General features: G+C 37.2%; 5 protein-coding genes and 1 long non-coding RNA gene across 7 annotated transcripts; 4 read left to right on the top strand and 2 right to left on the bottom strand.

The window, feature by feature from the left end:
- Positions 1-2,848: 2,848 nt before the first annotated feature.
- Positions 2,849-19,137, bottom strand: LOC128230380 (monomeric sarcosine oxidase-like). The gene is made up of 9 exons (XM_052942593.1): positions 18,929-19,137; positions 16,721-16,790; positions 16,227-16,283; positions 14,965-15,096; positions 9,643-9,856; positions 8,251-8,417; positions 5,721-5,907; positions 5,279-5,412; positions 2,849-4,202 (listed from the first exon to the last, which is right to left on the bottom strand). Exons 1-9 carry the CDS (start codon positions 19,035-19,037, stop codon positions 4,013-4,015), a joined length of 1,260 nt encoding a protein of 419 aa, XP_052798553.1. The 5' UTR covers positions 19,038-19,137; the 3' UTR covers positions 2,849-4,012.
- An 8,814-nt stretch (positions 19,138-27,951) lies between these two features.
- On the bottom strand, positions 27,952-63,230 carry LOC128232478 (uncharacterized). Its single transcript, XM_052946049.1, has 13 exons — positions 63,207-63,230; positions 58,476-58,590; positions 57,831-58,001; positions 57,301-57,445; positions 52,443-52,594; positions 51,223-51,363; positions 37,308-37,750; positions 36,677-36,776; positions 35,596-35,676; positions 35,084-35,145; positions 30,790-30,870; positions 29,804-29,974; positions 27,952-28,214 (listed from the first exon to the last, which is right to left on the bottom strand). The coding sequence occupies exons 2-13, from the start codon at positions 58,582-58,584 to the stop codon at positions 28,134-28,136; spliced, it is 1,737 nt and encodes a 578-aa protein (XP_052802009.1). The 5' UTR covers positions 58,585-58,590; positions 63,207-63,230; the 3' UTR covers positions 27,952-28,133.
- On the top strand, positions 38,720-48,939 carry LOC128232479 (BTB/POZ domain-containing protein 6-B-like). Of its 2 annotated transcripts, none has more exons than XM_052946050.1 (3): positions 38,720-38,853; positions 43,563-43,788; positions 44,862-48,939. In XM_052946050.1, the coding sequence occupies exons 1-3, from the start codon at positions 38,757-38,759 to the stop codon at positions 46,138-46,140; spliced, it is 1,602 nt and encodes a 533-aa protein (XP_052802010.1). In that variant the 5' UTR covers positions 38,720-38,756; the 3' UTR covers positions 46,141-48,939. The 2 variants fall into 2 exon arrangements, with proteins under 2 accessions (XP_052802010.1, XP_052802013.1); XM_052946053.1 differs by lacking the exon at positions 38,720-38,853 and adding an exon at positions 40,726-41,154.
- A 6,398-nt stretch (positions 63,231-69,628) lies between the features above and the next one.
- Positions 69,629-81,109, top strand: LOC128232782 (uncharacterized). Its single transcript, XM_052946511.1, has 6 exons — positions 69,629-69,717; positions 69,922-69,970; positions 70,399-70,522; positions 78,181-78,286; positions 78,886-79,001; positions 80,073-81,109. The coding sequence occupies exons 1-6, from the start codon at positions 69,698-69,700 to the stop codon at positions 80,291-80,293; spliced, it is 636 nt and encodes a 211-aa protein (XP_052802471.1). The 5' UTR covers positions 69,629-69,697; the 3' UTR covers positions 80,294-81,109.
- A 7,936-nt stretch (positions 81,110-89,045) lies between these two features.
- On the top strand, positions 89,046-91,734 carry LOC128230595 (uncharacterized). The gene is made up of 4 exons (XM_052943009.1): positions 89,046-89,100; positions 89,457-89,577; positions 89,893-90,006; positions 91,629-91,734. The coding sequence occupies exons 1-4, from the start codon at positions 89,081-89,083 to the stop codon at positions 91,704-91,706; spliced, it is 333 nt and encodes a 110-aa protein (XP_052798969.1). The 5' UTR covers positions 89,046-89,080; the 3' UTR covers positions 91,707-91,734.
- Positions 91,735-100,833: 9,099 nt separating this feature from the next.
- Positions 100,834-103,958, top strand: LOC128232322 (uncharacterized). The gene is made up of 3 exons (XR_008260519.1): positions 100,834-101,420; positions 102,053-102,222; positions 102,535-103,958. It is a non-coding gene; the product is annotated as an uncharacterized LOC128232322 (long non-coding RNA).
- The last annotated feature ends 10,337 nt before the right edge of the window (positions 103,959-114,295 follow it).

Here is a 114,295-nt window from a genome sequence, read left to right on the forward strand (position 1 = left end):
AACGATAGTTGATCACTGTAAATCTTTTAGGACCCACCAGCCATTTAATAGTGCGTGTTTTCAGCTATTAAATACATGTTTACAATCTCGTATCAGGAATTAAGATTTTCAATAAGTGCATTATTTAGTCAGTAGTTATAGATTTATCACTAAAAACGTTTATAATACATGTGTATGTATTGATTTTAAATACGAGTATCACTTCAAAATCAGAGGCCAATATTTTTTCCAAGATGGGATTAGAACACATGTCTTCTTGCTCGTGTCAGATGTACTAACATGAAACTTAATAACTGTTTTTAGATGACTAACATCATTGCAAAATAATAAGTGCCTAAAAAGTAAAGCAAAAAGTTAAATGTGTTTATTCTGCAATATCTTCAAGAATCTTGGCCAAGTTTCCAAGAACAAGCGTGCGTGGAACCGAAAAGACATCAATTATGTTTCCACGTGCCAAATGTGCCAATTCAAATATTTCAGTTACCAATCAAGCACTTGAAACATGGTACACAACGGACCTCTGCGTCCTAAATGAGAGGCACTAACATTTTGACCCTTATATAAACTTAAAAAGTGTTTTGCCCACTGATATAACCTTATACGTATGACATAGTCGCTCTGGTATAGTGCATGTGAAGTCACATGATCAGGGTAAGGAATCACGTGACTTCAAAGGGGTTCCCACATAGATCACCACGGGTCACAACCGATGTAAACAAATTAGTAAGTGGCGTTAATTTCTTAATATTTTTTCTGACAGAAAAGCTTTAAAAATAGTTCCTGGGCTATGCTATTCTCTGCTTCTTCACGTGTGAAATATTTTAGATTTGCTTGCATTTTAATGATTCACACCTTTGCCAAAATTCCATTTTTAGAACAATTCAACGCTGAAATTTTGGCCAAGGATTGCATCATTCAAATACAAGCAAATCAAAAATATTTCACACGTTTAGGAGCATTAAATTAATATTCTTTTACAGGCTAAGACAGTTTCATAGTTTTTTTTTGTCTAGCAAGTTATTTAGTAGTTAACGTTACTTGCTTGTTTGTTTACATCGGTTGTGACCCGTGGTGACCAATGTGACAACCCCTTTAAGTCACGTGATTCCCCACCCTGATAATATCGGCTTCCTAGCTTAGGCGTAATATGTTTGTTTCCGGTTTCATGCCTAAAGAAAATAGGGTAGATGGGTCGGTTGTTTGTTGTAGTTGTTGTGATTTCATAAGGCATTTTTTTCTTGAGATTCTGGCTGTTACCGAAAACTATAAATTACTTTTATAAGAACAACTATGCAATCAGTATAAACACCACTGAAATAGTTATTGCTGCACTTCACAAATTGAACGTTTTGACAACTTTTCTTTTCTTTTTTTTGTCTTCGAACGAGGCATTTTACGCGAAAAAGCATGGAAACTAGTGGTTTACGACTGCTGACAAAAAATCAGATCGCAGGTGTCATATTTATGCTAAAACAATGATGCTTTTTTTTGCATTTTTCTTAAACCGTTAGGCAACGATTTTAGCCATAAAACATTAATTTTCAAATGGTGATATGAAAATCTGCGATCTGATCTTTTGTTAGATGTCTTTTATCACTGGTTTGCAGATATATGCGCAAAAATTGGCTCATTCCAAGACAAAAAATAAAATAGTTATCAAAACGGTAAATCTGTGAGAGTGCCAAACAACTTTATTTTTTCATACATTTAAATGTAAAACATGAAACAAATGTTAAAACATATTTCTGAAGGCAATAAAAGGGTTTAGGTTCGATGCAAAAAGTAGGGTAGGTCGAGAAATATGAAACAAATATCATTTTTACGCCTAAGTACATGTATAAAAACACTGTTTAGCGGAACAGTCGAACCCCGTTGGCTCGAAATCGCTTGGCTCGAATTACTTGTTACTTGTTGCCTCAAATTGGATCCAAAGGACCGATTTCTTTATATTGAAGGTAAACATTCCCGCTTTGCTCGAATTTTACGACTATTTATACAAATGTAAAGATCAATCTAGAATGCAAAACTTATCAAGGTAACTTGCCAAAATGTTTAGGATTTTATTATTGTAGATAACGACTATCTTAACATCCACTTCGCTTTCAAACAGGTAGATAAAGATAAACTCTTTATAGCAATACCATTGATGTGGGAGACGAATTTCACTGTTTTTTGTATTTTCCGTCTTTTATAACAAAAACATATATAAGTGCATTCAAATCAATACTTTTCTCTTGTTTTATTGAATATCTTTCTTATATAAAATATATAATCATGAAATCATAAACATTGTTGATTTGGTAGTCAGGGCATTCAATACTGTTTTTAATTGGATCTAAGAACGGTATAGCTCGATTGCTCGATATAAATAGCGGACCTATACAGTTAATGCAGTCAATGATGTATGACCATATGATTGACTTAAGTTGAACATACATTACCTCCCCTGGATCATTTTGACAGAAAACATATTATCCGCGAAAAAAATGAGCACACAACTTATAAAATCTTCTTTCGAAAATTTACTGAACTTAATGCACCAAAAACATGTTTTAAAGGATGCATGTTTTTCTCTTGAAAAATAGTATTTCTCAAAACTCAATAAAAAGTGATCTTTTGAAACATCTTAAGTTCTGGCCTTCCCCTACCAACTTTTGAAATATGGAATGTCCTCAACTTCAACGTCAAACTTGATCTCAACGAAATTAATAGACAAACAATTGGACAAAACCTAAGTCCATTATGTCAGACTACTGTTATTCCGGATTTTCGAAATAGGTCACTTGGACGAGTTGTCTCCCGTGGCGGTATGTATTTATATAGTTTTCATATTACAAGGTACAAGACACAAGATACAAGAATCTTTATTTTAAGTCGGGTATGTGTTAACAAGAAACATAAGCTTAATGAGCTATTTTCCGACATAAATAACAAACATACATAACATAACAAAGAGCATGTGATCTGGAAATAAAAGCAGATAGTTTAAAATAGGTACACATATTGGATTTACAAAAGCCTTTCCTCTAAGATGGAGTAGAGCATTGTAAACAGTGATAACATCAACAAGTTATGGAAACCAGCTACAACAAGTTATTACACATTATTACACAGCAAGAACTATTTGTTACTTTAACTATAGGTAGATTTGCCTTAAAGATGCACTCTTCCTCCCAAATAAGATTTACCACAATCGATGCAATTGTTTTAATATACCAAAAAGGATAAATTAATGTCGAAAACAATGGTACTTATGAAGGATACCGTGTTTAATTTAATTTGTTAATGAGGTACAGATATTACGATATTTCTACCTCATGAAACGATAGTATATCAGAGTAAATCTTTTAGCATTCACCAATCATCTAATATTTTTGCGTTTTCAGCTAGTAAATACACCGTTACAATCTTGTTTGTTATACATGTGTATGTAATGATTTTGAATAAGGGTGTTACTTTAAATGGTGTGTGTTAAGAGAATTTTTATTTTAGTCTCGTCAATACCTACATAAAACATTTCCAATATAAAACGGTTATAAAAAGTATTGCCACTCAAATTGAATTATAAGAGACTACTATCAAATATACAGAATCTGATTAAAATCTTATATGTAGTAAGTGTTGAAACAAAAATCGTGAATTTGAAAAAGGGTATTATTTAGGAAAAGGTCTGTTTCTTTTAACGGTAATCATTTCATGTTCTGCAGTTGTAACAATAAACATTACATTTAAACTCTGGTTACAAAAGTGGTGTCTGTTTTCAGCTATCTGGCCCTATCATCAAAAACAAATCATGTCAAATCTCAATCTCGGTATCATCTCATTTTACCTTATAAAGTGTGGATATACCACGTGGTTTGTGACGTCACAATTGGATATTGCAAGAAGCACAATACAACTTAAAAAAAATATGTTTGTTAAAAATGTGAATGCATTTGTGATATTGAGGCGAGGTTGGTCAGAACCAATATAACTGTTACTGGAGTTCTTGAGCTGGCAATGATCATGATTTCTACAATTTCGCCTTATCTAGGTCGTCCGACTTCTTGCTCTGAGGGAGCTTGCTGGCGCCCATGAAAAACACGGGCTGGAAGTCTGGGTCGGTGAGAGCCTCGCGTTCCATTGTGAAAGGCCGGATATCGTAATCTGTCCGTCCGTCCAACGCTAGCTCGCTCAGTATCTTACCTAACAGGCCTGCAAATCTGGGCCATGGGAAAATATCTTTGTTCATATGAAGCATAATGCTTCATTGGAAAACAATATTACAAGCGCTTGAGTAAAACGCTCAAATGTTTAACTAGATGTCATAACTTAATAAGCATTTTTTTTATTTAAATGACCGTTTTGGCACTTTCTTCTTGAAATTAGTAAAACAGATCGTTTTACAAACAACTGATTATCAAAAAGACGTGTAATTTAATCAAAGCTGACCTCTTACAAATTAACCGTTTTGAGAACTGTTTTTATTTTTCGTCTTGGATTAGCCAATTTTTGCGTTTATGTCTGTAAACCAGTCATATACGAATGCTGACAAAAGATCTGATGGCAGTGATAAATATTTACGTTCGAAAATTGATGTTTTATGATTCAATTCGTTACTTACGCTTTAAAGGGAGTGTTTCACAGATGAAAAAAAATGTCGAAAAATGACATTAACTTGGGATCGATGTGTTCAATGCATTGAAACTTAATTATTGAAGTACCACATAGTTTAAATTTTATTTAAGTTACGCAGTTATTTCGTATTTTCCATTAAAAAAAGTTACTGGGTATGTCTACCGGGTAGAATTAATTCCTTATGCGTGATTGGCTAGTCGGCGTTATCACGTGATATTACCGAGGTAGGTTTATAGCTTAATTATGTCACCGTAATTGTGTAAGCCTTGATAGCTCAGTAGGGACGACCCCGGTCTTCAATTTTGGCGACACGGGTTCGAACCCGGGCTCCAACACATTTTTTTTTTAACATTTTGGTACTTTTTTTACAATTTTGACATCAAAGCGTAACACATTCTATTAGATGATTGTCCTGAGATTCGTTAGAAAAAAACTTTTTTTGGTGCCAATCTGTGAGACAGTCCCTTTAAGAGAAATGAGTTTTTCGGCAATATCCCAAACAACTGAGATACGTTCGATTGTTAGTTATCGTATATGATTGAATTGAAGGCATTGATGCCAAAATCAGCTGATTATGGGACATTTATTTTTAAAAGAACAGTCAACACCGTCAAACTGTCAGAGTGCAGCTTTAAATAATAGAATATACAAACTATCTTACTTGTAGGCATGACCAGCGCCGTTACATATTATGACGTCATCAAATCCAGTTTTCTTACAGGTATCGATGACAAAGTTCCGGTCCGGAGGCATGGTGTACAGGCAGGTCTTACTGTACAAAATTGGACCAACAGACTGAAATAAATATATGATTTCTATTAATTGCACCACATCCAATCAATTGAGTGTCCATTTATGAATTTTAAGTCAATATTAGAGTACAAAGTAATAAAATACGCTGAAAATTCACCATTTCAGACTAGAAATGGTTAACAATGTTTTGGGCGGAGTACACCCCCCCCCCCCTCCCCCTCAACATTTTAAACTATTTAAATCTCTAAACTTGATTCCTGGACCTGTCCCTTTGAATGGAACTTTTAAGGCCAAAGCAATGTGTTATTTGAAGAAAACACACACAAAGTTTTATACAAAGTTAAACACACCGTGGGTAATATCTCATTAAGCAAGTCTAAACAGGCTTGTTCCCTTTTTGGATCGGGGATGAAGGAGCGGGTTGCCGGGGTAACCACTGGGCCTCCAGCGTCCACGCCGATCTTGGCGCCTGTGTTCCCATGGATCGGCATTCCGTAGAAATCGTGGGTCTTGGAGTGGTAGATCCATATAGGAAACCTGCAAGGAAGAGCCAAATATATATTATAAACTATATTCCTTGCCAATGAGTATACACATCGGCCCTTAACAAGTATTGGTTAACGTTACAAGCCCGAAAAGAACACAAATCCCGAACACCTGTTCAAACACGCGTTTTTACGGTTATCGATAATTGAGTACCGGTCTTAAACGTTTAAAGGGACTGTACACCAGATTGGCACCAAAAAAGTTCTTTTCTGTAACGAATCTCAGGACAATTATCTTATAGAATGTGTTATGCTTTGATATCATAATTGTAAAAAAAGTATTAAAATGTAAAAAAAAATGTGCCGGAGTCCGGGTTCGCACCCGTGTCGCCAAATTTGCAGTCCAGCGTCGTATCCACTGTGCTACGACGGCTTACACACTTCGGTGACATAATTGAGCTATACACCTACCTCGGTAATATCACGTGAAAATATCGACTAGCCAATCACGCATAAGGAATGAATTCTACCTGGTAGACATACCCAGTAATATTTTTTAATGGAAAAAATACGAAATAACTGCTACACTTACATGAATTGTAAACTATATGGTACTTAAGTTAGTAAGTTTCAATGCATTGTACACATCGATGCCAAGTTTATGTCAGTTTTCGACAATTTTCTTTTTTTTTTCGCTATTTTATCATACGGAGTACCGCCCCTTTAAGAAACGGTAAACGGATATAACGTCATACCTGCTTAAAACAAGCTAAAATAATTGTCAGTAAGAACAGTGTATGTAAAATATTAATGACTAAATAAAACATGTATCCCCAACCATCAGAATGACAGCCATTAACTCATTTTGCAGTTAACGTCTGCGAAACTTATTCCATACAAGTAAGGTTGACATATTTATACATAATCGGCTTCTTCAGGTCATCTCTCGCACTATGATAGATGCCTTATGACTCAATGTTCGTCCTCGCCTGGAATGAAACCGTTATTTCAGTATGGAATGTATCCGCTATTTCAGTATTCCTAGCATTACGGAAAACAACAGACCTGTACGCTTTGTGTTGTTTTTTTTTCGTTTAAATTTTGTGCGCGTGAATTTGAAGCGAGTTTTCAAGCGCAGTGCCTTTCTCTTGATGAAGGGAAATAACCCTGCGTCTGACCAGTAACCGGTCTAAATGAAAAGGCAGTGAGTAAGTTTGTAGAGTATCGTTATAGCTGTCTAGCTATCATTTCTTAAATCAAACATTTTATGTTTCAATTATTTAACTATATTCACGGCCATCAAAAAGGTTCCTTTACAACATGGCTCATAAAAATTTGAAACAAATGGGTTATTAATAAATATTCACTTTTCTAACAATCTGAATATTTATTCATAGACCCTTATCCATTGAAAAATGTAAACATGTTCGGGCCGCGTCTAATAAAAGGTTCGCAAGACTCGCACGCTCAACTGTTATTTTTCTTAACTATTTACATAATATGACATTACTATTAGTAAGCCACGTTTTCGATAACATTACATTTTATGTAAAAGCGATCTTATCGAATTCGAATGGTCTTAATGCGAAGCTCTAATATATAAATAATTCTATTAATATAAAAAACATCAAACGAAAAATGAGAATGAAATAGAGATAAAGGGAGATAATAATGGAAATCTTAATCGAACCAATGGCCATGGCGCCAATGTCCAAATGTTTCACAATCATATTTAAAAAAAATATATATATATTTAATGCCCTTTATACATAATGCAGTTTAAAGCGAGTCGAAACTTATTTAAAAAAATACATATTTTTTCAGTGGTTATGCTGACGGACTGCCACACTTCTAACTTCACGCTGCCGGGCTGCCAAACACCCAGACTGCTTATTTACGATGACAGACTGCCAGACAGCCAACTTTACGGACATTTATACATTTCTAGTTCTGATTTATGTGTCAGGGTATTTCTTATGATTTTGGTTTTCCCCAAGAGTACCATTGAGGCCCTATACCGCTCACCTATCCACAAACTGTGTCCGCTGAGGCTTATTAGTAATGAAAGCGTGTTTGTTTAATACTGTAAATGATGATATATATCTATCTTAACATTCGCCTCGTCCTTTGTGTATATGAAACTTGACGTTTATATTGAGAAACACGCAATGGCTTATGACTTCAGTGTTTGTTTCACTATTGCCCTCCGATTAGATAATCGCGACGTCATTTAACCTTAATTAGAAATCATGACTACAGTTGTCACTTCAGCAACTGTTTCAACACTTGTAAATTGCTTATGTTTTAAATTACATTCTGGACAAGTGCCAACTTCCTAAATAATCGGACACCCGCCTTATAACAACTACACAACAGTCCGTGCAACAGTCCGTACTTGTCTTTGACGTAATCCTTCATATTGGGCGTGGCCAGGTACGTAACTTGCTCCTGGGTGACATATACTGGAATGTGGACACCGATTGAGCCCACCACGTGGTTGATCCACGCGCCTGACGTCACAACCACCTTGCGGCATGTAAAGTCGCCCTTCGGTGTTGTTACCTGACAAAGCGACAGTAAACAGACAAATGTACACTTATTATGCACCAGTAAATTGTAACCACGGCCCCCAGGTCCGGGGGTATACCCGGGAAAGCGGTGGATATGGGCCGTGTTTTTACCTTTCAGGTGGCCGAACTGTGCGGTGGTTTTGTTTTCACGCCGAAAACAGCGGGGAAATGGCCGTACCTAGGATGTCCCAGGAGTGCGGGGGCATTTGGCGGAGATTTTACCAGCAATGTGTCTCCGCAGGCAGGAAATTTTACCCGGAATTGGCTGGACCCAGAGTCAAAGTTTCCGCTTTTCCCGGGACCTTGGGGTTTGTGGTTACAATTGACTGGTGCATTATTTTATTTATATCTATATGGTATGTGTTGAAATACGTTAACAACAATCTACAGAGATACTCGTGTATTTTAATAAAGCCCAATGACATTGCGAACTAATGTACTGTATGCCTGACTCTACTACTACTACTACTTCTACTACTACTACTACTACTACTACTACTACTACTACTACTACTACTACTACTACTACTACTGCTACTGCTACTGCTTCTGCTAATGCTACTAGTGCTACTAGTGCTACTGCTACTGTTGCTGCTGCTACTGCTACTACTGCTACTGCTACTACTGTTGCTACTACTGCTACTGCTACTGCTGCTGCTGCTGCTACTACTACTACTACTACTACTACTACTACTACTGCTGCTGCTGCTACTGCTACTGCTACTGCGGCTGCTTCTGCTGCTACTGCTACTGCTGCTGCTGCTACTGCTACTACACTACTGCTACTGTGTTGCTGCTGCTGCTGCCACTGCTACAGCCACTACTGCTGCTGCTACTACCACTACTACTGCTGCTGCTGCTGCTACTCATACCTCTACTGTTGCTGTTTCTGCCTGTTGCTGTTTCTGCCTGCTGCTGTTTCTGCTACTACTGCTGCTGCTACTGTACTGCGACTGCGACTTCTACTGTTACTACTATTACTACTACCATTTCTATTCTCGGTACCGCTCTAAACAACATAGGATGCGTTAGTCGGTTCGGCCCTAAACTTAAATTTCCGTGCTAATTTTGTTGACACTTGCCATGACTATCGGTATGCATCTTCCTCTGTCGTGATCTTACAGCGGTCAAAGGGTTAGTGTATCATCCTTTACTAGATTACCGGGGTAGCAAGGGTAATAGTTCACTTTTATCATCAAATGAAGTCTTTTAAATACCTTTATCAAACCGTCCTTATTTCGTGTCAACCGAAGTACGGGACAGTTCTCGATGACGGACGCCCCTCGGCCGCGGGCCAACTGAACGTGAACGGCGTTTCCGGTGGCGGCATCCACGAGCCCGCCATCCTTTTGGTAGACTGCCACATACTTCTCGTCAGTCTGGAATTGCGGGTACCGGTCGTGCAGCTGCGTACCCGACAGCCACTGGTACCTTCCGGGATAGGAAACAATTAATGATACATGTGCTCATTTAGATATGAAAATTTTCGGTCCTCACATAATAATATTATATTATGTCTGAGGTTTGCTTTAAAATTGCAGGATAAATGGCTGTCTCAGCTGTTTACCCATTAAAGATAGCGCATATGCCCCCCCCCCCCACCCCACATGTTTAAAGTGTGTATAAGTGGCACGTGAAAGTCAAATAATTAGTATAGATACATATATCGGCACCACTAGCAGATTCAGGGTGTGGGGCGCACACGGCGCCCCCCCCCCCCCCTTAAAATCGTCCAAGTTTACTTTTTATTTCAATATAGGAGAAGAAAAGTTATAAAATAAACCCAAAACGCACCATCTCGGACTAGAATTTGTTAAACCCCATGCCAACACTTTAATCCAAATTAATTTCGTTTCTGAGGGAGGGGCACAAGTCAAAATGGTACGCCCCTAAGTATCGCCCTTTTAACGTCGAATCCTGGATCCGCCCATCGTAAGCGATGTGATTCATCAGTAAGTAAGATTCAATGCGTTGTACACAACAGTATCAATTTTGTAAGCTTTGACATTGTTTCTTGCAAATATTTCATCTGGTGTCAAGCCCCTTTAACGCAAAATATGTAGAAACATCAGTGATAAGCTTTTCCCCGTCGACTACGTGTTTAATATACTAGCTTATTTTCAGCTCACACACTTATCTAACAAAGTATAAAATCACAACATGACAATTAGCACGGCAGATAAAAGCCAACTTTTATCTTTACCGTGTAATTGCGTATATACAAAATGTTTATGCATGTTTGTGTAGGTTAGACCTTATTGTTAACGAATCCGAGTGATGCCAAGTTGGCATCTTTAGGCAACTCGCTAAAATCAAGATGGCCGCCAAGATGGCTGCCGAAAAAGGGGAAAAAAACAAGCACAATTACCATATTTCTATATTAAGATATATGTTATAAAAACAAATGATTACATCGCAGCAATAACAATCTCATGTGTGCATGTACTGGTTTAAGACGGCTTTGGCTCAAATTGTCACTGTCTGTTAAAAATATGTTACCAAAGTAGTACTACGATTGTATTATTAGAAAGGAGAATCATATAAAGTGTCGTATTATTTAGGTTTGCGATTGACAAGTTAACTACGTGCTAGCAAAACTATAATTATAATAAATTGGAAAGTTTAAACAGATGACCATGCCATGTACGTAATGTACGTTACAATGTCTTCTCAACTCATTTACATTTTCTTATTTTAGTATTGATAATAATCGTGTTTAAAAATAAAACTGTATCCGACCGACAAATTTACTGCATAATTTCATGATTATAAATTAGCAACCCATGTAATGCACGGTTAAATGTAACATACGTTACCACGACCACTTAATTTTAGTTTGTTTTTTTGACGACTGATAAGCAATCGTTCTGAAAATATAAAACCATCACATGGCAAAAAATCAAAACTGAACAGAATAATGTTATTACATTTGCAACTTTTAGCAGAGGTCCATGTAAAACATGAAAATATATAATGAAACTTACGTTACCACGTCTCCTTGATTCTTTTTTTTACGATAAATAAGCATTGTGGTAAAAATATTAAACAATATCAAAGTTATAAAAACAGAAATTATATTGTACTTAATATACTCAATACTAATTACACCACAAAAAGAGACTAAACTTATATATGAAACCTCTCTTCATAAAATATTTGTATAATTTGACAGGTTTTGATTTCAGTGTTCCATCGGTCTAGTTTAATAACATATAAGCAAGCTTATACAGTGATTTCCTAATTGATCTGTACGGTACAGCACATATCTTCTCCACGACAAGCATAGAACACAGTGCACGGCAGTCGAGAGCCATTACAACGCCATCGCATACTAAAGCACGGTATTTGGCTTTCACATGAACACCTTATCAGTTTCAAAATAGCATGTGGTCCTAATCGTACATCAACATGGACAATAACGGCTGACAACGATTTGTGATCTTCATTCCGAATCCAACCATGATCCGAATGATCAAGTTCTGATGGATCTTGGTTGACGGCGTATTTCCATATACATGCTTGGAAATGCGCTCGTTTTACATTCTTATTGAATGATTCAGTTGTTGGGTGAGTGACTGAAGCTTTTGTGCTGATGCTGAAGACTTTCTAACCTCTTTTAGAGGCAGCAATTCTCATGTCTGACATTGCATTTATTCCGTCGAGTCCGTAACAAGCAGCAACAAAGGACGTCGATTCTCTGACGATGGCGTCTAGGGTCGATGTTTTATTTCCAATAGACTCGAGTGTGTATTTATGAGATTTTAGAACCTTAATAGCTGTACCCTTTCCGAATTAATGACAACACGCCACCGTGTCACAACCGGATAATGCATGAGCTGCTGATAATCCAGTATTATATCTTTGCTAGCACCAACAGTCGCGTTGATGTCAATATCTGCACGGCCTTGTATTGGTGATTCCATTAATACTTTCAAAGACACTTGGTGTACAAGAGAATGATAATGGGCAAGCAAAAACACATCAGTGTCGTCAGATATATTATGCATATAACACTTTCGATCTGATTGGCAAACAGAACCATTTGTTGAACTAGGATATTATCCGCCTCTTCATGTGATGTGCGCATGTCTTCACGTCTTAACGTTACAATCTCTATAACATCGAGTGGTACATAATTTTCCCCAGTTATAACGAATTTGTGTTTTGAGCCCGTTTCTTTGAATGTTACATTTGTCGACAAATCATCACACATGAGATAAATCATCGGTTTCTTGTTTTCTGGTACAGTGAGGATGGCCTTCCGGTCCCTTTGGTGGTGAGCGAATTATATATAGAATTGCAGAGCCGTCAATTATAACTCTCTCTATCTGCTTTGATGATTATTTTTGCAGACGTTTCTACCTGTAGAATTTTCTTCATTTGTGACTCTGATTTGACAATTCTGAGATCACCTGATGCAGTTAATAATGAGGTTAGAATTGGCGACAATTCACACGATAACACATATTTCAAGTTATTTTCCCGTGTACTCGCTTGCAGACCAACAACTCTGGTATAGATCAACTCTGTTTCAAATTATCTCAACTCACCTATCTTAAGTGACTTCTTTGATGCGGCTTGTGTTGTAACTGATCGCGGTATGGCTTCGTGGAATGATTCTGGCCATCCGTTTTCAAAGTCTTTTATTTGCTTTGTAACAATTGCGATGACATCGCGTACATTTACAACAAGTGGAGCAATCTTTCAGGTAACAACATTTACCAACTCTTGTAGATGATCGATGGTCCGCAGTGTATGAATGCATTCATTGATCTTGGTCTGGATAGAAGTGCGGTCTTTACTATCGGTTTATATCCTGCTTTTCATCTCTTCCTTATGTTTGCCTGTGTCCTGTGGCCGTTCTTCATCACAAAGTAATTCGATGTCATGTTCCAATTGACTACATATGTGCAGACTGAGTGCCAATATCTTTAGAGTTTCAGGCTTGAGTGTGATTCCTATCATTCCACCGGCGCCATGCCCATACCTCATAAAAGTGGTTTCAGTGAACATGTTACTCCATATCGCGTTCCATGTTCCGTTTATATGTGACGTTAAGTTTAATATTTTTTTCATAGACTAGTTAAGCAATTTTAACGATCTCATATAATAGAGACCATAACGGGTGTAATTAACGTGTCCCACCGCAAAAAATATGGAAACATACAATTTATCGCAACATGGTGTAGCACCAATACCTTCTCTTTCAGCATGGATAAACACCATCATGATCAGTACACCTTTTACCATACAGTTGACCCATAATTTCGCTGTTTTGCTTTCTCGTGTCACTGCTAAGAATTTTGCCATTTTATGTCAAAAGTTTGAAAGGGTAGTGGTAATGGTCTATTAATTATCAACTCGTTAGTATTTCCCATGAAATAGCATGTCAATCATATGTGATCATGTCCTAACGTTTTAATGTACAAAGTGTCTATTGGTGGCCATCTTAGGCGCAATCTTAAATTCAAAGAGTTACCCAACGAGGCCAGAGTGGCGTCATTCAGATACTTTTCTGATACAATCATGGGATTAAGAAAATACGAAATCATTTTTAAGGACGCGAAATGCATGGTTCATTCCGGGTACAAACTACGCCAAGTTGGACGCCATCTTGAATTCCAAGAGTTGCTCACCTATGCCAGAGTGGCATTATTCAGATTATGTCATGGCACAGTCATGCCATTGGGAAAATGCAAAAACATTGTATATAGACGCCAATGCACAGTTCACCCCGGGTTAAAAGTGTCCGTTGGCGGCCATCTTGGACGCCATCTTGAATTCCAAGAGTTGCTCACCGATGCCCGAGTGGCATCATTTAGATTATGTTATGATAGACGTCAATGCCATGTTCTCTCCGGGTACATATTGTCCGTTGGTGGTCATCTTGGACGCCACCTTGAATTCCAAGAATTGCCCACCGATGCCAAGGTTGCCTCATTTAGATTCTGTTATGGTTCAGTCACGTCATTAAGAAAATGAAAAAAAAAACAAAAACAGTTTGTATATACGCCTATGCGCGGTTCACTTAGGGTTCTGCTGGACTAAATAAGATAATTTTAACTTCGGGCTATGATCTTTATTATCAGCTAGCAAAGTAAACAAAATCATCAAACTACGATTAATTCAACTTAGGACTTTGACATTTATAATCTAGTAAAGCAATAAAAAAATCATGACAATACGATGGTTTCAACTCAGGACTTTGATCTTTAAGACACGCTTAAACTTTGTATGGTGTACAAGGCGTGTAAAATATGAAAATGCACAAACACACAAATACGCTCAGGGCCGGCATTCAATATTGATCTTATCCTTTTCCTTAGACATGCCCCAGTGATTCCATTCAGCCTAGTGGTCAGCTAAATCTACAGACCAATCAAAACACTTAGTTTGTAATCTTAAATTTAAGCTCAATCTAAGTTGCATATTAAATACACCTCCTGGTTCAAAATTATTAAAACGTACATCCATCGAAAAATGTCCAAGACGAACATGTTTGAACCCAAATGCTAAAAAAACAGAATTGTTACACATACGGTATTTTGTTGGCGGCCATGGCATCCGCGTACTGTCGGGCGATCTGGTCCGACTCGCCTTTCTTAGCCAGCAGCAGCCCGCCCGTCCGCCACACCACCTGGATCCCAGACTCCTCCTCGATGACGTCCCACCTGAAACAGCGGAAGTTAGAGCCATACACCATATTTAGGAAGAGCTCCAATTAGACTTTATCTATTGACGTCCGATTTTCAATTTTTTTAAAGTTAAATTTAATAATGATGTAAAGAATAGTTGTTGATTTGAACGTTATATCCCATTTTCTGTTCAAGAGTTTTATTTATCGAGTGGCTATATAATCCCCCCACCCCCATTCGATATACAGTCGATCCCCGTTGGCTCGAACTCCCAGGGCCGGAGGAAATACCTCGAGCCTCGGACAATCCGAGCGAAGTGGGAATGCTTACCTTCAGTATAAAGAAATCGGTCCTTAACATCCAGTTCGAGCCAACGAGGATTTCGAGAAAAGCGGGTTCGAGCAAATGGGGTTGATAATACATGTATTCAAAAGCTTTATGTAACATTTATAATTTTATTACTTTTTATTTCAGTTTTGTGAGATGTCTTTCAGAGAAGTTGTTTGTTTATGTTTTAGATTAAAGAGATATTCATTGCTTAATGTCGTGTGATTTTCGTTATTGTACAAAACATGGAGATTTTATTCATTCGATAACAATCTCAAATGGACACAGAAAGAATAACTTCAAAATGTCAGACGTTATAGTTTCACTGCTCTGGTCGACCAATTCATAGAAGGACCCGAAATAAAACAATTAATTCATATATTTTTTTAATACATCAATACCGTTTTGTTGTCCGGTTAACGCAGCGGTTAGCGCGTTCGCTTCTCACTTAGACGACCCGGGTTCGATTCCCGGCTTGGGCGCATGTAAGTTTGGTATGTGGTCACCAAGCCAGACAAGTGGGTTTTCTCCGGGATCTCCGGTTTCCTCCATAGCCTAAGACCACACTCTCGCGTAAAATCGTGCCAACGAGAGTGAATAAAATATATTGTTATAACTTGTTTTACAAGCGTTGTGAAATAAATATGTTTAAACTAAGACCGTTCAATTGCGGTGTAAACATCAGCAGACATCGGAGTCAGATGTGTTGGGTTTTGTGCTATTATTTGTATTTCGGATATGTCGACTGTTCGTTTTCGCAAACTTTTTTCCTAGTTTTGACGACTTCGACGTAACGGGTTTCGACTGCATTATGTACTAGTGAGAAAGTTTCAACTTACGCCTTATATGTTTCCGGAGTCAGCTTCGTGTAGATGTCATCATGATAAGCCATCCGACTGGAAATTTAAAAGATGCTAGTTCTTGAGAGGGAAGATAACTAAATAGATAGATACATAGTAGAAACAGGTTTTTTGATTCTTTCAGTCGTAGTTTTGTGTTGCGTTTATTTGAAATGTTAATAAAATTTACTTTCAAGAAACATCTTAAAAAATATGATGCATGAAACATGTATACAGATCAGGGCTGCTCCATTGTTTTGCGTTAGAGGGGTCGTACAGTCGACGTTGGCCCCCTCCCCGATACAGTTTAAACTTTGCACGGTATATTAAGGGGTCCTTCCGCTGATCATGATCTGATATTGTTATCAAAATGTTAAGTTTGACTATTTTAGATGGGACAGGCGGGGGTAGGGATGCGCCCCCCCCCCCCCCCCCGCCGAAAATCCGCTAGCACGTTTACGCCTTATTGAATTCTAAGCTGTACATATTCTTACATGATTCTGGAATGATCCTGCGATCCGCCATTACTGTGTCCTAGCTCATATTGTTCTATCCCAAGAACATCTGTAATTAGAATCAACGAGAATAAGTGCGATAAGGGAACGCGATATAGTTAGAAAGTGTGATCAGGGAACATAATACAATAAGGAAGTGCGATAAGGGAACGCGATATAGTTAGAAAGTGTGATCAGGGAACATAATACAATAAGGAAGTGCGATAAGGGAACGCGATATAGTTAGAAAGTGTGATCAGGGAACATAATACAATAAGGAAGTGCGATAAGGGAACGCGATATAGTTAGAAAGTGTGATCAGGGAACATAATACAATAAGGAAGTGCGATTAGGGAACGCGATATAGTTAGAAAGTGTGATCAGGGAATATGATACAATAAGGAAGTGCGATTAGGGAACGCGATGGATTAAAGAAGTGCGATCAGGGAACGCGATACAATAAGAAAGTGCGATTAGGGAACGCGAAACAATAAGAAAGTGCGATCAGGGAGCGCGATAAATAAGAAAGTGAGATTAGGGAGCACGATATAATAAGAAAGTGCCATTTGGGGACGCGATATAATAAGCAAGTGTGATTAGGGAGCGCGATAAATAAGGGTTGCGATTAGGGAGCGCGTTAGAATAAGAAAGTGCGATTTGGGGACGCGATAGAATAAGATTTTGCGACGTCTGTTTAAAGGTTTCCGTAATGCCCCAAACCATTTTCGACCTTGCTATTGTCCCCAACAGCGGCTCTATCTGGTGAGTGATATTTAAATTGATCAATTATTGTCTCATAAGGTAGAAATACCTTGTATTCTGCACCTTTAATTCAAATTAAACTCGATGTCCTTCATAAGAACTATTGTTTTCGACATTTATTCATCGTTTTTGGTAGTATAATATTAAAACATTTGTATTCATTGTGGTAAATCTTATTCGAGAGAAAGAGTGCATCTTTAACCGTTGTATGAATTATGTATCTGTTACGGTTTGAATATTTTTGTTAGATTGTATGCACCATCACATACATAATTAATAGTAAGATGTCGATGCATATTCGCGTTGTGTAATTATAACATTAATATTTATAAAAGTGTATACAATACAGATTTCTCCATAGTCATACTTGCCCTGATCATATGGGCATAGATTCTCTTCTTAGCAGGGGCTTATTCAGTAGTTCGCGTTAGAGGGGGCGCACTTTGGAAGTGCAACAGAGAACGTACGCGAACCGTAAAAGCATGGTTTTACTGGGTTAGTTGGGACTTGAAGTCGTCCCTAAGGAAAGGTTGAGACATTTTAGTCTGAAATATTCCATTTAAGTGCATTATTTTCATATTGTTTCTCGGATATTGATATAAAAAGTTTAACAATTTTAGAGGGGGCGCGCTCCGGGTGCGCCCCGTCCTAATCCGCTAGTGCAGGGACGGGACCAGGATTCGACGTTAGAGGGGGCGTAACTGGGGGGGGGGGGTAATTATTTGACTTACGCCCCTCCCTCAGAACCGACACCTCTTTGGTTTAAAGTGTTGGCAGAGGGTTCGGGGTAGAACAATTTTCTAGTCCGAAATGGTGCATTTCTGGCGAATGTTATTACCTTTTTTTTCTATATAAAAATACAAAGTAAACTTGGACGATTTAAGGGCGGGGGGTGGGGGGGGGGGGGTGCGCTTGTTCCCTCATCGCACTTTCTTATTTAATCGCGTTCCCTAATCACACTTTCGTATTCTAGCCCGTTCCCTTATCGCCCCGGGTGCGCCCCCCTCCCCCTGGATCCGCAAGTAAACACGGGCTTGCAAATCATGCATACATAGACAATTCCAATTAATGCGTTTTAAAATATTTAAAGACGTCTTACAAAGCCCACCGGCCTCGCGAACGAGCGAGTATAATGCACTAGTCAATTGTAATCACGCCCCCCAGGTACGGTGAATAGCGGGGATTTTGACATTCGGTTCAGCCAATCCCCGCCCTACTTGGACAAAATGTTGTTAAAATGCCCCCTTACCCCAGGGACATTCACGGTAAGGCCCATTCACCGCTATTCTTGGCGCAAAAAACACACCAAAACATTCACTCGTTTCTGCGGGGCCATCTGGAAGGTAAAAACACGGCCCATTTCCCCCGCTATCCCCCTCAGACCTGGGGACCGTGGTTACAATTGACTGCCGCATAACTCATACATAAATAAGCATTTTAACTTACCCGCTCCAGCTTTCCGTGAGAGCCAGTAGAGGGCGGCGCTGCCGATGCCGCCCAGTCCCACCACTATGTAGTCAAACTTCCGGCGCTGTCCGGTCATGTCTGCCTGCATCCTGGATCAACTTCTGCGATCCTTATTTCAGATGCTTTTAAAATTGTATGGTTTTGTTTACGTTATAACATCTATGTAAATAATATATCCGGCTCTATGTTCAAACGACCATCCTTACAATTTTATCATGCATGAGATAAGGTTAGTACATAATCAGTTTTTGAACTTATTTAACTAGAACGTTTGAACTTAGAGCCGAATATATGTCACTTATGTGAGTTAAAACTGGTGGGTTAAATATGAAACCCTTCCCTTCAAAATTCGGACTCAAAAAGGGAATTTCATCATCATCATCATCATCATCATCATCATCATCATCAGCAGCAGCAGCAGCAGCAGCACTATCATCATTCTCATCATCATCATCATCATCATCATCATCATTATCATCATCATCATCATCATCATCATCATCATCATCATCATCATCATCATCGGATAATATTACTGGAGCAACATATAAATCATTTAGAACACACGCGTACTTCGCATAGTCTGGTCAAAATGGTTAAATTGCAACAGAACATAGACGTATTTTCTTTTTATTATACATACTACAATTTGTACTTTGAACAGTTCGTGATAAAGGTTTCAAGCAGTTGTTTCATCGCCTTGCAAAAACCCACAATATTATTTAATGCCATCTTAATCTAAATATTAAATCCAGAGGCGGTGCCATAACTTGGCGTAAGAGGGGGCGCCATTTGGGGGCGCATCTTCGACACTACTCAAGTTTAAATACGGGATGGGAGGTTTGTGCTATTTTTGTTATCTTTAGTGTAAACTGGTGCATGTTGGTAAATTGTATTTACCCCCCCCCCCCCCCGATATCAACGTTAAAAGCTCCCCCTAAATGCGCGAGTGAAACCAATCACGCTGTTATATTTGCCATCATTTATTGAACAAATCACAAATCTCTGTAATATCAGACATTCCATTTGTAAGAATAGGTTAAAGTGCATGCAATATAGTTACAAGAAAGACCATTGATGCAAAGACCATCAAAGGGCGCCGTTTAATAGTTTATGCACTTGTTATATGTTGAAAAACAAGGAATGTCAAGGCTAACAAGCATATTATGGTGCATTGAACCGCATCTATGAAATTCTCAAAATGTTTGTAGTTTTCTGCATGACAACATAGGCAAAAGCATTGAAATTGAAGATTTTCAAGTTGAACATTTCATTAGGGGTGGGGTACATTAATGAACACGACAGAATTAGGGTGCTTGTGCACTGTACTTTTTGTCATTGCCACATACCCACATACCAAGTTTTATTTCAATACCATAAGTAGTTTTAAAGTAATGCTCTGGTCAAGAAAAAGCGGCAAAGGGCAATAATTATGTAATTAGCTTAAAAACAGCTATAGTCATTGTGCACTTCCTCTCGTTGTGCTAAATACCATTGAATGATGTTTAATGAAATTCCAAAAAAGTAGTTTTCTAGTTATGCTCAGACAGGAAAAGATATAAAGGGAATAACTCTTGCAATACGCTGAAATAGAGTTATTGTTCATGTACACTGCAGTTCTAATCATATAGGGGGAGGGGGCAACGTCACCATGCTGGAATGACAACTTGTAGGGAAGAATAAGTTACCTCATTCATCATGAAGAAGTGATATGAAATAACAATTTAACAATTTGTGTAGTACTTATTGTATTAATAAACATTATCATTTCGCCCGAAAGTTGCAAACATAAATAGAACATAATTATTGAACTGTAAAGTTGCAAACATAAATAGAACATAATTATTGAACTGTTATATAAAAAGTGAACATTGTTTACTAGATGAAATGCATTTATAACATAACATGCCTTGTTTTTAGCTGTTTAATAATACTAATGTTAACTTCTTCATTTACATAGTAAAGAAGAGTAGAAAATGGATGTTTTAGTTGATATTAACACAAAAACAGCATGTGTCTTATTGGACAATGGCATTTTTTTCAAATATGATAAAAATAACGCATTCAAACTGAATATGTATCAGACTATGTATGAAGGAAATAATACTGTTTCTATTTTTCACAAAGGTTTTGAAATACAACAATGCACATATAAGCATAAATAGGCCAAATATGCAAAAAAATAATAGTAAACAATGTGTGAAAGTGATACTGAACACTTAAAATAATTTCTTTGTGCATTAAATGAATATATACCAGAAAAGCAATACTAAATCAAGTCCAAAATGTATAATAACATAAAGAACACCCCTTTATGAATATCTTCATAACAAATCAGAGTACATGTAAACAATAATCATTTATATCATTAGTATCAAATGTGTCCAGTTGAAAGTGTGTTTTCATTTGCATTAAATTACATTGTAATATATACCAGAAAAGCAATTATAAAAATCCTTAAATGTATAAGAAACTGAAGACAATAAAGAATAACACCCATTTATGAATATCTCCAAAACAAATCAGAGGTCACCTATATATAAAACAATAATTATTCGTATAATTAGTATCAAATGTGTCTAGTTTTTGTGTGTCTGTTCATTATCTTTAAATGAGCATCTTTAAAGTGAAACTCTAATTTGAAATCAATACATATAATTGTATATATAACACACATCAAATTGAATGAAGAAACAATAACTACTTACTAAATAATGCATTTGCTGAAATATCGTTTACTGATAACAAGCTTGTCACCCTGTTTATAATAGCAGAATGCATGACAAATATTAAATGATCAATTGGTGATTGCTAAAAGATTTACTGTGGTCTACTATAGCATCACAAGGCAGAAATACCATGTTTTAAGTTCATTCTTATTAGCAAATTGAACTCAAGATCCTTCATTAGAAATAATGTTGTTGACATCTATCAACCCATTTTGAAAAATGAAAACAATAATATTAATTATCATAAGTCTTATTTGGGGAGTAAGAGTGCATCTTTAAAAATAGTGTGTGTGTTTTTTCACTTAAATATGTAACAAATCAATTTGACAAATGAGACAAAAGTTAGGAAATAGAAGTAGTAATTGTACATAAAACAAAACATCAACACAAATTGACAAAGCTCAATATAACAGGAAATCTATATTATGAAAACACAAATCCTTAAAGGCCATAATTATTTGAACTGAATTAAGGTATAAGTAATACACACTTTTATAAAGCTTTTATGGACAACATAGTTATTATCATGGTACACTATGGGACTTTTATCCAAATTTTGAAGATTTTTTACTGTTAATTAAAAATATTTTGTCTTTATTTGATTTTTTTTCACATTATCAGAGATTATGAAATAAACACAACAGTTTCTGGTAAAATAAACTTCAGTTAACAGAAAAATTACGTTCAACCGAACATATTATTGATACACATGGAAAAAAAATCATTTTGATTGATCTTGTGAGTCTTCGGAACAGAGCAGTATTTCGATGTTTGAAAATATATAGCAGTTTTATAAATTCATAAAAAATAGTTAATAATAAGACAACCTGCTGAAATCATTTAAATATTTTCTATGATGTCTAATGAACAATTCAAAAGACAATTTATGATAGTTTACCGTTCAGTTTTGAAGAAAATATACATAATGTCATGTAACTATACATTTTTATAACTAATAAAATGCTTAAAAATCAACCTTTTTCTTGTAAAAAGCTCAATTGGACTTATTCATAAAATGTAATCATTCAAATAAATGAATTTTACTTATGATACTAACTCAGAATTCAGATTTAAAAACAATGAATGTACTTTTAAATTAAAATATGTAAAGAAACAAGAACACTAAGTAGGCGGTAATGCCCCTCCAAAAATGTCAGAGTGAAAGTTCTCAACTAATGTCTTTTTAATATTATAACATGTAAACAGTCTCTGTTGGTAATCGATGTCTATTTGTTTTATTTAGTCAATGGTATTCTAACATTTAGAACTTTTCACAATAATTCTTCAGTGGTCAACATTTGAAGTTTGGTTTGTTCCCATGCGTTTGTACTTGTAGTGTCTGCACAGATGAAAATTACTCAATGCTGAGTCAATGCTGATTTAACAGGTCTTTACCCATCTAGAATGTTTAGTGCTGTAAAAGAAAAAAAAGTACTTTCTAACTAATTTGTATAGATAATAATACTGTCATACATATACAAAATAAAATATAAACAGTTTAATATTTCTCAACATTATTTAAAAACAACAACAATAAGCTGATACATACATGTATATAATATAAAGAAAATTACTAAATTTATCAATAAAATTCATCATCACCACCACCATCACCACCACCACAACCACTGGATTAATGAAAACAGTGAGTTTATAAAACAACAAACACCAACTCAAATATGTTTTATATGAAATACTCACATCATCTCTATCAGATGTGGATAGACATGGATGTCAAATCTATCTCAATGATCCAACAAAGTATTTAATGCAGGCTGGAATTCTTCATATAATAGTAATATTCAGTCCTTTTCCTGCCTGAAAGAAATTAGACTTCTGATTATCAACCAACAGAAACTACCACTGTAAAATACAAATGCACATGTATTAATTATACATTCTGCACTAATATCCGTTTTAGCCAAGAGTAAGGGTTGGTAGGCACAAATGTGTAGATGTTGTGCATATGGTTGATAATGATTCACAACAGTATGGCGTTCAACGAGACCTACACCAAGCAAATATATGTCGCTTGTGTCCAAGCTGTTGTGGCTTCCAGCCCGAAACCATGTACATCTTTTAATACAGGTTTATTTTGAAAATATGTAGTTTGTAAACAAATAATGGGTATTTTTAAGTCTAATATTTTTCTAAGATAAAATAATCAAATAAAAGATTACATACTCATATCATATACATAAATGATGTACCTAAGTACATTTAAAAATATGTAACATGTACATAATGCACCAGTCAATTGTAACCACGGCCCTCCAGGTCTGGGGATATGCCGGGGATATGCCGGGGAAATGGGCTGTGTTTTTAACTTTCAGGTGGCCTCGCAGTGCCGGGTGAATACGGTGGTTTTGTCTTTGAGCCAGATATAGCAGGGAATATGCCTTACCTAGGCTCCCTGGGGTACGGGGCATATGGCAAGGATTTGACCATCAGTTCGTCCCCGCAGGACGAGGATTTTACCCGGGGTTGGCTGGACAGAAAGTCAAAGTCCCAGCTATTCCTCGGACCTGGTGGGGCTTTGGTTACAATTGACTGGTGCATTATAAGTAGATGTAAAGTATGTAACATGTATATTTATAGTACATGTAGAAATATTAAAACGCTGTCTTAACGTTTAGCAAATAAAAATGATTTAAGAATTCCAAAGAAATTAAAAAACAAACATTTTTGAACACATAAACTTACACAACTACTCAAGGATACTTACATGAATAGCCCTTTAATACGAATATCCCAATTCCATGCTGATTGTTGACATTAGTTTTTTCGACAGAAAATCTTCTCTTACACGTATAATTCATGTATAATCCATGTTTTACTGTAATGACTCAAATTGTTAGGTGTATCGTAATCAACTGTCAGAGTGCACTTTTAGTGTTTACTTATTTTAAACGTATATTCATGACAAAACCGAGTTTCCAACTATTAATCGACGATGTAGAAATTCCATTATTGACCTATGAATAGCGGGGAAATACCTTCTGGTTCTAAAAATAGCAACATCCGGATATGTGTAGTGTTCTAAAAATAAAACAACTCGGGGGCAATCGTAATACAATTTTACTAATGTCACCTTCAACACATTAAAAAATAAAGTTAGGTGAACATTTAATCCAATATCGATTAAATTAAAGAAAACAGCTTACCTCATTGTTTATTAATGCAGTAACATAACAAAACAACATAAAACATAATTATTCCCATTCACATAATTACCGGTCCACACATTTTACATTTCATTCGGAACTCCTCCGAATATTTACATTTCCGGCACATGATATTACAGTTAACCAATCGGAAAACGTAAACGAAACGGGAACAGTTATTAAACTTATTTGTCGTTCTTCAAATATAATGTTTTGAAGATAAATTGAAGACAATCTATTCAACCACAAATAGCATTTTTAACACCCATGCAATCGCCATCCATTTGCATTTTTTAATCATAATAAAATAACAGTAAAACCCAACTGTCAATCAACTTAAAAACCGCTCCTACCACTAACTAAAATAAATTCCCATTCCATAATAGGCGCGCTCTCCAGAGCGGCGCCAAAAACTGTGTTGTCAGCCATTAATATCGCAGGAAGTTCATTAACTGCGTAAGAATAAAAATAAATGCATGTACTCCACGGGAGCGACTAGAAGCGGCTTATATTTTATCATTTAGGACCGGCCACAATCCAAAAGTGGGTGGGGAAGAGAAAAAACTAAACTTTTAAAAAGTTCATGTTTTATTTAGTTTTGATGAACGATCTTTTGGGGGAGTGAAACATAATATATCTTCTTGGTGACATGATTTGGGGAAGTAAGGAGTTAAACAAATTTTACCAAAAAAGATCTTCGGAAATGTCTGTCGACATTATTACTTTGTTTTTATGTCAAAATGCTCTTGATGATATCTTGTCTAATAAGAAAGTTATTCAGAAAAATAATGAAAAATAGTGGATGAACTTTATTTCCGGGTTACAAAAATGTATATCTTTTTTAAAATAGCTGCAATCAACACAAAGCCCCAAGACCGTTGTTAATTGGGAAGTAAATTTGTTTATAAACATATTCTTTTTGTATTAAGACATTTCCGGGAAAACGTAAATGCTTTTTGATTGGAAATCTGATAATTTTTTTTTCGTAAAAAATGCTCAACTCCTTATTACAGCTTTTCCTGTTGCAACGGATATATAAATCATGCTTGATTAAATATTGAACCTCAAAACTGAATAGAAATCGATTTTTTAAACATTTTAAATTTTGGACCTTTAATCGACTTTTGCATCGCCGCCGGCCCTTAAAAACTGTGTAGTGGGGGTATTTAATTATGAACCATAGAATTAGCAGTACTGCACTATTTTATCTCAATCCTAGGTTCAAAATTGCTTGATGGATTCTTAAAGAATCTGCTGCAAGGTCCCAGTAAATAATGGTGGCATAACCAGTTATAATGTTATTTATTAAGTGGAATTCGCAAAATATAACTAGTTAACGTGTTAGTGTTGTATAGCTTAATATTGTAATAGGTGGCAGTTCTGGGCACTTTCAAGTCTGTTTTGTTGTCTTATGGTAATCATCGTACCAAATAAGTATCGCAAATATTAACTTGATAGCTAGATAATTATCACGAAAATTAAGTGGTCAACACGAAACAATTCGCGAACGTTATCAGGTTTTCTTACGGCAGTTACATACCACCATACGAACACTATCAGGTTATCTAACGGCAGTTATGTGCCACAGTACGAACGCTATCAGGTTATCTAACGGCAGTTACGTACCACCATACGAACGCTATCAGGTTATCTTACGGCAGTTATGTGCCACAATACGAACGCTATCAGGTTATCTTACGGCAGTTACGTACCATCATACGAACGCTATCAGGTTATCTTACGGTAGTAATATGCCACCATACGAACGTTATCAGGTTATCTTACGGCAGTAATATGACACCATACGAACGCTATCAGGTTATCTTACGGCAGTTACGTACCATCATACGAACGTTATCAGGTTATCTTACGGTAGTAATATGCCACCATACGAACGTTATCAGGTTATCTTACGGCAGTAATATGACACCATCCGGACGCTATCTGGTTATCTTACGGTAGTTATGTGCCACCACACGAACGCTATCAGGTTTTCTTACGGCTGTTACGTACCTCCATACGAACGCTATCAGGTTATCTTACGGCAGTAATATGCCACCATACGAACGCTATCAGGTTATCTTACGGCAGTTACGTACCATCATACGAACGCTATCAGGTTATCTTACGGCAGTAATATGCCACCATACGAACGCTATAAGGTCATCTTACCGCATTAATGTGCCCCCATACGAACGCTATCAGGTTATCTTTCGGCAGTAATGTGACACCATACGAACGCTCTTAGGTTATCTTACGGCAGTAATATGACACCATACAAACGCTATCAGGTCATCTTACGGCAGTTATATGACGCCATACGAACGTAATCAGGTTATCTTACGGCAGTAATGTGCCACCAAGGGAACGCTATCAGGTTATCTTACGGCAGTGTCGTACCACCATACGAACGCTATCAGGTTATCTTACGGCAGTAGTATGCCGCCATACGAACGCTATCAAGTTATCTTACGGCAGTTATATGCCACCATACGAACGCTATCAGGTTATCTTACGGCAGTAATATGCTACCATAGGAATGCTATCAGGTTATCTTACGGCAGTTAAGTACCACCATACGAACGCTATCAGGTTATCTTACGGTAGTTATGTGCCACCATATGAACGCTATCAGGTTGTCTTACGGCAGTTACGTACCACCATACGAATGCTATCAGGTTATCTTACGGCAGTTATGTGCCACCATACGAACGCTATCAGGTTATCTTACGGCAGTTACGTACCACCATACGAACGCTATCAGGTTATCTTACGACAGTTACGTACCACCATACGAACGCTATCAGTTTATCTTACGGCAGTAATATGACACCATACGAACGCTATCAGGTTATCTTACGGCAGCAATATGCCACCATACGAACGCTATAAGGTCATCTTACCGCATTAATGTGCCACAATACGAACGCTATCAGGTTATCTTTCGGCAGAAATGTGACACCATACGAACGCTATCAGGTCATCTTACGGCAGTTATATGACACCATACGAACGTAATCAGGTTATCTTACGGCAGTAATATTTTTGAATTAATGAACTATATATCAGTATAACGTAGCCTTCTACGAATGAATAAGTTTTGGTTTTAACATATTTTATTGAGCAAAAATAAACAACATTTCAATATAAATACATAATCAAAATGAAGTATAAGAACGGTAGAAACAAACTATGGTAGACTGAGTTTTACTCCTATGGCTGGGTGCTGAGTTTTACTCCTATGGCTGGGTGCTGAGTTTTACTCCTATGGCTGGGTGCTGAGTTTTACTCCTATGGCTGGGGGCTGAGTTTTACTCCTATCATTGGGTGCTTGGTCTTCATAAAGTTCTCTATGAGTTTGTCCATGCTTTCCTGTAATAAAAAAGAACATCAAATGATACAAGGAACAGTTCAATCAAGTCATGCCAAAACAAAAATGGCTGGTTTCCGACTTCACTGGCCACAATAATAGGGCATGAACGTCAGACTTGAAGTGTTTTATAGTGAAGACGTTTTTTGTTCGTTATAATCTAGTTTTGGTTTTATATTTGTTTCACGAACTGTATATTTATTGTAACAGTTTCAAATAAAAATGAATACCAGTTTTATCGTTGGTTTTTACGAAAAACTGAAACTGTTTTTTTCAAGTATCAAAAACCCCTCCGGAGGTGGTTTCGTTGGTTGTTTTCATCCGAACACTAGCTTACTTTCGACCTTCGGACTCCACACACTTTAACAAGCCCAATTGGTTGTCCGGTTAGCGCAGTGGTTAGCGCACTCGCTTCTCACCAAGGCGACCTAGGTTCGATTCCCGAACTGGGCGCATGTGAGTTTGGTACGTGGTCACCAAGCCGGACAAGTGGGTCTTCTCCGGGTACTCCGGTTTCCCCCACAACACAAGATCACACTCTCGCGCAACATCGTGCCAACGAGAGTGATTAATATAAGTTGCAATAGCTTGTTTCACAATCGTTGTAAAATTAAATAAGTTTAAACTAAGTCCAATTACGTTCATACCCCGATAATGACATTAATCCCGCAATTCATTTCTTAAATGATATTACTCGAGTTCGCGACATTGTAACACAACTGAGGCAAGAGATTATCTTAATACAAATACTTTCAGAAAGTCTTCCATTTACAGTCGAACCCCGTTAGCTCGAACGTCCAGGGACCGGCGAAATTACCTCGAGCCTCGGAAAATTCGAGCCAAGCGGGAATATTTACCTTCAGTAAAAGAAATCGGTGCTTAACATCTAGTTCGAGCCTACGAGGAATTCGATCCAACGGGGTTAGACTGTAATGATATTTTAACAATTCTGACGACAATACATGCTCTTTGTTTAAGATTGCGACACATTTGTTAGATACTGTAAAGTAGAGTCTATGTTGGTAGACCTGGGGAAAAAGTTTCCAGAGGAAGTGGCCCATACCACCCTTCGGTCAGACAAAGCTCTTTGGTCCAGGTCTCCAAAGCGGGTTGTATTGGTGGAGCTAACAGTACCCTGGGAAGAGAGATGTGAGGAGGCATACGAGCTGAAGAAGTGAAAATACCAAGACTTGGTAGACTCATGTAGGGAGAGGGGTTGGAAGACATGGATCTTCCCAGTGGAAGTTGGATGTAGAGGATTTCCATCACAGTCGGTGTGGAAAATGCTTGGAGCTATGGGCATTAAGGGACGAGTCAGATAGACCGCCGTCCACGCTCTTGGGAGAGCTGCAGAGAGGGCGTCCAGTTGGCCTTGGCTACGACGCAGTGAACCGACTTGGAAGCCAACATAGACGAGGAAGTGACTGATCACCACTTTCTGCCCCGCCATCTAGAGGGTGTACAGAGATAAGGGGCGAAACACCCAGTGACAGATGGGCACTCGGCTGAGGACGTCTATGTTAAGCAGTACAGCTGTATCTTCACAACAGAACTTATTTCCAAAAAGAGAATGGCTAAATTGTGAACTGACCTTTTCTACATTACACAGCCGGTACTTCGACTTGGCCTTTCTGCCCTTTCTTTTCTCCGTGTCCATCGTGACCGGAAACTGCAGCACACGTCCGCCAGACCGGATGTGCACGGTGAACGGCTGGCTCGGTCGAACCTTTACATCCTCGGCGACTACCACGAACTGGCCGTCCTGTTGTGGAATTCATCAAATGAGATTCAAAGGTTTAACTAATAAGTCCATTTTTAGCCAGGGTGGACAGCTGGCATTATGCAGGTTACAATGTCTTGGTTACCATGGTAACATGCATGATGCAAGCTGTCCACCCTCGCTAAAATTGAACTTAAGACATTCCCCGACACATATATATATAAAAAAGAGCTCTGGAGATGTTAAGCGTCTTACTGAAACTTATTGAAAAAAATCCTTTTTTTAAGTTGCACTTCAAAAATTTTTTATACCAAAAATTGAAAAAATTGAAGAAAGAGATCAAAATGATTAATGCATAAGAATAGATTTGATGAAAAAAGAGAGTATTTAAAATATTCATTGTTAAAAAATCGAATCTATTCACGAAGTTGAAATATTCCACTAAGAGTCTTTATGAAAACGGCCCATAGGGAAAAAACACACCCAAATACCTCTAGGGACTATTTTATATGCGGTATCATTTGGAAGATATTTGCTTGCTGTAAACTAATATGTAAAAGAAATGACCATAAGTTCATCATTCACAAAATTATTTCAGATTATATTCAGTCGAAACCCGTTGGTTCGAACTCGCTTGGCTCGAATTCCTCGTTGGCTCGAACTGGATTTAAAGAACCAATTTCTTTAATTAATTAATTTATTTTTTATCTTTAAGATAAGCATTCCCGCCTGGCTCGAATTTTCATCATCAACAACCATCATCATCATCATCATCATCATCATCATCATCATCATCATCATCATCATCATCATCATCAATAATGAAATTGATCCAATTATTCCACCCTAGTATTTACCTCCTGTGCTGATTGAATTGCGTCTAAACCTTCTTTACTACGTTCCAGTCCAAAAAACCACGGTTTCTTCTGTAAACTCATCTGCCAAAATAAAAAAAAAAAAAAAAAATAACTTGACGTTTATGTTATTATTGAAAAGTCATTCTAGATTGTGGTTGGCGGTTCCGTTTGAAAGCAAATAAAAGCTCGTTGTCCGTTAAATGTCCACATTCGGTAATGTACACATATGGAAATGTTAACAATAATTAAAAAGTAAAACAATTAGCAATTCACTAGACAACAACCACAACACTGTCAATAAAAAGGGTTTGAATACAATTTGGGATAGCGGTTATGGAACGGTAATTAACAAGTTGATGTAACCGCCTTTGAACGGCCACGCTTTGAATGTAAGGTGGGGTAACCATCGTAGAACAGTCAGACTTTATCTACAAATAGGGCAAACCGCCTTTAAACAAGCAGGCCTTGTCTACGATTTGGGGTAACCACTTCAGGCTTTGAATGCGGGCTAACCGCCTGGAACGGTCAGGCTTCGTTGGGATAAAAGCCTTGGAACGATCAAGTTTTGTAAACAAGTTGGGATAACCGCCTGGAACGGATAGGTTTTGAATACAAGTTTGGGTTACCGTCTTGGAACTGTCAGGTTTTGAATACAAGTTTGGGTAACCGTCTTGGAACTGTCAGGCTTTGTATACAAGTTTGGGTTACCGTCTTGGAACTGTCAGGCTTTGAATACAAGTTTGGGTAACCGTCTTAGAACGGTCAGGCTTTGTATACAAGTTTGGGTTCACCGTCTTGGAACTGTCAGGCTTTGAATACAAGTTTGGGTTACCGTCTTGGAACTGTCAGGCTTTGAATACAAGTTTGGGTAACCGTCTTAGAACGGTCAGGCTTTGTATACAAGTTTGGTTTACCGTCTTGGAACTGTCAGGCTTTGTATACAAGTTTGGGTTACCGTCTTGGAACTGTCAGGCTTTGAATACAAGTTTGGATCACCGTCTTGGAACGGTCAGGCTTTGAATACAAGTTTGGGTAACCGTCTTGGAACTGTCAGGTTTTGAATACAAGTTTGGGTTACCGTCTTGGAACTGTCAGGCTTTGAATACAAGTTTGGGTTCACCGTCTTGGAAGTGTCAGGCTTTGTATACAAGTTTGGGTTACCGTCTTGGAACTGTCGGGTTTTGTATACAAGTTTGGGTTACCGTCTTGGAACTGTCAGGCTTTGAATACAAGTTTGGGTAACCGTCTTAGAACGGTCAGGCTTTGTATACAAGTTTGGGTTACCGTCTTGGAACTGTCAGGCTTTGTATACAAGTTTGGGTTACCGTCTTGGAACTGTCAGGCTTTGTATACAAGTTTGGGTTACCGTCTTGGAACTGTCAGGCTTTGAATACAAGTTTGGGTTACCGTCTTAGAACGGTCAGGCTTTGTATACAAGTTTGGTTTACCGTCTTGGAACTGTCAGGCTTTGTATACAAGTTTGGGTTACCGTCTTGGAACTGTCAGGCTTTGAATACAAGTTTGGGTTACCGTCTTGGAACTGTCAGGCTTTGAATACAAGTTTGGTTTGCCGTCTTGGAACTGTCAGGTTATGAATACAAGTTTGGTTTACCGTCTTGGAACTGTCAGGCTTTGAATACAAGTTTGGTTTACCGTCTTGGAACTGTCAGGCTTTGAATACAAGTTTGGGTTACCGTCTTGGAACTGTCAGGCTTTGAATACAAGTTTGGGTAACCGTCTTGGAACTGTCAGGCTTTGAATACAAGTTTGGGTTACCGTCTTGGAACTGTCAGGTTTTGAATACAAGTTTGGGTTAACGTCTTGGAACTGTCAGGCTTTGAATACAAGTTTGGGTTCACCGTCTTGGAAGTGTCAGGCTTTGTTTACAAGTTTGGGTTACCGTCTTGGAACTGTCGGGTTTTGTATACAAGTTTGGGTTACCGTCTTGGAACTGTCAGGCTTTGTATACAAGTTTGGTTTACCGTCTTGGAACTGTCAGGCTTTGAATACAAGTTTGGGTTACCGTCTTGGAACTGTCAGGCTTTGAATACAAGTTTGGGTTACCGTCTTGGAACTGTCAGGCTTTGAATACAAGTTTGGGTTACCGTCTTGGAACTGTCAGGCTTTGAATACAAGTTTGGGTTACCGTCTTGGAACTGTCAGGCTTTGAATACAAGTTTGGGTAACCGTCTTGGAAGTGTCAGGCTTTGTATACAAGTTTGGTTTACCGTCTTGGAACGATCAGGCTTTGAATTCAAGTTTGGGTTACTGTCTTGGAACTGTCAGGCTTTGAATTCAAGTTTGGGTTACCGTCTTGGAACGATCAGGCTTTGAATTCAAGTTTGGGTTACCGTCTTGGAACTGTCAGGCTTTGAATACAAGTTTGGGTTACCGTCTTGGAACTGTCAGGCTTTGAATACAAGTTTGGGTTACCGTCTTGGAACTGTCGGGTTTTGTATACAAGTTTGGGTTCACCGTCTTGGAACTGTCAGGCTTTGAATACAAGTTTGGGTTACCGTCTTAGAACGGTCAGGCTTTGTATACAAGTTTGGTTTACCGTCTTGGAACGATCAGGCTTTGAATTCAAGTTTGGGTTACTGTCTTGGAACTGTCAGGCTTTGTATACAAGTTTGGGTTACCGTCTTGGAACTGTAAGGCTTTGAATTCAAGTTTGGGTTACCGTCTTGGAACTGTCGGGTTTTGAATACAAGTTTGGGTTACCGTCTTGGAACTGTCAGGCTTTGAATACAAGTTTGGGTTACCGTCCTGGAACTGTCAGGCTTTGAATACAAGTTTGGGTTACCGTCTTGGAACTGTCGGGTTTTGAATACAAGTTTGGGTTACCGTCTTGGAACTGTCAGGCTTTGAATACAAGTTTGGGTTACCGTCTTGGAACTGTCAGGCTTTGAATACAAGTTTGGGTTACCGTCTTGGAACTGTCAGGCTTTGTATACAAGTTTGGTTTACCGTCTTGGAACGATCAGGCTTTGAATTCAAGTTTGGGTTACTGTCTTGGAACTGTCAGGCTTTGTATACAAGTTTGGGTTACCGTCTTGGAACTGTAAGGCTTTGAATTCAAGTTTGGGTTACCGTCTTGGAACTGTCAGGCTTTGAATACAAGTTTGGGTAACCGTCTTGGAACTGTAAGGCTTTGAATTCAAGTTTGGGTTACCGTCTTGGAACTGTCAGGCTTTGAATTCAAGTTTGGGTTACCGTCTTGGAACTGTAAGGCTTTGAATTCAAGTTTGGGTTACCGTCTTGGAACTGTCAGGCTTTGAATACAAGTTTGGGTTACCGTCTTGGAACTGTAAGGCTTTGAATTCAAGTTTGGGTTACCGTCTTGGAACTGTCAGGCTTTGAATACAAGTTTGGGTAACCGTCTTGGAAGTGTCAGGCTTTGTATACAACTTTGGGTTACTGTCTTGGAACTGTCAGGCTTTGTATACAAGTTTGGTTTACCGTCTTGGAACGATCAGGCTTTGTATACAAGTTGGGTTCACCGTCTTGGAACTGGCAGGCTTTAAATACAAGTTGGGGTAGCCGCCTTGGGACGGTCAGGCTTTGTATACAAGTTTGGGTAACCGTCTTGGAACTGTCAGGCTTTGTATACAAGTTTGGGTTCACCGTCTTGGAAATGTCAGGCTTTGTATACAAGTTTGGGTAACCGTCTTAGAACGGTCAGGCTTTGTATGCAAGTTTGGGTAACCGTCTTGGAACTGTAAGGCTTTGTATACAAGTTTGGGTAACCGTCTTGGAACGGTCAGGCTTTGTATACAAGTTGGGGTTACCGTCTTAGAACGGTCAGGCTTTGTATACAAGTTGTGGTTACCGTCTTAGAACGGTCAGGCTTTGTATACAAGTTGGGGTTACCGTCTTGGAACTGTCAGGCTTTGTATAAAAGTTGTGGTTACCGTCTTAGAACGGTCAGGCTTTGTATACAAGTTGGGGTTACCGTCTTGGAACTGTCAGGCTTTGTATTAAAGTTGTGGTTACCGTCTTAGAACGGGCAGGCTTTGTATAAAAGTTGTGGTTACCGTCTTAGAACGGTCGGGCTTTGAATACAAGTTTTACAAAGGGTAAAATAGTCTAGACGTTTACGTTTCCGCCTCTCAACCATGAGGTTGTGGCTTCGGTCCCCCCATTCATTTCCATGGCCTCTCAAAATGAGCATGTCACTGGGATACTATAAGCTATCAACTTTTGTCATAGTCGAACTCAAAAGAATTATTATCAACTAGCTAACTGAATTTGTCGTTAGTCTTAAAATTTCATCCAAAAAAACCAAGACGTTTACCACATGCTGGTATAAATCCCCTTGGTTACCATAGACGCCGCCAAGGTCTTGCTCTTCAGAGGCTGTAAATAAGGCTGTTCAAATTAATGTTTAGTTTCTCAGTCATTGAATACAATGATAATATTTCAAAAAATGGCAGAAGAAACAATACGTCCGCCTCGCCTTTCCTCTTTGATCTTTAGTAACTTAACATTATTTTTCGGGGCACTGTTGACTCCCTTATTTAGTGAGAATATTTTCGAATACTGAACATTAGTTAATCAAATGTTCACAGTTTATTTTGATATATCGCGTCATCCAAATATACAAATTTCCCCTATATTTTCAAACATTCACAGTGGACCATAAATCATAAACCACCACCACCACCACCACCAACAACAACAACAACAACAATAAAAACAACAACAACTTCAAGCTGAATTGTTATCTGTTTGACTCCGTCTGAATGAACTGGACATGTACATTTATCAATTGAAAACAAAAAGCGAAGAAGGTAAATAATAAAATACCCGGGTAAGTTATTGTAGAATAATGTCCGAGACCTCCAGACGTTCCAGCGGGCTCTGAAACGGCCCTCCTTGCAGCCGGCGCTTTGAAATATCAGATAATGCTACTAGTATATTGGCAATATGTATCTCCCATAGGTGACAGTGTCGTAAGTATGTTGAAAACACTTTTTGATATAAATATATAAATAATAATTTAATACATTATAAAGAGAGTATAATTATTTATTTCAGAGTAAGATCGTTATATATTTTATCGAGTGAACATCAAAAGATGTATTTCATGTGTGGCGTAGCCACGAGTAAAGCGTTCCCGAGGTGAAATATATTGCGATCTTACACTGAAGCCAAAATGAAATATTTTTATTATATGCCCTAAAAGGATATAAAAATACACCTAATAGCAGGTTTTCAGAAAAGCGGGCCAAATTCCATGCAAACGTAACGTCATTTCGGAAAGAAAACGTTGTAAACCATTCGTAACTCCTCGGCCATTTTCCAAACAAGCGTTGTTTTTTTATGGAAAATTGCCTAGGATTTCCGAGTGGTTGTAAACATGCTGTAGTCTAAGACCGTTAGAACCTATTTAAAACCTACTATATAAAATCTTAATGACGAAGAACGGCTCTCTCCCTCACGTTGCTTGCTCCATCCTTCTTAAAGACCTAGTTTAAGCCTGTTTAAGCCTTTTCTAAGTGCCCCACCCCCTCCTCCCCAACCGTGTATTTGTAAACAACCTCTGTTAATTGATCTTAATCTTATTGCCTAACTGTTGTATCAGATCTCCGATCTGAGTATCGTGCTGTGCAGTTTTGGATGTTTTATTATAGAAATGGACCCTAATTGGCCCTGAGCCAATTAACGAATACACAGGAAATTGATTATCATGCCAAACATTCCTTAAACTGGGCCTTTAAATTGTACATGATATAGTCTAAGTATTACTTATAGCATATATAACAAAATGAAGAACTAATTATGACGTCATAGTTTCCCATGACTTCATATATAATTATTAATTAACAATAATATTTCTTTCAGCTTGTTGCGGTTCAAATTAAAATGTTTAATTGAAAGTATTTACCATGTCTGTTTTTTGTAACAGCCCCGGAATCTTGTAAGTCTTGTTCGGGCGGTTGTCCAATAAGCTCATAATCATATTGGTCGCTGTTATGTTCTTCCTCCTGTAAATAAGAAACTAAATATTATATTATTATGTTGCGAACCCGGCTTTAAATAGCTTTTCTTTTTCTCCACCAGTTTAAATGAAACAAATGGCAGTCTATGCCGCTTAAAGAGACCCGCCTTCATTTTATTACCGGAGTATGAATAGGTAATTAGTTTCCTAAAACACTTCGGCACTTGGGTGTGTAAAGAAACTTTACTTTCAATCAAAACAAATATTGCCTTCCGACGTAGCATTTTGTATATGACGCAATATATCACGTGGTATACACAGACTGATAAAGGAAAGGCGAAAAAACTCGTGGCCAAATCACTGCATGTCCTATTGTATGTGAAATTTAACGATGTTATGTTAAACTGATATTTACTCTCCATATTTTCTTCATCAAATGGTTTAAATGTATTTTCATGCACTTAAAATTGATTAAATTTTAAATAGAAACAATCATTTCATATATATAGGGTAAACATATCATACAAAATGGACACATAAGTAATTTCGATCACAAAAGAATTAAAAGAAATCTTACGGACAAAGAAGGATCGGACTCCCTCGGTGATTGTTCGGGCTCCTGTTTGGTATAATCTTTCGACGGAAGTGGAGGTGGGGACGTTTCTTCGTTTGACACGGCTATCGGAGGTGGGTCGCTCTCTGGATTGTCGTTAATGTAATAGTGATGCCTTCTTGAGCACCGGTGGCCTTCGCAACCCTTTTTCGTACAATAATACACACGCTCTCTGCAGTCCTGGTGTTTATGCTGGAAAGTAGTGTGGTCTGTGTTCTTTCTTCCTTGCCCATGCCTACAAAGGTGTTGTTGTTTGATGTGTACCCTTCGTTTTGCAGAATTCTGATTGTTTTCCTGCACCGTATCGGACCTTCCCATCTCCGTGTCGGATTTGCCAAGGTCGCTCTCTTCCTTTAAAGGTTCTCGAATGTCAACCTCTTCATAGCGGGGCCGACTGCGTGGTAGGCCTGTCGGGAATAAATTTAATATAATTTTGACAATACTTAGGCCTTGTTTAAGCCTTCTATAAGTGCCCCCCCCCCCCAAATCGGTGTATAGTACACAATTTTAACCTCTGTGTATTGATCGAAATCTACTTGCCGTGATCCCTCTTATCAGGTCTCCAATCTGAGTATCCTGCTGGGCAGTTTTGGAGGTTTCATTATAATATTGGACCCTAAATGGCCCTAAGCCAATAAACCAATATACAGGAAATCGGCCCCTACTGTGACACCAGTGCAATTAGCACAAGATGCACAGCAGGGGATTATCATGCCAAACATTCTTTAAGAGTTTTTAAGTAATTTAGAGATTTTACAGACATAACGGATATAACAACGACATAATAATTTAGACTAGTGACAAATTATCAGATCGTATTTTTTTAATATTTAATTTCGAAAATTGTAATTCGAAAATACTTTTTTGGCTAAAAGCGTACCAACGCTTTAAGAAAAATGAGTTGTTTTTTCCCATAAACTTGGTGACATCAATTTTCGAACGTACATATGAAAAACTGTGATCTGATCCTTTGTCAGCAGTATTATATCACTAATTCTAAGATATTTACGCAAAAATTGGATCATTCTAAGAAAAAGAATAAAAAAAGTTGTGAAAACAGTCCATCTGTGAGAGTGCAGTTTTAAATAAATCGTCGGTGTTTGGTATTCGTACGCGGTACGGTACCTAAATACAACCGCTAACCATGAATGCCGGGCAGATGTACACACAATTATTATATAAAAATCATTAAACATGTATACTGTATGACAATGTTTTGTTAAAGCTTATTTACGTCTTCAAAACCGTAAATCGCATATAATATTTCACATTATTGTATGCAACCTGTTCTTGCATCCCTTCTACGCTTTGATTCGATTCGGCGTTTACCGTAAAATCTACCGGAAACTACCGATCACAGTTTCTTAAAATAAACTCGCTGACGCAAAAGGTAAACAAAGAATCCACGTGTAAATGTTTATCAACAGAGAATCACGTAAAGTTACGACGCAGATTGGAGTATGTTCCTTCAACGATGGAAATTCCACATGTCGGGAGCGGAGAAATAAAGGTAAGTACGCTCTAGTTTTACTGTTTAGTTGATTCAATGTTTCAATATGTCGGCCAGGTCATTCTGTGTATTAATGTTTGTTTACAAATACATCTAGACAGCTGTTCAGTAGTTATTTAAACGCGGAAGCGAGTGGACAGTATTTTGTTGTTTATTTTTTTTATACAGTTTTGATGTATTGCAGAAACTGTGATGATTTAGAGGGATATATTCAATCAATAGTTAGTGTTACTATTATACATATAACAAAGATGAAACCAGTAAGATAATAGCCGACGCAGCGTCCTGACCTACTTTTACCTCAGGTGCACTAGCACTCAATACTGGGGGGCATGCATGATGAGCATGCTTGCAAAGTTTGCAGATTGGTTAAAACAAGTCTGACTGCACTGATCGAATTCAGCACACAAAATGCATGATCAACCTAGCGCAAGGATAACTACCTTGTGGGTAAATCATAGTTCTGGCTTCCATAACTTTACTGTAGATATTTATTTTTTGATGTTTACTAAACATTGAACACGTTCCAAAAGGTAATATATAAGGTGTTGGCTGAAGTTTTTAAGCTAGATAAATCACTGACTGTACTGGCAAATTTCAAAACGTAACCAAAGGCGCATATTTAACAGTTTATGGTTTGCACAGGTGTAAATTTCATATTTGACAGATACAGTTCTCATATAGGCGTGTAGCTAGGGTCAATTTGGGACAACGCAGATCAATGGCTTGGGGGTAGGTTAACCCATTCACCCCCTTCGCTCGTTCGGTTTTTATTTCAAAATCTGGGTTTTTGGAATGACAAAAACTTCGACCTGTCAAAATTTCACGCATTTTTACGCAAGTGCGTAACTGCGTACAGTCAGCTACGCGCCTGGAATATATCACATACAGCATACTAATTAGTAAATCAAACTATTTCGAACTGAATTCTAATTCACGGTATCGCTTTTTGTTTCCCACGGCTATATTTTCAAAATAATTATTTTGCAATCTCCAGTCATTTTTATTGTTTCAAAATATACAACTTGTTTGCAAACATGGGCGTTAATTAGATGCTATCAACATCTGTGGCTATGATTTTTTCCCTTTGTTTCATAAAACACAAAAATGACTTAAAAACCATCGCGATAGAAACCGTTATCTTTAAAATCGACCCATACTATCTAATATTGCATCTTTCAGCTAAACTTGTGTATTTCTTAATGCGATAGTAGTATCGAAGTATTTCACCAAATTTAATCAGATTAACTTTAAGATACTAATATTCTGCTCCAATGGTCCGATACGTAGTTTGAGTATGTGATTTTTTTTAGCAGTTTTGAATGATTTGTTTCTTAATTTTGAATAAAACTCATTCCTGTGAAGGATATAGACAGACCTACATTCTCTGTATGTTTATTTTTTTGTAATGCCATTTTCCCGTATTTTAACGTTGATATTCATTTATTAAAACGTTTATATATTTGATTTGCTTTAAACCTTTAAGTAATGCTTCCTTGCATATATTTCTTATTTTCATTAGAAATTTAAAATATTATTTATGAAATGTATTGATATACCAGCATTAATTTAGTGGTTTACGCACTAATTGTGTTCTGTGTTATTTCAAGGAAAAAATAACCATCCAAACATGTTTTTTTTCGCGATATTTGTGCAACCGGTGGTTGAACAGAGTTGTGTATTTTTGTTTTTAATCCCATGGGTTTCATAAATGCCAAACAGCTATAATTATGGAATATAACTGATCCAGGGTCGGAAAATGCAATTTGCGCAAGATATTTTGACTACTGCAGAGTGCAGACATTCTGCATGGATGTTTTCATCATAAATTCACTGATCGATACCGTCTGCGGCATCATCATCGATATTGTGGTCTAAAACACTAACATGGGATATGTCTGTATAAAATTCAATTGTTCTTCTGTTGTGGTGCACAGAGTCAGCCAATGGATATAACCTTACATGTATACGCACTCATTTTTCGGTGTCAGTGTTACAAAAACGTATATGATCAAATGATGACTAATTTCCTGTTTTTAGACAAACGGACAAGATATTTGACACGCTGTTATGTCAGCTATGTATAAGATTGACATGATCGATTTTGAAATGTTACAATACAAGTAATGGAAAATAAGACGCTGGAATGTAGGGAGCTGCTGATATTGATAGTGTACAGAAAAAGAATATTCTAGTAAGAGTCTATGGAATAGTTATGAGAGCGTTTCCTTCTCCTACTCGGTGGATCAGAAATGAAATGGAATTGCGGCTTCTCATTTCGTTTTGTGTGTAAACTTATAGGTAAATGAAATCAAATTATATTTTTTATCAAACTCGATTAGCAATTCAAGAACTTTAGAAATAGCATTGGCATTGCTTCTGGCAAGCATTGTTTGTAGGCCAAGGCCTCAACATTATTTTCAGGAACTGTTTTTAGCTCTACTGGCCAAAGGCCAGAAGAGCTTATGCGATGGTAATGTGTACGTAGTATGTGCATCCGTGCGTCCGTGCGGTCGTGCGTTCGTGCGTCTGTAAACAATTGCTTATGAACACGATACAGTCTTCAGTTTTGATTGTATCTCGATGAAACTTGTACAGTATCTAGATATCCATTAGAGCTCGGTTCCTTTCGAAAACCAGCAAGATCCGCCCATGAATGCATAGATTATGGGCCATGAAAGTTTTAAAGAAATGCTTTCTATTTTTAGCCAGGTCTGCATGAGCGAATTCTTTTTTTAGCCAAGTTTACATGTACATGTAAATTCAAGTCTCGAGTAAAGTGAGACAATTTGCAAGTCTAGGATTTTGAGAGACAATTTGCTTTTTGCTTCTGCAGTTGATTTTGTGAATTACTCTGCCTTGTTCTTGTTGAAAGCCCAAAGGCCATTTTTTAGCTTTAAGTTCTGTAGTTTGCGCATTCATCTTAACACAATTGGTTGTGAATGTTTAAGTTATGCACCTGGTGTCATTACTGGCCACACCCAGGGTTCACAGGTTTGGTAAACATAAATCTGGAAAGGTTTGAAAATCTTTTTGTGTGTTCGTGCATCCATCTCAGCACAATTGATTGTGAGTGTTTGTTCAAATTGATCAATGTTGTCCTAGGATGCCCTTGACTTTGACCTTTTGACCAACTTTTTTTAACTTTTAAAACTACAAAGGTTAAGAGTTGATATCCCAGTTTGTGTCAAATTTAAAGTCAGAAGAACACTCAAAAGAGCTTCTAAAAAGCCAGTTGTTCTTCTAAGGCAGTGTGCTTTTGACCCCAAAATTGCCCCAAGAACCCATGGCCGAAATGGTTTCAGCCCTCCAGCTGCCAGGTCAGTCACATCCCTGGGATTGATATGACCACAAAAGCCATGCCAGTAGAGCATAGGCCTTTTTGGGCCTCTTGTTATAAATCTTATAAATACCAGCAAACGTGTATCATGTATAAGAATGATCATTTTCAAGGTTAAACATACATTGTAGCTCAAGGCATACTGTCAGGACATTTTAATTTAGCTACGCCCCGGAATTTAGTAATTATAAATTTGAAGTTATTATTTCCGATCTTATTGTTGATGACTTTTAAAGATATATAGGCCGCCAAGCCACCAGGCCGCCACTTTGCCTTAGTTTATCATATCTAAATTTAGGTACTGAGTCATTATGCTTTATTTGAAATAGCACCTGTTACAATTTATGCTGGCATGTCTTGTAAATGAAGGATTTTGCTTTAAAGTTTGTGAAAATATTCATATTTGGTGGAAATATATTTTAAAATGGGTAACGTATCAATAACAAGCTATCGAACTTTTTTGCGTCTCAAATCAATCAGATCGATATTGGGACGATGATTAAATCAGCATACGTGGCAAAGTGACAAATATTTCTACGATGCTTGCTGAACTTAAGTGACCTCTCTTTGTTAGGAAATTATACATTATAGATAAAAGTTTTGAAGTGTTTTTGCGTCTTTAGCAAACAGCCTTCCAATGAATCTGTCTTTGTTAGAAAATTATACATTTTAGTTAAGTTTTATGATGATTTTTCTTCTTTCAAATGAAAATGATGCTTCATTACTGTTAAAAATAGATGATGTGACTAGAATCTAGTTTTAACGAAACACGGAACTTTTAAATGAATGTGTACGTGCATCTTATAATGTATGCAATTGTGGCATAATTATGATAAGTGGCGGAACATCTCGAGGATGACTGCGTTTTATTTTTAGTTTATTGAATATATATATTTCATCGAATGAGCTCCAAAATACGGCATGTGCTTTTTCTTCTACCCAAAATCTGTATTTATAATAGATATGATGGAATTCTTTAAGTTTATTGGCACATTATAAACATACAAGGCCTGGATAAATAAACAAGTGAACAAATAGCCGCCTTGCCGGGAATCGAGCCCGGGTCGCCGGCTGCCAGAACGTATCGGAACGTAAACGTTCCAATGCAGTAGTTTGTTGGCTGGCAGTTCTTCCTCTTGTTTTTCTTCATCATCTTCTTCTTCTTCTTCTTCTTCTTCTTCTTCTTCTTCTTCTTTTTCTTCTTCTTCTTCTTCTTCTTCTTCTTCTTCTTCTTCTTTTAGTTCTTCTTCTTCTTTTAGTTCCTCTTCTACTAGTTGTTGTTGTTGTTGTTGGTGTTGTTGTTGTTTTTCTTCTTCTTTTATCATAAAAAAAATCGTGAAGATAAATGTCCCACCATTTTCCCTTACAGACCTGTTGACCGCAGGCATGGCGAGCGACTGGCGGACCGACAAGAGCTGGCGAGAGCGCTACATGTACATGTTCGATGAAGGTATCGGATGTGACGTCACCTTCATTTTGGGCGAGGGAAGACACGTGGCGGCTCACACGTTCGTTCTCATCAGCCGCAGCGCCGTCTTCGAGGCCATGTTCTGTGGCTCGATGGCCGAGAAGAACACGCAGACGAAGACCATAAAGTAAGATTACAGACAACGCGAAAACTTATTTTTCTTCACAGGACATTGCGACAGTTAAACAGTAAAAAATTACCTGTCGCAACATTTTTTTTACTTGTCGCAATGTTTCAAACAGTATTCATTTACATAAACATAAATCTTGAGTTCAAGCCTCTTATTTAAATAAATTTTATGATTTCCCGCTAAAATATATTTAGATTTTCTTGGTTGGGTGTGTCCTACTGTTATAAATTTAAAAAAGGAGCTATGAAAACATCAAGAAAAAAAAAATATTTCGAAAAAAAACCCATCCTTCTTTGAGCCATTTTTTTTACTTTCATGCCTTCATAAAACTTATATTATTAGTCCTCTGGTTTGTTGAACCCTGGATTGGCTAGATCTAACTCTTGTAATTTATCCTAATTTAATTAAAGAATGGTTATAAAATATGTCTTTGTATAACATATATTTCAGTCTGATAAAATGATTTGAAGTTGTATTGGATTTCAACCTCAAGTACAGGTCTAGCCACAATAATGCGCGTTTAGGGAACGTTTTTTAACTTTTGGATATTTATTGTGTTCCCTATAAGCGAAGAGTCGCCAACACAAAAATTATCAAAGACTCTGAAGCGGCTGTTTATATGGACTAGTACAGGTCAAAATCTGACACTTTTATGCAAAAACGGAAGTTCAACTTATTGACAAAATTAAACAGAGCGGAACGAGTGTCAATACGGTATATTGCATTCGGAGCTCCTTGGCCATTTTTATCGAAAACATCCTCGGATGTATATGGACGGTTTACTGTATCAGAAATCGAGTCTTTATAAGTCAGCTGCAAATAGATCGCGTAGTAATTTAATTTAGCAGTTAATCTTAGTGACTTAACTCTTGGGAATCTTAATTATGTTTGCAATAATGCACTTAACTGGTAATCAATTAAACTTAGGTATACAAATACACGTTAATATACACTACATTTAATTAATAATATAATAACTTCTACTGATGTACCGTAATACACCCTCCAAAATGGTACGAACAATCAAGTGCTAATTGGCATCTATCAAACCATTATTTTAATGCTTTCAGAATTCCCGATGTGGAAGTGGACATCTTCATGAAGTTTATACGGTTCCTTTACATATCCGAAATCGACATTGATGAATTCAACACACTTCCGGTGCTCTATGTCGCCCGGAAGTACTGCGTCGAGGACCTGGTAAAAATCTGCGCGGACTATTTGCACGAGAGGATGACGCCAGACACCGTCTGTGAAATTCTTGAGCAGGCGCACACTTACGATATCGATGATTTGAAAAACATGTGCTTACAATTCGTTTATGAGAACGGTAATTCTGTTCTTATGTCCAGCGCGTTTAGTGAGCTATGTTTTGACTGTGTTCAACAGATTATTAAGTCCAATGATCTGTTTGTGGAAGAGAGTGACGTATACACGGCTCTGACGTCATGGGCCACTAAGGAATGTGCTAGACAAAATCTGGAGTCGACCGGGCTGAATAAACGTGGCGTTCTGGGGAAACTGTTGTACAAAATCAGATTTCCGACCATGGATCGACTGTTTTTCACCGACATCGTATCGACAGACGACATTCTGACTAGTGAGGAGAAGGTTGCGATCTTTCAACACATGTTTGGTTCGTTTGCGAAGCACGAGTTGTCATTCTCCGCCGTGAAACGAGAGGCGAGGCTTATCAGATGTCTTCGATTTCCGAAGAACGAGCAAGGTGGGATTAACTGCGAACCAGGTTTCAAAAATTCGAATTTCGGAATAGATGTTCGCATTTCGGATGACATCATGCTTCACGGCCTAATTTTATTTGGCGCGTGCTCGACTTCCATCCATTCTAGTTCATCAGATTCCGCCTTTCGATCGAACAACCCAGCGAACGCACCAATTACAGACCAGCACGTGAAAATCATTATTTACGCCGTGCCGCACCAGTCAGAAACATACACGTTCGAGTTTGACAGCATCGACATTCCGCAACAGGAAACTTACCAGATCTTCATTAAGGAACCAGTGTGGTTGAAGAAAGGTCGAATGTACGCCATACAGGTTAAACTGGATCTATTTCTCCCCTATCAAACTTACAGCGGAAATGGCGGATTTTCCGAAGTCGAGACCGGATCTATTCGGTTCAGTTTTTTCACACATCCGTCCCTGATCGCCACCACGGCGGAAAAGGGACAGATCGCCGGTCTTCTCTTCTCTAAACTTCCCGACCCCGACAGGATGGAAGTTTCTCTGTCGCCAAGAGGCTCCCCGGTGAAAAGGGAGCTAAGTCAAAAAGAGGAAGGAAAACCGTTCTTTGTCAAGAAAGAGTTGTTTCCCTCTAGTTCATATTGAAAATATAACCCACGAGTGCTTTCATTGTATGTAAAAAGTTTTTTCTCATTCAATGTAGATTTAATTTACAGGATAAATGTCTTTGATAAAATGTTTAATTATATTCCAGAGTTCTATTTATTTATTTAAGTTTTTGAATATGTTAGTTATCGTGTGCTCTCAAATATTTTCCATTAATTTACAATTTCTTTACATAAGTGTCAACAGTATAGCATTTGGTCGCTGCAGCCGTGACGAACATTGTAATCTATTTAACGTACTAATATATGCGCATATCATATTCATGTATATCTATGACGATGCGTCTATAAATCGGTCGCTTTCCTAATGGTTTGAAGGATTTGAGTGCTTATTTACGACTACACATTTATAAAACAGTCGAAGTTCTGATCAGTTGAATGATCGAATGCATATTTGTGACACAGTCGATGTTCAGATAAGATGAATGCATTGAATGTATATTTGTGACACACTCGATGTTAAGAATAGTTGAATGATTGAATGTATATTTGTGACACAGTCGATCTCCAGATCAGTTGAATGATTGAATGAATATTTGTGACACAGTCGATGTTCTGATTAGTCGAATGATTGAATGTATATTTGTTACACAGTCGATGTTCAGATCAGTTGAATGATTGAATGTAGATTTGTGACACAGTCGATGATAGATCAGTCGAATGCCTTGAATGCATATTTGTGACACAGTCGATGTTAGATCAGTCGAATGCCTTGAGTGCATATTTGTGACACAGTTGATGTTAGATCAGTCGAATACCTTGAATGCATATTTGTGACACAGTCGATGTTAGATCAGTGGAATGCCTTGAATGCATATTTGTGACACAGTCGATGTTAGATCAGTCGAATGCCTTGTATGCATATTTGTGACACAGTCGATGTTAGATCAGTCGAATGCCTTGAATGCATATTTGTGACACATTCGATGTTAGATCAGTCGAATGCCTTGAGTGCATATTTGTGACACGGTCCATGTTAGATCAGTCGAATGCCTTAAATGCATTTTTGTGACACAGTCGATGTCCAGATCAGTTGAATGATTGAATGCATATTTGTGACTACACATTTAAAAATAGGTCATCTCTAAGATCTTTTAAATGATTTGTATGCATATTTGTGACAACGCATTTATAAATAGGTCAAATCTCAGATGTTTTGAATGATTTGAATGCATATTTGTGACTACGTATTTATAAATAGGTCAACTCTCAGATCTATTAAATGATTTGATTACATATTTGTGACTACGCATTTATAAATAGGTCAACTCTCAGATCTTTTAAATGATTTGAATGCATATTTGTGACTACGTATTTATAAATAGGTCAACTCTCAGATCTTTTAAATGATTTGATTACATATTTGTGACTACGTATTTATAAATAGGTCGACTCTCAGATCTTTTAAATGATTTGAATGCGTATTTGTGACTACGCATGTATAAATAGGTCAACTCTCAGATCTTTTAAATGATTTGAATGCGTATTTGTGACAACATATTTATAAGTAGGTCAACTCTCAGATCTTTTAAATGACTTGAATGCGTATTTGCGACTTATAAAGAGGTCAACTTTCAGATATTTTAAATGACTTGAATGCGTATTTGTGACAACATATTTATAAGTAGGTCAACTCTCAGATCTTTTAAATGACTTGAATGCGTATTTGTGACTTATAAAGAGGTCAACTCTCAGATCTTTGAAATGATTTGAATGCCTATTTGTGACAACACATTTATAAAGAGGTCAGCTCTCAGATATTTTAAATGACTTGAATGCGTATTTGTGACTTATAAAGAGGTCAGCTCTCAGATCTTTTAAATGATTTGAATGCATATTTGTGAGTACTCATGTATAAATCAGTCGCTTTCAACATCTTTTGAATGATTTTACTTCATGACAACGTTATGTTACAGGTGTATTTCAGACTGCCTTTTTAAGGGAACATGATTTTATTGTTTTTATGATTTTGCGATTTCAGACTACCAGATTTAATGGGGAATAGTATGTGTCCGAAATAGAAGTGAAACCATTAACATTATTACCGACTATTTTGTTTTTATTGCAAACTTTGTTAATTTTCATGTTATTGTTTTATATAGTTATACGCTTGTTTAGTTAGCGACGCAATACCATTTACTTGTGCGAAATTTATGTTTTCATTTGTCAATGCTGCTGTGGACAATTTGTATTTAAATATATATCAAGAGTAAGAATGCGTCAACATGAACTGTTTGGTATTTGTTTGGTTAGATATTTAGAGTTTTAGCTGGGTTCTAAAAGGGACAGGGTGCTGCAGAAAAGGGACAGGATGCTAAGGTTTATGTGGAAGACTACTTTAACACATCATCCAATGATGAAAAAACGTTCTTATATAAAGCCGATTATTTTTCTTTAAAAAGCTTACCTACCAGATTTTTGAATAGGATGTAACCCTAACCAAACCATTATTTGGCCTTATTAAGTTTCAATTGCCAAATATTTAAAATATGTTTGTATGAGTTAAAATCATATTTGATTATCGGAAGTATTTAATTCTATGAATGTAGCAGGATGAACACGCTGGTCTCCATGAGGGCAGTAGGATGCTTCCAAAAAAGCACAAATTGCAGCACCCTTACATAACCCTTTATCTTAAACCCTAGTTGTTCATTTACGTTTTCTATTCATTGGGAAATACTTGTTTGGCGTTGGTTTAGAATAGCTGATATGTCATGATTATACTCGCCCCCATGCAGACGGAAGTCAAGCCTTTATTTGAATAAAAATTGAAAAATAAGAGACTTAATACCGACAAGTGCCATAAAGGAACGACCTCCCAATAATTGTATTTCATTACTCAGTCTGATTCATAGTTTGACAGTTGTTCTTGTATACAAACACACAGTGGCTTGATGACAAAGGCACATTAAAGTCACAATAAATAAATTCAACTAGCCAAAATTATATTGTATACATACTTGAACATGTATATCATCAATATAATACATTGCCATAAACATAAAAAGAGATTTGAAAAAAATCAAAAATACCCTATACTGTCATAAGAAACAGTATAGGGTATTTTTGAATTTTGTAAAATCTCATTTTATGTTTATGGCAATGTATTATTTTGATGATATACATGTTCAAGTATGTATAAAATATGATTTTGGCTAGTAGAAATAATTTATTGTAACCTTAATGAGCCTTTGTCATAAAATGTCATAAAGCCACTGCGTACAAACCCACTTCTGAATTGATAGGATTCATCGTCTCTTTTTGAAGGAAAACTTTAAGGGGGGGGGGGGGGGAGGGTATACTGTTAAAGCTGCACTCTCACAGATATACCATTTTACAACTTTTTTAGCTCTACTGGCCAAAGGCCAGAAGAGCTTATGCGGTGGTAATGTGTACGTAGTATGTGCGTCCGTGCGGTTGTGCGTCCGTGCGTTCATGCGTTCGTGCGTCTGTAAACAATTGCTTGTGAACACGATACAGTCTTCAGTTTTGATTGTATCTTGATGAAACTTGTACTGTATCTAGATATCCATTAGAGCTCGGTTCCTTTCGAAAACCAGCCAGATCCGCCCTTGAATGCCTAGATAATGGGCCATGAATTGTTCAAAGAAATGCTTTCTATTTTTAGCCAGGTCTGCATGAGCGAATTCTATTTTTAGCCAAGTTTACATTTACATGTAAATTCAAGTCTAGAGTTAAGGGAGACAATTTGCAAGTCTAGGATTTTGAGAGACAATTTGCTTTTTGCTTCTGCAGCTGATTTTGTGAATTACTCTGCCTTGTTCTTGTTGAAAGCCCAAAGGCCATTTTTAGCTTTAAGTTCTGTAGTTTGCGCATTCATCTTAACAAAATTGGTTGTGAATGTTTTAAGTTATGCACCTGGTGTCATTACTGGCCACACCCAGGGTTCACAGGTTTGGTAAACATAAATCTGGAAAGGTTTGAAAATCTTTTTGTGTGTTCGTGCATCCATCTCAGCACAATTGATTGTGAGTGTTTGTTCAAATTGATCAATGTTGTCCTAAGATGCCCTTGACTTTGACCAACTTTTTTAACTTTTAAAACTACAGAAATTTTTACTATGAGTACAGTTTTGAAAGCATTTTTTTTGTCAGATGACTTTTACTTGGCACATATTAAAATAGTTCATGCAACTAATCTGCTTACAATACTTTCTGGGCTCAGATGTTAAACGTGCAACGTTTTCAGGTAACCCAAACACAAAACGTAAACTATATGTCTGTTGCCTTTTACCCATACATACATGCTCTGGATTGATATGATCACAAAAGCCATGCCAGTAGAGCATAGGCCCTTTTGGGCCTCTTGTTATTTTTTGTCTTGGAAAGATCAAATGTTTGTGTAAATATCTGCAAACCAATAATAAAAGAGTGCTGTCAAAAAATCAGATCTCAGATTTTCATATTGCGGTTCGAAAATTAATGTTTTATTGCTTAAACCGTTACTAACGGTTTGAGAAAAATGCATATAACATCAATTTTGGAACTTAAATATAACAATCTGCGATTTATGTTTTTGTAAGCAGTTTTATATAACTGGTTTTCATGGATTTTAGCAAAAATTGGCTCGTTCCAAAACAAAAAATAAAAAAGTTGTCAAAACGTACAATCTGTGAGAGTGCAGCTTGAAAGGGGGGGGGGGGGTCTTCATCGCATACAGTTAAGCAAACACTCAGCGTTAGAGTAAAAAGCCATTATCAATGGAGGATCTAGGAAATGACGCCAGAGGGCCAAGATACATCATGTAACTTCACGATGATGTCATTCCGCGAAACATGGTTTTGTGGCGAGTTTTGATAAACCAACCGCGATAGACCATGGCGAGGTTTGATAAACCAACCACGATAGACCATGGTGATTTCTGATAAACCAACCACAATAGACCTTGATATGCATTGCATGCCTTGAAAATGAGTTTTAGAATTAAAATTAATGTTTTCACATCGTTTCAAATAATAATGATTTTTTCGAAAGCTTAACTTTAACGAATGTATGAAAACCATCTTGTGCTTGGATAAAGTGTTAATTCAATATATTCTTACAACACTTTCGGTGTGGCCTCGGCTTAACACGTCTACGGCGGGTGGAGGTATCTGGTCGTAAGAGATCAGCCAGGTTAAGGCTTATCGTGATATTTAACGTCTGGACCCCAGATAACGCCGTCGTGACCTTTATTCCACTACCTGTGTCAAAACAGAAGAAAAATCACCTTCTTTTATAGAATTTACTAAATAATTACAAATAAACAATCACTGCCTAGTTTAAGATATCAGACCCACAAATATTTGCATTTTAAGGCCTGGTCTTATCATTTTATTTTGGTATAATTTGAAATAGCTGTGTTTGCTGTAAAAGTATATGTAAGACAATATCGAAATTTAAAAAAAAAACGACAAGAATTCTGGACCTTTAAAGATTGTAAAATATGCCCCTTGTGTCCGATTGCTTTTGAAATAAAGAGCAAGTATTCAAAAAATAATAACTTTATGTCTTATTTACTTTACTTTGGGTCATTTATTTTTCATATCAATAACTAGTTAGCCCAGTACCTTTCAAATCCTACCAATATATCGAGTCACCAGACATCTCCCTTTAAAGGGACCATATACCAGATTTGCACATAAAAAAGTTTTTTCTGTAACGAATCTCAGGACAATTATTTAATAAAATGCTTAACTCTTTGATATCATAATTGTAAAAGAAAACAAAATGTAAAAAAAAACCGAGGCCTAGACCGGGTTCGAATCAGTGTCGCCAAAATTGCAGTCCAGTGTTGTATACACTGTGCTACGAAGGCTTACGCTAAACCGCTGGAATATTTAAACTATATACCATACTTGGTAATATCACGTGATAACATCGACTAGCCAATCACGCATTATAATGAAGTATACTAGGTATACATTACTAGTTACCTTTTTTAAAAGAAAAAATCGAAAAAACTGCGAAAAATAAATTAATTGTAAACTAGGTGGCACTTCAGTTAGTTAGTTTCAATGCATTGTACACATCGCTACCAAGTTTATGTCAGTTTTCGACAATTTTCTTTTTTTTTCGCTATTTCATCATACGATGTATAGCCCCTTTAAAGTGCAAAAGCAATATATACACATGTATAACAAACAAACAGTTTGGGTAATTAATCTTTTTGCTTTACTTTCCAGAAAAAAAAATGTTATAACACTCCTAGCGACTTTTTCCCAAGAAATGCAACATTTCGAAAATAATATGTTTCTGTGATATGACAGCGCTAGAAATATACCATATCGGTCTGGCTCGCTGTCTGACGTATCGCTTTCAACATCCGAGCCACTGCACGACTTCTCGTCGTCACTTTCCGCCCCCTCATCGGGAGGCTCTCGACCAGAAACGACGATAAACTCACTTCCACCCGCCACGTACGGATCTTCGACACTGCAATTTCAGGGAAACCTTGAATTAGAATATAGGTTTTATGTAGTAGACAAAATATAAACTATATTCATGCTATTATGCTTATTATACAGTCGAACCCCGTTGGCTCGAACTTAAAGGGACTTGCAAAAATACATCGAGCCTCAGAAAAATCGAGCCAAGCGAGAATTCTTTCATTCAGCATAAAGAAATCGGTCCTTAACAACTAGTTCGAGCCAATGAAGAATTCGAGCCAAGCGAATTCGAGCCAACGGGGTTCGACTGTATATTCATCCTACTAGTTGGTCATACCCAACAACCACCTGGTTGGTAGCTGGATATTCGCAAATCATCAACTTGAAAAGGTCGTGTAGCTAAAGATCAACATCTTACTTCTATGTTGTTGGTTTTTCGCAACCCCAACTACCAACACAGTTTGTTGTGTTTGTCGGCCATTTTGGGACCGACAAAACTTTTTTATAAAAAAACTTTCTGTATCTAAAGCAGTTTTATGTGTGTGAAGTTTGCTCAGACAAAGGCAATCGACATTCGATATTATATGCAAGTTTTCAATGTCGAGCTGCAATGTCGAGCTGGACGGAATTCTAGCTCGACATTCGATATTATATAGCAAATCTTCAATGTCGAGCTGCAATGTCGAGCTGGGCGGAATTCTAGCTCGACATTCGATATTATATAAAGCAAGTCTTCAATGTCGAGCTGCAATGTCGAGCTGGACGGAATTCTAGCTCGACATAAGATATTATATAGCAAATCTTCAATGTCGAGCTGCAATGTCGAGCTGGACGGAATTCTAGCTCCACATTCGATATTATATAAAGCAAATATTCAATGTCGAGCTGCAATGTCGAGCTGGACGGAATTCTAGCTCGACATTCGATATTATATAAAGCAAATATTCAATGTCGAGCTGCAATGTCGAGCTGGACGGAAGTCTAGCTCGACATAAGATATTATATAGCAAGTCTTCAATGTCGAGCTGCAATGTCGAGCTGGACGGAATTCTAGCTCGACATTCGATATTATATAAAGCAAATATTCAATGTCAAGCTGCAATGTCGAGCTGGACGGAATTCTAGCTCGACATAAGATATTATAAAGCAAGTCTTCAATGTCGAGCTGCAGTGTCGAGCTGGACGGAATTCTAGCTCGACATAAGATATTATATGCAAGTTTTCAATGTCGAGCTGCAATGTCGAGCTGGACGGAATTCTAGCTCGACATTCGATATTATATACGAAATATTCAATGTCGAGCTGCAATGTCGAGCTGCAATGAATTCTAGCTCCACATTCGATATCATATAGCAAGTTTTCAATGTCGAGCTGCAATGTCGAGCTGGACGGAATTCTAGCTCCACATTCGATATTATATAGCAAGTTTTCAATGTCGAGCTGCAATGTCGAGCTGGACGGAATTCTAGCTCCACATTCGATATCATATAGCAAGTCTTCAATGTCGAGCTGGACGGAATTCTAGCTCGACATTCGATATGAAATAGCAAGTCTTCAATGTCGAGCTGCAATGTCGAGCTGGACGGAATTCTAGCTCGACATTCGATATTATATAAAGCAAATATTCAATGTCGAGCTGCAATGTCGAGCTGGACGGAATTCTAGCTCGACATAAGATATTATATAGCAAGTCTTCAATGTCGAGCTGCAATGTCGAGCTGGACGGAATTCTAGCTCGACATTCGATATTATATCAAGCAAATATTCAATGTCAAGCTGCAATGTCGAGCTGGACGGAATTCTACCTCGACATAAGATATTATAAAGCAAGTCTTCAATGTCGAGCTGCAATGTCGAGCTGGACGGAATTCTAGCTCGACATAAGATATTATAAAGCAAGTCTTCAATGTCGAGCTGCAATGTCGAGCTGGACGGAATTCTAGCTCGACATTCGATATTATATAAAGCAAATATTCAATGTCAAGCTGCAATGTCGAGCTGGACGGAATTCTACCTCGACATAAGATATTATAAAGCAAGTCTTCAATGTCGAGCTGCAGTGTCGAGCTGGACGGAATTCTAGCTCGACATAAGATATTATATGCAAGTTTTCAATGTCGAGCTGCAATGTCGAGCTGGACGGAATTCTAGCTCGACATTCGATATTATATACGAAATATTCAATGTCGAGCTGCAATGTCGAGCTGCTATGAATTCTAGCTCCACATTCGGTATCATATAGCAAGTTTTCAATGTCGAGCTGCAATGTCGAGCTGGACGGAATTCTAGCTCCACATTCGATATTATATACGAACTATTCAATGTCGAGCTGCAATGTCGAGCTGCAATGAATTCTAGCTCCACATTCGATATTATATAGCAAGTTTAAAATGTCGAGCTGCAATGTCGAGCTGGACGGAATTCTAGCTCCACATTCGATATCATATAGCAAATCTTCAATGTCGAGCTGGACGGAATTCTTGCTCGACATTCGATATTATATAGCAAGTCTTCAATGTCGAGCTGCAATGTCGAGCTGGACGGAATTCTAGCTTGACATTCGATATTATATAAAGCAAGTCTTCAATGGCGAGCTGAAATGTCGATCTGGGCGGAATTCTAGCTCCACATTCGATATTATATCAAGCAAGTCTTCAATGTCGAGCTGCAATGTCGAGCTGGACGGAATTCTAGCTCGACATTCGATATTATATAGCAAATCTTCAATGTCGAGCTGCAATGTCGAGCTGGACGGAATTCTAGCTCGACATTCGATATTATAACAAGCAAATATTCAATGTCAAGGTGCAATGTCGAGCTGGACGGAATTCTACCTCGACATAAGATTTTATAAAGCAAGTCTTCAATGTCGAGCTGCAATGTCGAGCTGGACGGAATTCTAGCTCGACATAAGATATTATAAAGCAAGTCTTCAATGTCGAGCTGCAATGTCGAGCTGGATGGAATTCTAGCTCGACATTCGATATTATATAAAGCAAATATTCAATGTCGAGCTGCAATGAATTCTAGCTCGACATTCGATATTATATAGCAAGTTTTAAATGTCGATATTATATCAAGCAAATATTCAATGTCAAGCTGCAATGTCGAGCTGGACGGAATTCTAGCTCGACATAAGATATTATAAAGCAAGTCTTCAATGTCGAGCTGCAATGTCGAGCTGGACGGAATTCTAGCTCGACATAAGATATTATATAAAGCAAATATTCAATGTCAAGCTGCAATGTCGAGCTGGACGGAATTATAGCTCGACATTCGATATTATATAAAGCAAGTCTTCAATGTCGAGCTGCAATGTCGAGCTGGACGGAATTCTAGCTCGACATAAGATATTACATGCAAGTTTTCAATGTCGAGCTGCAATGTCGAGCTGGACGGAATTCTAGCTCCACATTCGATATTATATACGAAATATTCAATGTCGAGCTGCAATGTCGAGCTGCAATGAATTCTAGCTCCACATTCGATATTATATAGCAAGGTTTCAATGTCGAGCTGCAATGTCGAGCTGGACGGAATTCTAGCTCGACATTCGATATTATATACGAACTATTCAATGTCGAGCTGCAATGTCGAGCTGCAATGAATTCTAGCTCCACATTCGATATTATATAGCAAGTTTTCAATGTCGAGCTGCAATGTCGAGCTGGACGGAATTCTAGCTCCACATTCGATATTATATAGCAAGTTTTCAATGTCGAGCTGCAATGTCGAGCTGGACGGAATTCTAGCTCCACATTCGATATTATATAAAGCAAGTCTTCAATGTCGAGCTGCAATGTCGAGCTGGACGGAATTCTTGCTCGACATAAGATATTATATAAAGCAAGTCTTCAATGTCGAGCTGCAATGTCGAGCTGGACGGAATTCTAGCTCGACATAATATATTATATAGCAAGTCTTCAATGTCGAGCTGCAATGTCGAGCTGGACGGAATTCTAGCTCGACATTCGATATTTTATAAAGCAAGTCTTCAATGGCGAGCTGCAATGTCGAGCTGGACGAAATTCTAGCTCGACATTCGATATTATATAGCAAATCTTCAATGTCGAGCTGGATGGAATTCTAGCTCGACAATTGATATTATATAGGAAATCTTCAATGTCGAGCTGCAATGTCGAGCTGGACGGAAGATTTGCTATATAATATCGAATGTCGAGCTGGACGGAATTCTAGCTCGACATTCGATATTATATAGCAAATCTTCCGTCTTGCTATATAATATCTTATGTCGAGCTAGAATTCATTGCAGCTCGACATTCCAGCTCGACATTGAAGATTTGCTATATAATATTGAATGTCGAGCTAGAATTCCGTCCAGCTCGACATTGCAGCTCGACATTGTAGATTTGCTATATAATATCGAATGTCGAGCTAGAATTCCGTCCAGCTCGACATGCAGCTCGACATTGAAGATTTGCTATATAATATCGAATGTCGATTGTTGATTGCCGATGGCTGAGCCAACTTCACACACAAAGCAGTTTTGATCATTTCGATGCGGAAAAAAGAAAATCCAAATCTTAGATAAAATTAAGCATTTTTTTCCAATCAGAAATAAGCTCCGGCTTCATTTAAAAAATGGTGAAGAAAAAACACTGCTTTATAAGTTAACATTTGGGTTACTTCTTTGGCCCGGTCAGTGAAAACGAAAAACGAGGGGTGGGGTGATGGGGGTGTTAAGCAATTCCAATTATCAATACGTGCATAATTTTACATATAACAGCTTACGCTGGCCCTGATTTCGGAACAGGTCGCTCTTGCATTTGTAGTTGTTCACCGCCATACCACGTTTTAGGTGTCAGCGTGTCATGGGTAGGTGTGAAAGTGGGACGCATAGACTGTGAGACGGTCACTCTTTCGCCCTGAACTGTCCCTGTATACACATATTGTATTCAATTTTAAATTGCATTTTAATACGAATTTGATTATAATACTATTAGACCAAAATACAGGTAACAAAAACCCTTTAATCAATCATTCATTATCGGAAGTTATGTAACGCGTTATTTTTTTATTTTTTTATTATTATTATTATTATTATTATTATTATTATTATTATTATTATTATTATTATTTATATTTATATCTATTATTATCTTTTTATCTATTTTTTATTTACTTATTTTTTTCATTTTTTTATTATTATTTTTTTGTTTTATTGATTTTTTTTACATTTTAATGTATCGCACTGAAAGTTTCTGCTAACGCTAATAGCGGGTGTTAATATTGTTTTATCTTTATCTTAAGAAATAGTATACCTGAAACAGCATTTTTATCATGAACACCACTGAGTGAACCATTTCCCTGTTGAACGTTGCTGATGGAAGGCGGTTTAGGCTTGGGTCCCGGAATTGGCTTTTTGCGAACGGAACGTGGCTTGGGGGCGACGGAAGAAGAGTCTGGTTCATCATTGGATGCTCCCGTTGCACCTGCACACAGAAATAGTTTCAGACGGCACTGTTTAAGCTTGGCTCCCATAAACATGAACTCCTCACAAACTTACAATAATGCATAACTTAATTTGCTGCGCAAGCTTTTCTAAATAAACGTTCAAATTCTATCGTTTGAAGCGAGACAAAAATATATATTCTCAATTCTGGAGCGATAATACTATGTTGTTCATACAATGTATATCGCTTGTCCATTGTCGCAGTTAAACTTAATGACTTAACTCTTGGAAACCTTAATTATGTTTGCAATAAGTCTTAATTATGCACTTCACCGTCAATCAATTAAACTAAGATATACAAATACACGTTAACATACACTACATTTAGTTAATACAATAATTCCAAATTTTACGAACTGCTTCTACTGATGTACCGTTTTAGATCCGAGGTTGTTTTCTAAGGAAAATGGCCGAGGAATTCTGAATGCGTCCATCTTTCAGCTTAAGTACTTACCTAAAGCTGCGGCGTATGTTTTCCGTGAGGTTTCATGGCCGCTTCTGTCACCCTGCTCAGTGTCTTGACCTCTCTGGGCGTCGTTGGCTTTGTTTCCTTGGTTGTACATTGCCGGCTGTAATGAGAGACGTTTGTCGGTTATCCGACCAGGAGCAGGGATTACGAAAAGTCTCAAGTTCGAGTGTACGATGTGTACTGTATATATACCTCATTTGCCATGCAGTATGGTATGAGAGATTAAACGCTTTTTGACATTTCAAAACTCAAACTCAGAAAAGCATTTTTTTAAATTACAAAGAATTATCTTTATTGCATTGGTTTTACAAAAATAAATGTATATTATTGTCAAATTCAAATAGCAATGAAAACCAACAAATTTCATCATAAAAAGTAGGAGGAAAGTTACAATGAAATGAAGGTTTGCAGTTTTGCCACTTCAGTCTCAACTCCGACTTGAGACTGTTCGTTATCATTAGACCTTAAGCTGCCAATTGACCCTGCTCCCTACCCCCCTCCAGCGCAAATTGTGAAGGTTATGAATTTCTTAAAGCTTAAGCAAAACGCCACAAAATGAGATATGTTTACGCTCTGAGGGAGAGGAATAAGAGAGTAACGGACTTTTATACTACGTTATCCGTTACCCTAAGTAGTTACTCTTAAGTTTTATCTGTACTATTTCTTCCATGTATAATAATCGTTCATGAGATAAAAGTTGGTAAATCATCGTTCTTAGGTTCGATGAAAGTTTTTTAATAATTCATACCGCGAGAACTCCGAGTTGAGGCTGTTCGTAATCATTATATCTGGGTCCATATCAAGAAACGTCTTTTCGGTCAGGCTCAGAAATAATAATGCTATTATAGGGGCATAGATGGTAAACGATGATGAAAGTATTTCAAATAATCTATTCTACAATCATACTCACTGTTTACATCCATATTCCACTCATTGGCACTATTACGGAAGACGCGTTGGAGCATTTTCAACACATAACAAAATGTTATGGCTCCAGTGATTATCCGGCATGAAATACGAACCCTGGTTAAGCTAACATGGTTACCAGAACGAAATCAAGTGTGTTGAATCTAACTGGTATACACATGTTAGAATGAGATTGAGATTTGACTGAAGTGTTTTCGTGATAGTTACCATGTGATAAATTGCGCCATATATGCTACTTCGGAAGGCAAATTTTGCTTAATATGAAGACTTTAAACAAAGATAACTTCACTATTTCTTAACCATTTTAAATGAAACGCCGCTTACGGAGCCCGGCCTTCGGTCTTTTATCAGAGTTTGATTGAGAGTTTAGTTTCTTAAAACACTTCGACAAACCTTTTAACAAAACGGCCGTCTGACGGAAAACTGTCAAAATATTATTTTGGAAACAAGTTTGTCGAAGTGTTTGATGAAACTAATCACCGTCAAGTTATCAAACTCCGGTAATAAAACGAACTAAAGCGGGCTTTTTAAGCGGCATAGACTGCCCTTTGTTTCATTTAAAATAGTGTTGTAAAAGAAAAGTTATCTTTGTTTCAAGTCTTCATTCAAAGCAAAATGTTGCCTTCCGGCGTAGCATTTATGACGCAGTTTATCACATGGTTCACATACACTGGTAGGGCATGTTTCGTTGTATCGTGTAGCTGACGAACTAATCTGAGGGGAGTCGCGTCTGAGGGCCGACGAGTTTGCCACTCCAAATATATAGGTGTACCTGCATCTAGACAAGATGTGCAACTATATGGCTAGAGTTACAGGTCTAAATATATATATGCACCATTATTTTCCTCACATTAAAATCGGGTGCACCTTGATTTCATAAATTTAGCTGTACCTCTTCAGGGGCGTAGCCAGCGTTACGCATTTACACATGTGCGTAAAATCAATTTGAAAATGAAAAAAATAAATATGGCCAAAAATGGCATCAAAGTCGTGGGCTAAGCTAAACAATGATATCAGAATAATAGGAAGATCAGCTCAAGTAAGCATTGCTTCTCTGTGCTAGAAAGCTTACTGAGCCTAAATCAATCATTTAGTAACTACAAAGTCGGCGGCCTCGAACCTATAAATCACTCCAATTACACATTAGAGTTAACATGGTAGTTCCATTTTCATTTTTTACCCTATGGATGCACCCCCACCGGCTACAGGGATATTCCCCCTCCCACACCCGCCCACTTTCGTGCGTAACATTAAATAAAGCCTGGCTAGGCCTCTGCTCTATATTTAAAAGCTGCATCTATATTTGGCAGTAATATCGGCTTTAAGTGATCGTTGACCCCAATGATTAGCCACATATCATGGAGAGTTGCTAACATTTGGACGTAAGGACATGCAAAGAGATATGGCAAATAAGCTGACCGTCATATAGTCGGAAAGAAAAACAAGCAGACTGGTTGGAACATAGAAGAAGTAGCAGTAGCAGTAGCAATAGAAGCAGTAGTAGCAGTAGCAGTAGAAACAGTAGTAGCAGTAGCAGTAGCAGTAGCAGCAGCAATAGCACTAGCAGTAGCAGTAGCAGTAGCAGCAGCAATAGCACCAGCAGTAGCAGTAGCAGTAGCAGTAGCAGTAGCAGTAGCAGTAGCAGTAGCAGTAGCAGTAGTAGTAGTAGTAGTAGTAGTAGTAGTAGTAGTAAGAGTAGTAGTAGTAGTAGTAGTAGTAGTAGTAGTAGCAGTAGTAGCAGTAGTAGTAGTAGTAGTAGTAGTAGTAGTAGTAGTAGTAGTAGTAGTAGTAGTAGTAAGAGTAGTAGTAGTAGTAGTAAGAGTAGTAGTAGTAGTAGTAGTAGTAGTAGTAGTAGTAGTAGTAGTAAGAGTAGTAGTAGTAGTAGTAGTAGTAGTAGTAGTAGTAGTAGTAGTAGTAGTAGTAGTAGTAGTAGTAGTAGTAGTAGTAGTAGTAGTAGTAGTAGTAGTAGTAGTAGTAGTAGAAGAAGTAGAAGCAGCAGCAGCAGCAGCAGCAGCAATAACAGTAGCAGTAGCAGTTGTAGCAATAACAGTCGCAACGGCCACAGCAAAATAATTATTAGTATTATCAATAGTATTAGTTATCACAACACTGAAATAAATTCAAGTATTTTCATACTAGTGCCGTGTAATTATAATTCTTTTGTTATTAGTGAATTAGTGAAATTGATAAATATGTAATTTTTAACTTACGAAAGTCAATGTATTTCTCAGCAGTTGCCACAGAACTCCGTATTTAAACAAATATTTTAGAATCTGCAATTCATAACAAACTTCCTGGTTTAATTTCCACTTTTGGGTTTTTCGGTTTGGTGAATATTAATATTCATGATTGCGTGAATCTATGAATAACAATTCCACCCCCACATAACCGCAAGACAGATAAAAGGAAGGATATCGTTTTTTAACACAGGGAGATTCACAGCATGATTGAACGAAGTTTTTTGAACAGATCAGCTCATGTTATTTATGGATCATTTGAGATTATTTCTTTTAAATCACATGATTGATCGAAGTTATTTTTGACAGCAGTTTTTGAATAAAAGTTCAAATGTGATTTGATAAATCCTCTGTTTGGAACGATGAGTTTATCGAGTTATTATCTACCTGTTTTTCTATAGAAAAAGACGCTAGTGGAACCAGGGAGGGGGTACCACGGCCGCTATACCACGTTTGAGGTCTAATTTGTTCGGTTCCAAGGTGAGGAGTCGCTCGTTCTAAGTTACAAACCAACCAAGAGAATGCAAATCCTGGACCGCCCTTAATAAATTTATAATTTATATATCTATTTAGGTATGAGGATGCCATGTTGCACCTTATATGCGTCCCCGCTAATGTCAAATTCTGAATCCACCCGTAAACATTTACAATAAATAGAATCATGTAGATAGAAGGGAGTCAAATTACACCCGAAGAGCGCATTTGCTAACGTCATATCCTCGAACCGCCCCTGGTCTTTTACAATGGGTAAAATTATTTAATTGAAAGGCTACCTACTCGCATACCGATGTATCCGCCTTAATTTCAAATCCTCGACCCTGCCCCTAGTAATTTTACAATTGATCTATTAGATACAAAGTTGTCAAATTGCACCCGAAGAGCTTCGACACTGATTGCAAATCTTCGACCCTCTTTATTGTTACAAGTGATATACATATTGAGATGGAATGGTTTCCAAGTAGTCTACGCTTTTGGATTCACCCATGGTAAATTTATAATTTATGTAATGATTTAAGTGCAATAATGCCAAGTTTCATCCCAAGTGCGTCCCCGCTAAAGTAAAATCCTTGATCCGACCATTTCAATTTACAATTTATATAATTATTAAGGTTGCAAAATGTGCCATGTTTACCCCCGAGTGCACCCCGCTAGCGCCAAATCCTTGATCCGCCCGTGTTTAATTTACAATTTATATAATTAATAAGATGCAAAGCTGCCAAAATTACACCCAAAGTACGCCCCCGCTCGCGCGAAATCCTGGATCCGCTCGTGTTAAATTTACAATTAATATACTTATTAAAGCTGCCATGTTTACACCCCAAGTGCCCGCCCGCTAGCGCCAAATTCTGGATCCGCTTGCAACCGAATAAGCATGCACCAGCTAAGGTCAAATCCTGTATCACTCGTGGTAAATTTACAAGTAACATAATCATTAAAGTATAATCTGCCAATTCACGAACATCATTCAAAGACTTTATAAAACAAAATTAATACAACATAAAAAAACTACATAAAAAGCAGTCAATAAATAAATGATTATAGTTTAACTTACCGGAGTCAAAATATTTCCACAGTAGTCAAGTTAATAACGTGTTCAGTCGAATCTTGTTATTTAACATTGACTTTACTTCCTTGTTAGCGAACGTCCCATATTCGTGACGGAGCGTGTTTTTGCAAATACGATTACATGAGTATGAAATGATCATAAATATGATGAATAAGGTGAAATTTAGAAATACAATACTTAGTATGAAATTTAAACAGATACGATTTGGGCGGTGTTAAGTTGGCTGTATATAGGACATTCGATATAAACCTAAACGACACCTGCGACATTCAATGTTTTTACTCCGAGTAACATTAACAGCATTCAGGACATTCGAATCACATACACAGTCGCGACATTCATAGCATTCGAAAGTTTGACATTTACGACATTTAAAAATTTCCGACACTCGCAATATTAACACTATCCGCAACATTTATAACATTCACAATCATTTACAACATTCGCGAATGTTTGCGGCATTTGCAACATACATACTATTCATTTATTCACTATTCATTTATTCTTCACGACATTCGATTTGAGCATATATTGAGCAAAACAATTGAATGACGCGAATGTCGTTTAAACGAATGTCGAAGCCATTTTCACAGAGAAAGAATGGGATTTAGGTGAAGAACAGATTATGATTTTAAAACTCTTAAGCATTTCCTTTAGCATACTAACGACATGTAAAATAAGTGTACACTACATGAACACTACAGGTACACTACAGGTACACTACATGTAGTGTACAGGTACACTACATGAACACTACAGGTACACTACAGGTATACTACAGGTATACTACAGGTACACTACATGTACACTACAGGTACACTACTGGTACACTATAGGTACACTACGGGCACACTACAGGTGAACTACAGGTATACTACAGGTACACTACAGGTACATTAAAGGTGCACTACATATACACTACAGGTACACTACATATACACTACATGTACACAACAGGTACACTACAGGCACACTTCAGGTACACTCCATGTACTCTACATGTATACTACAGGTATACAATTGGTACACTACAGGCAAACTACAGGTACACTACAGGTATACTACAGGTACACTACAGGTACACTACTTGTACACAACAGGTGCACTACATATACACTACATGTACACAACAGATACACTACGGGTACACTACGGGTACACTACAGATACACTACGGGTACACTACAGGTACACTACAGGTACACTACAGGCACACTACAGGTACACTACAGGTACACTACAGGTACACTACAGGTACACTACAGGTAAACTACAGGCACACTACAGGTATACTACAGGTACACTACAGGTACACTACTTGTACACAACAGGTGCACTACATATACACTACATGTACACAACAGATACACTACGGGTACACTACGGGTATACTACAGATACACTACAGGCACACTACAGGTACACTACAGGTACACTACAGGCACACTACAGGTACACTCCATGTATTCTAAATGCATACTACAGGTACACTACAGGCACACTACAGGCAAACTAAAGGCACACTACATGTACACAACAGGTACACTACAGGTACACTGATGGCACACTACAGGCAAACTACAGGTACACAACAGGTACACTAAAGGTACACTAAAGGTACACTACAGACACATTACAGGTACACTACAGGTACACTACTGGCACACTACAGGTACACTACTGGCACTACAGGTACACTACTGGCACACTACAGGTACACTTCAGGTACACTACAGGTACACTACAGGTACACTACAGGTACACTTCAGGTACACTGATGGCACACTACAGGTACACTACAGGTACACTACAGGTACACTAAAGGTACACTAAAGGCAAACTACATGTACACTACTGGCACACTACAGGTACACTACAGGTACACTACAGGTACACTACAGGTACACTACTGGTACACTACAGGTACAATACAGACACACTACAGGTTTTCTACAGGTACACTACAGGTAAATTACAGGAACACTACAGTAACACTACAGGCACAATAAAGGCACACTTCAGGCACACTGTAGGCACACTACAGGTACATTACAGGTACACTGCAGGTACACTACAGGTACACTACAGGTACACTACAGGTACACTACGGGTACACTACAGGTACACTACAGGTACACTACAGGTAAATAAAGGTACACTAAAGGTACACTAAAAGTACAATACAGTAACACAACAGGCACAATACAGGCACACTGCAGGCACACTGTTGGCACACTATAGGTACACTACAGGTACATTGCAGGTACACTACAGGTAAACTAAAGGTACACTTCAGGTACACTACAGGTACATTACTGGTACACTACAGGTACACTACTTGTACACAACAGGTGCACTACATATACACTACATGTACACAACAGATACACTACGGGTACACTACAGGTACACTACTGGTACACTACAGGTACATTACGGGTACACTACGGGTACACTACAGGTACACTACAGGTACACTACTGGTACACTACAGGCAAACTACGGGTACACTACAGGTACACTACAAGTACACTAAAGGAACACGACAGGTACAGTACATATACACTACAGGTACACTACAGGTATACTGCAGCTAAACTAAAGGCACACTACATGTAAACAACAGGTACACTACAGGTACACTACAAGTACACTACAGGTACACTACTAGTACACTTAATATACACTACTGGTACACTACAGGTACACTACAGGCACACTACAGGTACACTACAGGTACACTACAGGTACACTACAGGTAAACTGATGGCACACTACAGGCACACTACAGGTACACTACAGGCACAATACAGGCACACTACAGGTACACTACAGATACACTCCATGTACTCTAAATGTATACTACAGGTACACTACAGGCACACTACAGGCAAACTACTGGCACACTACAGGTACACTACATATACACTACATATACACTAAAGGTACACTACAGGTATACTACAGGCACACTACAGGTACACTACAGGAACACTAGATGTACACTACATGAACACTACAGGTACACTACAGGTAAACGACAGGTACAGTACATATACACTACAGGTACACTACATGTATACTGCAGCTAAACTAAAGGCACAATACATGTACACTACAGGTACACTACTGGTACACTACAGGTACACTACAGGTACACTACAGGTACACTACAAGTACACTGATGGCACACTACTGGCAAACTACAGCTACACTACAGATACACTACAGGTACACTACAGGTACACTACAGACACACTACAGACACACTACAGGTACACTACAGGTACACTACTGGCACACTACAGATACACTACTGGCACACTACAGGTACACTACAGGTACACTGATGGCACACTACAGGCACACTACAGGTACACTACAGGTACACTTCAGGTACACTACAGGTACACTACAGGTACACTAAAGGTACACTAAAGGAACACTACAGGTACACTACTGGCACACTACAGGTACACTACAGGTACACTACAGGCACACTACAGGTTTACTACAGGTACACTACAGGTAAACTACAGGTACACTACAGTAACACTACAGGCACAATAAAGGCACACTTCAGGCACACTGTAGGCACATTACAGGTATACTACAGGTACACTGCAGGTACACTACAGGTACACTACATGTACACTACAGGTCCACAGGTACACTACAGGTACACTACAGGTAAAATAAAGGTACACTAAAGGTACACTTAAGGTACACTACAGTAACACAACAGGCACAATACAGGCACACTGCAGTCACACTGTAGGCACACTACAGGTTCACTACAGGTACACTTCAGGTACACTACAGGTACACTACAGGTAAACTAAAGATACACTTCAGGTACACTACAGGTACACTACTGGTACACTACAGGTACACTACTTGTACACAACAGGTGCACTACATATACACTACATGTACACAACATATACACTACGGGTACACTACAGGTACACTACAGGTACACTACTGGTACACTACAGGTACACTACGGGTACACTACAGGTACACTACAAGTACACAATTGGTACACTATAGGCAAACTACAGGTACACTACAGGTATACTACAGGTACACTACAGGTACACTACTTGTACACAACAGGTGCACTACATATACACTACATGTACACAACAAATACACTACGGGTACACTACAGGTACACTACAGGTACACTACAGGTACACTACGGGTACACTACAGGTACACGACAGGTACACGACAGGTACAGTACCTATACACTACAGGTACACTACAGGTATACTGCAGCTAAACTAAAGGCACACTACATGTACACAACAGGTACCCTACAGGTACACTACAGGTACATTACAAGTACACTACAGGTACACTACTAGTACACTTAATATACACTACAGGTACACTACAGGCACACTACAGGTACACTACAGGCACACTACAGGTACACTACTGGCACACTACAGATACACTACAGGTACACTACAGGTACACTACAGACACTCTACAGGTACACTACAGGTACACTTCATATACACTACAGGTACACTACAGGCACACTACAGGTACACTACAGGTACACTACAGGTACACTACAGGTACACTGCAGGTACACTACAGGTACACTACAGGCACACAACAGGTACACTACAGGTACACTACAGGCACACTACAGGTTTACTACAGGTACACTACAGGTAAACTACAGGTACACTACAGTAACACAACAGGCACAATACAGGCACACTTCAGGCACACTACACGTACACTACTGGTACACTACAGACACACTACAGGTAAAATAAAGGTACACTACAGGTACACTACAGGTACAATACAGGCACAATACAGGCACACTTCAGACACACTGTAGGCACACTACTGGTACACTACAGGTACACTACAGGTACACTGCAGGTACACTGCAGGTAAACTAAAGGTACACTACAGGAACACTACAGGTACACTACTGGTACACTACATGCACAGTTCATGTACACTACAAGTACACTACATGTACACTACAGGCACACCCGAGCTACTACAGGTACACTACAGGTAAACTACAGGTACACTACATGTACACTACAGGTACACTTCAGGTAGAAACATATACACTACAGAAACACTACATGCACACTTCATGTTCACCACTTATACAATACAGGTACACTTCAGGTACACTTCATGTACACTACACTACAGGTACACTTCAGGTAGAGACATGTACACTACAGGTACACTATATGCACACTTCGTGTACACCACTTATACAATACAGGTACACTACAGGTACACTTCATGTACACTACACTACAGGTACACTACATGCACACTTCATGTACACTACACTACAGGTACACTTGATGTACACTACACTACAGGTACACTACACTTCAGGTACACTACACTACAGGCACACTACACTACAGGTACACTACATGCACACTTTATGTACACTACACTATAGGTACACTACACTACAGGTACACTTTACCACAGGTGCACTACATGCTCACTTCATGTACACTACACTACAGGTACACTACATGCACACTTCATGTAAACTACACTACAGGTACACTACATGTACATTACAGGTACACTACACTACAGGTACACTACAGGTAGATTTCATATACACTACACTTAAGGTACACTACATGCACACATCATGTACACTACACTACAGGTACACTACATGCACACTTCATGTACACTACACTACAGGTACACTACATGTACACTACATGTACACTTCATGTACACCACTTATACAATACAGGTATACTTCAGGTACTCTACAGGTTCTCTACATGTACACTACGGTTTTACTACATGTACTATACAGGTAAACTACAAGTACACTACAGGTAAACTTCAGGTAAAAACATGTACACTACAGGTACATTACATCTACACTTTATGTACACCACTTATATAATACAGGAGCACTACAGGTACACTTCATGTACACTACACTACAAGTAAACTACAGGGTAAAAAAAATGTAAACTTCATGTCCATTACAGGTCCTCAACATGTAGAATGCATAAACAATACAGGAACACAACAAGCACAATAGAAATACAATACAGAAACAATATAGGAACACTACAAGCACAATAGAAATACAATACAGAAACAATATAGGAACACAACAAGCACAATAGAAATACAATACAGAAACAATATAGGAACACAACAAGCACAATAGAAATACAATACAGAAACAATATAGGAACACAACAAGCACAATAGAAATACAATACAGAAACAATATAGGGACACTACAGGTTCAACTCTATATGACTTTTAAAGAAAAGATTGTCAAGGCGGAATTCACTTTATGAACGTCTATTTTATATGCTAGTATACTTTTCCGCAATTTACTTCCTAGTCTCATAATGTGTATTTTTTCTGTGAGTGTGGATGCTTTTTAAATTATTTGGGAGTATTCGTGTTTTTCAGTCGGAATTAAGATGGATCAACATAATCCACTGTAAACTTTTCATATTTTTTTGCCCTCATAATAATTCTAAATTCTAAGCTCTATAATCTCAGCTGTTTTGGAAATGTTTAAATTCAAAATCTAGTAACAATATGTTTATGTTTTGCGTAGAAATACACATATATGTCCCTGGGGTAAATACTTTCCTTCCCACCGAGGGTTTATCTTGGCATAAAATATTGATAATCATTTCAGATACCAGAACCAAGAAACTGTTCCAAAAAACATACACACCGCGTTAAAGGTAAGATTGTTAATGGTTATAGAAATACGTTTAAAAAACAAACAAATTATTTTGCAACGAATATTTATTTCGCCTTTTACAGACATGTCACTATTTCTACGAAGGTCAAACTAACGTCTTATGGCAAGCTTGACCTAAACATTAAATTGCAAATATTACTTATTTTACCTGAAATAGGCATACCAGCGTTTCTGTAAACATCAAGTTAACGTCGACTTAAGACCTTGACCTTTGATCTAGAAAATCGGCCGGGTCTTACTCATAACATGTTGTCTTACACTCATATCATTATTCGGTCATTGCAAACTTTCAATACAAACAGCAGCAACAACAACAACAACAACAACTTAAAACACTTTGCGATGATAGCTGACGCTGACACAAAAAAATCTTAGTGGAAATCCTGAAGACTTGCTGAAATGTTTCAGGCCCCGGCAAACACAGAAGACAGAAGTTTAACGAACCCGAAAACAGCCACGCACTATGAGAACACTGCGGCCGGAAGTAAACAACCGTTGTCAAGACGAAGACCAGATCACAAGGAAGATGTTGGTATTACAAATTTATTTATTAAAAAAATAGAACACTGGGCTTGACATTTTGTTCGATTGTCTTTCTTTACATAAAATACCAAACAATAACAATAATCATATTTATCATAATGTTTTATCTCACTTCGAAAAGATTGGAATTAGGTCAGTCAGTCGGTCATATATGTTCAGGAGGTCTGTCGGTCGTCTGTCACAATAATTCGAGAATAGTTTTACTAAGAATTTTGATACTTCTGTGGTAGTTTGTGCTTGGTCAATAGATGTCCAGTTGATTTTTGGATCATAAGGTGAAGGTCAAAGTTTTAAGTGTAAGGAAAATTTTGACCGCACACTATCTTAATCAAAGCACTGAAAGTGCTGAGAGACAGGGGGAATGGTAAAGTAGGTGTCGAGGCTTGATTTTGATGATGAAAAGAATTGAAGAGGTGATTGCGAGATGAGATTAACATCAATTGAAATTACATTCAAACTGAACATGACTTATATGGTGGAACTGTTTATGTTTGTAATGTGCAAAAAGTGCGTGTTTAATGTAAAAACTGTGTGATAGTGTGTTATATCATAACGAAATATGGTGTAAAGCCGATTGGTCTGTGAATTCTGCAAACAATAAGTGATATATACATACAATGTGTTAAGTGATGTTGTATGTAGTAAGATAGCAATAATACAGTATGGAAAAATGTTTTTGAAACATGTTTGACTTACAAATAATATAAACATCATCCACAACTTGCTACTATAATATCCATCGTTGTGCATCTAGCTGCATAGCGCAGATTGGTAATGCATATCACATGCAACTCACAATCACCCTCTCCAAAGCTTTACGTCATCAAATCTCGACAACCATACTATTCCCCAATTCTCTTAGCACATCCAATACTCTGATTTATAGATAACGATCGCGGATATGTAGACAGCAAATAATCGGCACAGAATACATCCTTTACAAAACATGTTGATTCAACGACATTTACAGGCGATTTATCGACTATTTACACCTTAATGCACTGCAATATTGCTTATGAGGTGACTCTTCATATTTAAAGGGGCTAGACACCAGATGGTCTAAATATCGGCAAATACAGTACATTACCAACCACGCGTTTTTTGAAAAAAAACCAAACCGCCTTACCACCGCGGAAGAGATGTGTCATCGCGGCGATATATTCCACGGTACCCAAAGCGGTAGTGCGCGTCATCGCCGCGTTCATCTGCTGCTATCGCTTACGACTTCCGAAAACACGCACGCGTCGTATCGCCGCAATGCGGCTTACCGCGATATGCAGGTATCTTTACAGATAAAGATGGTACAAATAGAATATTGTACATGTAAATTGAACCGCGCTTGCAGAATGGATAACAAACAATTGCGAGGGTAAACAGTTTTATCCCCAAAACTTGATAATTATGTCGGTCGAAAATTGAGTGTTTGTTCAAGTATTTTTGAAAAGTTAATTGACTCAAGATAGTATTTATTCACAAGCACACGGGTTAAACGAGGCCATTCGAAATTTAGATTTTTTCGAACAAGGTAACAATAGCGTATGAACACTTTCACAGCTGAAAAGCATATTTTCAGGGATTACACTACGTTTTGAGTACGAACCAAGATTTGTAGTTTAAGGGTTGAGTTTGTATAAGTTTAATAAAAAACTGGAATTATATGTAAAGGGCGGCAACAAATTCTCTGCCTTCAGAGAATTAACAGCTACCTGAAATACAGTTAATTAACACTTCGCAACACCGCGTATCGCGGTGACTCGACGCGGTGGAACGTGGGGGAAATTATAGGCATGGACACGGTGGGCATTATGCTTCAATTGCGGCGTATAGTGAAAATAAGATTAAAAAGATAACGTCCGTGGTAATGAAATATCGCGGCGAAGTGTGCAAAAACGCGCGGTTGGTAGTGTATTTCCACAAAACAAGCCAACAATTGTCAAGCGAGCTAGTAGGAGGCCGATAATAAATCGCTTAACATGGTTAAAATAATACACGCAACAATCATGTTGCTGTGTCATCTGTGTTTCCTCGTTCAAAATAGCGCATATGGTTTCCCAGTTAAAATGATATCATTTTATGAATACTGATAAATATCCGACGCTGGGATTTTGTGGTAGACAACCTTAGTCTCTTTTGATTGGAAAACTGAGAGATACATTTTTCGTAGGCGATGTGATACATCAGAAAATCAGACCAACCAGATCCACCCACAGTTCAACTCAACACTGACTAAAACATAAATCTGAAGCGCGCTCACGGCTTGATAGTTAAACAGGGGAGCAGGCTATTCAATCCTAGATAGTAGTTGACTAAAAACCATACTGTATACACTGCAGTCAGTCTATACTTACAAAATCAATAAACACAAATACTTGAATGTGCTATATGGCCACTTTCAGTGTGTGGGTAATAAAAAAACATTCAAGAGTTTTTAACTTTTTATTTAAGTTACTGTGTGGCAATAACAATTTGAAAATAAATCATCAATCTTAAAGCATTGCGCATTTTGAGTATGACATCAGACGATACAATTTTGTACTGTATTATGCAGCGACTAATCCCTTTGCAAATTTTGTTTTCGCCTTTCGTCAAGAAGGTTTTATGTAAGCTTGTATGCAGAGCGCTCAGGCCAGAATTTGAGTCAGTGTACAATCTTGAATCCAGATCAGAAGAAGCACGTTGAAGTTGAATTCTTGAGTAGACCGGCAAATATTGATTCTAGGGGTTTTCTCCCCAGCAAGCGCGTTTGGCGTAGATATTTGTGTGTAGACTATGTCTAACTTGGGAGTTGATTCTCATTGGATGGTTGTCCATCTGCGAAAAGTCTAGAACAAACCTGAAATAATAGGTTAAAATAGGACCTACACATGTTTTTTTATTCAGACCTGACTTGGCCTAGAATAGCGTTTGACTGGCTGAAAAAGACCTTGACTCTACTCGTTGGTGAACAATGAACGGCAGTTTTTACAGTTAAAAGCAAAAGGTTTTGACCTTACACAAACCAGGGTTCAACGTTTAAAGATTGTTTATTATAAAACTCTGCGACGACATGGAGCTCGTGCGAAATTAGTTGTTCAATTAAGCCTAATTTAAGATAAGTGAAAAGCAGTGTCCGGCATTTGCTACGTATAACCCTATGGTTTTAGCCAGGATTTAAAAAGGCCAGAGTGCTGCAGAAAAGGGACAGGGTGCTAAGGGTAAAAATGGGTTGAATGAGGCTATAAGGAACTTGAACATTATGAATTTGGCAGAAAATGTTAGAATTTTCTGTTTTATTGAATTAATATAATGGTTCAACTGCCAGATATGAAAAGTGTGGGAGTATTTATAATCTAATTATAAGTTTTAGACAATACAAACAAAATAATTGATAGTCTTAAGCATTTATTTCTAAAAAGGCAAAAGTACCCATGCTGGTCTTTATGAGGAAAGAAGGGTGCCACTGGAATTTTTTGAATTAAGTCAATGATTCGTTTGACAATTTCTCTTGGCAAATTTGCACATTTTACAAAATAACACCTACTATTGCCATAAAAAATAAATGAAAGGAGAAAATGATAATTGCCGGATACTGCTTTTCACCGGATACTGCTCACCAACCAGTTTACATACGTAATACATAAAAAAATTGTACTGAACAATAGAAGCAAAACAAAAAGATTGAATTTTTTGTCCGATTTACACAGCTTCGAATTCAGTTCTGTCTGTTTTTATATTATCCTTCATATGTATATAAGCTTTCTTGTACAGAAAAAATAGAAATATTTAAGATTTCTTACCAAATTCTGAAAAGGGCAACCTCAGTATAATTCTTCCTAGAAATCACCCAACCGCTCCTGTTATTGTTGTTTTATCGATTTTTGGTTTGTTGTCGCCGGTGATCTCCTTGTACTTTGACGAATACATACGCCGTTATCATCTCATATTAGTACTTCGCGTTGTACTTTAACTCTTGCTTATTATTACCTCTTGTTAATGCTACTTAATACAGAAAACTGTCTGAGTTTTTTGTTATTACATCCTGTTACTGTCAAATAGACTGCCAAGGACGTGACTAAAGCTTCCTAAGCTTCCACAGAAATGTCTTCTATCTCTCCTGCAAGGATGGCTAATACGATCAGCCCAAAGTCAATAGCAAAACTATTCAGTTGCTCTTCCGTTCTTCTTTCTTATGCATTTCTAGCCTTTACAAATCTTCTACATTGAAATATGTAGTGGTCCACTGTTTCAGGAACCTGACAAGTGTCACAGTTTCGGTCGTTACTGTCTGTTATCTTTGCCCAATGGTTTTTGAAATGGCTGTGTCTACTCAGAAGCTGGTTAATATTACTAAAAGCATTCCTGTTTCTGTCTCCTATGCAGTTCCTCCGTCTAGGTATTGAAAACATGTCCTGGAGTTATTTTGCCTTTACGGAGTGTGTATACTGACATTCGTGCTTGGAAGTTTCTTTAAGTTGCCTTTTAAAATCTCTGTAGTCCCTTTCTCTTTGAAATCCTGTTTCTCCTCTGTTTTTGGCATCTCTGGCTTCTTCTTTGGCCAATTGGTCGGCTAGTTCGTTTCCAGCAACATTATTGTGGCCCGGTACCCAGTGTATGGTAATTTTGTTTTCTCTTTCTTCTAGAGTAGCAACTGAAGTTTTAATTTTGAGTATTGTTTCTATTTCGGTTTTTGGAAAACGCTGACCTTATTGCTGCTTGACAGTCTGTGAAGATACGGATGTCTTTTCTTTCTATAGTGGTCAGTTCGCTGGCAAAAGTAAGGGCCGTCTCTATTCCAACTATTTCCCCGGCATAGTTATTGCTCAACTTTGAGAAGACTGGTTTCTTGATCTGTATTGGTGCTGAATTGTAGCCATCCACATATATAACTGCACCTACACCGTAGGTCATGGATTGCCTTAAGTCGACCCATCAGTGAACATCAGCACTTCTTCTTTACAATCTTCAAGAATTTTGTTGATGTTTACTTCTTGGTTTTCCTTACTCTGTGTAATTTTCTTCCTTGTTCGTGATAACCCGATGAAGGATTCGCTATTATCAAACTCCTTTTCAATGTCACTGAACTCGATATGGCCCCTAATTTAACCGAACCTTCTCATGAGCATGGAGAAACATGTTAGATTTTCTCCCTTGGTTTCTCTGTGGTTTAACAATCCGTTTAAGTTATCCTATAGTGGATCATCTGATCCCTTCTCTGCTATCCGAACTGCTTCCTCTGCCTGTGTTCTTTTAATGTGTATGTTTAGAGGAAGAGTGTTTGTATGGACTTTAATCGTCTCGGTACTAGTGGAATAGATGCAGCTACTTGTTTTCAACATACCCCCTCTCTGGACCTAATGGCTTTAGTTTCATTTCTGGCACAGTTGCAAGTACCTGAGCACAAATTCCATAACTGGGAGGACCAGTGACCTGTATAACTTCATATAAGTTTATGGCTGCTTCCTTTGTTGCCTTCAGAACATCTATCTAGTGATCTGAGTGCTTTAAAACCAGATGCAACCATTTCTTGCACATGCTTTTCAAAACTAACTTCATTATCTATTGTGATACCCAACAATTTCTTGTCTTTAACAATTTCAATTTCTTGACTAACTTCTCGGTTAGGTTAGATTTATCACCAATCAGTAGGGCCTGTGTTTTCACTGGAGCTATGTTCATGTTTCACTTTTGGCACCAGTTGGTAATACTCTTCATATCTTCATTAGTTATTTGACCGCTTCATTTGCACTCTCGTGGCTGTTCCAAATTGACACATCATCTGCGAACTCTGTGTGTTCTTCATTTACCGCGTCAACGCTGTCACTTGTGTAAAGATTACAGTGTGTTGGGCTTAGCACTGGGATTCCGTTTTTAGATGTTGATACTTCGAATCTGTTTTCATTAATTTAAATGGACTACTTTCTGTCAATTATAAACTTCTTCATGTACAGCCAAAGTCTTTCATCAATCCTTAGATCTGTTGCTTTCTTCAGGAGACCAGCCCTCCAAACCCTTTCAAAACATGATCCGAAGTCCATTGCAACTAGAACTGTAACTTTTTCATTCAGACCATCCTCTGCCCCTTGTATTAACCTGATTACCTTTTGTGTACTGTACTTATTTTTTCTGTAAGCATTTTGATGTTTTGAAAACCCTTTTTTAACTTCAATTTCTAAGTAAGACGGTTTTTATTATCTTTTCTAGTTGTTTCTCAAGTGTTATTGGTCTATATGAGCGGATCTTGTTATCTTCTTTGTTCGGTTTTGGAAGCATTACCTTTGAATCACGCTTAAAGCCTGCAGGTAGAGCTGCATTTTGCCAGCGTTTTTGGAAGAGGTACAGTTCACTTGCTTCTTGATTTCTCCGCCTTTCTTTAAAACAACTTTCTCTTCAGGACTTGGTGCACTTTGTGTACTTATTTCCTTGAAAACTGAGTCAACCTCATGTTATGTCTTTTTGATCAAATCAGATCATGGGCTACATCGACATTTTTTGTGAGGTTGCCAGTAAAGGGTAAAGTAATGTTTAAAGTGACACTCTTATTCAAAATTAATACAAACACATGTATAAAAAACAAAATTTGATAATTTTGATAAACCTTAAACTACTTACTAAATAATGCAGTTTTGGAAAATATTGATTACTAATAACAAGATTATGACCGTGTATTTACGGTGTAGTTACTAGCTGAAAACGCAAAAATACTAAATGATTGGTAAATGCTAAAAGATTTACTCTGATCTACTATTATTTCATATGGTAGAAACATTGTGCTTTCTGCACCTTTTTTCAAATTTAACTCGGTATCCCTCATAAGAACTATTGTTTTGACATTTAATCATCCTTTTTGGTATATTTAAACAATTGTATTAATCATGATAATTATATTTGGGAGTAAGGGTGCATCTTTAAAGGAAAAGGCGAGCCTCGTATTACAGAAAAAAATGATGTCAACTGAATATATGTCGAACAAGTATTAAGATCGGCTCAATATAAAAAAAAACAAGCTGCATGAATGTAAATCATATTGGATCTAAGTGAACTTAGTGTAAGAAAGACAAGTAAAGTTGACAATTTCATATTGTAACAAATATTGTCACCTCCCTTGTTTGGGGGTCCATTCGTCGGAAATTACACTCTATTTGACTAAACTACTAGTATGTATTTTGTAATTTTCTTGCGTAACTAGCATTCAACAATTACATGACGACGGATGATGATCTCAATTTCTTAACTCTTAATAATGCAATTATATAACTAGCGATTTCACATCGCTAGGCCGCCAAATTCACACCGTAAGATCATCCCTTTACGCCGCTAGATCGCCAATTTCAAGCTGTGAGATCACCATTTTCACGCCGCTAGGCCACCTACACCATGCCGCTTAACTGCCAACTTCACGCCGTTAGATCGCTTAGATCAACTCCGCTAGGGCCCTGGACCAACAACTTCGCGCCGTTTGGCTGTATCACCGCCAACTTCACTCGGCTAGGCCGCTAGACCGCTAATTTCACTCCGCTTGGCCGCTAGACCGCCAGACAAACAACTTCACGCCAATAGGCCGCTATGCCGTTAACTTAACGGACACCACTGTTGATATATACATAGTCACCAGTAATATACCAGTATATCTCGTGTTATTATGCTTTTATACTCGTCTTTACTTTCCAGTGGTTGTCGGTACAGGTAATCCTCAGAGTATTTCAACAGGGATGTATTACTATGACGGCACAGGATTTCAACGTATGAGAGATCCGCAAATGCCGTCAGAGATTGGGTAAAGAACATTTTATTAATACTGTGGTATTTCTTTTATTATTGTATACTCTTGTTCTCCAAGATTTTTTGAAGCATGTCTACTCGTTTTATAATGAGCAAAACAATCTGTAATATTAGAATAATATTTAGTTTCAGTGTGTGGTTGTCCACTTGTATGTTTTGCTGCTGTGCTACGCAGGTTTTATGTAGCGGTGGTCATCATAATCATCATCATCGTCGTGGTCGTGGTCATCGTCGTCGTCGTCGTCGCCATCATCATCATCATCATCATCATCATCAAAATCATCATCATCATCATCATCATCATCATCATCATCATCATCATCATCATCATACATCATCATCAGTAGCAGCAGCAGCAACAGCAACATCCTTCCATACGGTAAACACTATCAAAACACGTCGCTTCTATATACGGCATAACACTGCTGTATAACAACGGTTTAATCATTAAGGTATTCAAAGTATAACTGCAATAGCAAAGACAAGATAACCCATTGAATGACAGATTCGCTATAACTTAAATCAGAATCTTGGAAATTCTGGCTACGTTGCATGTCCCTTGCATTGCATTGCAACTTATTCCCGAATTTCCAGCCCGATGGCTATGCACGACGACGGCAGTGACTATCTTTTCGTCGAGGGGGCAATGTCAAGTGACGGCCGCGCATCAGAAAGGCCCGAAAGCGTCAATACGAACGTTGATAGCATATGTACGTATGTCTTGTATTTAAACATTAATATATTAAAACATACAACTGAGTGTTAGCTCACAGGATTTCACATGAAAAGGTTTTGCGACCAGTCGTTGTCCGTCGTTCACAACTCGCTTGTAAACAACCACATTTAACAACCAATCATTCTTAAACGTTTTCGAAACCTGTGTTTGCTAGATATTTTACGCATGTTTGAAATTTGGTCGTATTGACTCTGAATATATGTAAATGTTTAAATAACCTTATTAACACTCTTGACGTAACATGCTATCCCAAAATCTTATGAAACTTGGTCAGAGACTGATTGGTCACCTATTGATGTTTTGTTGATACTCTTGGGGCCTCAATTTCTACCAAGTCATCATTAAACATTATCGAAACGTGTGTACTCTTCAGTTTCATGTATATTCATATTGACTCTGAAAATAGGTCAATGGTTTGATGCTAAAAACATCTCACTAACACTCTAGGCGCTATATGTTATCCCAATTTATTCTTGAAACTTGGTCAGATACTGTTTGAGTCTAGGTCGTTATTAACCTAGCCGTATATAACCTTAATCTAGGTCGTTTACGTCATATCAATTTTAAACATTATCACTAAGCGCAAAGCCCCACATCATTTGTAAAACGCTCCTGATGTCACAGTTTTCACCCATCTTCATAAAACTTGGTAAGAATATCTGTATCTAGGTCAGGTTGAATAATGTGTCATGCTGGGTGAATATAGGTCACAAGGTCAACTGTTTGATCAACCTTGTTATCATTCTAGATGGGTTTTTTCTTCTCGATCGTCTAGCCACATACATAACACTTGTTCCTAGCACCAGAATGTGTGAATTATAGACCAAGTTTGATGAATTGTAAAGCAGGAGTCAAAAGGAGTGCACTAGTTCAAATGTTTATCAAATGCTTCGTATTATTCCAAAGTTGTTTTTGAAGACTGGAACAAATATATTTATGGTTTGCTGAATTTCTAGTTATTTGTATTTATATAAACAAACCTGCCATTGTCGTAATTATTGGTCTTATAAATAATACTGGAATCACTTTTATTTGAATTTTAAAGACCCGGGCCGACGATTTAGGGCAGAACTAAGCCGTCGAGTTATGGCCAACCAAGGACATGACGTTAACGTTTCCACCTCAATGACGGACCTTGAAACGTTAAACGTCTCAATCAACGTCAGTCTAAACATCGCTGAACTTCTCCGATCTTACCAGGGCAGTACGAACGGGAATCGAAATACATCAAACAATACCGAGAACGAAACGTCTACAAATCTTTAAAAGACAACGCTCTCTTTTGAAACGACGCCTGTAATAGACTATAAGTATCTGCCATGGCCGCTCGAGTAAGATAGGTTCATCCCAACCCGAGCGTAGGGTGTTTTACGGAAACGAGGTTTACCGAGTTACCGCAAAACACTCCGTGCGAGGGTTGGATGAACCCATCTTACACGAGCGACCAAGGTAGAAGTTTTTTCTCCTACATCATTTAAACAAAATACAGCTAAAATGTATTTTTAGCTGGACCTCTTTTGTTCGTTATGATATATATCGCGAATAGACATGTGATAATTTGTGGTTGTCATAGATATTCGCGCAGTGACTCAAAATATGTAAATATTCAAATCGTTCTTAATATAGATCTGTGGAGAGTGCAGCCTTATTTACTGAAATCACCATGAAATCCTTTTTAGGTGCCCTTTGAAGTGAGAAATAATTATTTTAAATATTGCCGTAAGACAAGGTTTCCATGGTACTACAGACGACGGTCTCTCAAAAGGGAGGTTATTGTGTAATTACAATAAAAAAGTAGTCCCATACGGGTACTGTTTTATCTTTGCCGGTTGGCAAGATTGAAAGTTACTTCCTTGGCCAAGAGTGTAAGATAGGTTCATCCCAACCCAAGCGTAGGGTGTTTTGCGGAAACGAGGTTTCACGAGCAGCTATGGTAGATGTCTTTACTCCCACCTCAGTTAAACAAAATAAAGTTGTTTTTTTCGCTGCAATACTTTTGTGCGTAGTGAAAATAATTTGCGTATATATATGTGATAATTCGTGGTTGTGATTGATAGACGCGCAGTAATGTAGATTGTGTAAATAGTCAAATCGTTCTAAAAATAGATCTGAGGAGATTGCAGCATTATTTCTTGAATTCAGAGTGAAAACTTTTTTTGGTGCCATTTGAGACGAAAAATAATAAACTTTGAAGACAAGGTTTCCATCATGCTACAGACAACGGTTTTTAACAAGGGAGGTAATTGTGTGATGATAATAAAAAGGAGTTCCATAAGGGATACTTGGTCTATCTTTTGCCCGCGGGCAAGATAAGGATTTTCGAGCATGGCCAATAATTTTGATCTACTCATGTCAGGTTGGAGAAAGGATTTTCAGAAAGGCAAAATGTTTGGATATACTTATTGTGGGTGGGAAAAAAAGCTCTTTCGGAACGACAGCTGTTATAGACAAGCTATAAGTGTTAAAGACAATACAATCTTTTGAAACGATGTAAGCGACACTATTGGGTACAAATTTGGAAGGATAGCGCAAATGGATGCTACTTTTTAAGGTGTGATTTTTAAAACAAAACTTTAATATAGGTCAAATAAATTGGCTATTATCAGAAACATCAACATTGCCATGTAAATGTTATTCATGACAAGTGAATTAGATACCACTCACTTTTTTAAGAAAAAGCACATCACCAATTGGATTGAAATTATTTGCAAACTAACGAAAGTTTACCTTTTAAATTTTGTTTAGGTAATACACCAAGCTGCACAAAGTGGTTGCTTCCCTTGTCCTACATAACACCGTCACCACGTATGTCACGTGGTGATGATCAAAATCACCTGACCGATTTCAAAAATATAAATTTTCGTTTCATTTTAAATAATCGATTATTTTAATCTATGAAAAAACGTTATTAAATGGAACTTGAATAATGAAGTTCATACATTTGTGCGAATATTTTTCATTGAAAAATCAATAATATATAGCCGAAACCCAGCTTGTGCCGTAAACACGGTAGGTTAGATTTTTTTCTGTGTGTCAAGGGAGATTACGGCGTAGGAGATTTGTCATACACAAGGATGAAGGAGTCGGTGCTGGACATACAAATCAGTGTTTGGATTTGGTATAATGATCAATATGTGCCACCATATATGGAAATCATTCTTTGAAAGTGCAAAAAAGCTGTTTTTAACTTGATCTCTTAATTTTGACCTTGACATTGAATGCAAATGGCTGAAACGGCCGCTCTGCAATTTGGCTCGATATGGTTAACAATTTGGCCAAATAATTTTCAATTCATTCCATCGGTTGAGGGGTTATAGAGCGCACATTTAAACCATTTATTTAACTTTGATTTGGTTGTGTGACCTTAATAAAATTGTAAATATAATACACATACAAAATCCCAACAGTCTGTCCCGCCAGGTCAGCACATACTATCAGAAAAAATCTTAACCATCCGCCCCGCCAGTACAGTACATACTAACAGAACAAATCCTAACCATTCGCCCCGCCAGGACAGTACATACTATCATAACAAATCCTGAACATCTGCCCGCCAGAACAGCACATACAATCAGAACAAATTCAAATACAACACACCTGTAGCGAAGAGTATAATAAATGGTAAATATTACCAAAGGTAAATTTCGTGGTAAATTTACCAAAGCCGTAATTGTATAATTCAAGTTGCCATGATGGTAATTATACCGGAAAATTTACCGTAGTAACTTTTACCAAACTCCCATAATGCATCGGTGTGACGTTATTCTCACGCTCATCTTTCAGCTTGAACATTGCTACTGTGCTTTCGTTTTCGATTCACAAAGGCACCCTCATCCACTCCACCGAGATAATGGATATGTATGTGTATTCCATTTATGCACAAAAGAATCGAAGGAAAATTTGTTCGGGCAAAAATGCCGACTTTGCCGCTTGAAGATCGGCAGCTTCTATAGGGAATTTGATGGCCCTATCACGTAAATCAATCTGTCGATTGCGTCGTTGAAGAGATTTCATACGGTCGGCCATCTAGATTCTGATAACACACAATGTAAATAATTTACCCACACCGTGGTGAATTCACTGGTAAAATCCAAAGATATTTTATACAATCGATTACCAACAAATTACCAGAAAATGTCACATGGTAAATAATTCACCCACCTCTTAGAGGAGGGTAACAATTACCGCGGTAAATTGCCTGGTTACCCGAAAAATTACCCATGGTAAAATATCTGTTTATACAGGTGGGCTGCTGATAGCTGTAATTCATTGACAAAATATGCTACAGCATGCACGCAAAACAATGACAAATTCAAGACAATTTAATACACGGTCTGTCGGAGCATTGTTAGAGACATTTCACATCATTTCAAAAGTCAATGTTTTTAAAACAAAAATATTTTCATTATTATGGTTTAAAACACACCTGGTAGCTGTTATTCGTTGACAAAATTGCTACAACATGCATGCAAAACCATGACAAATTGATAAAGAATGTAAACACGGTCTGTCGGAGCACTGTTTGAAAACTGCCATCTAGCATAACATTTCGCTTAAAAAAACATCCCACCGCAGTTTTCATTACACTAATTTGGTGCAGCCGGTACAAAATCAATGTAATCTAACAGTATTATCTAATTTTCGGGAACGAATTACCTGTTTCGTTTTTAATCTTTATACCATGAATTGTTATAGCAATCCACCGTTGCTTATTTAAAAGTAACTTTGAACCCGTCGGAATTTAAGTTAGCTTCCCTTGTTTCCAAAACAATACTACCTGCATTATGTAAGGATTCAATATACTTGGTAGCTGTTATTCATTTAATAGCAAAATATGCATTAACATGCATGCAAAACAATGACAAATTCAAGAAAAATGAAAATGCGGTCTGTCGGAGCATTGTTAGAAAACTGCCGTCTGACATAGCACTTTAGAAAATAATATTCAGCCGCAGCTTTCATGAAAATATCTTGCAACAACCAATCCAAATTCAATGTTTTCAAAACATAGTTATCTACATTTTATTCGGGTACAACATACCTGGTAATTGTTATTCATTATAGGATGTATGAAACATTCCGCCGTAGTTCCGTTAAAAAATATCTTGGAATCGGTCGAAATCCAACGTTTTTAAAACCATACTACATTTTGTACCTGCATTACGTCACTTCCGGATTTGGTTTTGATTTATACCTCCCACCCGACTAGAAAGACAATGTTGCAAACGAACATTGCAATTATTTAAAATGATACTCGTATTTAAAATCAATACATACACATGTAAAACAAACATTAATTTTGAATAGTAAACCTTAAACTTATTACTAAATAATGCATTTATGGGAAATGTTAATTACTGATGACAAGATCGTAACCGTGTATTCAATAGCTGAAAATGCAAAACTAGTAAATGATTAGAGAGTGTTAAAAGTTTTACTGTGATCTACTATCGACTCATAAGGTAGAAATGCCGTGTTATTTGCACCTCTCTTTCAAATTAAACAAGATATCCTTTATAAGAACGATTGTTTTCGACATCTATTCATCCTTTGGGGTATATCAAAACAATTGTATTAATTGTGGTAAATCTTTCTTGGGAGCAATAGTGCATATTTATTGCACTTAAATTAAATTAGCATTCCAATGATGTAAACACGCAGAAGCTTTTAAAGAGCAAGATCTACCAGTAGGATGTTCGTCAGAGGGCTTGAAATTACTGTTTTAATTTATATTTAAAACCTTTCGGACACTGTTTTCATGATAATATAAGAAACAGGTAAACAGTGAGAAAATGGACTATTATGGTAAAACCCAAATCGTTCTTATGTCCCAATTTAGACCTGTATTGAAAACTACCCCATGCACGGTTTTGCGAGGTCGCAGTTAAATAAGAATGTTTGTATAGGTTACCTTTACATATATTTTAACTGGATGGGTAGGCAGGTTTGGACCTTTGGCTGCCAAGGCTCCTCTGTAGAAAATAGACGGAAATATTTTCTAACACCGCAGAGGGTCGAAATTTGTTTTCAGTCGGAACAATTTTACTGGGTCGGTCTACCCGACGAACATAGTAAAATCGACCACAAATAGGATATTGCTATTTTTTAAAAAAACATTAGGTATTTCCCCGCTATTCATAGGTCAACAATGTAATTTAAACATCGTAGCATTTGGAAACTCAGTGATTTTTTTCTCACGAATGTTCGTTTAAAATAAATAAACACTTAAATGACACGCTGCAATTAATTACGCGTAAGAGAAGATTTTCGGTTGAAAATATAACCTGTCAACAAACAACATGGAAATCAATGTAATCTAACAGTATTATCTAATTTTCGGGAACGAATTACCTGTTTCGTTTTTAATCTTTATATCATGAATTGCTATAGCAATCTACCGTTGCTTCTTTAAAAGTAACTTTGAACCCGTCGGAATTTAAGTTAACTTCCCTTGTTTCCAAAACAATACTACCTGCATTATGTAAGGATTCAATATACTTGGTAGCTGTTATTCATTTAATAGCAAAATATGCATTAACATGCATGCAAAACAATAACAAATTCAAGAAAAATGACAATGTGGTCTGTCGGAGCATTGTTAGAAAACTGCCGTCTGACATAGCACTTTAGAAAATAATATTCAGCCGCAGCTTTCATGAAAATTTCTTGCAACAACCAATCCAAATTCAATGTGTTCAAAACATAGTTATCTACATTTTATTCGGGTACAACATACCTGGTAATTGTTATTCATTATAGGATGTATGAAACATTCCGCCGTAGTTCCTTAAAAAATATCTTGGAATCGGTCGAAACCCAACGTTTTTAAAACCATACTACATTTTGTACCTGCATTACGTCACTTCCGGATTTGGTTTTGATTTATACCTCCCACCCGACTAGAAAGACAATGTTGCAAACGAACATTGCAATTATTTAAAATGATACTCGTATTTAAAATCAATACATACACATGTAAAACAAGCATTAATTTTGAATAGTAAACCTTAAACTTATTACTAAATAATGCATTTATGGGAAATGTTAATTACTGATGACAAGATCGTAACCGTGTATTCAATAGCTGAAAATGCAAAACTAGTAAATGATTAGAGAGTGTTAAAAGTTTTACTGTGATCTACTTTCGTCTCATAAGGTAGAAATGCCGTGTTTTTTTGCACCTCTCTTTCAAATTAAACGAGATATCCTTTATAAGAACGATTGTTTTCGACATCTATTCATCCTTTGGGGTATATCAAAACAATTGTATTAATTGTGGTAAATCTTTCTTGGGAGCAATAGTGCATATTTATTGCACTTAAATTAAATTAGCATTCCAATGATGTAAACACGCAGAAGCTTTTAAAGAGCAAGATCTACCAGTAGGATGTTCGTCAGAGGGCTTGAAATTACTGTTTTAATTTATATTTAAAACCTTTCGGACACTGTTTTCATGATAATATAAGAAACAGGTAAACAGTGAGAAAATGGACTATTATGGTAAAACCCAAATCGTTCTTATGTCCCAATTTAGACCTGTATTGAAAACTACCCCATGCACGGTTTTGCGAGGTCGCAGTTAATTAAGAATGTTTGTATAGGTTACCTTTACATATATTTTAACTGGATGGGTAGGCAGGTTTGGACCTTTGGCTGCCAAGGCTCCTCTGTAGAAAATAGACGGAAATATTTTCTAACACCGCAGAGGGTCGAAATTTGTTTTCAGTCGGAACAATTTTACTGGGTTGGTCTACCCGACGAACATAGTAAAATCGACCACAAATAGGATATTGCTATTTTTTTAAAAAAACATTAGGTATTTCCCCGCTATTCATAGGTCAACAATGTAATTTAAACATTGTTATTGCTATTTTTAAAAAAAACATTAGGTATTTCCCCGCTATTCATATGTCAACAATGTAATTTAAACATCGTAGCATTTGGAAACTCGGTGATTTTTTTCTCACGAATGTTCGTTTAAAATAAATAAACACTTAAATGACACGCTGCAATTAATTACGCGTAAGAGAAGATTTTCGGTTGAAAATATAACCTGTCAACAAACAACATGGAACTGGAATATTCAGATATTCGTGTAAAAGGGTTATAAATGTAAGTACCCCTTGAGCAGTTTTGTACATTTATTTGATTCAAAAGCGTTTGTGTTTTAATTTATTTTTAGAATTCTTAAATCATTCTATACGCTAAATGTAAAATCATATTTTACATATACTTATGTACTTGATTTATGTATAAGAGTATGTACAATTTATCTTGATTATTATATCTTAGAAAAATGTTAAACTTAAAATTGTGTTTAAAATCATTTTATGTGTTTTGGTACGCGACTTATTTCTAACATACCATCATACTTGTTCATAAATGACTGAAAATTACAAAGTAAACAACAGGTTATGAAGAATCCAGCCAGCATTAATTACTATGTTGGACCCTTTAGAGCTGATTTGACAGCCAAGTCTGTCCACAAGGCAGCCGCTTCTGATAGAGATGATGGGAGCATTGTATATCAGACATATTTGACTTGGTTTCTGTTTTATAAGCACACTGTATTCAAAAATCCAGTGGCGGTTGTGGTGGTGGTTGTGGTGTTGATGATGATGATGATGATGATGATGATGATGACGATGATGATGATGACGATGATGATGATGATGATGATGATGACGATGATGATGATGATGATGATGATGATGATGATGATGATGAATTTTATCGATAAATTCTATCAGTCGCACGGCTTTGAAACATTAAACTTTATAAATTTATATATATTTCAGCATGTTTTTCAAAATATGTTGGATAAATATTAAATTGTTTAAATTTTATTTTTGTATTAATTAGTAAGAGATGTATAGCTTTTATATAGAGATGCATAACTTTTAACCTTTACGCTTAACATTCTTGATGGGTAGCCCTTGAAGTTTGGGGGTGGATGTAATGAAATACAAATAACTTTTTTTAATTCACGGTAAAAATATGAAAAAAAATGGATAAAAGTCCCATAGTGTTCCATTATTATAGCTATGTTGATGGTAAAATCTTTATAAAAGTGTGTATGACATGGTTTAAGAATTGCATATGCGTACATCAATTTAACCGAAATAAAATGCCTTATTGGATCATCCCCGGCTATATTTTATAATTGAACTATTACCAAAATCTTTAAATGATTCACCTGAAGTAAATTTACGCTACCTGCATGAATTTGAACCCATAATTGATAAAGTAGGATGAGGAAGCCCGGAACAAAACTAATATTTTCAATTACTTTCTATGTCGTTTGAAAGCCTTTTGAGTAAAACCAACTACTGCAATTTGATACTTGTGTCTTGGTGTTGCATTGTGAATCTGTTTATTTCAACAGTGACTTTAAGGGGACTTGCTAATATTTTGGCATCATTAATGCGTTATCCTGGTTATTCATCTAAAATCACTTAAATTATCATTATTTTACTCTTTGATACCGAATAGCAAAACAATACAATTGAAGTAGCGACAACTTGATGTAATGTGGAGCGAACCCGGTACGCTATTTTTTTTTTTTAGAAAACTGGTACCATATCCACTCGCCCAAAAGGACTCATAATAAGCTGACGTATACTTAAACCTTTATTTAAAACATTGGTAGCATCACGTGATAGTGTGAATCAACCAATCACGCTAAAGCCTTTAGCTGAATCGCATTGCTAACACTTTTCAATATCGTAGATTTCAAAGACAATATTTAAGCATATATCAAAATGTTCCAACAGTATCTTAGTTTTAACATTCCTAATGAGTTGCCACACTTTATTTCGGAAAAAAAATCCGTAAAAAGGTTACTTTATAAACCCTGAAATAGTCCCTTTTATGCGCAGACACGGTAATGAAAAATACCCAATGGCAAACCTTATATTACTATATGATTTAAATGAGGCTGATCCGGAAGATATTTGATAGATGTCACGAGGTTGGATCTCTCTCGTTACGAGTGTGCTTGTGTGTGTTTGAATGATTTGGAAATAATCATAATTTACAGTTGGAGTACAGAAGATGGATAAACATATTCCAGTGTATATATATATATATATATATATAATCATTTTTTTTGCTAGGAAATGATTGCATGCATTGTACCTGTACTGTACCTGCCTTGTTCCTTCCTGTATTTATCTGTATTGTACTTGTCGTGTACCTATATTTCTTGTTTCAAAATGAATCAACGCGGTCGTTTCCTATACACGTTTAATGTCATTATATATCAATATTTTTTTGCATTGATTTATTCCAATTTTGGTAAAATATTATTTTAAAATTAAATATTTAAATTCAAAGTCTAGTTACTTTTGGTTTTATAAGCACATGGGGTAGATTCACGAGGGTATTATCGGAATATAAACACGGCATATTTTATTAATACTGATATCAGATGCCAGACGTTGGAACTGTTTTCTCAAGACAATCAGCAGAGCGACATCAACAGCAACAACAAGAGCGACAACAACCATGACCAGGAAACTATTCCAAAAACAATTGAAATCGCGTTAGAGGTAAACATATGAATTATTATAAATGGAATTTATAAACAAACAAATATATATTGGCTCTTTATTGCCTGATAAAGGCATATAACTGCTCTAAGAAGGCCAAGATAACGTCCAATTCTGGCCTTGATCTTAAAAATAAATTACAACTAATATTAATTACGCCTGATAGTAAAATGTTATTGTTTATTTAAAGTCCAAAATGACTTCTAATTGTGACTTTGCCCTAACAACAACAAAAACAACAACAAAAACAACATGAACATGGTCACTACTAAAAAGCGTAACAAGGGCTTGAGTAGTCTTGCTGATATGTTTCAGGCCTCGGAAAACACAGAAGGCAGAATTTCAACGGACCCGAAAAAGGCCACGCGACGTGAGAAACCAGATGCCGGAAGTAAACAACCGTCTAGAAGAACAGATCACAAGGAAGATGTTGGTATTATGTTTACAAAGCCATTTATAGAATTAAAATAACAAAGGGTTTGAACTTTGTATCGACTTCCTTTTTCATAAAATATCAAACAATTATAAATGTTTATCTGACTTTGAAAAAATGGGTATAAGTCGGTCGGTCATTTATGATTTATGATCGGTCGATACACCATGTTTTGTCAGCACAATAATCCGGGAAGTTTTACTAAGTTTTATGAAACTATAGTGGTAGTTTTTTCTTAGTCAGAAGATGTTCCTATTATTTTTTGGGTCATTAGGTTGAAGGTCAAGGTCTCAGTAATTAGTGTTAGGAACATTTTGGCCGTCTTATATCTTGATAACGGTTTAAAAAAGGATCATGAAAATTCAGTGAACATTAGGTCAAAGGTCAAGGTCAAGGTAAGAAATGTAATGAAGGCATTTGTGGAACGCTTTGACTTAGGATAATATAACTTAAGTAGTAGGTTGTCCTTGACGGACGGATGACCTTAGCTGTTTAAGTCTGTATGTAAATGGTTAGGTCAACAATGTTATTAACGCATTGTCCGCACGATAACTTGAGAAAGGTTTGACCTATAATACAACTTAATTGATATTTGGCCTTGACCAGTAGATTTTTCATATTATTGGTTGGTTCAAAATATCAAGGTTCAAGGTCACAGTCACTGTTGTTTGGATAGTTTGTTGTGTGCAATAAAACTCACACATAAACGCTTTTACTTACGCCTCCAAAACTTAGTTAGATGTTGCCCTTGACCAATAGATGGCCCTTTAGTTTTGAGATCAGTAGGTCAAATTCAAAAAATGCCTTCTATATAGTCTTAAAAACCTATCGGCACAGAAACGTTAGAACGGTTTTGCATTTAACTAACTAGGTCATTACAAGAATGGTCACGATTACAGTCAAACTTGTTTTGACAACTTGGACCGCACCGTAACGGCTGAAAACTACTTGACCTTAGACCATGCAACTACTTCACATGTAGATTGTTTTAGGGTCACTTGTTCTAAGGTCAAGGTCACAACAAAATAGTTTGCATTTCTCCTAAAAATGCATGCATTTAATTTGGCAAATGTTTCTGACAAATCAGCGCTCAGAGTTATAATGCTTTACACACGTTGTTGAATAAAAGGAAAAGAAAAGACTCTTATATCTTATGCTCGCTTGAGCATCACATTCACGCCGCAGGGCCGCCAACTTCAACCCATCAGATCATCACATGGACGCCGCTAGGCCGCCAACGTCACGCCGTTAGAGCCCCAACTTCAGGCCGCTATGCCGCCTACTTCATGTCGCTAGACTGCTTACTGTACGCCGTTAGATCACCTAGATGAACTCCGCTAGACCGCTAGACCAACAACTTCACGCCCATATGCCGCTATACTGCCAACTACATTCCGCTAGGCCACTTGACCGCCAACTTCACTCCGCTAGCCCGCTAGACCGCCAACTTCTCTCCGCTAGGTCACTTGACCGCCAAATTCAGTCCACTAAGCCTCTAGGCCGCTATACCTACATGCCGCCATGCTGTTAATTTATCGGACACTACTGTTAATAGATACATAGTGAGCAGTAATATACCAGTGTATCTCGGGTTTATGTACTCGTCTTTACTTTCCAGTGGTTGTCGGTACAGGTAATCCTCAGAGTATTTCAACCGGGATGTATTACTATGACGGCACAGGATTTCAACCTATAAGAGATCCACAAATGCCGTCAGAGATTGGGTATAGAACATTTTATTAATACTGTAATGTTTCTTTTTTATTATTTTATACTCTTGTTTTCCTAGATTTCTTGAAGCATGTTGCTCATGTTTTATGTTGCGCAAAAAGTTCCGTAGTATTTGAAACATCTTTAGTTTCAGAGTGTCGCTGTCCATCATCATCATCAACATCATCATCATCATCATCATCATCATCATCATCATCATCATCATCAACAACAACATATCATCATCATCATCATCATCATCATCATCATCATCATCATCATTATCATCATCATCATCATCATCATCAACAACATATCATCATCATCATCATCATCATTATCATCATCATCATCATCATCATCATTATCATCATCATCATCATCATCATCATCATCATCATCATCATCATCATCATCATCCTTCCAATCGGTTATCACTACCAAAACCCGGCGCTGCAAAATACGGCATTACACTGCTGTTTTACAAATTTTTTATCATTATGGTATAGCAAATACAAGAAGCCTATGAAATAACATTTGAATTATAAATATTATACTATTAGCTATAACTTATATAATTATATTCTTGATAATTCTTGCTACGTTGCATGTCCCAAAAATTGCATTGCATTACAAATAATTCCCGAATTTTTAGCCCGATGGCGATGTCCGACGACGGCAGTGACTTTCTATTGGCCCAGGGGGCAATGTCACGTGACGGCCGCGGATCAGACAGGCCCAAAAGCGCCTATAAAAACGTTGACAGCATATGTACGTATGTCGCATATCTAAACATTAATATATTAAAAATTACGATTGAGTGTTAGCTCACAGGAGTTCACATGAACAAGTTCTGTGACCAATCGTTGTCCGACGTACAAAATTCGCTTGTAAGCACTTGCTAGCAGCCGCATTTAACCAATCATCATTAAACGTTTTCGAAACCTGTGTTTGCTTGATATCTTATGCATGAATGAAATTTGGTCATATTGATTCTGAAAATATGTAAATGGTCAAATAACCTTATTAACACTCTAGACGCAACATGTTATCCCAAAATCTTCATGAAACTTGGTCAGAGACTGATTGATTCTAGGTCATATATGATTTTACGTTATATCTGATTGCTATGGTTTGATGCTGAAAACACCTCACCAACACTTTAAACGCAATATGCTGTCTCAATTTATTCATGAAACTTGGTCAGATACTGTTTGAGTCTAGGTCGTAATTAACCTAGCCGCATCTAACCTTAATCTAGGTCGTTTACGTCATATCCAATTAAAACATTATCACTAAGCACAAAGCCAGCATCATTTGTAAAACGCTCCTGATGTCGCAGTTTTCACCCATCTTCATAAAACTTGTTTAGAATGTTTGTCTTTATCTAAGTCAAGTTGGGAAAATAGGTTACAAGGTCAACTGTTTGATCAACCTTGTTATCACTGTAGAGGCTTTTCTTTCTACCCGATCGTCTAACCACATACATAACACTTGTTCCTAGCACCAGAATGTGTGAAAAATAAACCAAAAAGTGGTGAATCAGGAGATAAAAGGAGTCCGCTAGTTAGTTCTAATATAAATAACAGATTACACTTTCTAGACTACTTTACCAAAGTATCGTTTTCGTTAGTTAAATTTCTCTTTATTTGTATTAATTGAAACATAACTGACATTGTCGTAATTATTGCTCTTATATATAATAATGGAATCATTTTTTTAATTTTAAAGACCCGGGCCGACGATTTAGGGCAGAACTAGGCCGTCGAGTATTGGCAAAGCCAGGACATGACGTTAACGTTTCCACCTCAATGACGGACCCTGAAACGTTAAACGTCTCAATCAACGTCAGTCTTAACATCGCTGAACTTCTCCGATCTCACCAGGGCAGTACGCATGGGGATCGAAATACGTCAAACAATACCGAGAATGAAGCGTCTAAAAATCAGTAATGGGAAGGCTATCTTTCGAAACGACGCCTGCAATAGACTATAAGCCATGGCCGCTCGAGTAAGATAGGTTCATCCTAACCCCAGCGTAGGGTGTTTTGCGGAAACGAGGTTTACCGAGTTCCGTAAAACCCCTGAGGGAGGGTTGGATGAACCTATCTTACACGAGCGACCAAGGTGGAAGCTTTTTCTCCTATATCAGTTAAACTACAGCTAAAATGTATTTATATTTATGCTGGAACTCTTTTGTGCGTACCGAAATATATCGCGAATAGATGTGATAATTTGTGGTTGTCATAGATATGCGCGCAGTTATTCACAATAAGTAAATAATCAAATCGTTCTTTAAATAGTTCTGAGGAGAGTGCAGCCTTATTTATTGAAAGCAGCGTGAAATCCTTTTTTTTTGGTGCCATTTGAAGCGAGAAATAATTTATTGGATTTTAATTATTGCCCTAAGACAAGGTATCCATGGTGCTACAGACGACGGTCTCTAAAAAGGGAGGTTATTGTGTGATGACAATACAAAAATAGTTCCATACGGGTACTTATCTTTGCCCGTTTGCAAGATTGAAAGTTTCTTCCATGGCCGAGAGTGTAAGATAGGTTCATTTCAACCTCAGCATAGGGTATTTCGCAGAAACGGGGTTTACCGAGTTTCCGCAGAACACCCTGATCGAGGGTTTGGATGAACCTATCTTTCACGAGCGGCTATGGTAAATGCTTTTACTCCCACCTCAGTTAAACAAAATACAGCTAAAATGTATTTTTAAAAAAATGTGGTTTTAAAATTGTTTTCGATGGAATACTTTTGTGCATAGTGAAAATAAATTTGCGTATAAATATGTGATAATTCATGGATAGACGCGCAGTTATTTAGATTATGTAAATAGTCAAATCGTTCTTAAAATAGTTCTGAGGAGAGTGAAGAATTATTTCTTGAATGTAGCGAACTTTTTTGGTGCCATTTGAGACGAAAAATTATTAACTTTGATTTTAAATATTGCCACAGGACAAGGTTTTCATGATACTACAGATGACGGTCTTCAACAAAGGAGGTTATTGCGTGATGACAATAAAAAGGAGTTCCATAAGGGTACTTGGTTTATATATGCCCTTTGGTCAAGATAAGGATTTCCAGCATGGCCAAATATTTGGATCTACTTATCTGAGGAGGGAGAATAGGATTTCCAGAAAGGCCAAATGTTTGGATATACTTATTTTGGTTGGGAAAGAAATGCTTAACAATTTGGCCAAATAATTTTCAATTCATTCCATCGGTTGAGAAGTTATGCATTTAAACGGCCAATTTACCTTTGATATGTTTTTGTGACCTTAATAAAATTATTGTAGATATAAAACACATACAAAATCCTAACAGTCCGTCCTGCCAGGTCAGCATATACTATCTGAACGAATCTTAACCATCCGCCCCGCCAGAACAGCATATACAATCAGAACAAATTCGGATACAAAACACATGCAGCCAATTGTATAAAAAATGGTAAATATTTACCTGAGTAAATATTACCAAAGGTAAATGTCGTGTTAGATTTACCAAAGCGGTAATTCCATTGTATAAATTACAAGTTACATTAGTTACAATGATGGTAAATATACCGAATAATTTACCATAGGAACTTGAACCAAATTCTCATAATGCATTGGTGTGACGTTATTATCGCGCTCATCTGTCAGCTTGAACATTGATACTGTGACTTCGTTTTCGATTCATGTAGGCACCCTCATCCACTCCCTGGGTGACTGGATATGTATAAGAGTTCCATCTTTGCAGTCAACGGCCGAGGGGGAAAATCGGGCAAAAAATGCCGACTTTGCCGCTTTAAGATCGGCGGCTTCTGTAGGGAATTTGTGGCTCAAGCATGTTAATCGAAAAGTGCGTTTGTCACGTCAGTCACTGTTCTCGTAACTGTCGCAATGTCCACACCGAACGTATCTCCAATAACCTGTAGAAAGGCACCTGAAGCGTAAAACCTCTTCATAGTCTTCTGTCGAACAGTCAAAGAGTGGTTTCGTTGCGTCGGACTTCTCAGTCTGTCACTCAAAAGGTCAAATAGTCTGTCGATGTTGTCGTTGGAGAATCTGTACCTTCGACGTACTTTTTTGTTGTCAACCCGTCCAAAGTGTCGAGGGCGTCGGTGAAGAGCGTTCATACGGTCAGCCATCTGGATTTCGGTAGCCCACACGGTCAATATTTACCCACCTCTTGTAGGAGGGTAAATATTATCGTGGTAAATTGCCTGGTAAAATCCAAAGATCTGTTTATACAATCAATTACCAACAAGTTACCAGAAAATGTCACACGGTAAATAATTCACCCACCTCTTGGACGAGGGTAACTTTTACCGCGGTAAATTGCCTGGTTACCCGAAAAATTACCCATGGTAAAATATTTGTATATACAGTGGGTTACTGATAGCTGTTATTCATTGACAAAATATGCTACAGCATGCACGCAAAACAATGACAAATTTAAGACAATTTAATACACCGTCTGTCGGAGCATTGTTAGAGAACTGCCGCCTGACAGAACAATTCACATAATATCAAAAGCAATATTTTTAGAACAAAAATAGTTTCATTATTATTGTATACAACACACCTGGTAGCTGTTATTCGTTGATAAAATATGCTACAACATGCATGCAAAACAATAACAAATTGATAAAGAATGTAAACGCGGTCTGCCGAAGCACTGTTTGAAAACTGCCGTCTGACATAACATTCCACTTTATAACATCCGGCCGCAACTTTCATTAGACTAATTTGAGGCAACCTGTACAAAATCAAAGTAATCTAACATTATAATCTGCTTTTTGTTCGGGTAAAAATTAACTGATATATTTTAATCATTATACCATGAATTGTTATAGCAATCCATCGTAGCTTCCATAACAATAATTTGGAAATTGGAACCCGTCGGAAATCAAAGTTTTCAAAACAATACTGACTGCATTATGTACGGATTCAATATACTTGGTAGCTGTCATTCATTGGCAAAATATGTTTTAACATGCATGCAAAACAATGACAATTTCAAGAAAAAATGTAAATGCGGTCCGGCGGAGCATTGTTAGAAAACTGCCGCCTGACATAGCATTTTAGAAAATAGCATTCCGCCGCAGCTTTTCAAGAACTTATTACTAAATAATGCATTTATTGGAAATATTCATTACTGGTGACAAGATCGTAACCGTGCATTCAAAAGCTGAAAACGCATAAACAGTACGTAATTTATGAGTGCTAAAATATTTACTGTGATCTACTATCGTCTCATAAGGTAGAAATACCGTGTTTTCCGCACCTTTCTTTTAAATTAAACTCGCTATCCTTCATAAGAACTATTATTTTCGACATTTATTAATCCTTTTTGGTATATTAAAACAATTGTATTAATTGTGGTAAATCTTACTTGGGAGCAACAGTGCATATTTATTGCACTTCTCTTAAATTAAATTAGCACTCCAATGATGTAAACACGTAGACGATATTTCCAAAGGAAGATCTACCAGTAGGATGTTAGTCAGAGGGCTTGAAATTACTGCTTCAATTTATATTTAAAGCCCTTCGGGCACTGTGTTCATGACTTTGAAAAGGTTTTCTTGTTGATCTTAGAAAATGACGGAACGAAACAATGACAAGAAACACCGTAACTATTAGGAGATCATCTTTGGGTGTTTCTTCAGTGTGTGTATATCACGTGATACATTACGTCATATATACTACTTCGGAAGGCAACATTTTGCTTAAAATGAAGACTTGAAAAAACAAAGCTAACTTTTCTTTTTCTACACCATTGTAAATGAATCAAAGGGGAGTCTAGTATGCCGCTTAAATATCCCCACCTCCGTTTTATTACTGGAGTTTGATAAGGTGATTAGTTTCTTCAAACACTTCGACAAACATGTTTCTAAAATAATGTTTTGACAGTGCTCAATCAGGCAGACGTTTTGCGAAAAGGTTTGTCGAAATATTTTTCAGACACTAAACTTTCCATGAAACTCTGGTAAAAGATAAAAGGCGGGATTCTGTAAGCGGCGTAGACTGCGCCATGTTTCATTTAAAATGATAAACAAAAAGTAAAGTTGTCTTTGTTTAAAGTCTTCATTTAAAGCAAAATATTGCCTTCCGACATAGCATTTATGGCGCCATCTATCACGTGGTATTCACACACTGGTAATTGAATTATTCCCAAATACTACAAACGTTTTCAATTGACTTACCTTCCCCCTGCGTTTCGAAGGATGGCCGCTTGCGAGCTTGTGTCATTCTGGGTGATATTCAATATGCAACTTAAGTCATTCCGATAATAATACATCATTGACTCTATTCACTGTATAGGTTCGTTATATATATCCAGCATTCCGATTAGCTACATCGTTCTTAGGTGCCAATTTAGACCCGTATTGAATACTACCCCAGACACAGTTTTGCATCAAGATCGCAGTTAATTAAGAGTATTTGTATGCGGTTATCTTACCCACATTTTTTTAAGTGGACGGGTAGGTAGCTTTGGACCTTTAGGTTGCTAACGCTCCTCTGAAGAAAATAGACGGAAACATTTCTTGATACCGCAGATGTCCAAAATGTGTTATGAGTCGGGTCAGTTTTACTGAGTCAGTCGGGTAAATTGGTTAAATCGACCACAGATAGGATGTTGCTATTTTTAGAAATAGAAGGTATTTCCGCGCTATTCAAAGGTCAACAATGGAATTTCTACATCGAAGTATTTGGAAACTCGGTGATGTTTTTTTTTTCACGAATATTCGTTTAAATAAATAAACACGAAAAAGACACGCTGACAGTAGATTACGATATATCTAACAATTTAAGTCATTACAGTAAAACATGGATTTTTAGTAAAATCACCGCGTAAGAGAAGATTTTCGGTTGAAAAGACAAACTGTCAACAAACAGCATGGAATTGGAATATTCAGATATTCGTGTAAAAAGGTTAAAAATGTAAGTAGACCATGAGCAGTTTTGTACGTTCATGTGATTCAAAAGCGTTTGTGTTTTAATTTATCTTTGGAATTCTTTAATCATTTTATTAGCTAAATATTTAGACATATTTTTACATGTACTAATGTACATGAGTTACGAATAAGAGTATGTACACTTTATCTTGATTATTTTATTTTAGAAAAATGTTAAAAATTGTGTTAAAAATATTTGATGTGTTTTGGTACGCGACTTATTTATAAAATACCATCATACATGTATAAACCCGTTATTTGTTTACAAAATGGATATTTTCATAGTAAACCTTTGAGGAAAAGTTGTGCGTGGTTTTGGGCTCGAACCCACGACCGCTGGGACACTAGCATAACTCATTTGCTTCATGTAGGTATTGCCAATTCTGTCAATAGAACTGTCTGGAATCATTATCAACCGTATGCGCAATTACAAAGTTAAGCCTACCACCCATTAACCTTTGCTAAAACGGATATTAAATGCATATTGTATAATAAGTCTGTCATTTCTTTCAGTCAGAACATTGACTGAATATTACAAAGTCAACAAACAGGTAATGAAGAGTTCCAGCCTGCATTAAATACTATATTGGACCATTGAGAGCGGATATCACAGCCATGTCTGTCCAAAAGGCAGTCGATTCTGATAGAGATGATGTGAGCATTTTATATGACACATATTTGACATGGTTTCCTTTTTTTATAAACACACTGTATTCAAAAATCCAGTGGCGGTGGTCATGGACGTGGTGGTGGTGGTGGTGGTGGTGGTGGTGATGATGATGATGATGATGATGATGATGATAATGATGACGAATTTTATCGATAAATTCTATCAGTCGCACAGCTTTTAAACATTAAACATTATGAATTTATATATATATCAGCATGTTTTTCAAAATATAGTGAAGAAATAATAAATTGTTTATATTTTTTTGTATATGTATGCCAGTTTAATCATCTATACTAATATATAAGAGATGTTTTTAAGTATTACATTTTTCCTTTACACTTAACATTTTTGATGGGTAGCCCTTGAAGTTTGGGGTGGGTGTAATGAAATACAAATATCTTTTTAAATTCCCGGTAAAACACATGAAATTTAAATTTGGATAAAAGTCCCATAGTGTACCAATATTATAGCTATGTTGATGGTTAAAGCTTTTATTAAAGTGTGTATGACATGGTTAATACCTTAAGAATTGCATACGCGTACATCAATTTAATCGGAAGAAACTCTTAATGAATCACCCCCCTCTATATTTTATAATTGAACTATTACCAAAATCTTTAAATGATTCACCTAAAGAAAATACGCTTTTTGCATGTTTTTGAACCCATAATTGATAAAGCAGGATGAGGAAGCCCGTAACAAAACAAACATTTTCGATTAATTTCTATGTCTTTTGAAAGCCTTTGGAGGAAAATCAATTACATGTACTGAAATTTGATACTTATGACTTGGGTGTTGAATTGTAAATCTGTTTATTTCAACAGTGACTTTAAAGGGACTTTCTCATGTTTTCGCATAAAAATGATTCCCGGTAATGAATCTTATATCGCTTATATAATCATTAATTTACTTTTTGATACCGAAATTGCAAAACAAATACAACTTAAGGATAAAAAAATTGGATGGTGTATGGCATGATCCCGGTACAGTAAAAATAGAAAGCTGGTACCATATCCACTCGCAATAAAGGACTCATAAATCAGCTGACGGATAATTTGACATTTATTAAAACATTGGTAGCATCACGTGATAGTGTGAATGAACCAATCACGCTACAGCCTTTTGCTGAATCGCGTTGCTAACACTTTTCAAAGCCGTGGACTTCAAAAACAATATTTAAGCATATATCAACATGTTCCGTCAGTATCTTAGTGTAAACATTCCTGATTAATTGCCACACTTTATTAGTAATTAAAATATCCGTAAAAAGATCACTTTATAAGCCTTGAAATTATGGAAGGGAATATCCGCCAGGACATTCATACTGCTAAATGACATTGTGATGTTATTAACTTGCTTATGCGTTCTGCAACATGACAACTGCATTTTAGTTTCTAACATTTGATGTACAAGCAATTCATCTTTCTTGCTTTTTATTGTTAAGGAAACAATCCTTTCATGAATATCATTCATTCTTGCATGATATTGACAAGTGCGTTCAACCTTTTTGTTTGCTTACTGCAATATTGAAATGTTTATTTATACTATTCATAACTGCATTCTATGTTTTTCTTCGCGCCTACTGAATGTAACGAGCAATTAACTTCCTTGTGGATCTTTCGTATTTCTTAACTTGATTGTTACTGCCTTTTGGAATTTACATTATTCATGTTTGCAGCCATTTGGTTCTTTTTTATAGAACAGTTTCCCTGAAAAAAAATAAACCAACACACACGACAGTAATAAATATGTAAATTTGCAGTACAACGAAAATTTTATTCTGGTAAGTGCATTATAACATTACAGGGAACCAATAAAAATGTCAAATTCTAGCGCAAATTACTATATACGGGAGACCACTCTCGACAGCAAATTCAGGTGTTCGGCAGTTTCCGTGGGTTAAACGGTGAGAGAGTCCAAACTTACCCGTCTACTTCCGTACTTGTGTTGTTTTCGTTGGAAATGATGATGCGGGAAGTTTTGTCTTCAAATGACTTATGATCAACAAACGAATAGATCGTTCGATTGAAATTACAGAAACATACACTACTACTGACTGACAGGGATATATCCTGTCGGCAAAGGTAATTTTACAAGCTTGAAAAGCCTTTTCGATGCCTATTTCTTATTGACATTTTCTGTTTGCATGCGGAACACATTATAGAAAATAAAAAAAATATGATAGAAATCAATGTGTGACGTTTTATGAGTAGTACTACTCTTACCTTAGACTTAGTCAGTTCGTACCCTAGTCATCTCATATGCTGTTTGGTCAACTGGTTCTTGAAGTTGGATATGTGTGTTGATTATGCACCAGTCATTTGTAACCACGCCCCCCACCCCCATGGTCCGGGGAATAGCAGGGACTTTGACTTTCGGTCCAGCCATGCTCGGGCAAAGTCCTCACCCTGCAGGGACAAACTGCTCGTGAAATCCCCGCCAAATGCCCCCGCACCCAAGGGACCCTAGGAAAGGCCCATTACCCACTATATTTGGCAGGAAGACAAAACCACCGCAGTCACCCGGCACTGCGGGGCCACCTGGAAGGTAAAAACACGGCCCATTTCCCCGGCTATCCCCGGTATACCCACGGGCCTGGGGGCCCGTGGTTACAATTGACTGGTGCATTATTATGTAGTGTTTAATTATATACCCATGTACATGTTAAATAAACAATGCATCTCATACTATTAATTATAATTAAATTTGCTATTAGGAGCTGGTCATGGACCTTTGCCATCCTTTATCCAGAGCCTTCCACAGCGATGGCAGATATATTGCTGCTTGGATCAACACTTGACCACGCCGTTGAGTCCAGGATCTCAGTGGCAGCCATGACAACATCAACAGAATGACATCTGCATACATTTTGCACCTCTTCCTTGTGTAAGAATAAACTTTCCAAGACCTCAGCATCAACATTATTTTCTGTATTTAAAACTAAAAATAATAATCTGTTTAAAACATATTAGTTTATAAATAATTATATACAGACGAAGTAAATTATATCATTTGTTTCATAAATGTGTTTTATTTTAAATGCTGTAAACGCCATAGCTTCATACCTGTAAAATTACTGTTTAATGATAGTCTGTGGCTATATGGGCAACATTTGATGTAACATCACTTAATGGAATTTTTTAACACAAAGTCATTGTGAATATGAACAGTTTTCAAATGAGTACATTTAAATTGCAGGCTGTCAGATTGAAACATCTCTACTCTGACAGAATGAAGTAAATGAATACCCAGGATTGTTCCTCAGGAAAATCTCTTCAACCGGCTGTTGACAGTTTGCATGCTCTTTGGATGGAATTACCTTAGCTTGGCTTGCAGAGAATCTGTTACTTAAAAAAACTAGGCTGCTTTGTGTTATTGATTTATTGACCTTAAATGTATTTTATATATATTTTGCCACTATTGTAAAAAACAATGGGCATATACACTAGCATATGTTTGCAAACAGACACATTTTATTTTTGTAAATATCTTGAAAATACATTTGGTAGGTTGACCTCAGACCATGAAAGATTAATGGTAGGTTATCTTTGACCAGAACATGACCAGTATTGTTTTTGAAGTTTGTTGGTCAAAGGTGATGGTCATGGCAAACAGTGGTTATTCTGCACAATGATTCTTAAATTATTTGACCTTATACCATTGATATTTAGTGATTGATATATCAGTCCAACACATATGTAACAGGGTCCTGCTGAAATTCAGCAAGAGCTTATTAGCATTGCAAATCATTATTTGTGCATGTAACTGTAAATACTATTACGCTTTGTGTCAGAAACTTGACCATCACAAATTAGGGTCATTGTTGATCTTATCTTGTTTCATTATTTTGCATGTTTTGTCTCAGAAGCATCCTTCATTTAAGATTAAACAATAGAACAGATCTCAATTGTGTGAAAAACTGCTGAAAATTTTAATTTTCTTAAAGCGTCTATAAGTAACTTTTGTAGCCATAAAACATCAATTATCAATTCAAGGGGGTGAAAGCAAAAAGGTTCTATCTGCTTCTTTATTTAATGTCACTTTGAACCTTTTTGCATTCGCCCATGTTATTGGAAATTTAAGAAAAAACTCTGATCTTTTGAAAGCAGTCATATATATCACTGTTTTCTAGACATCTAGCAAAAAATACCTCATTCCAAGACAATTAAGATGTCAAATCAGTTGATCCGGCTGTGAAAGAGCAGCTTTAAACAAAGACTATATGATACGTTATGTTTCAGAGCCAATGTTTTTGAATAATTATATAAAAAGTTTTGCATTTACATGTTATTAAATCTGTGTAATTTATTCAACTTGCTTATTATGTCAATATTGTAAAAAGGTTATAAAATAGGCTAAATATGCACCATGCACATGAATTGTTTAAAATCACCCTGAGCCTCACTGCAAACATTTAAAACTGTATAATTTTCATCTCTGAGAGGCATGTGTCAAAAGGTTGCGCCCTTAATCATCCCCTCTTATATCAATTCCTGCTTGTATTTAATACCAGGAAATCACTGGTATAAATTAATAGTAAAACATTCTTTATGGTCAAAAGTCAATATTACAGTCATTGCTTTTTAATCAAATTATTTTAATAAATTTATGTAAGATCTTTGCACATACTGACAGATAATTGTCGTAATTAGTTAAATGAACAATAAAAGGTTAAAATGCAGTCATATTTGACTGACTTTTAAAAAAGCCCAGTGTACAGCTAAGGCGAAATGTTTTTTTTGTTTGTTTCCACAAACCTGACTGATCACTATTTTTTCTGCTGGACCTACACTTTTTTGCTGTAGTGTGTATTTGTTTTCTTAATTTCCAAAAAAAACGTGTTTTTAGTGAACATGTAAAATTTTAACCATGTTGACAAGCTTGACCATTTGAAGAATAAGGAGGCTGTTGGTGTCCAGTTCAAGGTTTGGGGCAAGTTGGCATTTTCACTTAAAACTCCAATACCTGTTACACAGTTGTTCAGGACCATCACACTACATGTACACCCTATAATCTTCAAAGATATCCCAGGTAGTCATGATCAACTCTTCAAAGATACCTCAGGTAGTCACGATCATCTCTATAGATACCCCAGGTAGTCATGATTACATTTTCATAGAAACCCCAGATAGTCATGATCAACTCTTCATAGATACCCCAGGTAGTCATGATCAGCTCTTAATAGATACCCCAGGTAGTCATGATCAACTCTTCATAGATATCCCAGGTAGTCATGATCAACTCTTTATAGATACCCCAGGTAGTCATCACCTCTTCATAGATACCCCAGGTAGTCATGATCAACTCTTAATAGATACCCCAGGTAGTCATGATCAACTCTTCATAGATATCCCAGGTAGTCATGATCACCTCTTCAAAGATACCCCAGGTAGTCATGGTCACCTCTCAAAGATATCCCAGGTAGTCATGATCACCTCTCAAAGATACCCCAGGTAGTCATGGTCACCTCTTCATAGATACCCCAGGTAGTCATGGTCACCTCTTCATAGATACCCCAGGTAATCATGGTCACCTCTTCATAGATACCCCAGGTAATCATGGTCACCTCTTCATAGATATCCCAGGTAATCATGGTCACCTCTTCATAGATACCCCAGGTAGTCATGGTCACCTCTCAAAGATACCCCAGGTAGTCATGGTCACCTCTTCATAGATACCCCAGGTAGTCATGGTCACCTCTTCATAGATACCCCAGGTAGTCATGATCACCTTTCAAAGATACCCCAGGTAGTTATGGTCACCTCTCAAAGATACCCCAGGTAGTCATTATCACCTCTTCAAAGATATCCTTTTGTAACGATGCAGTTGTGCAAGCATACTTTAAGACTACGATCCAATAGGCTGGTCGAGGGGAGATCAATGCAAACTGTACATGGATGGTTTGTGTGGTAAGGAGCCCGCTTTTTCAAGGGAAAGTTCTGTGATTAGTTAAACAACAGGTCAAATTGCTGATGGTGTTAGCAAAAGTTAGTGTTTTTTCGATGTATGAAGTTGAATGATAAGCCATAGCTGTTAGACTTTAAAGGAAATTAACTTGGTGGTTTAAGCCTGAACAAACGCCAAGATCAATTAATGCTTCAGATCCTTGATCTAACGTGATTTGCAAACAGAAGTGTGTAATAGTTACGGTGTACTTTCAGAAGAAATAATTTGTGACACAATTCACATTAGTTCCACTTTATGTTGATATTTCCATGCAGATAAGTAACCATACTTGTATGAAAAACTATTTCTTAATTTCACCAAGCATGGAAAACTACCTACAATGGAAGTGTTTTTGGTCACAGACTCAATCATGTCATCAAAAATCCACACAATTCTTTCATATTATTTCAATCTTCTCTTCAACTCTGGCCCATTTCAGATGAACTTTTTTCAAAGCACAGTAAAAAAGACCTTCATCATATAGTTTCTTGTAATTCCTCAGGTGAATCCAATTCTGTTTATCTAGTAGTTTCTTCATTTAATTTCAATATTCTCTTGAATTTTGGCCCATTTCCGATGAACATTTTTTTTTAAAGCACCGTAAAAAGACTTTCATCATATAGTTTCTTGTAATTCCTCAGGTGCATCCAATTTTGTTGATCTAGTAGTTTCTTCATATAATCCAATCTATTTTTGTAGATCATCTTCTTAATTTGATGTTCTTGTAATATCTCAGGTTAATCCAATTGTTGATCTAGTAGTTTTCTTCACATAATCCAACCTATTCTTGTAGATCTCTTTCTTAATCCAATGGTTTTCTGACGTTTTCTCTACATGTAATTCCATTTTTATGTTTTTTCACTTAATTAAAAGTTATCTGTTTCTTTACACAACCAGTTAAGACTTTCTTTCAAGTCTTTACTGATTCTAACCATATTTCTTACATAAATCCTGTGTATTATCTGTAGACTTCAAAATAAAGCAACATTATTTTAATTTCATAGTTTTTTCAACTGAATCAAACTTAACATAACTTTTGAATCCAATCTTAGGTCAATGATTTCAGGTATTCAGTTGATAAACTGCATTGTTTAAGATTTAGAACTTCACATCAGGTGTCATCACTATAACTATTCATATGAAGACATATACCAAGTTTTCTAGATGCAGTCCTTTAAAGTGAATCGCTCATGTTTTTGGACCAAAAATTAGTTTTCCCGGTATTGCATCTGAAAACACGTATTTTATCATTATTTTATGATATAAAAATTGCAGAAAAAAATACAGTGCTTAAAACAGTATTCCGGTTTTAGTGGGGTTCGAAACCACGCTGGTAAAACCAAGAAAACAGTAGAAAACAGCCGGCTAGTCCACAAAACCACCAGGACTTTAACAAAAATGGTGGATATGTTGACCTGTTAAGGAAACATTCATAATATCATGTGATAACATGACTAATGCGTTTGAAATTGTGTTCATCAAAATGATATTTGAGCAAATACATGTATCAACATTTGCTGAAGGTTCCAGCTTTTGGTAATTTTGTTTTAACACTCCTTATGATTTGCCACTCTTTATTTCGGAATTAATTAAAAAAAAAGTGCATTTAACAAATCATGAGCAGGTCACTTTAAAACATATCCCCTAGCAATGGTCACCAGTATAGAAATAGACGGTCAGTTGTCTAACAGCAGCACCTTAAAATGTGTATGTCAACTATGAACATCAGTAAAAATGGTCATATCATGACATATGTCATCTACAGTGCTTTAGAACGTGCCCCCCAGCTATGATCACCAGTATAGAGATTAGTGTTGTGTCGATGATTGATTATAATCGACAATTGATCAGAAAGACCTACGTCGGCAACAATCGATAGTGAAATTAGAACAATCGATTATGGAAACAAGGGACGTAGTCGCTACTGACTTATTTTCTTTTTCTGGTTAATTCTAGTTAATGTTGAAATGTAGAGGTGTTACTATATGCTAATTTATTTAGTCAGATTCTAAACAAGGCAGTTAGTCACTACAGACCTTATTTCAAATTTTCTTTGTAATTTAACTACTAAAGGATTGGTTCTCAACTTCTCATGTTAATGGTTTAAAAGAGGTTTATAAGACATGTTACGGTTTACTTCATATCATGTATTTATTTAGTTTTCTCAGTTTTTTGAAAGAAAATTTCTTGCAAAACATAGAATATCCAATTGCTTGTTGTTATTCTTGTTACTGACTGAATAATAAAAATTATTATAAAATAAAATAATATTATGCACCAGTCAATTGTAACCCCCCCCCCCCCGGTCCGGGGAATAGCGGGGACTTTGACTTTCGGTCCAGTTAACCCCGGCTAAAATCCCTGCCCTGCGGGTACGAACAGATGGTAAATTCCCTGACAAATGCCCCAGCATCCCAGGGACCCTAGGTAAGGCCCATTCCCGGTTATATTTAAAGCGAAGACAAATCTCCCGCATTCACCCGGCACTTTGGGGCCAACCGAAAGGTAAAAACAAGGCCCATTTCCCCGGTTATCCCCGGTATACCCCGTACCTGGGGGCCGTGGTTACAATTGACTGGTGCATAACCTGTCAGTGTATCATGTATGGCTATGCTCTACTGAACAGATTATTTGCATCAATGGCTTAATTTGGTAATATTATACACCAGTCAATTGTAACCACGCCCCCCCCCCCCCGGTCCGGGGAATAGCTGGGAGTTTGACTTTCGGTCCAGCAAAGTGAAACCTCGGGTAAAATCCCCGCCCTGCAGGGACAAACTGATGGTTAAACCCCGGACAAATGCCCCCGCACCCCAGAGACTCTATATAAGGCCCAATCTTCGCTAAATTTGACGCTATGACAAAACCACCGCGGTCACCCGGCCCTGCGGGGGCACCTGGAAAGTAAAAACACGGCCCTTTTCCCTGGCTATCCCCGGACCTGGGGGGGGGGCGTTGTTTCAATTGACTGGTGCATTAATAACAAATTTAATTACGAAAATATGTGATACCGTTCTTCCAAAATTCTTTGTACTCAGTCACAAACAGAACAATGTCTTGAATTTCCAACTCCTGTATTTTCTACCCTCATCACATGTGTAGTACACAGAAATCTTTGACGTAATTATGTAAACAAGCATCTGCCAAAATGCACACTGTCGTTTACTTAAATCCACATTGTCTCTAGTTATTTACGAAAACTCTCAACTGTCCGAATTGGGGTCCTATTCCGAAATGTTCACAGTGTTTTATGATAGTGTTATTGATACTGAACATATTTCTCTTCCTGACTAGGTTTTAACATTATTGGCACAATTAAATTGCATGGATTTTTCCAAATGAGCTTACCTTAATACTGATTCTTGATTGTTTTCGGTTTGGTGTTTTCGGTTTGTTGTTTGGTTGTGGTCGAATCCGTCTGGCATTTTTTTTCTAAGACACCGTGCATGGTTCATCGATTTTACGGAAACTGCCGGAAATTCTGGTTCCCAGCGTTATATGAATTACATATTACAAATGGTAAAGGCTCATTTGATTAACTTCATGTTGCTTAGTGCTTACTTAGTATTGTTTTCGCCTTGCATAACTTTCAATCATTTAATGCCTAAACTACTATTACTTGATATCTAATAAATATATACGTATATTAACATCCAGCATATCAAAGAGCACAGCTACGCAAGTGAAGATAGCAAAAGTAAGAATCCATTTGACAGATTTATGAATGAAACCTACAACAGGGACCTATATACAAAACAACAACAATGGGCAACAACTAAATGTTAACATGCATGTGTCAGTATTAAATAATGGAGGAACGATTTAATCAATTTCACAAAGTAAAACGTACAAAGCAATAAGAACTTGTTCGCATTAACATTTTAAGATGGCACAGAATGGATGCATTTGCCATTTACACGCAAGAATATGTGATTCACATACATCAAATAACACAAGGCAATATGTAATTGTCATTTCGCAGCATGCATGTCCTGGCGGATATTCCCTTCCATATGAAATTGTCCCTTTAATGCGCAGACCAGATTTTGAAAAGTACCCTATGGCATAGCTACTATTACTATATGATTCAATTGAGACAAGATATTTGATAGATGCAACGATGTTGGATCTCTCTCTTTATGTGTGTTTGTGTGTGTTTGAATGATTTAGAAATACTCATAATTTACAGTTGGAGTACAACAGATGGATCAACATAATCCGTTGAAAATATATATTATTTTTTTTTACTAGAAAATGATTTCATGTATTGAATCTGTACTGTACCTGCATTCTACCTACCTGTATTTTATCTGTATTGTACCTACCTGTATTTTACCTTTACGGTACCTGTATTGTACTTACCTGTATTGTACCTGTATTGTACCTACCTGTATTTTACCTGTATTGTACCTGTATTGTACCTACCTGTATTTTACCTTTACGGTACCTGTATTGTACTTACCTGTATTTTACCTTTACGGTACCTGTATTGTACTTATCTGTATTGTACCTGTATTGTACCTACCTGTATTTTACCTGTATTGTACCTGTATTGTACCTACCTGTATTTTACCTTTACGGTACCTGTATTGTACCTACTTGTATTTTACCTTTACGGTACCTGTATTGTACTTATCTGTATTGTACCTGTATTGTACCTACCTGTATTTTACCTTTACGGTACCTGTATTGTACCTACTTGTATTTTACCTTTACGGTACCTGTATTGTACTTATCTGTATTGTACCTGTATTGTACCTACCTGTATTTTACCTGTATTCTACCTGTATTGTACTTACCTGTATTGTACCTGTATTGTACCTACCTGTATTTTACCTTTACTGTACCTGCATTCTACCTACCTGTATTGTACCTGTATTATGCCTACCTGTATTTTACCTTTACTGTACCTGCATTGTACCTACCTGTATTTACCAGTATTATACATGCACTGAATAGAAAGCTGGTACCATATCCACTCGCCATAAAGGACTCATAAATCAGCTGACGGATAATTTAACATTTATTAAAACATTGGTAGCATCACGTGATAGTGTGAATGAACCAATCACGCTACAACCTTTTGCTGAATCGCGTTGCTAACACTTTTCAAAGCCGTGGACTTCAAAACAATATTTAAGCATATATCAACATGTTCCGTCAGTATCTTAGTGTAAACATTCCTGATTAATTCCCACTCTTTATTAGTAATTAAAATATCTGTAAAAAGATCACTTTATAAGCCTTGAAATTGTCCCTTTAATGCGCAGACCAGATTTTGAAAAGTACCCTATGGCATAGCTACTATTACTATATGATTCAATTGAGACAAGATATTTGATAGATGCAACGAAGTTGGATCTCTCTCTTTATGTGTGTTTGTGTGTGTTTGAATGATTTGTAAATACTTATAATTTACAGTTGGAGTACAACAGATGGATCAACATAATCCATTGAAAATATATATGATTTTTTTTTACTAGAAAATGATTTCATGTATTGAACCTGTACTGTACCTGCATTCTACCCTGTATTTGACCTGTATTGTACCTGTATTGTACTTACCTGTATTTTACCTTTACGGTACCTGTATTGTACTTATCTGTATTGTACCTGTATTGTACCTACCTGTATTTTACCTTTACGGTACCTGTATTGTACTTACCTGTATTGTACCTGTATTGTACCTAACTGTATTTTACCTTTATTGTACCTGCATTCTACCTACCTGTATGGTATTTGTATTGTGCCTATCTGTATTTTACCTTTACTGTACCTGCATTGTACCTACCTGTATTTACCAGTATTATACATGCACTGAATAGAAAGCTGGTACCATATCCACTCGCAATAAAGGACTCATAAATCAGCTGACGGATAATTTAACATTTATTAAAACATTGGTAGCATCACGTGATAGTGTGAATGAACCAATCACGCTACAGCCTTTTGCTGAATCGCGTTGCTAACACTTTTCAAAGCCGTGGACTTCAAAAACAATAATTAAGCATATATCAACATGTTCCGTCAGTATCTTAGTGTAAACATTCCTGATTAATTGCCACACTTTATTAGTAATTAAAATATCCGTAAAAAGATCACTTTATAAGCCATGAAATTGTCCCTTTAATGCGCAGACCAGATTTTGAAAAGTACCCTATGGCATAGCTACTATTACTATATGCTTCAAATGAGACAAGATATTTGATAGATGCAACGAAGTTGGATCTCTCTCTTTATGTGTGTTTGTGTGTGTTTGAATGATTTGTAAATACTCATAATTTACAGTTGGAGTACAACAGATGGATCAACATAATCCATTGAAAATATATATGATTTTTTTTACTAGAAAATGATTTCATGTATTGAACCTGTACTGTACCTGCATTCTACCCTGTATTTTACCTGTATTGTACCTGTATTGTATCTACCTGTATTTTACCTTTACGGTACCTGTATTGTACTAACCTGTATTGTACCTGTATTGTACCTACCTGTATTTTACCTTTACTGTACCTGTATTGTACTTACATGTATTGTACCTGTATTGTACCTACCTGTATTTGACCTTTACTGTACCTGTATTGTACTTACCTGTATTGTACCTGTATTGTACCTACCTGTATTTTACCTTTACGGTACCTGTATTGTACTTACCTGTATTGTACCTGTATTGTACCTACCTGTATTTTACCTTTACTGTACCTGTATTGTACCTACCAGTATTGTACCTGTATTGTACCTACCTGTATTTTACCTTTACGGTACCTGTATTGTACTTACCTGTATTGTACCTGTATTGTACCTACCTGTATTGTACCTGTATTGTACCTACCTGTATTTTACCTTTACTGTACCTGTATTCTACCTACCTGTATTGTACCTACCTGTATTTTACCTTTACGGTACCTGTATTGTACTTACCTGTATTGTACCTGTATTGTACCTACCTGTATTGTACCTGTATTGTACTTACCTGTAATGTACCTGTATTTTACCTGTATTTTACCTGTATTGTACCTGTATTGTACCTACCTGTATTTTACCTTTACGGTACCTGTATTGTACTTACCTGTATTGTACCTGTATTTTACTTACCTGTATTTTACCTGTATTGTACCTACCTGTATTTTACCTTTACGGTACCTGTATTGTACTTACCTGTATTGTACCTGTATTGTAGCTAACTGTATTTTACCTTTACTCTACCTGCATTCTACCTACCTGTATTGTACCTATATTGTGCCTACCTGTATTTTACCTTTACTCTACCTGCATTCTACCTACCTGTATTGTACCTACCTGTATTTTACCTTTACGGTACCTATATTGTACTTACCTGTATTGTACCTGTATTTTACCTAACTGTATTTTACCTTTACTCTACCTGCATTCTACCTACCTGTATTGTACCTATATTGTGCCTACCTGTATTTACCTGTATTGTACCTGTATTGTACCTACCTGTATTTTACCTTTACGGTACCTGTATTGTACTTACTTGTATTGTACCTGTATTGTACCTAACTGTATTTTACCTTTACTCTACCTGCATTCTACCTACCTGTATTGTACCTATATTGTGCCTACCTGTATTTACCTGTTTTATGCATGTACTGTACCTACCTGTATTTTACCTGTGCTGTACATGCATTGTACCTGCCTGTACTGTTTCTGTATTGTACCTACCTCTACTGTACCTGTAGTGTACCTACCTGTATTGTACCTGTTTTGTACCTGTATTGTACCTACCTGTACTGTTCCTGTATTGTACCTACCTCTACTGTACCTGCATTGTACCTACCTCTACTGTACCTGCATTGTACCTACCTCTACTGAACCTGCATTGTACCTATATTTACTGTACCTCTACTGTACTTGCATTGAACCTACCTCTACTGTTCCTGTACTGTACCTGCATTGTACCTACCTCTACTGTACCTGTACTGTACCTTCATTGTATATAACTATACTGTATCTATATTGTACCTGCATTGTACATACCTCTACTGTACCTGTACTGTTCCTGCATTGTACCTACCTCTACTGTTTCTGCATTGTACCTACCTCTACTGTACCTGCATTGTACCTACCTCTACTGTACCTGCATTGTACCTACCTCTACCGAACCTGCATTGTACCTGCATTGTACCTACCTTTACTGTACCTGTACTGTACCTGCATTGTACCTACCTCTACTGTACCTGTACTGTACCTGCATTGTACCTACCTTTACTGTACCTGTACTGTACCTGCATTGTACCTACCTCTACTGTACCTGTACTGTACCTGTATTGTACCTACCTCTACTGTACCTGTACCGTACCTGCATTGTACCTACCTCTACTGAACCTATACTGTACCTGTATTGTACCTGTATTGTGCGTGTATTGTACCTGTAATGGACCTGCATTGTACCTACCTCTACTTTGCCTGTATTGTACATGTATTGTACTTGTGCTGTAACTGTAGTGTGCCTGCCATGTACCTACCTCTACTTAACCTGCATTGTACCTACCTCTACTGTACCTGTATTGTACATGGATTGTACTAACCTGTACTGTACCTGTGTTGTACCAGTGTTGTACCTGTACTGTACCTGCATTGTACCTACCTTTACTGTACCTGTACTGTACCTGCATTGTACCTACCTCTACTGTACCTGTACTGTACCTGCATTGTACCTACCTCAACTGTACCTGTACTGTACCTGTATTGTACCTGTATTGTGCGTGTATTGTACCTGTATTGGACCTGCATTGTACCTACCTCTACTTTGCCTGTATTGTACTTGTGCTGTAACTGTAGTGTGCCTGCCATGTACCTACCTCTACTTAACCTGCATTGTACCTACCTCTACTGTACCTGTATTGTACATGGATTGTACTTACCTGTACTGTACCTGTGTTGTACCAGTATTGTACCTGTACTGTACCTGCAATTAACCTACTTGTATTGAAACTAGTGATGAAATGATAATCAAGTACAATCGATAAATCGTCGCTGGCAATGA

Source organism: Mya arenaria, chromosome 4, assembly GCF_026914265.1.
Source record: "Mya arenaria isolate MELC-2E11 chromosome 4, ASM2691426v1".
Lineage (NCBI taxonomy): Eukaryota > Metazoa > Mollusca > Bivalvia > Myida > Myidae > Mya > Mya arenaria.

Coding starts and splice junctions, on each gene's coding strand:
- LOC128230380 (XM_052942593.1), bottom strand. CDS start 19,037: ATGCAGGCAGACATGACCGGACAGCGCCGGAAGTTTGACTACATAGTG. Junction 9,857..14,964: donor ATGGCCGCCAACAAAATACC/GTATGTGTAACA, acceptor CTATCCCGGAAG/GTACCAGTGGCTGTCGGGTA. Junction 5,908..8,250: donor AAGGATTACGTCAAAGACAA/GTACGGACTGTT, acceptor TCTTCCTTGCAG/GTTTCCTATATGGATCTACC.
- LOC128230595 (XM_052943009.1), top strand. CDS start 89,081: ATGGATAAACATATTCCAGT. Junction 89,101..89,456: donor ATGGATAAACATATTCCAGT/GTATATATATAT, acceptor TACTGATATCAG/ATGCCAGACGTTGGAACTGT. Junction 90,007..91,628: donor GAACAGATCACAAGGAAGAT/GTTGGTATTATG, acceptor TTTACTTTCCAG/TGGTTGTCGGTACAGGTAAT.
- LOC128232479 (XM_052946050.1), top strand. CDS start 38,757: ATGTTTATCAACAGAGAATCACGTAAAGTTACGACGCAGATTGGAGTA. Junction 38,854..43,562: donor TCGGGAGCGGAGAAATAAAG/GTAAGTACGCTC, acceptor TTTCCCTTACAG/ACCTGTTGACCGCAGGCATG. Junction 43,789..44,861: donor ACGCAGACGAAGACCATAAA/GTAAGATTACAG, acceptor TAATGCTTTCAG/AATTCCCGATGTGGAAGTGG.
- LOC128232782 (XM_052946511.1), top strand. CDS start 69,698: ATGGATCAACATAATCCACT. Junction 69,718..69,921: donor ATGGATCAACATAATCCACT/GTAAACTTTTCA, acceptor TAATCATTTCAG/ATACCAGAACCAAGAAACTG. Junction 79,002..80,072: donor TACGAACGTTGATAGCATAT/GTACGTATGTCT, acceptor TGAATTTTAAAG/ACCCGGGCCGACGATTTAGG.
- LOC128232478 (XM_052946049.1), bottom strand. CDS start 58,584: ATGTACAACCAAGGAAACAAAGCCAACGACGCCCAGAGAGGTCAAGAC. Junction 57,446..57,830: donor TGATAAAAATGCTGTTTCAG/GTATACTATTTC, acceptor ATGTGTATACAG/GGACAGTTCAGGGCGAAAGA. Junction 35,677..36,676: donor TGTTACAAAAAACAGACATG/GTAAATACTTTC, acceptor GATATTTCAAAG/CGCCGGCTGCAAGGAGGGCC.